This window comes from Motacilla alba, chromosome Z (genome assembly GCF_015832195.1).
Source record: "Motacilla alba alba isolate MOTALB_02 chromosome Z, Motacilla_alba_V1.0_pri, whole genome shotgun sequence".
Taxonomy (NCBI): Eukaryota; Metazoa; Chordata; class Aves; order Passeriformes; family Motacillidae; genus Motacilla; species Motacilla alba.
The window spans coordinates 34,697,268-34,826,919 of record NC_052046.1 but is presented as its reverse complement, the minus strand read 5'-3'; the positions used below and the strand labels follow the sequence as shown (position 1 = coordinate 34,826,919).

Sequence of the window (129,652 nt, the reverse complement as noted above, 5' to 3'; positions counted from 1 at the left end):
ACGTGCATGCCTAAGAACTCAGTGTTTTGCTACACATAACACATGCATATTCAGGCCATGAACTATACACAAACACATTGACACAACGCAGGCATGCTTGCTGGGCCTTGCCTGGCTAACAAGGATGGAATGTCTGACCCTCTTTCACACTGTTGCTCATCACACAGGTGCTCAATCTCAGGTGCTAAGTCTGGGAATTTCAAGACACCTTTCAACAGTGTGCGTGGTTCAAGTACTCTGCAGAAACAGAGACTAAAAACTGTGGGGAATTGCTTGATTTGTAAGTCTTTCTGATACCCTTGATTAAAAATCCCACTTCTGTATGAAAGCAAATGATTTCACTGATTTGAATAAAAGTAAGTTTTTCTTGGAAAAAGCATCATCAGCCATCTCATAGAGAACATATAATAATAAGATCTATACATTACTTAATCTTTTTCTTTTAGAGGTCTTTATCCAACTTTTACAGATAAAAAAAGGTTATTTTAGCTGTGAATAGACAGAATTCCTAGATTCAAGGAAAAATTTTTATATTTCTACTCACCTTGTGAAATTTTTCTTTTGAAGAAGAACTTATTTAGGACTGAAGGATTAAGGTTTTGAATGCTTTTACACAATGCTTAGAACATTTATGTCTCTGTGTCTCAAAGAGTATTTCCATCTCTAAAAAGTGTGTTTTCAGCTGAGCAGATTGTTGAACAGTTGACTATGTAGACAACTTTGCCTAGAAGGTAAAGTGCTCATTGCTGAGAAATCCTTTACAGAAGACACTGCAGTCACTTTGCATCAATCACAGTGGAAACTTAAGGAATTTTTAGCATCATGTCAGAGAATGGTTCTATGACTATACACAAAATCTGAACTGCTTAGAAAAGACATAAAGCTACATTTCTACTTATGCTTCTTTTTCTGGGATCAAACCTTACTAAAATTACTGAACTGATATTTCAGATTTCAAGACTGACAGTTCACAACATGTGAGCACAGACCCTGTTCTCTCTGTATTGCTCTATGCCTACTGCCTTGCACTATCAGTACAGTAGCAATACTTCATTTTCTCACTGAGTGTTCCCGCACCTTCTCACCCCACAAATAAAATTTACTATTGCCTGCTAAATCACACTGGCTTTGCAGTAGCTGCACATCCCTCTTTCACCTTTCTTCTTGGCTGTTCTCTGCTGGTATCAGATCAATGTCACACAGACAAAGACTGAAGCAGGGTAAGAGGATTTATTAGGAAAGAGTGGTACTGCCTCAGCTTTTCTTTATACTGCTTTTACAGCAGTATGTTCAGATACCTTGACTGGCAATGTTATCCAGCTCCAGATCACAGAACAATTCAAAGAAGAGGGCTGCCTGGATCAACTCCCTCCCTTCTCCCTGTTCTGGAGAACAGAGGGACAGCTGCTGTGTTCAGTGAACTTGTCAGTGAAAGGGACTTCTAGCAGCAGCCATTGCTATCCCTGTGGCACCACTGCTGGCTGCCAGAGAAGGATGTGCATTCTTCAGCCTCATCCCTCACATCTGCTGCAACAGGAACAAGCTCAGACCTTTGACCATCATGCAAGATGGAGAGCAAAGACTGCTATGAGGAGCTAGTAAATGCAGGGGTTGACAGACATCCCTCTGCAGTACCATTAAGTTACATATAGCCTGGTGAAGTGCAACTGGCCACTACATCTATCTCCTTCTGTAAGACCATTCCTGGCCTTTATTCCTCTTCTGCTGCAAGACACAATCCCCTATCAGTGCAAGATTACATTTTCTTTTGCCTACTTTGCCAAGAAGCCATCAACCAGGTCTGTGCATTTAACATTATTTCCTCTAAGTCCAGGAAGGTCTCATTATCTAAGTTATCCTTATATCCTTGCAAACAGTTACAAACAGGGCCAGAAGTGAATTTGCTTGCTTCTCCAGTTCCACTTTGGTTTTTCATTACTAGAAGTATGTCCAGCTTGCTTTTATGTTCTCCTTTTTGGATTTAAGAAAACAGTTCTATATTCAATTCAAAAACATGAAAAAACATGTTAAAACTGTTTCTACAGTAGGGATTTACAAATTTTCATTATCACCAATTTAATTTTTTTTTAGTCTACTAGAACTTATCCTCTGAGGTAAATGACACTTGCTTTGTTAATGGTAAGACAGAACCAGACGGAACACCCTGTAAGAGGCAATTTTAATGCACTTTCCCCTTTTGCAGAGTCAATAAGCACCTTCAGAGGAAACACATGCAATGTCACATTCCTAATACTACCACATATTTCTATGGCAGAGAAGGGCAAAAGAGTCGTAACACAGGAACCCGGTGGACAAAATAGTGAGATCTGGAAAGACACTGAGAGAATAACACTTTTTAAAGGCAGATTTTCAAGAGCAAAAAATCAGCAATTTAGGAAACAGAACAGGGGTTTAAACAGGTGCAAAGCTTTTCAAGTACCTTCTGCATGTGAAGAAATCCAGCTGATTCCTGGATGAGATCTGCTTATGGAATCTTCAACAGTTTACACCAGCAATACCAGCAGAGTATATCTGTAACACCACATGAAACAAAACCCACTGTGCAGTGTGATTAATAGAGCCCACAGTTCACATTAATGAGGAGGTGTGCTGGTTTCAGTTGGGGTACAGTTTTCTTCAGTGGCTAGTACGGATCTGTGTTGTGCTGAACACAAGGTTGATAAAATACAGAGTTGTGCTTGTTATTGCTGAGCAGGGCTTACACAGACCCAAGGCCTTTTCTCCTTTTTGTACTGCCACTCTGGTGAGGGAGTTGGTGGTACATGAGAGATTAGGAAGTGACACATCTGCAACAGGTGACCTGAACTCACCAAAGTCATATTCCAAATGACTAGTACATAAAGCTGGGTGGAAGGATGAAGAGGATGGACATTAGGTGTAATGGTGTTTGTCAAGTCACCATAGCATGTGATGGGGCCCTGCTCTCCTGGGATGGCTAAACACCTGCCTGCCCATAGGAAACAGTGAATTAATTCCCCGTTTTGTTTTGCTTGCAGTGTGGCTTTTGCTTTCCCTATTAACCTGTCTTTATCTCAACCCATGAGTTTTCTGGCTTTCACCCTTCAATTCTCTCCCTGATCTCGCTGGTGGGGGAGTGAGTGAGCAGCTGCCTGCTGGCTGGGGTAAAACCGTGACAGGAGGCTAAGCACCCTGACCAGACATACGAAGTAAGGACAAGCAAGCTGAATCCTGCATTTCTTCCGCCTTTCCTCTTCCCAACTGACACAGCTCAGAAACAGCACAAGCTGCCTAAGGCACAGCAGCACCAAAACCTCCCCAAGCATTTCCCATTTCAATGCAGGCTTGACTCAGCCACAATGGCAGCCAGGGAACAATGGAAGCTAAGAAGCTCAACGGAGCAACTGGGAACAACATGTTGACAATGATGGTAAGAACTACTGGGCACATTTAGAAAGGGTCAGAAAGGATGGAGGGAAATCTAAGCATTTAGTTTAACTTTTTATTTTTAAATAGCTGCCACTGCATATCACCTGTGCTGGACTTTCCCAGACATCACTGTCAGAGAAGGGCTGATTAGTTCAACAGCTGGGTCTCAGTGGCAGCCCCATGCACTGCAGCTTTCAGAGGGGCAGGAGGGCAAGGCATCACAGCTGGAGAAACACTGCTGCACAAAGAATTCATGAGAGCCAAAAAATTAAGACAAGGCATGGACAGAAGCAGGGATCTCAGGAAAATGAGTAGACGTCATTGGACAAAAGTACCAGATCTGTTTTTCCACAGGACAGTTCTTCATCAGATACACGTTTCCTCTTACATATTTCATGTCACTTTGGGCTTTGTAATACAACAGTTCCAGACTCGAGAACTAAAATGAAGGATATTGAAAAAGGGAGATTACAGTCTGGTTTTACTCATTACTTGTACTAAGGTGAATAAAAATAATGCTGCTAACAAGGTCAGAACTCTTACAGATGAACTGGGAGTCATGGTTTCCCCCAACCTGCTTAGAAGGCAATAATTACTACTCAACAGAATTAACTTCAAACCATTTTGGCGTGTATAGCAATATAGTCAGTATACAGCCATAGAAAGTCCTAGAGTTTCTCATTTTTGAGCAGCTTGGCCAATTTTCATTTACATTCTGTGCCATCACAGCAATCTCAGGACACTGAGTGCCAAATGAGGGAGATTTCACTATACAAACCAGGATAATCTGATGCTCAAATGCTACCACCTTGATGAACAGGTGCACTGACTGCATATGATGTAATGCAAGTATGGGACATTCTGAACAGTGACCAGATCTGCTGCTCTCTAGTAAAGCCTGCGCTGTGATCAAAGACTTTTTTATGGTCCTAAGTATTTTAATTCCTGCCTGGATTCTCTCATGCCTAATAAGAGTCAAGCTCCTGCCAAATCCTCTCCTTCAGTGGAAACTGTTAGTATGGACTCTGCCATCTGCTCACTCTGGTGTTCTCAAGGAAGTTAGAGACACACATAGGCTGCTCTGTTTCTGCTGAGTTTATTAAATTGGCCTAGTATGTTGAAAAATTATGGAGAGGAAGGATAGACACATACATTAAAACTGTGCAACAACATTAGCCTGATTTCCCTAAGAAATTCTTGGTGGTTTTGTTTTGTTTTTTATATAGAGTCTTCATTTATGAAATTACTGATGTCAAACCTACCTGGAGCAAAGAATCTCAAAATTAAAGTCCCTGGAGCCAGATGATCTGAACTCTGTTTCCTGCTAGAGCCCATACTTCCTGTGATCATTTCAAGAGGTCACTGAGTCTGTGCCTTAGTTTCTGCCTTTGTATAATGGAGCAAGTATTTCTTTACAACACATCAACAGCACTTTGCACTAAGGTCAGTCATGCTGTCAGGAAGAAGTATCAGCATTGCATGTGGCACAGCTGACTCATATTCCAAAAGTTAATAATGTGGTGGATCCACCTTTAGCAATCAACTACATTACCTGCTTTTCATGACCCAGCTCAAAGCAGAACATGGCTTATATGATGCTACACATGATAGGCAGTAACCACCTACAAGCAAGAGGAAAAACAAGCCAGTGTACGTGTCAACTTATGTTTAACATCAGAAGAGAAACTGAAAACTACAGTTACATTTGTATTAGAAAGGAGATCTGTAGAATGGAGGAGTTGATGCCAAGGGTCAAAAGTCTGTGACACTCTATGGGAGTAGATGTGGTCTTTGCAGGGCAGTCAGGACAAGGGAAGAGATGAGAATCTTGACTCCATTTTTCAGAAGGTTGATTTATTATATTATCATATATTATATTAAAAATGCTAAACTAAAACTATACTAAAAGAATAGAGAGAAAGGAATCATCAGAAGGCTGTACAAGAATAGAATGGAATCAATAACAAAATCTTGTGACTCCCAGAGAGTCCAAGACCAGCTGCATCTTTGATTGGTTATTAAGTAGAAACACCTAACATAGACCAATCAAAGAAGCACCTGTTGCATTCCATAGCAGCAAACAGTCACTATTTACATTTTATTCTTGCAGCCTCTCAGCTTCTCAGGAGAAAAAATCCTGGCAAAAGGATTTTTCATATAATATGTCGGTGACAAGTAGAGGAGGAATGGAAGAAGATGGACAGCCATTAGTGGTCAAAGTCTGCTAGGTGAGCTTTTGGAACACATCTTTAAGCTGAAGTGCATTCAAAATTAAGACACCTTGTGCATTCAGACAATTCAGTGACACTAACCCAAACAAGCAAAGGATGGTCAATGGGGAGACTCACTTGAAAAGCACAACCCTGATCTGCGCAGCAGTACTGCAGTGGGTGCAACCTGCACGGACCAGCCTTCTCACAGAACTATATACCGTCTGGCCCCAAGGTTACTGCCAGGTGGGACTGGAAGTAAGCTGCCCACACTCCTCATAGCAGTCCATGGGGCATCTGCCTCACACTACATATTTTGTTAATTTACAGCAGGTCCTGTTTTCTAGTTTGGTTTTGAGGGTTTTGTTGGCAATTTTTTGGTTGTTTGGGCTTTTGGTTTTGTTGGGTTTTCTTTTAGGGTTTCTTTGCTTGTTTCTTTCAGTTTTTAATTCCCTGGGGTTTCCATTTCATACCTTATGGTTAAATAAAGCATGATAAAGCAAGAGATGATGTACTTCCCTTAGCCAGCAAACCAGAAATAGCACAGTCATCCCAGGAGGACCCCCATCTTACAGATTAGCCAACAAAAAGTACAGGCTGGCCAATAAAATGCCTGGTAGCCACACATGCAAAAGGAAAGGAGAAAAAGGCAAGTTCACTAATTTGAAACTATGGGATGGAAACAAAAACTAATCCAAGTCTAGCTTGTTCACTGAACATTTTGCCTCACATTCCAGTCAGGATAATGCTGTGTGTGAATGGAACAAAGTGACATCCAGGCACCTAAAATATTAGAAGAGGATAATACAAGCTACAGAATCTGAAGCGAAAGCAATCAGCTGTTTACTGTAAAAAAAAAAAATCCCTCCCATTGTAAAAAGGAAAGAATTCACAATTGAAATTGCAGGTTCAGCAGCAAAAAGTGTTTAGTGAACCAGTGGATTCTGGGGTTTTTTTGGTAGCATACAATCAAGAGAGGGGAAAAGGGAAAACCAAACCATTCTGTCAGCTTACTCAACTCTAGATTATTCTGGTTGTTGCTCATTCTTACAGCTTGTGTGTTCTTTTGGTTGGTTGATTTAGCCTAACCACATAAAGGCTGAGAGAGGACAACTGTCTCTGAAGGACCAACAAGTACTGAAACTATGAGAAGATCACACATACAAAGCTAGGAAAACATGTATCTCAGATGGGAATTAGGTTTCTAATTATTGATAGATGGGAATTCCAAATAACCTTCTAAGGAGAATTTTGGTAGGGAACTTATGACTTGATAAATCTTCAGGAGATATGATAGAAGCAACCCTTTGAACTTCAGAGAGGAACCCAGATCATGTGTCATGATCATGTTTTATGATCCGATGGGAGATGTGGTTGCCATTTCCATAATTTACATTGCTTCACACTCACTGGCTTCTGACAGTCACTCATATGAATCAGAAAGCAATTCTTTTTTTTCCCCTGTGTGCATAGCTCAAAACTGTTGACCATAACGTTTTAATTTAACCTCTTCTCAATTTTTCTGAATGCTGCAGATCAACTGTAAGGTAAGACTTTGGAGAGGGGGAGAAGGGCCTTCTGCTGTTCACTGTGGATGGCATTTGGCCCTCTGGATATTATGTGCAAAACAAACAAGAGTACTGTCTTTACCAGAGCAACACACCTCAAACTTGGTCTCTTTTGCCCTAATCCTGCACTATTTTGTATGATGAGTTTTGGTCTTCAAGCACTGGCCAGCACTTGCTACTGCCAAGAAGCTGTTTTTGGATGGTTACACAGCTTAGGCAACAGCAGACATCTTTCATCATCTGCAACTGCAGAAGGATGAATAATGATGTAAATGATCCTTTCCAGTTTTTCCCTTTCTTAATTAAGAGAATCTACATTCGATTCACTAAAGCCATCCATATGACAATTATCCTACGGGAAAGTTCTGGAGCAGATTTCCTAATCCAGAGCCTCATCTTTTTTGATCTGATTGTTACTGATCAGCCCTAATCTAAAGTTCCAGCTCTCTGATACCTATACTTCCTTATAGGACAGGATTGTGACTCCTGTGCCTAACTATAAAGGCATTTTGAAATTACAATGGCAATGTTCTTCAAAGTCTTCAATTCTCCAGCTGCCTCTAATAAAGATCTTCTGCTTCTCTCACCTTTAAAATGTTCTATTCCTCTACTTTCCAAATTGTTAATGCAATATGGAAGATCCTTCAAAAGCCTGAAGAAGAAAATTAATTTGTCCAGCTTTCTTGAAAACTGTCAGCTGCTTACTTCTTACAAGGCATTGCTATCTACTTTTAGGTTACAAACTGGAAGTACTGTTTCCCCTGGTTAACAGTATGACTGCTTTTTCTAGAAAGTGGGAAAATAATTTCTCCTGTATTGTTCAGTTTAAGCCTTTTCTTTACTACTACTCACCACTGAAATTTAAAGGCTTTGCCAGACCATAACTTCACAGAAAGAAAGAGTATGAAATATGACTTTTTGCTTAAGGCACAATTCTTAATGACAGGAAGGTTGAAGCTGCAGCATTCACATTTAGCTACTCAACAGGAAAAGTAGTTTACCAACCAGTACTGCAACACCCTACAGAAAACACATATATACAACTCAGACAGGTGTTCTCCAAAACATATTTTTAATGTAATCTGCATTTGGAGCCTAAAGAGAGTAGGAACAGAGAAATATGCATGTTATTCCTTTTTTACATTACAGTTAAAGCTAAATTACTTCACGTAAAAAAGAAACTGCAATATTTCCATACATGGAGCTAGCCCTGCATAGGAAGTCTTCGCAATAGAATGGAACACAAATACAACATTATTTAAAACCAAACCAACAACAGCTTTTCACTCTGCCCTCACTGAGGGCTCAACATTTACTTTTACACTCAAAAGCAAGAAATATGAGCAGTCTAGTATGTCTCTCATCAAAATTACCAAAATTACTTTCAAACGTTAAATACCAGTTGGCGTCATTTTAGTCACAGAAGGTAAAATTAGTGTTTAGTCTACTTTTTCATGCTTCTCAACATTTTAGAGTATAACAGTCATTCCACTCTATATTTCAAAGCACTTCAAAGCTATTTCGAGAGCAGCCATATCCCACCACTGTCACCTTGCAGCTGATACAAAACTGAGGCAAGGCACACTTTTCCTCAAAAGGTTTTCATCTAATTACAAATCCTCCTTTAAGGATTTTGCTATAGCACTGCATTACTTTATTTAAAGTAGTGTTTGCAAAAATAGAAAGGTTAATTTTAACCAGTTGCAAAACAGTTGTTAAAAGACAGCTCTTTGTGGACTTAGGAACGACACAAGACTACTTCCTATCCAGGGAGCTTTGTGAAGTATATATGGAAAAATAACCAGAATGTTGCCTTGCATTTCAGAAAATGTCTTTACACTGCACCTAACAAATAGAACAGACACACTGCAGACAGCTGGAATCTTGTTACCAGCCTAAGTGATACAAAAATAGGAACATAATTTTAGATTTTTTTAAATGGGAATATTTTTCATCTTCTTTGTTTATGTACTTCAGTTGAAACCCACAATTATCAGAAGAAAAGCTGCTCTATGCATTTATCCCTTTCCGTAAAAAAAGCAACTTAGAGGTCTCAACAAGCAAGGAAGTATCAGTTCCTTTGTCTCTAGGGGAGCAATACCTGTAAGCTGTTTAATCAATTTAAAACTTTTTTCATCCCTGCAGGGCATATAATTATTTCTGCAGTGTTCTCAGCATTTTTCTGTGTCGGTAGCTCAGAAGCAGTGTGTTTCATCAGAAAAAAAAAGGGCAAATTAGGAGAAAAAATTGCAAAAGAATGAGTTAAAAATATTACAAAATTAAAATTAAGATAAATAAAACAGAGTAGTGTAAACACATAGGTCTAAATGAAAAGTGGCCAAAAATGCATGAACTCATCTGCCAGGAAACATAAGTTTAAGTAATCTGGCAAGATAAGCTCTCTTCAGCAGAGAGCTTCATCACCATGAAAAACTGAATTCAGCATGGAGGTGATAAATCCTTCAGACTGATACACATCAGTAGATATTTACACAGAAATTCGTGCAATAAATCAGCATGTACTAATAGCCTGGTTTGTTTCTGAAGAGAAGCTAACACAGTAAGCCTTTCTTGTAGCAATATTCACTAGATTTACATAGAACTAATAGTGATATGCTTTCACTTTTGGGAATGCTTTCCATTTAAAAAATTTCTAACAATTAAAAAATTTACATTATATTTCTGGACTAATAATCATAAATCATAGAATGATTTGGGTTGGAAGGGACCTTAAAGACCACCTAGTTCCAACCTCTCTGCCATATGCAGAGACACCTTCCACTGGACCAGAGCCCCATCCAGTGGGGGATGAACATCTTGAACACTTCCAGTTAAGGGGCATCCACAACTCCTCTGGACCTTTGCCAGTGCCTCACCATGTTCATAGTAAACAGTTTCTTCCTTATACCTAAGCTAAATCTCACCTTTTTCAGTTTAAAACCATCCCTCCTTGTCCTTTCACCCCAAGACTTTGTAAAAAGTCTATCTCCAGCTCTTTTGTAGCCTCCTTTAGGTACTGGAAGGTCCCATAAAAGGTCTCCCTGTAGCCTTCTCTTCCTCAGGCTGAACAACCAACCAACTAATTTTAAACAGGGTAATTGTCAGTTATAAAGACAGAAATTTAAACAAAAACCACCAAAGAGCAGGACAGATTCCAAAGTAAAAAACTCTAAAAATCCTTTTCTCTGAGACCTATATAAAAATAATTATTTTTATGACTTGATGTATAATTCTAGCATGGTATCATTTTCTGATTATCCCCACATACAGAGCAGCAGAAAAGCATTAAAATGTGTAAATTCAAAAACCAAACTACACGTCCTCACAAATGAGAAGCTGAGTGGCACATGTCCTAAAAATCACAGCAATTCAGTCAACTGACTAGAGTTTAGTTTTGTGTGATGCTAGAAAAACATGCATCCTGGCCTGTATCAGCAATAGTGTGGCCAGTAGGATCAGGGCAGTGATTGTCCCCTGTACTGGGCACCAGTGAGGCCATGCCTCAAGTGCTGTGCTCAGTTTTGGGTCCCTCATTACATAAAAGATATTGAGGTGCCAGAGCATGACCAGGAAGGACAGGGGAGCTGGAGAAGGGTTTGGATCACAAGTCTGATGAGGAGCAGCTGAGGGAGCTGGGGTTGTTCAGCCTGGAGAGAAGGAGGTTCAGTGGAGAACTTACAACTCTCTACAATTACTTCACAAGGCAGGGGTTGGCCTCTTCTCCCAGGTAACAAGCGATACAAGGAGAAATGGCCTCAAGATGAATTAGGGGAAATACAGATTGGATACTAGGAAAAACTCCTTAATGGAAAGAGTGGTTAACCAATGTAACAGGCTGCCCAAAGGAAGCAGTTGAGTCACCACGGCTGGAGGTATTTGAAACACATGTCGATGTGGCACTTAAGGACATGGTTTAGTGCTGGATTTGGCAGTGCTGGGTTAAGGGTTGGACTCAATGATCTTAAGGATCTTTTCCAACCTAAATAATTCTATGATTCTTGTAACAGTATACAACATAGACACAGCAAGGGACAAACCAGAGAAAATTGCTTCAAAACAGCAAGTCTGGTAGTGACAACACACAAACAGCACTGCTTTCAACACATCTTTGCTTAAAAACATCCCCATAATTTTTGCAAAAATGGCTAAGCTAGTAGGCACCTGCACACTGCCATACACTGGCAGGAATGCCAAAACAGAACAAAAAAAAGGAAGGGCTATTCTTATGTGCTCCCAAGACATGTTCTGCCTCAAGTTTAACCACAAATAATAAAAGTGTTCTAACATCAACTTAAAAATTAAAGTATTACAAAGACCCTCCTAACCTAACCAATTTGGATTCTAAATATCTCTTATCTCTGACAAAGGCATAAAATCAGTTGTTGGATTTCTGGAGCAAGAACCCCATAGGTACACTTACTGCCCACAACTGAGATGAACCATTAAGCCAAAAATACCCAAAATGCTAGACAACTAAATTTGCAAGTAAACTGTATCCTATCCAACAGAAATTAGTTTCACTTTTAAGACATCTTTAGGGCTAATGTGCCATAATAAATCCTACTATTAATCAACAGTAAAGTGCTGAATTATATTAATTACCTGAATCGCACTCACACTTATGATCTTCATTTATAGACTTCTTATCAAGTCAAAAGAGCCCTTTCTGTTGCAAAAGCTAAGCTGTTGTGCAAATATTATAAAAAATAGGTACTTTAATAGGAGCTATATACACAACAGAACTCCTGCTTTTTTTAAGTACAACTGACGTAGTAGAGATGAAAAACCCATGCAAGTATTAATAAAGATACTTAAAATGAAGAAAAAAAAGGACACTGCTATAGAACTTTCAATACCCCGGCAGGCAGCCACTTACTATACTATATGATGTCTAGATCTGGACTGATAAACATCATGCCATCAACATGCTTTAGTTTTCTTTTGTAAGCTAAAGCTGATTTGCAGACTTTAAAGCAGAGCATATATATGATCTATTTCTCATAGAAGTGTATCATTAAGGTTTGAGGTTAAACTTTGAGCAAACTTCACATCTAGTCACATAACCGGCACAAGCAAGACAATGCAGAGGGGAAGGTGTCAGTTGCACATCATGAGGACTCTTCCCCCAGCTGCACGATGCAACAAAACAGTTTTCAGATTTAAAGTTCAAGTGGACTACAATCAGAAAAAGCAAGATTTTCTTCTCCCCAGTTTAGGAAAAAATTCCAGAGGATCAAAATGAAAGCAACCTCAGTTACAGCAGTCAAAAAAGTCAAACCCAAGTTTGGAGAGCTGATAAATAACTCCAAAATTCATCATGCTATGAAGACAGCATTCTCAAGAGAACTCTAAACAAACTGCAAAACAAGATTGGCATTTAAGTTGAAATTGGCCAAGTGCTGCATAGAAATATGCTCACACACAACAGTCATGTTTAAGCCAGTGCATAGAGAAGATAAAAGCACTTATGGTAGTTGCAAATGTTAACAAGTCCATACAACTTGCACAGTTTAGCAATGAGTCCATAGAAAAAGAAGAGAGTAGGAGTAGAAACGCTCAAGCAAAACCAAAAAAAGATGACCTTCCAACAGTATAAAATCCACATAACAGGTATAGTAAAAAGACATCAGTGGAAAATATTCAACTCAGTCCCGAACACCCAACAGGCAAATAAGACCAGAAAAGACAAGCCTTTGGCAGACAATTTAAAGTCTAAATATGGCATTACATTTCTAAATAATCCACAAAATATATTATATGGCGTATTCATATTAAATACTGGGTAACCAACTCTGCAGATCTGATGCTAACAACACTAGGCAATGAGAGCAAAATGGAGCAAGCTAAGGGAACGCTGGTGTATCACAACAGTGCTCAAGGAAAATATCACCATGTCGTGCTTCAAAAACAGTACTCTGGAACACCACACTATCATCTATGGAGCAAAACGAAGTTCTCTAGTTTTTCAGGGATATGCCCTGCATAGGATATGTTATGATTCACTATTACACGAGCAGCAAGACACTGCAAAGTAGTATGATTTATGGGCTGGATTAAATTCTTTGCTATTTCCTTCTCGTCCAGCAAATCACTAGCTGTTTGTTTACATGAGTTTGTGGCATCGAAATGTGAACCTGACTTGATAAGGAGATTCATGATATCTGGATGGTTGTTCAGTGCAGCAATGTGCAATGGACTATTGTTATCAGAGTCTCTGACATTTACATCAGCACCACATTCCACCAGGATAGCAGTAACTTGTAGAGAGGGGAATTTACAAACTGGGTAGCGACCAACACACGTAGTATTATTGTCAACAGCAAGGTGAAGTGGACTGAAGTTATTCTTTCCCCTAGGCTGAAGCTTAAGAAACTTGTAAATAGTTTGTTTCTTAAAATGCTCCTGTTCTGAGCTGCAAGGTACTTTCTCCAACAAGCAAATTAAATGCAAAATGATGGAAAGAGCTTTGTTCAGCTGTACTGGATCAGGAAGACACTGGGTTTGTTTCATGGCCCGTTCTATTTCAAGAACGCTTTTGCACAGTATACCCATCAGATCATCAAAAGTGACAGTAGTGCCTAGCAGGCCTTTTGCCCTATCCTGAAGCATGAAGGAGAAAAGTTCAGCAAATGATAGCAAACTGCTGGCTGTCATAGGGCTTAGAGGATCAAGATTGCTCTGCTGCATGTCCAAAGCATACTTCCATAAATTGATGCAACGCTTGAAGTTTCCAGAGTCTGCATACACAGCACCTCTGTATCTAATATAGTAGGATGTGTCTGGGTGCGAAGGGCCAAGAATACGTTCTCTAATTAATAATGCTTGCATTCTCATTTCATCTGGGTCTGCAATAAGATTTTCTAACTCTTCTGAACTGTTTACCTCTTTAGCATAATCATAAGCCATAATTAGTGTTTGTGGCACAGGTTTGCTGAGGATATTAGTCCTATCACTGTATCTCATCTCCATAGCTCTTTTCCAGTATTTCAAAGCACCAAGCAGATCTCTCTTTTTGTCCACAAATGTTGCTCCTAGAAGTTCCAGGGCATTTATGCGCTCAGCCTTACTGGTCTGTACATGCTGGGTCAGAAAGTCCACTATATTTGTGTGGCCTGTCACACTGGCTGACAGAAGGGGAGTCATTCCATAACCATCCTTTTCCATCTTAGCACAATACTTGAGAAGCATCTTCATGATCTCCAAACTTCCAGATTCTGCACAGTCATGTAGTGCTGTATTTCCTGCAAGAGAACAAACACAGTTACACAAATCATATCCAATTACAGTCCAAATCTCACCATGCTAATAAAAAAAATAAAAAGTTAAAAACCCCCAAATATTAATGGTTTTAAAATAGCTTTTTTTCCCCATTTATGTACTATGAAAGCAAGGCTACCAGGCAGTTACAAAAATCAAAATGTTTGATATTTTTATTTGAAAAAATTAAACACGTTTAAGAAAAAAACCCAAACCAGAATTAAAATTCTTGGAATTGGAATTCTTCACTACATAAAAGCAAAGGAGTCAGCAATTTCATTGTATCAAAAGTCAAGCAAACAGGACAGGAGATAAGTTTGATTGGACAGAGAGCTCCTCTTGGAGCTCAGGAGGAAAAATAAATTGTATGCTGTTTGGAAACAAGGTTAGACTTTGCTGGAATTTGACAGAGCTGTGGTTCATATACGCAGGGGAAAAGATGCAAAAGGTCAAAGCTCAATTAGAGATGAAACTGACCAGTATTGTGTCAGACAACAAGAAGGGTTTTTAAAGTACACTAGTAGCAAGAGGAGGTCTAAAGAAATTACAAGAGTGACACTTGTTGAAGATGGTCATCTGACTATTGAGGGTGACGAAATGTGGACAGACTCAATGCTTTCCTTTGCCTCAGTCTTTAATAATACAGATAAACTGCCATCTGCCCTGGATTTAGAGGATGACTTCAGGAATAGTGACTTTCCATTTGTTTAGACATTTCTCAGGGACTAGCTGTAGCAGTTCACAGTGCACAAGTCAATGGGATCTGATGGGATTTACTTGAGTACTGAATAAGTTGATGTTTGTTACGGCACTACTACTGTCCACCAGCTACCAAATGTCTTGGGAGTCTGGGGAGGTCCCTACTGAATAGAAGCTAGCCAATGTTATTCCATTTTATAAGAAGGGAAAGAGGAATTACCCAGACCTGTTACCTACAGACCTGTTAGTCTCACCTCAACACTCAGAAAAATTATGGAGATTATACTGTATGCTACTGTAAGGCATTTAAATAACAATGCAATCATTAGGTACTATCAACTTGGGTTGACAAGGAAAAAGTCCTGTATGAACTAATTTGATACGCTTCTAGAATAAGGTCACCCATCCATCAGATGAAGGAAAGATAGTGGATGTGCGATTTTTGCCTTTTAGTGAGTTTTGCCTTTTTTGGCTTTTATATTGTCCCCACAACATCCTTCTGGACAAGGTATCCAAGTGTGGGATGAGCAGGGTCATGGTGCACTGGGTATAGAACTGTCTGAAGGACACAGCTCAAAGGATTGCAGTGAATGGGGCTATCAACTATAGCTGACACGCTAATCAAATTCATATAAAACATGAGTAAAAAGTTATTTTCTAAAGCTAATGACTCAGGTTTTTGCCATTATACCAGAGGTACGAACATACTTTGTACCCAAATCACATTTTAAGAGCAAAATTCAAACATTTTAAGGAAAAAACCCATAAAAATACTAGATTGCTTCATTTATTGACAGTTAACTTAACTTTAGAAATTGTCTTTTCCTGAAACATTTCTGAATAGTGGCCAGTGATTTTACAATCATTTACTAACAAGTAAAATGAGGAAGACATCCCAACAAAAAGTGGCACATGAAACTACAAGTTAGATCAAGATTCATAAAGTTAAATCCAGTTCATAAAAAGGGAAGTGATTTTCCACCTTTCTGATACCTCAGGCAATTTTTAACATTAATAGCACTAAGTAAGTTTTAGGTCTGGCCACACAACAATCTCTGACTAGACTAACAAAATTTTCAATTGCAGGAGCAGAGATTTAAGCAAATTTAGGTGGATTGAAACTGGCAAATTTGGCATACATAGCTTATCAACTATAATTCTGTCTGTCTTCAAAAAATGTCAATATGCCATCTGAGAAAGGACAAGACCTTGACATTGCTAAGAGAGGAAGATGTCAAATGCAGACCTATATACAAACTTACCAATACATACACATTTATTCTTGCTATGCTGCTGAAAGTCTAGTTAAAATGAAACTACAGCAATTAATTCAGAACTAAAGAATGGCTGGTCCCTCAGACCATCCTCACTTCTGTATTTACTGATAAAGGCAAAACCAGATAGATGCACATGGGTGTTGGCTGAGCCAGCAGTTAACACAGCTGCTTCAGGTTGTACTCAACTCCATACATTATCCTTCACGGCAGAGCTCTGCAACTGGCAGCTGTTTCTACCTTCAAATAAATATTTTTAATATATTTTAAAATACAGTAACATAAAAGCATATTAAAGACAAATAAGCCAAAAGATATCAGTAACATCTAAGTTCGTACTATTGTTTCACAACCATCAATACGTATTTTGGTACTTTTGACAACCCCAGCAGTGCCAGTACCTACAGATGCAGATCCATAACCACGTAATGCTGCTTCTGACACTATTTTATCAACTGACAGGCATACACACTGTGACTGAAAAAATCCACACAAAATAAGCTTGGCCATTATCCATGTAAACTAAATGCAGCAGTCTGTATGCCATTAATTTACAATGCATCAGCGCAGAACATATGGAAATGTGCTTAAGACTCCAAGGAATTTCACAGCTCTTTCCAACTGGATGCTCTAAATTTAAAACAATTTAGGTTTTTTTTATTGGTATTACAATTACTGATTTCAGTTTAACAGTTTATCAGAAGTAGTGTAATTTTGCAGTTGTTTATACTGCAATAGCCCTTAGAATGAAAATAACCACAGCTTAAATTATGCCATGTATAAACTAATAATGAGAGGCCATCACCACTAATTTTTATGCAGTGGCTGCACCTCACTGAAGTTTGATTTGATGGTACAGATATAGCAGTGGGAAGAATACTTTGTTAGAAACACAAGTTTCCATAGAAAAGTGCCTGGAAGTAAAAATATAGTTGAGAGTCGCCAACTTAAAAAAATCCCCAAACATAAACCCCAGCCTTAAGAAATAACACTGCCAGCCACCTAGCAAGTATATAAGAGGAAGAATTTGAAAGAAATCATGAGAGTGGCCTTAATGTGTAAATCAAAGGCTATACATTGGCCACAAATTGACCACAAATTGAACCGCTCAAATAACCACAGCAAATCAAGCACAATTCTGTGAATTAACTCATCCATTTCAAAACATTACACTGTCTATAGTGTCACTGTAACAACCATATCATCTATAATGATAAATAGTGGCTGAACACAATGCAGAAGTTAATTCCATTTTTGTAACATTATCTATTCAGTAACAAACTAAAAAACAATGTCATATCTATTGCTGTATTAAGAAGGAAAAAGGTCAAAAAAAAGCAAAAGTAATTTGAAAGTCATTCTCTTTGACAAGTAATTTTCAAAGAGACACATATGATGGGTTTGGTCAAATTAAAGTAATTTTTTAAAGACGGGAATGATTATTGTAAAGTAGATTTCATCTAACTTTTTAAATAAATTTTAAATTGACCAGCAGGAATTTAATTACATATCAAAGACAGCTATTGTTACCACAACATAAAAGGCTCCTCTTTGCACAGACAAAAAAACTGGACTGCAGATGATTCCAGTAGTCCTGATACTTCTCTGCTAAATATTGTGTCACTATATTGTGTTGCTATTACTGCTTACGAACTGCTTCTATTTGTATAAAACTTTACTATTCATATTACCTAGTAACTTCCCAATTAAAAATAGCAAAAAGAAACAGAATAACCCCAACTCCAGTCCTTATAAATCTTGCAGATACAAGGTACAGGACAAGGTAAGGTTAGTTGGCATTGCATCTTCACACTTCACTCTTTTGTTCACAGGACTCCTTTCAAAGGAGTTATGAACATTTCAGAAACACTTCATGTACCACAAAACTAACGACCCAGTGTTTCCAAAAGCTTACTGGAGCAAGTGTGGGTATTCAAATTCATAAGGAGGACAGGGCTTTTTATGTCAGAAGCAAGTAATTCCCAAAATAGACTGATAGCTTGTGACAAGGGAATGGAAGAAAATGAAGCTATGACACAGAAAGTGATTTGACTTGATTTGCAACCAATTAAGTGCATCCACTTCCTAATACTTCCAAAATGCTTTATCAAATTTCCATGTTGTAAAACTTACATTATAACTTAACACCAATCTGAATTTCTATCCCAGATCATTAAAAGCAAAAGAAATAAAAGTAATTAATTTAAATGACTGACCAGTGTGTACATTAACCACCTGTATATATTTTTGCAGCCTTACAAATGACTTGATCACTTGTATGAAGTGAAATTTTTCATGTAACAATAATTTCTTTTTCTACCACAGCACCTGAAGTAATTCAGTCTTCCAAGAGTCTTTACTGATTTAAAAGAGAAGTATTGCCAGATAGATATAAACATGGACAGTCCATAAGAAAACTGTTATACATCCTAAAGATCCGTGTGCATAGTGAATAAAAACTAAACGTCTTTCCTTCAAGAAACTAACTAAAAAATGCAAAGAACTGCTAATCTCAACAATTTATTTTAATCTAACTTCCATATGACGTAATGGAATAATTACTGTCTTGCTCACTGAAATACTTCAAGAGAACTTGTATTATGAAGATTATCAATTATTACATGAATAACAGCACGCTGTGAATGTTTTAATTCAAACAAAAACTTTTTCATTAGAATTAAACTTAAATTGTATTTTTATCTTCCTTATTTAACTTCGACATTCCTCCTGAAGTTCAGTTTCCACACACAGTCACAAACAAAACAGCTACAAGTTTCAGAGCCCTGTACCATGTAACACCTACCAAAAAAGGGGAAAAAGCAACCCCCGCCTGCCCGCAAAAAAAAAAAAAAAAAAAAAAAAAAAAAAAAAAAAAAAAAAAAAAAAAAGACACAGCACACTTTCACAGTAAGTATTTATTCAGGGAGAATTTTAAAAAATAACAAAAAAGCAACAACAACAAGAAGCAGAAATAAAACCTAAGGACCTTTGTTTTGGGATTTTTTTATCCCCTCCCTGCTCCCTCAGTGATTCTATGAACCTTGACAAGCAGATAAGACAAACACCCACAGAAGAAAATAAACCTGTCAAGATTCCTTAAAGTTTACAGCACAAGAAAATTAATCATTTTTAACACATACTAGACCACACTTGTCTAAAAGGAAATAGCATGACTCTCCATAATTCCCCTACTTCTGGGTCTGCTATGTCTGTAAAAGATTTTTTTCCCTTACCAGCAGGTTTGAGTGTCACACCTTCCAGTATTTCTTACTAACAACAACACTGAAATAGCATCAGCCCTTGATACAATACCCATAGAGACAGGAATTTGTATGCTTCTGTATTTTCCAAAACGAGGAAACAAAGTCCAAAGTCAACAGACCTTGTTTGCCACATTATTTTACAAAAATATTAAATACTGTGCCAATGGATTGAAGAATCACAGGTTTGGTTTTTTTTTTTAATGCAATCAAACACTCCTGTGCATATCTCAAGAGACAACTAAGACGATGCCTAGGCCTGCATTTCTTAGAAACAAAATTCTGATTTTCTGATACTCTGGAGGAGAAAAACCAGTCTTTAGGTCAGCTGATGAGTCTGTTAACTACAGAAGGCCGGCAGAGTTGGTGAAAACCACTAACAAAGAAACCACAGAAAGCACTTTGAAGAGAGAGACCACATCCTAGGCCACTGAACAATGGAAAGACTTACCAGCTATGCTCAGGTAAAACAACTGCCTCTCAAGCATGTATTTTGAAAAAAGGTCACAATTCCCTTGCATTTGGCCCATCCTGGCTACCAGCACATGCATATTTATCTATAATCTAACTCACTAATTGCTGCAATAATGGATTTTTTTTCCCTTCCTTTCTGCAAATCTGGTAGAGGAGAATAAAGTATAACACAAACTATTAAAATGTGCACTGCAAATTTTCAAAATGAAAGATCTTAATTGTCCTGTCTGGAATTGAAACAGAAGTATAAGATTTTTTTACAGTCTGAATGAAAGATATTTCTATTGGGGAACTTACATGAAATACTGTACCTTAAATAAAAAAATCAAACAAAGCCCCAAAGAGCCCAAATGTGTAATCTGGAATCCTTAAAATGACTGACACTTGTATTAAGAGAGTAAACATTTCCCTGCCTACACATCATGAATGAACACTGCACACACCAGTGAAACACTGTCTTTGAGAATGCAGAGGTCTGTTCTGAAGGTAATAGTAAGGTAGCACCACTCTTAACAACAAATCACTGGCAGGCTTCATAATGCAGCAGAACAGAAAATGACATGCAGCTGACACAGAGCATACTCCTCATCTGCCACTGAGACAAAACTGTGCTTCATTTCAGGTTTTAGTTCTAGGATTCCACCTTCTGAAAAAAATTGTGTTTCTGCTACTCTAACATTATCCACACTCTTCCTACTTATAAGAACAACATAAAGACTTGCCATCTGAGAGATCATTAACTACAAGCAAAACTCATTAAACTTTATTTTTCATTTGCAGCTTTGTAAACGAGGAGTTGTTCTGCTAGTTTCAGCTGGGATAGAGTTCATTTTCTTCACAGTGGCCTGTATAGGCTGTATTTTGGATTTGTGCTAAACACAGGGTTGATAATACAGAGATGTTTTTGTTATTGCTCAGCAGGGCTTACACAGATCCAAGGCCTTTTCTGCTGTTTGCGCTTCTACGCTGGTGAGGAAGTTGGGGGTGCATGAGAGGCTGGGAGGAGACACAGCTGGGACAGGTGACCCCAACTGACCAAAGGGATTTCCAGACCATGTGACATCATGCTCAGCACATAAAACTGAGGGAAAGAAAGAGAAAAGGTGGACCATTTGGAGTGACAGTGTTTGTCTCCTGAGGTAAGTGCTACACATGATGGGGCCCTGCTCTTGTGGAGATGGCAGAACACCTGCCTACCCTGGGAAGCGGTGAATTAATTCCTCGTTTTGCTTCGCTTGTGTGCACTGCTTTGTTTTCCCTGTATCTCAAGCCATGAGTATTCTGTTCCTGGTCTCACTGGTGGGGAAGTGAGCAAGTGGCTGCCTGGGGCTTGGCTGCTGGCTGGCGTTAAACCATGACAGCAGAACACTGGTGAAAACTATGAATCAGAGACAGTGGTAAATTTATTCACTTTGTGAAGTATTGCTTAGGCTGCTTCCTGTCTACAGACATCTTTGCTGTTTTCCACAATTACAAAATAATAAAACTAATCTACCCTTCTTACCCCGTCTATCAGTTTGTCCCCATCACTTACACTGTTCATGTAAACTAAAATACTTTTTTTAATCTCCTTTGTTTACAGTTCTGCTGCCTAAATCCTACATAGAAGTTCAGGGAAACTGTGAGAAAGTTCAGATCTGCAAAACAGTAGAGACAAATACCATCAAAGGCTCATACTTTAAATTCAGAACCACTGGTCATCTTTCACAGTTGAGGGCTCATCTATCCAAACATCCTTCTTCAGCACCATCCACCCTGCAACACTGCCAGACCTACACCTCATCTCATTCACCTCAGTGTAGCATCTTGCCTGACACACTCTGAAATCTTTATCAACATCTTAATTTTCTGGCTGTACTTCCATACTTTCGTAACTTTTTCAAGAACCTCTGAACCCTGAATTTCCATAATCCAAAACACATCTGTGGGATTCTGCATTTTGGAAGCAACATTTTACCACATGTTTTCACCTACTCTTTCATACATTTAGATGCATGTGAATGTACCTATTTTTTCCTATCAAAGTATTCAGATTTTTCCCTGGAAATGTCAACACTTTGAAACATTTTCATATCTACACATTCAGGAAGTTTGATATGTGTATTAAGTTATATTTTGCAATATGAAAATCCACTGGATAACCACAAGACATAGTTCAAGTAATTCCACCCCCACTCTCACACATGCTCTAAGAGTAATTTCTGAAAAAGGATCTACAGAAATCTCCCACAACAGCAACTCTCCTGAAGTTACATAGTTCTGCTCTTATAAGGAGCATTGCAATTTTAAATGCAAAAAAAAAATTTTTTTACATCTTTCAGGGAAGAATAGGCTTCTCTATACGTGGCCCAGGAAGGGGCCTGTCTAAATACAACTCGCTACAAGCGCAGCAACTCCTACTGCTCAGGAGCAGAACACTCAGATGCTCTGTTATCTTCCTGCTAGAAGCACAGGACACACTGTCAGCTATTTAGTACATAGAAGAGAGGAGTAGAAACTGAAAGTAATACACAAGATTCCTTGATGGAGAGGGTGACAATGTAGAATTAATACTGTTTGACTAATTTTAAAATCAATAAGCATTTTTGCAAAACAAAACGGAGGAGGTTACCTGCTGAATCTCAGCCACTGTCACAATACTTACAGCTACCAATTTTCCCCAGTTCTTCTGCCTTTCCACAGATGACTTTCAGGGTTTATAGTACTTTTCTTCTTGCTTGCTTACCTCACCACTGTTTATTCAGTAACTTCAGAGATAAGACTTCTTAAAGATACCAAAAAGTATGCTCCTGTCCTACCAGAGGGGATTTCCACACTTTACCAACAGATAGCTATTATATACACAGATCCAGTTATCCAGTTGTACACATGACAGTTTGAAGTATAAAATGAGTTTTAACGAGCTGAACCATATCCAATCCAACTTTTTAAATTAAGGCTCATTTATCTACTTTAAGAACATTTGCTTGTGTGCCTAGATGCAAGAACACAGAAACTAAAGGAAGTAGAAAGGAATTAAGATAACTGACAGCACTGAGAAAATTCTCAGTCATTTAAACCAAGACAAATAATGCTAATTCACTAATAAAGTGAATAAAAAGGATGAGTAAGGTAAAGCCTACTCCACCAACACAAAATGAGGGAGAAAATGAGCTGCGGAATTCCATCTTTTTGCCTATTAAATCAAATATTTAAGAGCATTGCCTGGTTTACACCTATCATATAAAGGGATAGGTTTAAAACTAAATCCCAAGTTTTTAGTTGCTTACACACTTTATATTTAGCTTGCTATTCCCAGAATGTTATTTAGAAAAATGACATTTTTATCCTACCACAAGTCCATGATGATTCATGAGCAACCTCAAACCCTTGCAAAGGAAGATTTATTTTGCTCTGCCCACCTCCATGACAAATCTGTAGTTTAGCTTTCTTTACGCTAAACCCACACATTTGCATGATTTGCTGAGAAAAGGCATATTTAACCAGCTTTTCTAAAGATTACTCTCACATTTGGTATTTACCAGCATCATACAACAACTGAGACACAAAGGATATTTTAACACCAATAACTGAAAGGTACAGTATACAGTTACAAATGTAACTAGCCTAAAAAAAGGCACTAGAAGTATTATGCTACAAAAAAGAATTGCTAGCAGATTAGTTTTTATATATATTGATATATATTAAAAAACCCAAAACCCATTGAAACATAATCCTGACTCAGTGAGATAAAAAATTAGCTGTAAATTGAAGTAACTGTTGTACTTTTCAGGGTAATATCACAACTAAATACAAGTCTAATATGTAATAGAAAATGTATATGTTCAACTAATTATGATCCCAGGAAAAAAAAGCCAGAAATCTTTACTTTGCGTGGTAACACCAGAGCAACTGTAAACAGGGGCAAAAGGGTTTGAGATCTGTGAGGCACTGGAGGTCCTTCTGCTGACATCACAGTCGCCCGCATCTTCATTTCTTCAATCCTAATATGTATTTTTGTTTACTAACACCGAAAAAGGTGTTACAAAATTACTCGGTAATGTGGAAAGAGTGGATGAAGAGCAAAGCGGTTATTAATTTTCCAATGCAGAAAATAATTTTTCTCCTTTATGTGTATTTCCTTAGACCAGCCTTACTGGTACAGATCAGTTTTATGCAGAGCATACTTGATTTGTTAAGAATCACTACGAAAACCAAGAACACATGCTCATGTTTTTGAGTATGTTGCTACATCAACCTACTACAAAGAGTGGCTCTCAGCAAGTTTATTACCTTTTAACACATGCATAAATGTGACACTTCATAGGACTAAGGCTTTTAAGAATTAGGGATTTAAGATTAAAATGTATCAATTTAAACAAAAATTTTGTAATCCACATTAAAAACCAGTAAATTAAAAAGTAAAAACATAGCTATAAATGCTTTATATATTATGCTTCATGAGAACAGAAGAATTTTTTTTTGATGGCAGGCTCTTTAAGAAATAAATTAGTAACTGTACCTCTATTTAGCACAATGAAAGTGAAAAAGCTAACTTACCTTTAACACTTTTTCTGTTCACATCAGCTCCTTTTTCAAGTAAATACTGAGCTATTTCTTTGTGGCCTTTGTAACATGAGATCATCAAGCACGTATGCCCGTGACGGTTTGATACTTCCAGGTCTGCTTTGTGCTCCACAAGGTATTTGACTATTTCCAGGTGACCATCAAAACAGGCAGCTCTAAGAGGCGTTGAATTTGTCAGCGTCGTGTTGTTGACAGACGCACCATGATCCAACAAGCACTGAACAACCTTCAAGTGCCCGGCGGCTGATGCTGCCCACAACGGCGGAGCTCCCTCGATGGTCTCACCATCAAAATTCACCGAGCCACCAACTTCTATCGAGGCAGAGCAATGGTCCAACAAGTATTCCACCATGTCGAGGTGACCATAGCGGGCCGCCATCAGAAGTGGTGTGGCACCATTGGTTTTTTCTGACATCAGCTGGGCCACCTCTTCCCTTGTTTTACTTGCCAGTAGCTTGGAAAGGAGCCGCAGCTTGCCATCACGAGCTGCGTTGAAGACTGCTGTCTTTAGATCCATTTAGCCTGCACCTCTCTGTTTCCTGATGGATACACCTGAATTTTTCAGCCAAGAGTTTATTGGAAGTGCTTAGCCCAAACAGAATGTCCCCAGCTTCTTCTCAGATCAGTTTCATCCAGATAGGACAACATGAAGACTCCTAACAGGGTCCTGACGAAGTGCAGGCTGTGCTTATCACAAATCTGCAAAAGGAGAATTCTCGATGTTTTCACCTCCTACTTCGCAAACAAGCAACCGCATTGTATTTTCCCACAGCTACACCCAAACAAGTCGCTGTTGTGGCGCGCCGGTGTCCAGCTGCATTCCTCGGGACACTCCCGGGCCGCGCGGTGGCCCCTGAGGAAAGCTACGGGGAGGAGGGGGCTGATCCTACCAGCGCGTTATCCATACCAGACACAGAACGATCCTCTTCTCCCTCATTCCTCCGTCAGCTGCACCCCCGACTCGTTTCGGGGCGTATCCCAAGCGCAGAGCCCCCGGCTCCCGCCAGAAGACCCGCAGACAAGCACCTCCAAGGCAACCGGGCGGGGAAGGCGACGGCCGCATTCCGGCCAAACCCCGGACGGCGGGGAGAGTCCGAGCCCTCCGCTCGCCTCACGACCGGACCCGCTGCGCCCAGAGTCCGGCGGCCCCATCCCCCTCCCTCCTCTCCCGCATGGCACCCAACCCCCGCGGCCGCCGTGCTCGGAGCCGGTCGGAAAGGCCCGCCAGACCGCGTGGTACCTTCCCGGGCGGTCCGGGCCGTCTCCCGCCGCCGCCGCCCTCAGAGGGACGCGCCCGCCGCCGCTGCCCGCGCTCCGTCCGGCGCCTCCATGACAGCCCGGCCCCGCCGCCAGGGCCGGCCCTGCGCAGGGGGCGGGGCGGCCCCGCCGCGGCCAATCAGAGACACGCTCCGCGCGCCCGGGGGCGGGACTACGCCGCCGCTCGAGGGCGCCGTGCGGGCACAGCCGACCGCTAGGGGGCGCCGGGAGGAGCAGCGCGGGGCCCGGGCGTGCGGGGCGCGCGAGGGTCCCACAGAATCCCTCAGGATGGCACAGGATCCCACAGAGGTACTTTGGGAATGCACTTCAGAGACACAGTGTGGGCTTTGTACGGACACATCTGTGCTGTATACCGGCACTGCTGGGTAACGTCCTGTGCTCCGCAGCGCAAGGGAGACAAGGAGCTGCGGGAGCGGGTCTGCAGAGAGCACACCGATGATTTGGGATCAGGAGCATCTCTCGTACGAGGAGAGACTGCGGGAGCTGGGCTTGTGTAGTTCGGAGAAGACTGAGAGGGGATCTCGTTAATGCATACAAATATCTCAAAGTCGGGTGCCAAGAGAATGGTGCCAGATTATTTTCAGTAGGTAGTACGAGGGGTAATAGCCATAAACTACAACACAAGAAATTCCACCTCAACCTGAGGAAGAACTTTACACTGAGAGTAACAGAGCACTGGAACAGGCTGCCCAGAAAGGTTGTGCAGTCTCCTGCTCAGGAGACATTCCAAACCCACCTGGATGCGTTCCTGTGTAACATACTGGAGATGACCCTGCTTTGATAGGGGGATTGGAGTGACTGGTCTCCAGAGATCACTTCTATCCCTAACTATTTTATGATTCTGTGATTCTGTACATATATGCTTCACAAATTAAAAAAAAAATTGGATTCAAAGTCCAATTTTTGCAGCACAGAGGAGGATCTGGTTCTGGACAATGTTGGTGTCTGGTGCAAAATTTGCTTTTCTCAACTGAGATTGCACATGGCTTGCTACAGGCTTAGGATGTGGCATTTATTGTGTTTCTGTGATAATAGAGAGAAAACCTCTAAAAAGAACGTAAATTCTGTCACAACCGAGTCTGTTACCTGGAAGCCTCATGCAGAAAAAAAATTCACAGAAGGCTTGTAAGCACTTTAAAAAAAAAAGGAAAAAAAAAGAGGGGGAGAGAGAGAGAGAGGAGAGAGAGGAAAGGTGATAGAAAAAACAGTTCAATTTGTAATTTTATGTACAAAAACAATGTATCAGAGTCTGGGTGGCCCTTTGTCCCTTTGTACACAGCGCTGGCAATATGATGCACAGGCTGCTAGTTGTTTTGTCTGCAAGACTCAGAAGAAGAAAGACCATAAGAAACTGATGGGAAATTAGATTAAAGCCATTAAATTTTTTTAAGGAAGTGGTGGTATTGATTTGTGGAGGTGCATTAAAAGACCTAACTGTGTGAAAATGCTAAATTAAAAGGAAGTGGGGGAAAGAAGAAAAGAGAACATTTTCAAGAAATGTCAGTGGAATGGAGGATTTATTTGAAGAGAGTGGCATACTTAGAATCAAAAATAATATACTTGTAGGATGGCTCTGCCAAGCCAGAAAAATATAATTTGAAACTTGTGGGAGCTAATTGATAGTCATGGTGGGCTGTGTAAATCATAGCACGTGTAAATAAGGTATAATTGGGAACAGTTCTGTGCTGGAGGAAGCACAGAGATGATAACCAGACTGACCTTCCCCCTTCAATCACTGGCGTTTTCAGGGCAGGCAGGAAGCAGTGCAGTCAGCACTGATGGGCTTGCAAACCACAGGGCAGTGGGTGCAGTAATGCATCTGTGTGTGTCAAGCACAGCCTGTTCTCACCCCCCTCCCAGCTCTGAATTAGGCCAAGGTCCTGGGACAGGGTCCAAGAGAGGAGTATTGGTCAAGCAGGCCAGAAGGGAACAGAAATTACTTTTGCAGATGGACCATGGCAGAAGATGAATCCTTGCGTGGAACCGAAAGGCACACTGATGGGGATTTTAGACACTGCCTGTCAGACCACCAGGCATCTTCTTTATATAAAAATATCCTACTCCTATGGCAAATGATATTTCCGAAATCTACCTTAGAGTAACCAGGTGAAGTCATCTATGAATTAAGCAGAGAAATTAATTGTTAAAGAAAATTTTACAGGAGTTATACTTCTCTAAGTGTCCTGATGCCAGTTTTCTCTTCCATATCTCATTATACATACATCTTCAAGAGTATTTATATTTTAAGAAGGCCATTCTCATGATATAAGTGGTCTTAAGGACATCTGACTATGTGACTGCCTCCTGACTGCTGTTCTGTGAATTTCACACTTTCATACTGCCTTGTGGAGGAAGCACTTGCTTGGCAGTAGCTGGCTCTGGGGGCACTGAGAGCCAGCGTGGCATGGCCCCAGCCTGCACTTCCCTACTGCAGTTATTGTCTGGCTCCCAGAATGATCCTAAGCCCTGCTTTCCAGAAGTAAAAAGCAAATATTTTGACCCAGTGTACCAGAAGCACCATGAAAAATAAGAGATACCAATCCATGCTTTAAGGTTTCAACTTCAATCATTCATAGCTAGTCCATCTGTCATGGGCACATTGCCAGCAACCATTTAATTTGTCTTATTTCCCCCTCTCTTTGGCCCCATGCCCATGAGGAAGAAGGGTTTTGATGTCAGGCTGGGATCTTTGGGGTGTCACAAACACAATGCATTCCAGTGAAAAGAGCAAGTCAGTCTTCATGCTTGTTCAGTTTTGCAGTTTCCCTCCTCAAAACACTCTGGTTTTGAAAGCTGTGAATGGAGAATGGCATTAAGTGAAATAATAGTGTTGCGATTACTTAGTTCTCACCTCAGGGTATTCTTGTCCTCACAGCTGTTCACAGTAGACAGCAGCAGGGGTTTGTCACATACACAAGGGACTAACTTGCTACCCACCTTGCAGATGCCTTTGGTTTTGTGTGGAGCAGTTGTCCCTTCAGTGTCTGGGTCACAGCTCTGTAGCACTGTGTCTCATACACCAGTGCTTTACTGTTGCATTCACATCACTCATTCTAGATTGAAGAATTTATATTAATTTTGTGTACAAATGGTAATACCATAAGGAAAAAGTCACAGGTCACTAGATGGTTCTTGACAGTGGTTGGTATGAACCAGCTGAAGGGTTTTCAAGATTGTGATTGATAATATTTTGGAAGTCAGATTCTGACTTCAGCAAAAGATGTGGTTGTAAAGTGCTGTATTCAGTTTCAGCCCTTCACTTCCTTATCCCTATGGCACAAAGTGCAGAGGTTTCTTCATCTTCAAGGCAGACTATGCTCAGCAATACAGCAAAGTGAAAACTAATCTAATCCACATCTCAGTTGCTAGCTTTGGCACTAGAAGACATATATATGCATTAATACAGTGATTTCTTCAAATTCTTTATCCCACTTTTGTTCATGCAACGTTTGGCATCCCCAGCATAATGATACTTCTGTCAGGCCCCAAGCTAACTCAGAAAAATCTGTGTTATGTTTTGCAAGGTGGACAAGCACTCCAGCTGCTCTGTGTTATGTCTGCAATCTGTGTCTTCCCTAAACTGGCACCCAGTTGCCTACACCGACCTGGTTGAGAGTCAGGTCAGGAAGGCAATATAGGATATTATATCAAGCTGCTTTCCAAAAAGGGCAGCTAGAGCAAATGGCAAGCGGAGCAGACAGATGCGTAACGCATTTGTGCAGCTGCCTGCCTGTGAGGTAGCTAAGGCTAAATTATGCAATAAATTGAAACACCTGTTCAAGCATTGCCTGAATCCTAGGTCTTCCCTGAGGTACCTTAATTACTGGGCAACAAGGGAGGGATGGCAAACTGCTGTTAACTGCTGCCAAACTTGCCTTAGTAAAGCTCCTTCCTGGTTGCCAGTACTTGCCCACACCTCTGGCAACCCCAGTGGTATCACAGATACCACCACTGATGCTACATGCAATCACTGAAACTTGCTCTTAACCATGAATATTTATGTATTTTCATATAAATCAGAAGAGCTTTTTGAGGGCAGAGATACCTGTGCTGGAAATGTCTGTTGTCAGGGACTCAGACACTGGGAAGAGACCCCTGAATTGGCTGGCTGTCCAGGGATGCAAACCTGTACCCCTGGGCCAGGGCCAGGATGAGGGCTCAAGGAACCTTCTCACCTTGACTAAGCCTGAGCAGTGTCTGTGTGTGCTGCATCACAAAATACCCCTCTCTCCCTGAAGAGAGCAAGCACCATGTGCCTTAGACACACCCTCAGGTTGGGGAGATCGTAAGCATGAGGTAGTTGCATATATACACTTAGTCTTCTAAACTGTGTTTGCTCACATTAGGTGACATCAATGATCTAGATGTTCAACTTCTGGTCTAAAACCTCAGCCCTTCATAGGGAAGGGCACTCTGGACAAGCCAGATGGCAAAGTTTCTTCCTTTAACTGGAAACTCTTCTTTCTGTCATCCTCACAATAAAATTCTGGGAGCTGAATCATTAGTTGTTATATAAGCAAACAGACTTGTGCAGATTGGTGTTAAAATTGAGAGAAATTATGAGATGGCTGGAGATATGAGTCGGCAGGATCTGAAAAGTTTTGGCATGTTTGCTGACCCCCTGCAAGCTGTGAGCTTTCCTTGTCCCTTGGCACTTAACTCACAGCTGACAGCAGAAACTGTCTGCAGTCTGCCTGTGGACACAGGCTGAGACAGAGGTCTCAGGAGGGGTCTCTTTTCTTATGAGGAAAGAAGCATTTCTGCCTATTCACCCTGGGGTGTAAGGATGACATTTTGTTTCCAGGGGAGTCAGGGTTTTGTACCAAGTATCCATAATAGTATTTGGCTCTCTAATTTTTTCTGTATTATGAAAACAGGGAAATAAGAAGATAATGATCTAAGTTTGTTTACAATATGTAAAAAGTTTTACAGATAATATTAATTTTATAGCTATTAAATTATACATTTGTACAGCTGTATGCCTGTATGTATAGTTTTTCATATAATAGAAATAATCTATAGATTAACTTCCCTAAAATATACGCAGTAGTTTAGTAATGGAAATATGCTACAGGACACAGATGCTATTCCACATGACACAAGGATTCTAACAGGCATAAATAATTCAATTTTAAAGGAATTCAGAGGTTTTATACATTCTAATTAACCTACAGCTTTCCACATTATTTTGGCATTTAATGTGCAAGCTGCAAATTTCCTTTCCTCTCTCCATTGCCCTGGTGTTATTTCAAGACGTTGAAAGTACATTGACAGAGATTGCAATTTTCAGAGGTTCAACATTTATATTTTCAAAATCAGTGGCAGTAGTGCACCTAGCTTTTAAGGCAGTATTTGCCAAACTTGTGAAAGTTGAATTTCTCTTCCAGAAAACAAAATTTTCTCTCTCTGCTGGCAATCCCTGGCATGCATCCCCTGCGTGTTTAAATTCATATACCCTAAGACATTCCTGTTAGCCAGTGCATTGCCTCTTTAGTATGGTGTTCTGGTAGAAACTGTCCTAGGCTCCATAGCAGATCTTGGGCGGTAAGAATTGTACATTTTCAAGGTAAGATTTAAACATAGCAAAATCATCTACCAGAGTAAATTTCACTACCAAAGCAACATTTGCAAAATTCGAGATAGTTTCAGATTCACGAGAACAGTGGTTTAAAGCTGACAATTGTCTAAGATGGAGATTTTAAAAAAAGGCACAAAACAATAGCTTAGCTTTACAAATTAGTTGGCTTAGCTCATGGGACTTTAACTGTGCCATTATTTGGTAAAGCCAGGTGTGTTCATTTTGCTAGTCATGCTGGGATTGAACAGTGCTCTGCTATAGTGTGATCTATCAGAGACATGTTTGGAATGTACTGTGATTTTGTTTACAGTTGATTGGTTTGCCTAATACTTATGCTCTGTTAAACTTCAGGTTATGCCCTTCTGACACCAGAAGCCTCCAGCGTCCCTCAGTCTGTACTCATTCTGGTGTATTATAGATGTGAAACAGACTGCTCACAGTCTCCCTTGCTGCCCTTTTTTGAAACTACACAAATTATTCTGCTGTTATTTTCCTTTCTTAGCTCCTAGGCCAAGGAAAAGATGGGCCCAACAGTGTTGATAAACAGAATTTTAGCTATTGATTTCATAAGATTTCCACAGTGGGTGGAATAAAAAATACATTACATCCTCTGCTTTCCAAGTATAAAACAGATATTTCACCTACAATGAAACCTACTAGGCTAATCCTGATACTTGGAAGTATGCATATTCAACTCCCAGGCATTTGCACAGACCACTCTACTAATTATAATTGCAGAGAAAAACAACAGAGCTGATCAGCTAGAGAGCACTCTGGGTGAACAGAATGTTCTAAAGGCTCCAGGGAGTTCAAAAAAGTTGGAAGTAAACATCCATGTGGTAAAGCTACTTTTCCTCAAATAGATGGCAGTAGAAAGGGGTGCCCAGGGGTAATTGGATGAATACTCCATTTATCTTAAGCCCCAGCCAGCACAATCAGAGAGAGCAAACAAAACAGAGTATGAGTGCTAGGCAACCGTCTGGATTGCAGCACGCCACATGCTGCAGCTCTCACAGAAGCTGCCGAGTGGCTGGTAGCAGGTGGGTAGTATTTCAGTCCTTGGCTTCAGATGCAAGTGCTGTAAGCATCCCTACATTCCAGTCAGCTGCAGCTGTAACTGTCACTGGAAGTCTGCAGAGGCATTGAGCTGTTCAGACTAGCCATGACCTTTTACATTGCCATATATATCCTGAAACCATTCTGTCTGTCAGAAAGAATCCCATCCCCTATGGTCTCTGGCCACGTGGGTGTGTGTGTGAGTATGCATGCACGCTGTCACATGCTTACATGCTTTGGAAAGTTCTGCTCTCATTTTCTGCCTTCTAACCATTTCCATGAGCAGCTGGTCAGAGTCAAGCACATGGCCTTTTAGTAGAAGAGTTCTCTGGAGGTAGCTTCCTACTAAATCATGACTAGGGACTCTTTTGTTTGTCTATCTCTGATTGCTGGCTCTAGCTTGACCCTGAAGAAAGACAGGACATGGACTAACAGAAAAAGTATTTCCAAATCTGGCTTAAGTCTACATTAGGAGACAGAGGGTTGCTGGTTTTTTTTTTTAATTACATAGGGTTCAGCTACTGAGTTTCTCAGTTCTTTCCTCAGAGGTGTCTCTGCCTGTCTGGTGATTTTCTGATAAGACCAGTCTCATTTCAGCAGTAGTTCTTCTCTTTGTGGAGCTGCTGTTGATCCTGGCCATTCTCTTGGCATTGTCCCACATCCTCCTATCCAGACAACCAGCCTGCTTGAGGAAAGTCCACAAGCTCTTATCACTTGCCTTTGGCAATAGGTTTCACATTTCTGCGTTAGTCTACAAGAGACATTCATGTAACCAATTCCTTCCTTATCTAGGCTGCCAGTTCCACTGCTGGAGGATATAAGCATCTGTTCCATCTTCTTCTGCAAGCTGGATGCATTTTACTGGAGCTTCTTGCAAGCATGCCTCAGAAGATTCAGTCAGAGCAGAGTGGAGAAGTGCTTAGCTTTTAATGCTAACTGTGCTGACCTCATTAAAGTTGTTCTTCACAGATTTCCTTATCTTATTTAAGAATAATAAATCTCTGGAATATATGCCACTAGTACTTTGGGTACCCCTGAACTCTGGCTATCAGCCAGGGAGTGCAGGCAGACCATCCCCAGCACTGAAATCTGAGGAGAAGCTGCCTTATCTCTGCTTTGGGTTTTGCTTCTTTTCCTCCCATTTAGTGGTTACACCAAATGAGATTGATGGTTTTCTGAGACGGAAGAGTGGCTGTTTTTACTTTTCCCTTTCTCTAAGGGATAAATACAACATGGGGCAAGGTGGCAGCTGCAAGACTTCACATTTTCCAGACGTCAATTTGATAGAGGAACATGTAAAATGAAAGCCAGAAGTTTTGCGATAGGATTGTACTTTTAAGAGAAAAAAAAAATTTAAAAATGGCTTATTCTAGTTGATATGTCTCAGCACTTTTGCAGAAATCCTTATAGGCCTTCAGGCAGAACAAAGAAAAATTTAAAATCACAAATATTCATCTGCAAAGAAAGCCAAATAAACCTGTATGCATATGGAGTGTGTTAGCTCTGCTTTCCATTGTACAATGCCTACTGCCTACAAGACTTTTAAATAAAATACGAGTAGCCTTCTATGACACAAAGATCATTGTCTTAATTTAAAAGCTGAGCATAGCAAAGCATGGAGACATCTCTGAACACCTAAGCTTCTTTGGGGAGAGGGGGCTGAGGCTAATGCCAGAAAGCATTTTTCCAGTGTGGTACGTTGCTTGCCCAGCCCTTTTGGCCTCACCACTACCTTTTCTCATCTGTCTGAGCACTTTGGATTTGCAGCCATTAATAAAATGCTTATTTTAGCCATTAATAAAAATATTTAGCCATTATAAAATTATAAAATATTTAGACATTAATAAAATACTAATAAAAGCCATTAATAAGCTGCTTCAAACACTGCTGTTAAACCAGGTGACCACCATGCCTTGCCTCTGCCACGCAGGCCAGTGTCCTTTCACTCAAGTCCACATGATGCTCAGCATCCCCGAGGTCTCTCCCCATCTCTGACCCTTTGTTCACTCCCACCAAGATACAAAGGGGACAGGTGTTATCAAGGTAGAATTTGGAACCTCTAGAGAGAGGAGACAATGCAGGGGCTGCTGGTTGCAGAGTACTCTGAGATGCAGGAAAGGGTCTCCTTTGCAAATGCAATAGTCATGGCAACAGTTCTCTTCAGCTTTTCCAGCAGAGCAGTAATTCAGCTTTAGACATAATTCCAGATATTTGATTTGTAGTCAAAACTCTGGAACTCTTTTTCTTTTACCATTCCAAATGCAAGGGGCGTTGCTCAGCTTACTTTTCCAGCACTAGCATCAATGACTGCAAGAGCAGGATCAGGTCACAGCTGGATGAAATGCTCATTTCTTAGACTTCTCGCATAGAAGGATACAATTTTCCACCCTTTGCCAGAGTATCCCTGCATACCCTTTTGAGTGCTGCATTCTGCTGCAGTGCTCAGGAAACTCTGCACGTAGCATGACGGCAGCTGCCTGGGAGAGGTACAGCAGAGCTGCAGTCTGCAGTGACTACAGCCTCAGACAAGTAACAGGAGCTTCATTTGGCTGGAGTTGCAGCAGTCAGCAGGTCAGCACACCGAGCGTCCTGGTAAGTGTGGCAGGTAGATGAGCAGTGGTAAGCTGTGACAAGGAACACACCTCAGCATTTAAATGAGATGGTAATTTTCATTTGCAGGCTCTTAGTGTTCAAGATAGCTGTCTGTGTGGTTCTTGAAGGCACTATGCAGCGATATGAGCGTACAGTAACACTTGTGGGAACACTTTTTTCTGAACTAGCTATTGAAAGAGAATAACATTGAAGTGTAAATGACCTGAGGACTTTAACTGTAAAAGATTGGCTAAGAGCTACACAGTAGGATACTACCTGCAAGTATGGACCTCTCACCAGAAAAGCAACTGGTACCTTCTGGGATCATACAGAAGGAATGATTTTATAGAGGTGGAAGAAATATCTAGCAACAGCAATGCAACAGGTCAGGAGCCCAAGAACAGGAGTCTCTGGGTTGCTGAGGTTTGGTCCAAGCCTGTTTTTTCCTTTTGTAAACATTTGTCTGCATAAGATTTCAGGACAGGCTGCATCTACTTCTATTTCTCTTAGACATTTTCCATTTCCTTTTCCTTGTTTTCTTCACATAATCCCCCTATTAGTGTAATTTATAGACTGTATGCCATAGGCATTTTTTCTTTTGTCCACCATTTTAAATATCACAGGAAAAAAAGTATGTTTACACTGTGGGGAAAAAAATAAAAAATATTATAAATACTGTAGACAGCACTTCAATGAATCAGCCCTGGCAGAGGAATGCCAGAAGCCTCCCACAGCTGAAACTCTTCACCCTTGCTCACAGTGCTTGTGGCTCTCCTCAAGGAGCTTAGGTGGCTCTGGCACCCCACTGTGGCAAAGGGAGCAGAGGAGAGCAGAGACAAGCAGAGGCCCAGCCCCATCCTGCTTACAGTGACCCTGCACTGCTGCAGGCAGCTTGCCTGTTGTTGATAGATACCACTAACAGCCCTGGGGACACTGGGAGTGATTAACTGAGAAACTCTCTCACTCTGCTCTGGTCTTTCTGCCATCCCAGGCACCAAGACTGGCTGCACTGAGGGTGCTTTGCAAGGGCTGTGGACACGCAGCAGCCCCTTGACTCTGCAAGCTTACTTTCCTGCAGCACAAGGGCACAGCCTGCATGTAGCTGAAGCATATGATATGTCCATAAATGATCATTGGCCTAAATTCTTGAGACAGAGATACACAGCTGTTACTCTCCTCATTTGCAGAAAAAGGAACAGTCAGAGCACAAAGCATTGTATGGGAAATCACACCACATGAAAGAACTGTCGCAGCTAGCACACCAGCTACCTCCTACAAGCATGGTGCTGAACAACATAAGCAACATTACAGATGCTGATTCAGACACTAAGGCCCCTCTTACTGCCTTCTCAGCAAGGAACTACTTGTAGCTCAGAGCTAATTGTCCTTAAATTTGGAACAGCCAGTTTTCAGTATTCAGAAAATAATAAATAATCATGTTTATTTTAATTGCTACCAGAAAAAGCAAAGATTTCCGGTGCTGTTTTACATTTACATTTCATATAACCAATACAAAACTATGGTGATACCTAATGCAAGCTGGCTTACTGACTCTGCTCACAGTCCTATCAAGTACACAAGGAGAAAAAACACTGAAGAACTGTCTAAAATCTGTTCAGATATGCTTGAGAACTAGCATACATGAAATGCAAAAAAATATAAGTGTTTCAAATGGATGTTGTTTCTGTTGTTTTCCTTTTCCAGCCTCAGATCAAAACACTTGCATGGCAGATGAATACAGTCTCTCTCACTATTTTCTGCAACATAATTGTTGTCTAATATTTTCCTGTAAAGAATGTGCCAAAGAAGGTTTAGTCAGAATGATTCCAGAAAAATGTTTCTTGATAAAAGAAAACACAGCAGCAAATGCTTTTTATAGAAAAACCCTTCAAATGTAACAAAACAAAAATATCCTTGAAAGGCCTGTTTCTCAAAGCAAAAGATATTTCATAGAATGCCTTTTATAATGCATTGATTTCATTTTGATGACAAGAATTCCTCTTCTATTAATGTTTTTCAGTATCAGCTACAAGATGAAAAGCTGTACATTGTTAATGGAAAACAATACATGTCTGCCGGAGCTCAGAAGATAAAGCCAAACATAGCTAAGGTTTCTGTTTGGCAGCAAGTTGTGCCTCTTAGCAGACACAGTGACAGGCATGCCTACGTAAATGGCAAGCATTCAGCAGAACTTAATTAACAAGCCTTAACAGAGAACTTTACCATTAGTTTTTTCAAGTGAAGGGTTTACCTTCCTTCATAAATGAATAGCAACGAGTATCACTTCTGCTTTATTCTAAACATGGTCTGCTTTAATAGTTGTCCACCATGACAAATGCTATAGTTTCTGTTTCATTCTTTCCTCCCTCTGTATCTCTCACTGTTGCCTGTATGTAAAGTCATGGAAAATTTTCTCCCCTCATTTAGCAAGGTCAGGGCTATCCTCTTACAGTACACTAACAGCCTGCAAAACAAAAATGTTTCTAGGTAAGCAGGCTGCTTAATGGCCTCAGAAGAGCTCTAATTTATATGGTTAAAAGCATTGACAAGGGAGGTGAAGGACTTAAAAACGTAACAGGATTAATTCAGAAAATTTTGTTGATAGCATAATAGTCCGTGCTGAGCCATTCACAATATTACCTAAGTTTTCCAAGACAGGTTCATTACAAGGGGGGACTGCAAAGATTATTCCAGATTTAGCACAAAATTTACTCTGCAGCAGTTTCTGAATGCTGATTGCCCCATCTGCATCATTGTCAGCATGTAGAATCCCAAATAGTCTTATTACTGCTGCAAACTTCTGAAATGCTGCTTTGAGGCTCTGTAATTTCAGCAGAGAAGCCTCATAGTTCATTAATTGGCTAGGAGTCTCCCAGACCTGTACTGAAGTCAATAGCCTTCTGCTGTTCTCTGCTGAGACTGGTATATCTGGAGTTACTACTGCCCATTACAGAAAGGACACACACATAATCCCACTCTGCTCTTCACTGGGGTATAGTGTGTGTGGTTTTGGTCACTGCAATAAAAGTCATTGAACTGTTAGAGAGTGTGCAAAGGATTGTCATGAGGATGGTGAAGGGCCTTGGGGTGAAGCCCTGTGAGGAGTGGCTATGTTCACTTGGTCTGCTCAGCCTGGAGGAGACTTGAGGGGAGACCTCACTGCAGGTACAAATTCCTGGTGAGGGGAAGAGAAGGGGCAGGCACTGATCTCTTCTCTGTGGTGACAGTGACAGGAGCTGGGGGAATGGCCTGAAATTGCATCAGTGGAAGTTTAGGTTGGATGTCAGAAAAAGTTCTTCACCCAGAGGGTGGCTGGGCACTGGAACAGGCTCCCCAGGGAAGCTGTCACAGCACCAGCCTGACAGAGCTCAAGTGGTGCTGGACAACACTCTCAGGCACATGGTGTAATTCTTGGGGATGGTGCTATGCAGGGCCAGGAGTTGGATTTGATGATCCTTGTGGGTCCCTTCCAAATCAGCTTATTCTGTGATTCTGTAATTCTGTGATAAAAATGTTTTTGTGAAAACAGGAATTCTTTGCTTTTCTTTAAACAACCAGCTTGTTTGACTGGATGAAAGACTGGATGCAGAAATGAAAGAAAGCAGAAATGCTAGTGAAAGAAAGCAGAAATGCTGAAAGAAAAACTGATATTTATATTTCCCAGACTGTTTCACTGATTAACTCAATGCTAAGCTCTCTGGCTTGCAAGAGTTTTGCAAATGCAAGGCTTTGCACTTACCACAAAGACCCATCAGCTACCACCAGTAGGAAAGTCCAGGGGAGCAGAGCTGTTCTTGTAGCTTGTGTGATGTAAAGAGAGGTATTGTGTTGAAGATGTTGGCAGAGAGGTGGAAGGATGTAAGCTTATCCATCCCCAATATGATCTGTGCTCTCACTCAAATGAAATCAGAATGATACCCAACAGAGGGTCAGTTCAACTGCTGACAACACTATGAAGCCAATGCTCAGCTCAGAGGGTGTTGATACAAGGTGCACCACCTGCAGAAACCAAATTGTCAGCCTTTCTATCACTATCTCATTCCTGTTTATTTCTCTAATCATTGTTTGCACAGTTCAAGCTGAACTTACAGGAGTCTTCTCCTGTAAGTTCAAAGATGTTGGAGGAATGGCGGTTTTTAATTCTGCTAAGGCTGCTCGCAGACCTGAGCAAACCCCACAGGGGAGAGTGGAGCAGAAGGGGTTCTGCCACTTTCAGCAGCTGCCAAACCAATTTAGCTGTAGCATGAAAGTGCAGTCAAGGCTCACACCCTCCAGGGAATTCGTACAACTGAATTGGCCTTTAAAATTAATCTGCACTCCAGTGCTCTTGTACAGGTTACAGAGGACAAGTGAGGCAGAATCAGGTCATATACATATGAGTGGTGGTACCTACAAAGGGAAGAGTGTTTGCCTGCCAAAACACCACCACTCCCATTCCCTGTCCTTCCCCTCCTCTCTTTCAATTTCTTTCCCCTTAAAATGCAGGTTCATGCACAATATCCTAACTGAGGATAAATCAGCAGGGTCACTGGTGGGATCATTGTTTTTCCACTTCACCAGCCAGAGAAGTTTCTGACAGGAGGCCTTCTGTGTATGGAATTGTCTGGAAACCTTCCTGTGGGGTTGATGCTCTCTCAGCACCTCCTGCTCTAAGAAACCTGCCAAGGTCTTCCACAACTAGGTCTTGGTCTGACCCAAGGCTTTTCTTTTTTTGTACACAAGGTTAAGCTGGCATTAGTGTGTTCAAATCTAAGTATAGAACATGTGGCAGGATTCATCCCCTGCTTTGTGTTTTCCCACAACTCTAGCTTTGTGCTAGAACAGTGTGCTCCAGTCCTTAAAGGTTAGTTTCATTTTATCAGTAGAGCTTCAGTTGTTTTCCAATTAATGGTAAAGAGCCAGCAATGATGTTTGACCTTAGAAGAGCAGAACCTCAGAAAGCAACAGCAGCTTGTCCTGCAGTAACACAAAGCCCACAAAGACCTCCCATTTCTACCTCAATTTTACTTGTCAGCCCATTACATTCTCATTAAGTGAAAATCTGCTGTGAATGTTACATTTTAATGTAATCTCAAAAATATGGGCAGTAGAACTAACTGCCTCCAGAGACAGGGGTCAAAACACTGCAGGCCCTTTTGGGGTAAAAATAATTACCTGTATTGAAACCAATCAGATTACTTTGTTTTTTAATAAAGCAGGTTCAGCCCAGATCAGTTCAATAAATAGCATAATAAGCATGTCCTTAAGGCTAGGTGGTGATCCGTTTGTGTAGCAGTACACATGAAGGGGTTCGCTCTGGATATTAGAAGAATTATGTACTTGAAAGAAAGTGCTGCCCGTTGGAGATCAGAGCCTGTGTCATGTGTAATGAGGCCTGCAGTAGGGAGCTGACAGCATGAACAATGATATGTATTACACAAGGAAACAACGATATAGTGTAGCTGTACACTTTGTTGCACACATTTAGTCCTCTGCAAAACCATGAAAAGGCAGGTGTGGGATTCATGCCTTCTACACAGCACCCCCAGAGCAGTGTGTGCCATGCTCTCCATGGCACAGGATTTACTTTCAAATGTTTCACAGAAGTTTGGGCTTATTTATTATATTTGAAAGAAAACAGAAAGAAGTGCAATTCAGAGATTTGCTTTTGCAGTAAGAACAAACTTAACAGCAGGTTAACTGCAGCGGGCAGTAATTATAGTAAGGCACAGATCTCCTGTCCTAATGATTCCTTATATTCCCATGTGACCTAATATAGCGCCAGGCATGCAGTTTCTGTGCTTGTTTGCTGCCCTCTCTTGGCAACATAATTAGCCTCCGGGAGAGAAAACTGAACCTTCTGTCAAGGAGAGCAAAGTATAAAAGCAAATTCATTCAGAGAGATGAAATAGTCTTGTGCCAAAGAAAAAGAAAACATTTGCATCTTTTTACACATTAGAGAAAAAATTAATTGCATCTAAGAAATCAGATTTCCTCTCTTTTCTATGGTTCATTGACTCAATGTGGGGGAGAAGGAGAACTGATTGGGGTGATGTGCCTGTCACCGAGAAACATCGTCCTTTCCTATACATTATTGTGAGCATCTACCAGCTACCTGTCCCTTCTCCCTCCACAAAAGCAAGTTTCTATAGAAGAATGATTTTTCCTTTTCAGTCCCTAGCACAATATTTGAGCAGACTTCAAAGACCTCAATTGCTTCTCTATATATTTCCATCTGCAGTACACATATATGTATCTTTTGTTATCAGCGTCAGAAAGGCTAAAAGAAACTAGAACCTGTGAATAGCAGTAATCCTTTATAGCAAATATGAAATCTGCTTTTTCATGACAAGTCTTCTTCCAGGAATTCATGTCATTCAGGATCCTCTTTGCAGATAAAGAAATGCAAGGTACATAACAGTTGATTATCGAATCTCTGTATGCTCATGTGTCTTGCTTTGAGCCTATGTATTCACAGACCATGCACGCAGGTCATTCATACTCTAGAAGGCAGCAAACAAGCAGCTTTCTGACTACCCAGTGAGGAACACTTTTCTACATGCAAATCTTCTGTGTCTGGCATGTTCAATAGCTCACTTATGCATAAGAAAACACATATTACCTTTTCAGATAATGAAGGTTCTCCCATGGAGGAAACATTCCTCATAATCTTTCCTGGATAGTAGCGGTTTCAATCTTAAGAACATTCTTCTGCCAACAAGATCATGTTGACACAAATCCTTGACCAAGGAGCACAAACAGTATCCTCCAGTCAGCTGCCTTCCTCCAGGTCATCCTACCTCGAGCATCCAGAGAGACCACCATTTGAAGTAACACTGCCAAGAGGCTTGCCAACAGATCCTGTTGGTTTGATTCCCCAGGAAAATAATATGTATCATATTTTACACTGAATGTTTTTGAAAAATTAAGAAGATGGAGAAAAGTACATAACTTTTAAGACTTCTCAGAAGGATGTTTTTAAATTCTTATTATGAAAGCCATCCAGTAGTCTCAGAGTATGAGAAATATGTCCATAAAATATTACAAAGCTGTGTTTAACATAAAAACAAGAATAAAAACCCAAGGAAAATTATAATTTTCTGTATTTGAAGGATGTATTCCTTCTATTTTCAGCTTGTAGTTGGGATAACATTGCTTGGGAAGCCAATACTGACTCTTCCCCCAAGACAGAATCAAGAGCCTTCTGGACTTAATCTTTTACAGCGCTTGATGTCGACCCTGCTTGAGCAGGGAGGCTGGAGCTACTAACCCACCATGGCCTCTTCCAATCTAACCCATGCTGTGACTCTTGTGAGATACATAGGAGGATGTAGCCCTGCCCCTCCTTGCACTTGCTTTCAGCTGCACATGTGTGGTCCCTGGCCTCAGTTACCTCTGGTTTGCTTAGGGACATGTTTTCATGTTAATTTGCTGCTGGTTTTCACTCACTAGAGCTTTTATGATTTGGGTCTCACACCCCATGTCCATGTTCTTGTGGTTCAGGTTGAGGCACTGACACTCGAGCATGAGCCAGGAGGAAGCTCATGTACAACCAGTGCCTCCAGAAGAGGGAAGAGCAAACTGTCCATTTCTTCATGAGGACTCCATGGTCTAGACCTCCATGGTCTAGAATCCTAGAATCCTTGGCTGTGTTGCACAGGGGGGACCACTGTGCAAAAAGCTCTTTACCTCCAGTCACTCATTGGTGTATGTGCTCTCACAAGTAGGCATCAGTGCTGAAAGAAAATCTTTGGTTTATTGCAGATATTTACTAAGCACACAAGTGGGCCTGGAGGTGGGAGCCAGGCAAAGGATCAACAAAAGGAAGCCTGGGATTTTCAAATGCTCCTGGCACTACAGACTTGGATCTGTGATATCATCCTGCTGATACCACTTGAGAGGTATTCCATACAAATCAACTGAATCTGTGCTAGAGCTGGCAAGTGTATGCTCACCAATGCTCATCACAAGTGACCTGGGCCAGCAAAAGCAGGCTACAAAGCTCCTACATATGATGATTTTCACTTCTGAGTTGAAAAGAAGCAAGTCTGGAAGCTAGAGATCTTTCTGGAATTTGTTTCTCCACAGAGCTGGGAAAGGAAGAAGCCCTAGGACTCCTCTCCCACAGTCCACACAGACCAGTCCCACTTCATCCCACCCAAAAAATTCCTTGAGCTGGGGAAGAGCCTTCCCCTTTGGAAGCAGGTATCTGCTTCCCCTGAGCCATCATGTCATTTGGAATTCCTCACTACAAAGGGTTTTTTTGAGCTTTCTGTGGGGAGGGCACAGAGGATCTTTGCTCCTATACCCTTCTGAGCAGCAACCACAGCACTGGCAGTGCCCGAGATATTGGCACTGACACGTGCACTTCTTAGGGGGAAACCATCCCAACCCTCTCCCCGGCTCGCTCTGGCACCAGACGTGACATCACTCCTCCCTGCTGCTCCACGACATAAACATGTATTACACAGCAGGAGGACACCAGGACCTTTGCCAGTGAGACATTGTACCTGATGTCCGTTCTCTGAGAGAGACATCCCACCACAGCAAATCTCAGATCCCTGTGAAGATGTGAGTGCTGAATCTAACCCCATCCCTCCCCATGACAAGGCCAGCAGCAGCACCATGGAGTGCCTTACAGAGGGGAACCTGGGCACATGCTGGGAGCAGGAGGCCATGGATTGGGGAGGAGGCCCTCTCACACATGGAAGTGACAGCACCTCTGAGGAAGGAAGGCAGCAGAAGAGTCAAGCCTTTAAGTTCCGGGTTTGGGGATGGGGGTCTTCTTTTTCTTTTCCTTTTCCTTTTCCTTTTCCTTTTCCTTTTCCTTTTCACTTCCCCTCTCTGCTCCTTCCTTCTTCTTTAATTTTTTTCACATATCTCACAGTAGCTACAGCATTCTAGAAATACATCTGGTGAGCTTCTCTGTTTTCATTTCAGGTGCCACCACAAGCATGCAAAAAACATGCAAGAGATGCAGGTGGGCAGATAATGGTCTCTCCAGGGGTTGGGTGGTTCTGTGCTGCCATGAATCTTCAGAAAACCATTTTGCAGTTGCTACAAGCACACTCTGGTTATGTTCCTCCAGGACAGCAAGACAGAGATCTTCCCCTTTGCCACCAGATGGCAAAATATCCATCAGCTGCGCTCGCAAGCCTGCTCACCAGCACCACAGGCTGGAGTGGAGGCTGCAGGAGAGTGATGCCTGAAAGATAGGCTGGAAGTAAAACCCCACAGACCTGTGTCTGTAGAGTAGATATTCATTTATTGCAGTGCTAGTGGTGAGGAGATACCTCTACCCAACTCCCCCATCTTTGACAAGTGCTGTGGTATATTTATAGAGTAAGTATTTCTTCGTGCCACTATGTCACTACAACATCATCACACACGTGCCAGAACTAATTTACATGGTATGATCTCATGGTTATAAAAAGCTCTTCTGCACTGCGCTTGTGCCTCCCCAGTTTAGGGGTCGTCAAGGGTCTTTGATGAAGGCTTCCAAAGTCATCTTCACATCTGAACTTTTCAGCTTTGTGATTGGAGCATGTGCAATTACAGTGCTCCTTGGTCTGTCTGGTCCTAACCTGCCTACATTTTTTTGTTTTGTGGCTAATTGGCTTTAGATTTGCCAAATTCTCATTAGTACTATACTTATATGTCTCTAAAGCTATTCACCTCTGTGGGGGGATAGACTAGAGATGGTATAGAAAATAATCCTACCCCTAAAGAGCTGCAGCTGGGCCAGTTATCAAAAATGAGAAGGCCTAACTTCAACAGGCCACAGCTGTAACTAATAAGAATAACAGGAGCTATCGGTTACCTGGTGAGAGAGGAAGAGTGTGCTCAGAGGAGCTGCTCACCAGAAAACACTGAAAAGGTATGAAACTTTTGTAATAAAGACATGATAGTATAAAATTCCTGTTACATACATGCATATATGACAACACAACTGGAGTGTTTTTCTTCTTTTTTGTCTATTCAGCATTAAGCAGCTAGTTAACCATATACTAGCCACTACATTGTATAGAAAGTTATTTTTTACCACATTATATAGGTATAAAAAGTTAGGATTCAGGTTATATAGGTATAAAAGGCTGTGATTCAGGTTACTTACATATAGAAAGTTATGATTCAGGTTGTACTGATATCAGGTTATATAGATATATCAGGTTATATTGATATCTTATAACTCAAGCAATATAAGTACCTTGTAACTTGACCTAAGTTATATAGGCATAAGGAGGAGAAAGTGGCAGTCCAAGACAGAGCATGCAACTGCTCCCATAAGGTATGAAACACTCCAAAATGTCTCTGCTGGTCACTGGGCCTCGCCTTCAAGCCGGACTTCTCACAGATCTGATTGATTTTGGCAGTCTGCTTCACAGGTCTCCCTAGGAAGTTCAGGTTTCTCAACTCTCATATAATTTAAGCACTGATCCATTAAGACTGACTGACTTTGTTAGACTTCCTCCTGACTTCATTAGAATTCCAAATGGGAGGTGTGTTACAGCCGCAGTAGTTGGAATTGAACAAACTGACTCTGTGTATAAAACTGAGTTGCAGACAGTTCCTACTAAGTTGACTTCATTATACAGTAGCCAATAGTGTGGAATACATTGATCAAGGTAATGTTATATTTACAGTGTGTTTGAGTGGTTCCTGGATGTTTTTAGTTCTATGCTGGCAGCAGTTTTAAGGTATTTCAGAGTTGCCATGAAATGTTAGCTAGTTCTGGATGTCCTGCTGAGCATCAGAATGAAAAATGACTTTGAGTGGTATAACTGTACAGAAGTGGATATTTTCTTTTTGAGGGTGTGTATATTAGAAGAAGAAGGTATTGCACAACTAAACAGCTTCAAAAATTAGGGTTAAATAATTTTCCTCCATTTTGGAAAAGGAGTCCTGGCAATACTTTTCTCAGCCTAGAAAGATCAGGAACCACTGTACTTATACATGGGACTAGGCTTTCCAGGTCCATTTGGTCTAAGGATGCTGACTGGATCAAATACAGCTCCTCACCTCTCTAACAAGACAGGAAGGGCTTTTTCTAGATTGGAATTAAGAATTAACACTGAACTACTCCATGCCAATAAGCCTCTAGCCCTTCCAGACATGGCCTATTCTGCCCCAAATCTGTAATATTCATGGGAATGTTATCCAGAAGGAGGGATGCTGCATCCCATGTTTCCTGGGAAGGTGATCTTTGCTCTTCAAAACCTGTGGAGCTTCACATGGAATTTGAGCTCTTGAATTCCTTTCTCTTTTGATCTTGTGCCAAGTCTCCAGAGGTTGTAGGCTTTGACTGAACTGGATATTGAAGCATAAATAAATGGGGTTGTTTTTAGTTTTTTTTGTTTTTTCTTTTTTTTCCTATCTGTTCATATTCCTGGGTATAAACTTAAATATGTATCTCAAAGATATGAAAAGATATGATGCCTCTATAACAGACAGGTAATGTCAAATATATGCTAATTTTATTCTTGTAAATTCTCTTCCCTAACTCTCTCACCCCTGTTATTCTAATATGGAAGTTGTCATAATGAAATCCAGATTCATATTAGCTAACATTTGGATGATTCTTTTTTTTTGGTTTTGCGTTTCTTAAAGTCCTTGTAGCCATTTTCTACATGTATCACAGAGAACTCTGCCTAATGCTTGTATCAGCTGCACAGCCAACTTTCTCATCAAGCAATGCTACTGAAAGACCAAGAAATGCAAATCTGCAAAGCACAGAATAATTACATTCCCAGAGGGGGCTTGCTATTTTCACAGCAACTTTACCACCCATATAGGCATTGAGCTGCCAAGTTACACTTGACAGAAATCTTTGCAAAAATTCATACGATGGCTTCACAAACACCCATTTCTTTAACTTCCTTCACAGTCAGGGTTCTATCATAAACACTACAGGAGAAGAGACACAAGTTATCAGCATGGGAAAAATGTTGAATGTGATTGGCCTGTTGTTTCCTATCCTCAAGTGCTAATCAACAGGTAGATGTATAGCTCATGGCCCCAACACTATTAACAGCACAGAACCTCTCGCTGGCTGTTTGAACTTCCAGGTAAGCCCTTTTAAATATACAGGGTTTTTTTTCTGTTGTTTTTTAAGCCCACCTTTCCAAGTAATTTATAATCTGGTGTTCCGGGATTTTTGGGGTTATTTTTTGTTTTTTTTTTTTTGTTTGTTTGTTTGTTTTCTTTGGTTGGTTGGTTTTGGTTTTGTGGTTTTGTTTTTGGGTTTTTTTGTTTGTTTGGTTTGGGTTTTTGGCATTTTTATTTGTTTGTTGCTTTTTTGTTGTTGTTGTTTGTTTGGGGTTTTTTTATTTCTTGGCTTTGAGGGGGGGGTTTCAGGGACTTTTTTGGGCTTTTGTGAGTTTTTTTTTGTTTTTTTTGGTTTTTTTGTTTATTTTGGTTTGGTTTTTTCATGTGGTAACATGAAAATTGGCAATTAAACTCTTTCTAGGATGCCTACTTTATATGGAGAATTTTGCCCTGTGCTGATAACAAAGTTGTTCAAAGATCCACATTTATATATTAAACACTGCCCTTTTTTACCACTCATGTGGTCTAGTTCTCAGCTTCACTCAAAATGTACATCAAATCCATCAGAATTTTTCAAGTATGTTCTAAATTCTTTTGCACCTCTCCTTGGCCTGCTCTCCATTGCTCATATATTGGACTCTAAAACAACACATCCCAAATATGCCAGAGAATCATGGAAGTGACCTTGGAAAATCATTAAGTCCTTTTGTGGGAAAGGGAACCTACAAGAGATTACTTAGCACCTCATCTGATTGCACCTTGAAAGCCACCAGCAATGGCAACTCTACCAAGTCCCTAGGGAGGTTGTTCCAGTGATTGTTCTTGTTGTAAGAAATGTCTTACCTCCAGATGAAACCTCACCCAGTGCAACTCGTATCACTGCCCTTCTGTCTTCTACATGTAGCACTTTGTGAAGAGAGCCTTCATCATCTTGGTAGATGCCCCAGAAGTACTCAAATAATATCATTAGGTCCCCTCTGGGCCTTCTCCTTGGAGAAGAGACCTAACTCCTTCAGTCTTTCCTCATGGGGCAGGTTCTCTGGCCTTTTGCCACTGCCGCTGCTGCAATGCACTGCTGAACCATGTCTGGCTTCCTGTCCATCAGGACCCTCTGATCCCTTTCAGCAAGGCTTTTCCCCCACCACATAGATCCTAGCCTGTCCTGGGTTCTTTGATTATCTCTTCAATGCAGGACTTTACACTTGTGTTCACTCTGTTCTTTCCTGCCCACTCCTTCAGCCTGTCAAGGCTTCTCTCTAAGATGACTCTCCCTTCTGATGGATTCACTAATTTGGCATCAGCAGTGAAGTTAGAGAAGGTTCTTTCAATCCCATCATCAGACAGTTTATGAAGATATTGAGCAGTGCGGAGCCCAGTATCGATCTCTGGCAGAGCCTAGCTGGGGACAGACTTCCAGCCTGACTAAAATACATAACTGATCACCATTTATTCCACCCATCAGTGTAAAGATATACACAACTCCCATGAGAAGCCAAGTGTGTTCAAGGTGGGTTTGCTAGTCATTTTTACATTACTAAGAACCTGTTATTTGCAAAGAAGAAAGTGCTTTTAGTACAGTTGCAGTCTGTATGAGAACTCTAGAGCTGTAACACAATGGGACCCTGATAATGATACAGTAGCAAGGCCTGAGGGCTAAATAGCAGATTGAAATTTAAGTCCAAAGGGATTTCCCTCATTAGTATGTGAAGCAACTTATCTGGATTTCCATTTCCTTAGAGATGAAATGGTTCTAATGATGGTCACTTACTTTCTAAACTGCTTTCTGCAGGTGGAAAAGGCTATATAAAAGGTAGAAGAACTTCTTTTGGTATAGGTCATCAAGCTACACCCAAGGATGCTTTCATTTTAAATGGAATAACTGCAACTCCCTGGTTACCAATGCATGGACAACATGGAAACAGGACAAGCCAGAGTGCAGAGGGTGCAGAGGTTGTTTCTGAACCAACTTCCTTTTCAACCTCAGATCCCAATGAAGTGATCTTCTGATCACTTCTTGTATTGAGTCATAGTTGATTGTTGCCACATACTGTAATGTTGCCCATTGCACTGTAACTTGGAGCTAAATATGCAAAACCTGGTTTTGAGCATGCTAAATTCCTTGTTGCATTGTGCACGTGAAAAGATACCTTTTTGGGTTTGGTGTTGTTGTTTCCTAAAACCTCAAAACATTTTGTCTTTATGGGATACACAACATATATGCCTATTTCTTAGGATTGATGTGATTTCTGCAGTTATCACTTTCAGTGCAGCGTAAATAGGAAACTTCAAAATATGTTAACTGACAAACTACAAAAGTGAAAAGCACTGATTTGAAATATCTCAGGTTAAGAGAGACATTTTGTTGTTTGTTTTCCCCCTGTAGATTTGGCTATTTTGAGCGCATGAATCACTAGTTCTTTGAATTCCTTATGTACTACCACAGAGAAAAATACACAGTTCCATCTGAAAATTAACTGAAATCACAGTCATGTGAACAGGACATAGGAGCCGGCTGCTCTGAGGCAAGGCTCTGTCATGCTGTAAAAATATGTGAAAGGAAGTAAAATTTTAAGCATGTTTTTGGGAGCTTTCCTCCTTTTCCTCCCCACTCCTCTTGTTTGAATTGCTTGTACTGTGTTGAAGCTGTTCTATATTCACAAAAGTATAAAGGCTCTGGGACCTCCTGAACATGGACATTTGGCCTCCACCGTCATTGTGTCCAGGTACTGCTCCTTGGATATTGCTTTAAAGATGCAAGGAACTTGTACCTTTTCCTACAGATGAGAAAATAAGCAGACGAAAGAAGAATTACATCTGAAGAGCCCTGTAGTGAATCCAGAACCCAAGAGCACAGTTTCATAGGATTCAAAGTCTGTCTCATGACTGGGATATTGTTGAACTGACTCCCTTTCCAAGCCCCTTTGACTACAATGTTTCTTACCCTAAGCTGGAGCTAAGAACTCCTGTGACAGAACATGAATGTTCACAGATCAGATCTGGAAAGAAGGAAATTTTGATGGACAAGATGAAGACAACTTTCACAAGCATCACTGAAATTATTCTTTTCATATCTGTTTGGATGCTTTGTTTGAAGTGAACATTTCAGCAACCCTAATTATAACCTTATGGCAGAATAATGTTTCATGACCAGTTTTAAACATTACAAATTTCAAGATGTGCTCTCAGTGGTGGATACAACACATCTAAGTCAAGGAGAATGCAAATTGTCATGTTAGCATGATCACAAAGCAAAGTAAATTTACCACAGACACATAATTTCTCTCTAAAACTCTGACTTATAAAGATTTAAAATATCAAGCTCAGGATACCCATGTAGAACAAATAGAAAAAATCTATATACAGTAGTGTGATGCAGGGCTTCTCTTCCCACTCCCACCTCCATGTACTGGCTGTTGCATAAGGTTTTTGTATCCTGCAAACTCCCCTGTGATTAGCCTTGCTCTGCAATTGTGGGACAGAGCACACATTGCGTCTGTTCTTTATTTCAGACACTGGCCTGAATTCACACCCCTGTTGGGCATGCAACTTCTGAAGACATACCTAGATTTAGATGTGGACCTGGACTGGACACAGCAGAAAGAAAAAAAGCTTGGGCCCCTCACTAAGGTTGAATGTAGATCTAAACACATTTTCGTGCAGTGGATGGTTAATTTCCATGTGACTCACTCAGTTAGCCCTGCATCATGATCACTGGCTGCTTGCAGACAAGCTGGCCCCAGGTCCCTTGAGAAAGGACTTTGGCACCACCTATGACAGTGATATTTCCATCTGCTTGGATACTCTAGAGAAAAAAATATGAACAGAGCCAAGTCAGGCACAGTGCCAGGGTTTCAGGTTTTCTCTGTGGCTCAACCAGTATCTACTGCACCAATAGCTGTGTGCAGCTGTTGCTAGAGAACTGCCTGCTTATGGTGATGAGAAGAAACTGTGGAACTGAAACTCAGTTCCCATGCCTCAGCTACTGCCCTGAGAGTCCCATTTTCTTGCTAGAACACAATGAATGGGTTGCAGCTATGTGGTTGTAAATCACCTGTTTGATCATAAGAAGGTATATAAGGCCAAAAAAGGGTGAAGATCTGCAGAAAGAAAGCATTGCTACATTTTTGATACAAGTTTTATAGTGTCCAAATACATTTTTCAAGTAAAAGAGACAATTTGATTTTGCATGCAGCAAAGCCAAAAGCAAAGTCGGCTCTTGAACCTTGCCAAGACTATTTTTTTACTCCTAATCTGTTTACATCATCCAAAAATATTTTTCATTTGAAAAAAATTACTTGAACAACCATTTCTTAAAGAGCAAATTATTATTTGTAGTTAATGCAATTCACATTAAGGAAAAGTGTTTAGCTGTGAAATACCAAAAAATAAACAATGGCATTCTTGAGAGTAGTGGCATTTCTTTTCTATCCTATAAGTGTGTGCTGAGACATTTAGATCTTAGTATCAAGCTTTATTCCTCATTGGTTTCATCATTCAGAAAATATTGGATTCCTGAAAACAATCAATATTACTCACGGTGAGTAATCTAAATTTTCAGAGACACTGAAGTGTAATTACAGTAAAAATATGGGATAGAAATCACTTCCAATGTTGCAAGGTGAGTGCATATCAAGTAAGAGTGTTAGTCTTGCATATGGGAAAGAAAAATGTTGTAATTTCACAAACTGGCATGTAGATAAAGGGACTGGCTCAGAAGCCAAAGACACTGAGATTTTTAACTGATATTCAAGCATGGTATTGGAGAACGGAAAGAGTTATGCATACTCCCACATATTACTATTTTCTGCATAAGGACAGCTACATGTTTTTTTCCCTTGTTTTTATGCCCCCTGTTCTTATTTTCTACAGCAAGTAGAAACACCTGACTTGGGGATGCCTCTGCCCCTGCAGCTCTGGAAGGGCATATGGAATTACACAGAATCACAGAATGGATCATATTGGAAGGGAGCACGGTGGGTCATCTCGTCCAACCTGACTGTTTAAGTGGGGTCATCACAGGGCACGTGGCACACAGATTTGCATCCAGATGGTTATTGAGTATCTCTAGTGAGAGAGACTCCAACTCTCTCCAGGCAATCTGTTCTAGGATTCAGTCACCCGCACAGAAGATTCTTCCTCATGTTCAAGCGGAACTTCTCGTTCACCAGTTTCTGCCTGTTACCTCTCATCCTGTTGCTTCGCACCACTGACCACAGCCTGGCTCTATCCTCTTGCCACCCTCCATTCAGATACTCATAGACATTGACGAGGTCCCAACTCAGCCGTCCCTCCTTGAAAAGAAGCAGAGCGTGGGTGGATTTCGGACAGCACATGGGCTGAGCTGCGCTGCCAGTGCGAGGCGCGGGAGGCCCGGACAGGGGCGCTCGGCCAGGCAGGGTCAGCGGGGCCCGCTGAAGGGGGCCCGGCCCGGCCAGCGGGGCCGGGGCCAGGCGGGGCGGGGCGGGGGGCGCGGCCGGCGCCGCCAATGGCCGCGGGCGGGCGGGGCGCGGCCGCCATTGCCCCGTCCCCCCTCGCTGGCGGCCGCCGGCCATGCTGGGGCTCCGCCGCGCCTTCGCTGCGCTGCTGCCGCTGCCGAGGGCAGGGTCGCCGCCGGCCGCCGCCATGTCTACGCTGCTGATCAGCCAGGAGCGCTACGCGTGGCTGCGGGAGCTGGGGCTGCAGGAGGAGAACCCGGGCGTGTACAACGGGCGCTGGGGCGGCCGCGGGCAGGTGCGGGGGGCGCGGGGGTGGGGGGCGGCTGGGCCTCGGGGGTCGCGCCCCGCCCGCCCGGTGAAGGGGCCCTGCCGCTCACCGCTCCCGTCCTGCTCTAGGTGGTGACCACGTACTGCCCCGCCAACAACGAGCCCATCGCCAGCGTCCGGCAGGTGAGCGCGGCCGGGGGCAGCCCCGGTGCGGTGGGGACGGGGCGGGAGCAGCTCCGCGTGCCCTGCCACCGGAGCGAGGCGCCCTGGGGCCTTGGTTTGGGCGCTGCCCCTGCCCGCCACCCGAATGGCAAAGGGCACGAAACTCCCGATACCACATCAGGGTCCAGGGGATGTTGAGTCCAGGGCGGCCGCTGGAGCTCAGGGCCTACTGCTGGCAATATGCCTGCGGCTATCCTGGGAAGAAAAACAGTCTGTTTGCTTTTTTTTGCTTTTTTTTTTTTTTTTTCCTTCTTGTCTCTCCAGCCCTGCGCCTCGCATTCTTGCAAGCATTGTTAGGAAGAGCAAGGACTCCTCCCTTCCCTTTTCGATTGTTCTTAGGGAAGTTGCAGATTAGGGACAGATTGGGCCTATTTAGTATGGATGAGTGGCCTGGGAGGAAGTAGGAAGGAGAGCAACGTGACATTCAAGTAGTAAATTTGTGAATGTTTTTACTGTAAGGATAGCGCCATTGTATTAACATACTCCTTTTGTGCATTAGGACTCAATTAGCCCTTGATGCCCAGTGATACTGATGAAGTAGGACATATTTATATTTGTGTGTATGTGTGTATATATAAAACATATAAAAAACCTTTATGGAGCTTCCTCTAACACCCTCATGACAATTTCTGCTCATTTTCTTTCTTTCTTTCTTTCTTTCTTTCTTTCTTTCTTTCTTTCTTTCTTTCTTTCTTTCTTTCTTTCTTTCTTTCTTTCTATTTTGTTTCTTTTGGTGTTGGGGTGTGGTTTTTTTGGGTTTTTGGAGGTGTTGTTTTTGTTTTTGTTTTTTTTTTTTTTTTTAAATTTAGGCAGCACGTGTGCTTTTCATTGACAGTGGCTTCAGACAACTTGTAATATTGGATCCAAATTGTGTCAAGTTACAAGCATCCTATAAAAGTGGAATCATGTAGTGCAAGTACTCTCTATAAAAATATCTTGAGCTGGATGCAGAAGCTTTTTTGTGGCATTTCTTTTGGGCGTTTGATTTTCCTAACTTTGATGTGCTTCTTCATGTAGGGTAATTTGGAGGATTACGAAGAAACAGTAAAGAAGGCTAAAGAGGCATGGAAGATCTGGGCTGATGTAAGTTAATGGAGACTTCTCTTTTATTACAGATCTCTGTCACAGACAGGCTATTAAATTGCCGCATAAGGTGAAAGTGTAAAAATGTGTTCATGCTGTGTATGGTGCATTAGAGCAAAAATCTGCAACGCAGACCTCAAGAAACAAACCCAGATAGTTTGTGTGTGATACCATTGGGGTACAAAGATGAGGACATTGACTTGTGGGATATGTTTGTTTTGAAAACTCTGGCAGATTTACCAAGGCTTGTGCCTGTGAGCTGTTGCCAACAGATCTGGTGAAGTTCAGAAACCTTGTAGCAAGTAAACTATCCCTGTGCATGTTTCGCTTCCTGTCGCCGCCTCTTCTGGGAGAGCTCTGTGGAGTGTTTGGAGGTGTAACTTGTGTTGATCTTCTTATTCTCCTGGTGTGAGGAAGACTGCTGGTTATAAACATGGGAGTTTTTGGTTCACCTGCTCTCTTGGTGAACAGAACAACTTTGTGGTTCAAAAGCATTGGTGTTAGGTTGTATATAATAGCTAAGATATTTTTCCTTAGCGAGCTATAGTTCCCCATGCAGCTCTACCAGCTGCGTCCAGCCAGCACCCATTCTCTTGATGGCTGGGCCAGGCTTGGTTCTTACAGCTGTCTGTTGGCAGAAGCTGAAACCTGGGTTTCAAAAGGTGTTGTGCACTCTGTGTTTTAGCCAGCAAAGTAGTTTGCCTTGTCTGAAGACAACAAAGTTTAGGATGAATAAAACAGCTTCCTCAGGATATGTTAGTATGTGTTCTTTTGTTACAATTTGTGAGTATAATGTTGGTAACTCATAACGTGTTTGGAAATTATCTGAAAGCAATGCAACAGGTAAAGAATCAACACATCAAATGTTTCTTGAAGGCTTTTCCTAGAAGCTATTTGTTATTAGTTTGTGAATTTTGTTGTTTGTAATGAGATTTTTTGAAAGATATTGCCTGTAAAGAGATATGCTTGCATGGTTTATGCATTTCTCCTCAGTCTTGTTTTTTACAGAGAGCTGCTGTTTTAAACCTGTAAATCCTTTTGCAGATGGTTTGCAAATTGATCTTGGCTATTGATTATTATTTACCATACTGGTACCACATTAAAAAATACATTAAGAGTTGATGTATGAACTTAATATTTTCATGATTGAGGTTTCTATGGTCTTAATTTCTGCTAACCAAGTAAATGTCATACTGAAAGAAAGTTTGAAAATGTGGTATTAAGTACACTTCAAGGCTCAGAAACCAGTAAATGCACTTTTATGAAAAATGCTTGTTTCTTGAGGTGCAGGTGATTGGTTGCATTGGGGGTGATGTAGGTGATGTAAGAAAATTAACAATCTGAATGCTTTTGGAAATATTTAGTGAAACTGAAGTTTTAAACAAAATGTTTTAGACAAAGTGTTTGTACTATTATCAGTCTCTGAGGCAGAAAACAGTTTCTTGTAAAGCAGTGCATGTTATCAAAAGGAGCAAGTAGTGGTGTCTTGGGAAGATAAACAAAAGAGCACAGTAATCAGTGATTGCTTACTACAAGGACAGAAAACTGGCAGTATATATACAGCAGGAGTTACAGATTTTCAATCTGACATAGATTCTTCTGTTTTGTTTCGACTAGATCCCTGCACCTAAACGTGGAGAAATAGTGCGACAGATTGGTGATGCCCTGAGACAAAAAATCAAAGTTCTAGGAAGTTTGGTAAGATATTTTCAGAAGTGGCCTTCATTTTTTGGGGGTGAGAGTGGGGAATGAGGGTGAGGGGTGTGTCAAAACTAGGTTTTTTTCATTAATACTAAGTTCTCCCTTAGCAATATTAACCTTAGTAACTGTTAGGTAATTGCTGTTAGTTCCATTAGCTTACCTAATTAAGTTTTAATTTTAAAAAGAAAAAAAAAATTATTATGACACAGAAATGGCATGAAGCTGTGTCAGCTGAGAGTTTGATTGTTTGTTAAGAAAAGGTTCTTCACCCAGAGGGTGGTTGGGCACGGAACAGGCTCCCCAGGGAAGTGGTCACAGCACCAGCCTGACAGAGTTCAAGAGGCATTTGGGTAATGCTCTCAGGTACATGTTGTGATTCCTGGAGAGAGTGCTGGGCCAAGAGCTGGATTTGATCCTTGTGGATCCCTTTGAGCTCAGGATATTCTATGATTCTGTGAATTGACAATTTATAATAGGAAAAGAAAATTTATTATAGGCCTCTCTGAGATGAGTGGTACAACTGTTGCCCTGCTATTTTCCCTCCTGCCTGTCTGATAGGGCACTTCCTAATACTAAAAGTATCTTGAAAAAAACCTTCCTCTAATACAGAGCTTTTAACTTTGAGCTCTTTCTGGTGATCTGCAGGATTTTGGCAAGTGACATGTGGAAATATCATGCTTTAGAAGTTGAGATGGTCTTAATGAGATGATCTTGCAGTGCCATGCAGGACATAAAGGCTGAAGGACCACTCCTTTAAAACTCTTGCTTTACTTCTTTTCTTGCTAGGGAAGAAAAGGAGTCAAGTGGGGAACTTCCACTTTCTTTTTGTGGGCTTGCCTGTCTGTGCTGCTGTTCAGAAACAGTTGTCAGTGAATAACTCCATGTGTAGTCAAGCCCATATTGTTAACCTTCGAAACTTTGTTCTGCTGTTTCCCTTGATGTTGTCTCCTCAGCACAGTTTCTGTTGTGGAATAGAGTGCTAATGTACTCCTGTATTCAAAACCAGTAGAGCTTCGCTGATGAGTGTGGACCGACAGAAGTTTGTTCTCTATTCCTTCACCAAAACTTATGGCTTCTTGCCACATTTTTTTAGTTTTCCCAAACAGATAACATGTGTGTTCAGCTCTGCTAGGACTGGGGATGAAAGAAAGTGAAAGGGTGATCAGGGTGAAAGAAGTGTAGTAGGTATTCAGGTTTTAGGACTTTTCCTGGCTTTAGGATATGTAAAAAGGAACTGTATAGAAACTCATCTTTCTCATATGATGTAGGAAATTTCCAGCCTCACCTTGCTGTGACCTGGTGAAGTATCCAGCTGTTTCTGCTGCACTTACAGACCCCCTGCTGTGTTTCTTAGTAAATATGCCTGATGCTGCTCTGTTTTTGGCCACAGAGAGGGACTGTTCCTTCTGTCTTGAGATGACAGCAGGCATCATAGAAATACAGTTAGTCCTCTTTATGTTAACTTTCACGTAGAGAGAAAAATCCTGTGAAAATCCTTTGAACCTGATTACTCATTTAACAGCCTTTTTAAAGTACAGTCATCAGTGTAAAGTGGTAGGTGATATCTGCATGAAGTCCACACCTAGCTGTCAGAACATGACCACAAAACTGAGTGGAGATAAGTAGGTGATTTCTCAGTTCCCAAATTTTCAAATTTTCTCATTTTTGCATGATAAGACCTTCAAATACCAGCTTGTTCTCCTGATGTATTTCAGCTGGGTAAATCTAACATAATTTTAAGAGAATGATGTAGTTTAAGATCAACTTCAGAAAAAAAAAATCAATGAATTGATCCTAAACATCCCAGGTTTCTAAAATACTAAACATGTATAAGCATTTTCAGCAGTGTCTGCAAATGAAATCTCTCAAATTTGCTTTGAGATGTTGTAAAATGAGCAGGTTGCTTATGAAAAATATAAGTGGCTGTTTTGCTGGAGCAGAGTCATCCCTCTTTTCCAACTTGTTCCTTACCTGGCCCACAATGTAGGCAAGCCTGCTGATGTAAATCCAAGATGTTGTTGATCTAAACATATGAACCTCATTAGTGTTGGACCCGCCTTTCAGTAGATTTTTAAAAATTTTTCTCCATTAATTTCCTTTTCTAAGTCCTTCCTGTTGTACTGGGATATGACCCTTGTCCAGTCTAGTGTATTGTTTCTTTAAGTTCTGAATAACTGGGGAAGAGATTAATTTCTTCTAATGAAAAAGTGTGTTTTAAAATCTTACTTGGTGAGTAGATACACCTGTTATTAAGAGGAGACAAAATATATTAGGGATCCAAGGGAATTTTGTAAAAAGGTTTGTCTTACTCTGAATTTTTTCAGGTCTCTTTAGAAATGGGAAAGATTTTTGTCGAGGGTGTTGGGGAAGTGCAGGAGTATGTTGATGTCTGTGACTATGCTGTGGGTTTGTCCCGAATGATTGGTGGACCTATTTTGCCTTCAGAAAGTAAGTATTTGGGGTTTTTTTGTTTTGTTAGTGGAGTTTTTGTTTATTGTTTGTTTTTTCTTTATTTTTTTCCTTTGAAGAAATGAAGATATGGAGGTGTAACTTAAATATACGGTCTTGTAGTGCATCAAGGTCTCTGTTCTGTGTGTTATTTAGGGAGCTTTAGGAATAGATGTGGTGGGCAGTAATGCCAGCTACTGAAGTACCTAATGAAGTGACAGATAAGCAGGTCAGTCCATTCATTTTCTCTGTTCTTTGAAGCCTTAGATTCTCTTTGATTTTTTTATTGATGAAAGGTGCTAGAGAAAAGTACGTAAAAAGTTTTGAAGAGACCTCCTTGTCAGTTATTGATTACCACAAGTCATCATTATGTTAACTGAATAGCTAAAATAATAAAACTTTATGTTGTCAGATAATTAGCTTTCTGCACAATCTAGCTAACCTTGGTCCAGGTAAGCTGCAGAACATGAATAACACAGCTCTTCGCAAGCTAAGGCTGTGGTGGACTGAAGAGTGATGCTAGGTTTCTTGCTTATATATTCTTTTTAAAAGAACCCCAAACATTAAGTGGATGAGAACTGCATTATGTTGTGGCTTTGCTTTCAGGACCTGGCCATGCCCTTATAGAGCAGTGGAATCCCGTTGGGCTGGTGGGAATCATCACAGCCTTCAACTTCCCTGTGGCAGTTTATGGGTGGAACAGTGCGATTGCAATGATCTGTGGAAACGCTTGCCTCTGGTAAGATCTAGCTGTCCACTTTGCTAACAGTATTTTTAAATTGGAAAGCTATTAACTCAGGCATGAAATTGCTATTGAGTGTCAGATGTTTCTGGATATTTGATTCTATCTAATGTAGGCTTAAATTCTTTTTATTTTTAGTCAGAGCTTTTTTTTTAATTTTGTGGTAACCTCTTTTTTGAGGTATTACGGTGCAGATCCATCATCCAGGACTTAGCCAAATGGCCTGTGAATAAAGAACCCAGGGTGAGGGCTTGCAGCAGTGGTAGTTAATATAGTCCAAGTTGGTACAGCTAAGATTAAAAATCTAAATAAGTAGCTTTCCTTTCTCTCCTATCTCCTACTTTGCTTTCATCTACCTCTTTCATGTTTAAGTCTGGCCTAGCCATTGTCCACATGGATTTCAGTAGAAGTTCTGAATGCTCAGCTGCAGAAGGAAATGCTTGAATTCCTGTCTTAATTTGTACCTGAAAATCATACTAACCAAAGTGTGCTGTAGATCAGAGACCCTAAAAATTGCTTATTTGAATTATTTATTTTTCTTTTAGAATTGAAAAGATAGGAATATAATGTAATTTTTTTTTCCCTTTCTAGGAAGGGTGCTCCTACAACATCCCTTGTTAGTGTTGCTGTTACAAAGTGAGTTCTGGTTTATTTGCTCTTCATATCAATAAAAAGGAGAACTTCTCCAAAGAATAAATTTCATAGTGATACTTCCTTTATGTTTCTTGTTACTTTATATTAACATTTTAAATACTTACTGTGCATCACCCATAACACTTATTTTAAAATGCTGAATAAAAATAGCCCCTTAAAATAGATTATTACTAAGTCTTGTAGATCTAATATTAACTCCTGAGAACAATTGCCCCAAACCATTATTACCCCAAAACCTCCAGTTCTGATGGTTCATTCCCTATTTGCACTTGTCAGAAATTTCTAATGTTTTTACATCTTTGATTCCAGGATAATTGCAAAAGTCTTGGAGGATAACAAGTTGCCTGGAGCAATCTGCTCTCTGGTTTGTGGTGGAGCAGACATTGGGTAGGTAATATTTCTTGTGTTTTGCGAACCTTTATAAAAGGTAAAAAAATATTCTTTGAGGTACTTCTTGTGAAGTTATTCTAGTTTCTAGGAATGCACATTTTTTTTAAAAAACATGATTTTTATCAGCTGGTTTGAAACTCTGGCCCTGCATTAAATATAATATGTATGTCTACTTGCTGTTGTGAGATCAGCTGTAAACAAAGAACTTGTTGGATATTTAATGAAGAGACATGACAGAGTTTGTATTCCACTTCTGCTTATGCTTACACCCAAAGAGTACAGCTAATATTAGGTTCCCCTTACCATGTTCTTGAGTGTTTTCAATGTATAGTGCATTTGCGTTTTCGATTAGTTGTGGAGGAGAATAATTCCCCTTTTCCATGCTCATGCAGGACTCTGCACTTGCTCATATGTATACCTATGCTTGGAAGCTGTAGAATCCAAATAACTTTTTTTGATTTTTACAATGAGTACAAATGTACATTCAGATATACAGATATACAAATGCACATTCGGTACAAACATACATTCAGTACAAATGTTTATTCAAATATATCTTTTGAGTATTTTAAGAGAAGGCAAAACATATGGCAAGCATTAAAAAAAGTCATAGATTTGTATCTTTTCTTATGGATCATAACAATTGGAACTAATCTCAAAATATACTTTAGACTGAATGTCAGTGTTACTACAGGTGATGCTTTTTTGGCCTGAAAAGGTGGATGAAAACAGCCTTGTTCCTTTTTTTTCCTGGCTAAGGAGAAGCTTTCCTGCCATTAGCTCAGTTGCCTGATGTTTCAAAGAAATGGCTCTGGCTTTAAAGCTCTCCCTAGTTGAAGCTGATGTATGTGGAAGGTGCAAACTGCTCTTCTGTGTGCATGCCTTTTGTTGAGCACAGTGCTTTGTGTCCCATTGTGCAGGACAGCAATGGCGAGAGATGAGAGAATGGACCTCTTGTCCTTCACTGGCAGCACGAAAGTGGGCAAACAAGTAGCACTTATGGTTCAGGAGAGATTTGGTGAGTGTGTGGGTTCTTCTCTATTTCTTTCCATGTTTGGTGAAGGCAGCAGTGCCCCATAAGATTTTAAAATAACAGTAACACAGTTTTCAGCTGTGCTACCTTTTTTTATTTTTTTTTTGTCTTGAATAAATGGGGGTTTGAAACTGCTCATAGATACATATGGCATTTTGCAGTTAGTTCTGTTACAATTCAGATTTCTTTTCCAGTTTATCCACAAATCCATAGTCCTGCAATTAATTTGGGGAGAGGTATGGCAGTGTTCATAAGTGTTTAATTGTATGGAGATTGTTAGGGTGAACAGCCAGGGCTTATGGTCTTTTGGCAATGTGAATAGAATACATGATTACATTCCCCCTCACCTTTTACTCCTGGTAAATATTGTGATGATTTTCGAGGTGCTGTTTTTGTTACAAATATTTAAAAGTGTACAGGCAAGAATTTTAGCTGCTGGATTCTTACTTCTTAGTTTATGAACAGCACCTTGCAAACTTTTTTTTGGTTTTATACATTTGAGGTTCATGCAATTGTAAAAAAGCCTCCCAGAAACCAGAACAGATAGCAAATATTCACCCAGATGGAGGTTGTGATTTTTTGTCTCAGATTGCAGATTAACAGTTGCCAGAGAAATGAATGAACTTAGTTAAATTTTATGTGCATGTTGATCTTTGTAGGACCTTATTCTTTATCTATGTCATACTATTTATGCTGAAACTTTTTCCTGTTTTAATTTTTTCTTTCCAGTGCTATTTTTTTGCCTAACTTTTTAAACTTCTTTGTGCCATAACTGCTGTGCAGGTATCTTCACGACATGTGATTGATGTAGTATTTGGTGTGATTTTCTCTTTGGCTAGACTGTGATCTCTAAAACGTTTTGTTTATCCTTAAAAATATGTTTCATGAAACTTAGCTCTAGTTAGAGGTAGCCTCATTGACTGAGGTGCAGTGAATACATGTGCCCGTGGCATAACTTATTTTGTGTTTTTCATTAGGTCGAAGCCTGCTGGAATTGGGAGGAAACAATGCCATTATTGGTAATATGCACTGTAAAAATTTAGTCCCATAGATGACATTTGGAAGCTAGTATGCAAATATTCATAGCTAATTGTCACTTTTTCTTTATTTGTTTCCCCCTCCCCCCACTCCCCCCCAACTGGGCTTTTAAAAGTTTTCATAGTTCATGTAGAATAATAGAATGTTGTGGGGTTTTTCTGTCTTTGGTATTGTGGAGGGAGCAGTGTCTCACAAAAAGTGAGATTCCATGGTCTTTTAAGTAATCAGTGTTGAAGAGGAGAATGGAATGAGAGAAGCAGTAAGCTTCAATAATGATTTGTGGACAATGCTATACTAGGCTTGATTTTAGGATAGTTTTAGTTGTAGAATCATTAAGGTTGGGAAAGACTTTTAAGATTGACTTTAGCTCTTATCCCAGTGCCGTCATATTCATCACTAAACCATGTCCCCAAATGTCATGTCCTCATACCTTCTGGATGCTTCCATCCCTAATGACTCCACCCTGGGAAGCCTATTTGAATGCCTGACTGCACTTTTATATGTAATCTTGTGAACACTACACTTTTAGCATTTTAGAGTATAAGTACATATATATGAAGTCTAAGATACTTATGATACTTGAAAGAAAAGCATACAGGTATTTATTTCAGTAGCACATTTTTCAGGTTTAAGTACCTTAGGGTATGATCCAGTTCCTAGAAAAACAACATAAATACTATAAAGCTGAGCAACATGGTGGAAAGAATATATAATATCAATAAATACCTAAATTGCTGTCCTGTTGTGCTGTTGCCTTTTGTTTCACCTTTTTCGTATTCTGGACAAATGTGATTATTTACATATATATATTCTTTTGAAGTACAAACACAATGGTACATCATTTACTCTTTTGAAAGTCACATTTGAGCAGGTACTTCTTTTTTTCCTATACTGCTTTGTAGTCAGCAATATGAACTTGTTTTATGCTTTGAAAATTGTTTATTTTTTAGTGTTAAAGTCCTGCTTTTTCTGGAATTGACTTTAAATGATCATATGATCGTTGTTTGGCTGGACTTCGTCCCAGACTTCATAATGGTTTTGGATGCTTAAGAGACTTTTTTTGGGACTGGTTAAACTGAGTGATATTTTGGGGATCCTTTGAGCTTTATTCATTCTAGCCAGATGAAATTGTTCAGCTCATTGTACATTTTATATTACTGTACACCTGTGTGTTTTAGCTATGCTTTTTGCAAGGCTACATGGATACACTTCACGATTGCTACTTTATGCTGATAAACTGTTCAGTGAGAGACAGACAAGGTAGAGAAATGGCAAGAAATTGCTTGTAGTTTCCTGAATTAAAAGGAAGCTGGAATTATTTGCAAACTTTATTGCAAAAGGCTTTCTTCAGTAGTTCAAACCTATAGTCATGCCCAATTGCATGTTTCTAATTCCAGCTGCGGAGAAATAGTAAGAGTTTCAAGGTGTTTCTTTGTATCTTACCATGCTGTGCTAGTGCAACTATTCCTAAAGATTCATCCTAAAGTGTCTCATATTGCTTAGCATCTTAAGTCTTGTGAACTGCCTGTTTACTCCAGTAACATGCTCATATTTTAATATTTTTTTAAGTGTTTGAAGATGCGGATCTGAACCTAGTCATTCCATCTGCTCTGTTTGCTGCTGTGGGAACAGCAGGTCAGAGGTGCACAACTGCTAGAAGGCTGGTGAGTAAATGTGTATTGTCTAGTTTGGATAGCTTTGAATTTTAACTGAAATCCAGATTGGCTCAGAAAATGCCTAGCAATTCCTAATATTGTGAAGAGCAACAAATAATATTTGAAACATGTTTTTATTTTGTCAAAAAAGTGTGGTGGGAAAATAAGAACATAGTTTCATTCCAGTGTAATTCTAGCTCTAAACAGTTTCTTTGTATGTATTTTTTAATGTGCTTTAAGTCAGGAAAATAGTACTTGGCAAAGTTCTGTATTTCTGTTTTCCTTGCCTCAGCTTTGCTTGTGACTACTACAAATTTTGGTTCAGTGTTTATATTGAGCAAAGCAAGGGGGTGTGTGTTACCTATTTTGTTATTAATTCTTAACCAATCATTTTCAACAAGTTCAACAGTGTTATAGTGTCGGTGTCTGTCTTGTCACAGTTGGGTTGATTCAGTAAATATTAGGCAATTTGGATGTGGGTTAATTGATTCAGGTGTATTGGATGTGGGTAGTGATTCTTCAAACTGGAGCAATAAAATCTCTGGAGTATTTGTTCTAGGACGCTAAACTGAAATGTTTACAGAGCACATAGCACTGATCTGAGATGGGGTACAATTAAAACAGGTTTTTGTTTCTTGGCATGTTTTAAATCTTTATGATGAAGGTTTTACATCTTCATTATCTGGTGCTAGTGCTGTTTCAGAGGCCTTGGCCTCTGTCGCTTTTTAATTTTGGGATTTGCTGAATATGAACAACACTATTTCCATTCTTCATTCAGCTGCCTTCAAAGTGCAGTAGTACTTCAGGAGTAGTTACATAGGCTGCGCTATCTTACAACTTTCTTACCATGTTTTAGTTTCTCCATGAAAGCATCCATGATGAGGTGGTGGCAAAGCTTGCCAAGGCCTATGCCCAGGTCCGCATCGGTGATCCGTGGGATTGTAAGTAGCTGTTTCCATCTTATGGGTTTAGGAAACAAGTTGCTGTCAGTTTTTTTCTGTTTAAATTTTGAAGTGATTATAGATCCAAATTATCTATGTTTAGCAATTTACCAGGGGTTAGATCAGAATACAGACTCTGAAAGGAAGATGAAGAATCGGGCTAATACTGCTCATCGTGGACAGATAAAACAGTTAATTCTAAGATGTGATAAGAATATTTGCAAACATACGCAGTTTTGATGAAAGTATGCTTCTGAATCTTTTTTTAGCTGACACTCTGTATGGGCCTCTTCATACCAAAGAAGCAGTGAATATGTTCCTTGATGCAGTAGAACAAGCGAAACAACAAGGTGGCTCTGTGGTCTGTGGCGGAAAGGTGACTTAACTTTTATTTTCCTTGCTACAGTTTGTGCTCTAGGAAAAGATACAGCAAGATAATGGCTTAGTCCAGAATTGTACCTCAGCTTGTCCTGTCAGCCACTACCGGGTGTTAGGTTAGACAGATTGAGAATTGTTTGAATTGGAATCCTGTCTTCAGGGTAAAGGCAATTCTACTTGGAAGCTACTCTTACACCACTCCTCAGTTGCAAGTGATAGTGAAAATAAATAAAGCAATGTAAATGGTGAATGTCCAACACGTAACAAAGAAAAATTGCAGTTCTGTCCCTCACAATATCTAACTTGAGGAAATACAGAGATACAAGACAACCACTTGTACATCTTCATCATACAGGATGTTTAATTCTCATTGACTTATCATTTTCAGGCTTTTTGTCTTTCATTGGCAACTTCTATATACTTTAAAATTCTAAGTAGCTTGCAAGTAGGAGAAATAAGTTTCAGCTGCTAGACTTTATAATTTGATTATATCCTTTGTGGACATAAGTTGTGCTTCTTTATTTTAAATCGTAATAAGTAAAATTTAAATTACTCATCCTACCTGGCTTTCTGTTTCTGGTTTCTCAACTGTAGTGGTCAGACCATGAAAGGTTCCTTTCCTACACTAATACTAAGCAGAATGCTGATTGGAACTTACTTGGTTATTTTTTTATTTATTTTGAAGGTTATAAATCGCCCTGGGAACTACGTTGAACCAACCATTGTGACTGGCCTTCCTCATAATGCACCCATTGTCCACACTGAGACATTTGCCCCTATATTGTATGTGCTGAAATTTAAGGTAAAATAACAGTGGTGAAACAAGTGTCAAGGATGGTTACAGTAGAGTCACGAGAGAGCTCTCAGACGCGTGTCACATCTATGCAATTGTCCCAGCACTTCAAGAAGTGGTAGCTCTTGTTCTGCCCTGTGACATAGCCACTGTTCAACTCACTGTGTAGCTGAATTTATGTGAAGAGCACTGGAGTTACGATGAGAATCTACAGGAACAGATTCCTGTTGTTAGTGTTCATGGTTGATACTGTTCACATCTGTTCAAAAGCAGACTGTGTTTCATGCAGCAGTGGGGGTATTGCTAGCATGGTACAGTGCTGTTCTGTGCATTTGCATTATGGCTGTGGTATGTTGAGTTATTTCTCACAGAGCTTCTTTGTAACTGCTTTGCTTTGGATAGTCACAGCTTAAGCATTGATACATGCTTCTTCTAGGAGGAAGAGGAGGTTTTTGCCTGGAATAATGAAGTAAAACAAGGTCTTTCCAGCAGTATCTTTACCAAGGATTTGGGAAGGATTTTCCGCTGGCTAGGGTATAATTTAAATTATACTTTTAATTTATACTTTAAATTTATACTTTCCTGCTGTACATGATCAGTCTTTCATGTCTTTTGTAAACCTCTGTGTAATGCTAGTTGAGCATTTTACAGCCCTCATTTTAGGGAGGGAACCTTTCCTGATCCTGAGGAGGAATTGTGCCTTATCTTTGTAGGCCAAAGGGATCTGACTGTGGCATTGTGAATGTTAACATCCCAACCAGTGGAGCTGAGATTGGAGGTGCTTTTGGTATGTTACTTATACTTCATCAAGGTTTTAACCAGTCCGTTTAAATGATTAAATATGATGAAATCAAAGTTAATTTTGAATCATACTGCTTTAGCAGAAAAGAGATACTGAATAGCAGTAGTTAGATTTAAACTTCTAAAAATAGCTGTATTATTTTTTTAAAAATTCCATGTGTTATTTCCTTCTCCCCTTCATCAAAAGAATGTTACTCAGAGATATATTCTGGAGGTATTTAAAGATATGGCCAGGTAGAAAACTGTGTAAAAGTTTTAATTAAAACAGTCTTGAGCAATTCTGTGTATATTGGCAAGTTTATATAAGATCTACAGCACATAGCATTTTTGTGAGAAAATCTTTAAATAAAAATTTTTGCCTTTATTTCTCTTTTTTTTAATATACTTAAGGAACTGAGGATGTGGAAGAAGTATTAACCTTACCATTTAAACTGTACAAGAACCCACACATTCTGGTACTCTTGTCTTGTGTTAAGACAAATGTTTCTAGTGCCACCATGATGAGACTTCGAACTCTAGGGAGATGTTTTTTTGCATCAAGCATGAGGAGAAAGCTAGCTGTGTGTGTTGTGTGGGATGGCAATTTAGTTCAGATATAGGACAAGGGAAAGGAATAGTTTTTCCCATGTATTCTAATAAAAATGTCTTATGTCCTGGAATTAGTCCAGATTCCCATGTCCAAAAATAGGTTTTAATTTATAATGTTTTTGCTACAGGTGGTGAAAAGCACACTGGTGGGGGAAGAGAATCTGGAAGTGATTCATGGAAACTTTATATGAGACGGTCTACTTGGTAAGACAGAGCAAATAAATTTAAATTACAGATGAACTTCCAAAAGTTCAATACTACAAGGCTACTATCTTTACTGAATGTGAGGTAACCATCTATAAGTGTAATTGCCTTTTCTTCACATTCATAGCAGAAGAAGATTTGAAGGGTTTTTATAAAGATATCTTTTTAACTTTCCAAAGAAAAAAAATAAGGTGGTTTTGGGGTTCCCCCCCATCCTTGACTGATTTTAAACTCATCTGAAAAATTACTGAAACTTGTCAGGAAATACACTGAGTTGCAGCCATAGTGAGAGGACGATGAGAGCACTGCTATTGCCTCTGGTAGGTGATTCAGTTATATGTTGGTTATCTATCCACAAATCTCCTGACAGCCAGTAGTGGATGAGCATCAGTATTCTTGGCTGACTTCCATAGCCTTTACTTGTGCTATCTTTTTTTTCTGTGCAAGGACTTATGAACGTGAGAAATCCCACCTTGATTTTTCTATCTGGATGTTCTCCTAGTAAGAGATTAAATAAATAAAGAGAAATAAGATTCTCCATAAAGGAAGAGATAATGGCAAATGTAGTCTTTTCCTGTACATGGTTACTATATTGAAATCTGGAGTAAAGTTAATTCATAATTTTAAGTAGACAAACTGCTTTAGAGAAGTCTTGTTTAGATGTGACAGGAATCAGCAGCTTGTACATAGGAAGCAGACTGCATTTAAAAAATTCTCAGTGATTAAGTCTGGTCTCTAAATTGTTGTTTCTCTTTCAGTACAATCAACTACAGCAAAGATTTGCCCTTGGCTCAAGGAATCAAGTTTCAGTAACAACCTTATGAATGGCTGTGCTATGAACCATCCTAGAATTTCTGAATCAAGCAGCTCCTAAGCATCATGGGGATAAAAATTAATTACATGAAACCAATTCTGTCAGAAAATCAGCTACTACTAAATTGCTTCACTTTCTATGTATGTACTTACTAATTTAGTCTTCAAATGAGAAGCCTGTGGTCTTTGGGAAGAAGGAAGGGTGACTAAAACTAACCACCTTGGGTTCAGGTGGCCTGTTGCCTTAACACTGTATTTCAGTACCAGGACTGCCTCTATCCTCTCCCTACCTTTTGCTGATATTTCCAGCTATGATGTCTGTGTTTCAAACTGTGTGCCAAGTTTCCTGCAGGTAACTGGTGCTGTGGGGGATATTTGGGCTGCAGTACAGGGCTATTTTACAATGAATAAATAAAGGTACATTTTGTGAAATATCTTGGGCTTCTCATTTGTTTTATTCACTGGTTCTGAGCAGGAATATTCAGAGGACTATCCATTTTCACACACTGAGTTACTAGCTGGGAAAAGAATCATTGGTAAAAGCTCTGCTTTAGTTTTCCTGCCTCTCCTTCAGAAAAGAGACTTTCAGCATATGCTGGGAGATAGAGCTCTACTGTAGTGTCTTTGAATCTCATTTAGCACTTGAAGGGGTTACAGCCAATTCAGGTTGTCATAGCTTTTGTGATACCCTACAACCAGACTGGCTGGAGATGAGAAATGGAGATGCAGTCAGAGGAAATACTTTTCTAGGGAAAGACATATTGTTTACTTGTGTTTCACCTCAAATGAGAGTTTCTTTTGGCCACTGGAGACTACAGGCAACAACAGCTCGTTTAGGAGCCTTGCTCAGGACTCAGGATCAGAAAAGACACAGTGCTACTAGACTGATTTTAGCTTTCCTCAGAGGAATTTCTGAGGTTCTTAATGTATTGTCTCTGGATATTTCTTTTCTTCTCTATGTCATATACCAAATTTCCACTATCTCTGAACATGGCAGAACTGTTCATTATGGGCTCAGATTCTAGGAATCTGATTTGACTATTGATTTATTTTGATGTTGTTTTGATGGCAATGCCATTCAAACTAGGTTGAAAATCCACCATACCACAATGCTAGCTGGTCTCCTTTCAGCTTTGTTTTTAATTTTAAAATGCATAGTGTTTAGAATTTTACATCTATGTTATACAAGGTATTTTGGGTGTCACGTTCTGTAAATCAAACATTAGGCAGCCAAATATTTTTTTCTTACTGAATCTCTTACTACCAGGAGTATTCTTTCCTCTAATTCTTTGTGTCTCACCATTTCATTAAAGAGCGTTGTATGTTAACACACAGAATGAACTAGCATACCCTTAACATGCAGATAATCACTAGCAGATATGGCAGAGAAACAATTCAATTCCCAAATATAATTGCTCAGCAAATAGCACCAATTTATAGAAATGGTACTCTTTAGTGCTATTCTGTGGTACTGAATGTTACTATGAAACTCTTAACAATGAAAAAATAGTTCAAGAATTCTCATTTCTTGCTGCTTATCATAGTTTTTGGATAGTCTTGTGTCACATCTAATTTTTTCTTGAAAATAGAAGCTTTTTTTAGGGTAAAATAATCTCACAAGTCCAGTTGTTAAATTTATAGAAATAAGGTTGATTCTGCCATCTGGCTTTAGATATGGGAACTCAGCTCATAAACGGAACAAAACTGGTATGATGAGTCTGATGTTTGGTCCTCAAATCTTCATCTGAAAACTAATATGAATGGAATAAATGTACAAATGTGATCAAGAGGTGACTGCATAGCAAACATGCTAAACTTCTGAAGGTTAACTTGACATTTTGATACATAATTCCTTTTTCAATGCAAACTTTTGTAAGGGTAGCCTTACAGGGGACTCAGTGTGAAGTACTTAGGTACCTGCTTCTGTGTGTTAGGAATAAGTGGGTTAGATCCATGCTATATAGGCAGAGAATGGGCTGTCTGTAAGTACGTTACAAACTCAGCCCCACTTTTGCTAAGTATGGGAATTACTATTCCAAAGATCTGTTATCTGTGCTGTCACTGCACTGCTAGTGTGGCATCAGAACAGGTAATCATAGTGCTGCTTCTCTTTCCAGATGGCTTTGAATTCCATATATGTGGTGATGATGGTGATGAAGAATCCTACTAGAATTGGCTTGCTGAATGACTTCCTAGGAGGTGGCTCTGGGAAGAGCATCTTTTAAAGACTGCTGCAGACTGTAATATACTTTGGCAGGCATGCAGGTGCCTATAAGTAGTTATCGTTATATTGAAGTAATGAACTAAGGAGGTTTAAAGATACTATAAGCACACAGTTTCTCAATTTCTCCTTTAATTTGGAAAGTCCACTCAGGAGACTGTAAACCGCATTAGCTGTCAGTGGGTTATCTCACCCAAGGAAAGCAATTTTGAGAATTCATAAAATGTGTCTTGGAGCTACTGGTATGTTCAACATAATGAACTTGCAGTTTTAATACAAATTCTATCAGCGTCTTCCACTGTTGCATAAACTTAATTACCACTGAGTGTGTAACACCAGTGAATAACAAGTGTTAAATGACACGTGATCAATAATTCATTTGTTAGCACAGTATTGCTTACTGTGAAATGACCTTGATGGGAACAGTCTTACCAGTAACTTCCTTTCTTTTTGCCATATTATTACCTGAAGAAAGATGAAAATTCTATTAATATTTTTTGCTGATAAACAGAAAAATCAATTTTTAATGAAATGTGAGAATGGGAGCTATAGGCTGCTTTTCTTCTATCCTGTTGCATCCTATCACAGCTTCTTGCAGAGGTGACAATTTTCAGGAACCAAGAACACTACTTGTCAGTAATGGGTCAGCTTGGGATTTTGCAAAAAGTGGTCTTGCAGTGCTGAATTTAAAGCAACTGGGAAAGTGTTCACCATTTTCTCTCAGCAGTAATACACCAGCCCATTCACGTTATATCATGTTCTTTTCATCTGGTGTTTTCATCATTGTGTTTGTGTTGTTGCTGGATGAGTTCAAAACAATATGGCTACCAGAACTTTTGATCTGTGGCATCTATGTTTCTGTATGAGAAATTATGTGCTGCATTCATTAGGTGTACTAACCCGTTTGTGTCTCTGCATTAATTTCATCAGTAACTATGTGAAAAAGTGTAAATTACAGGAGACTTTGCCTGGATTTTCTTTTGAATCACTGTCTATTTTGGTTCTGCACTAATGTGTTGGCAATGTATTGCAAAAGTGTGTCCTCTTATTTTCCTAGATGGAAGCAGAAAAAAAATTAAGGCTTATAATATAGGGGTAAAATGACTTAATCACACACTTAATCACACAGAATCAAATTCTTGAGTAAAAAGCAGTGACTTAGTAAGGATTTTTTTTAGTATCTTCTCTTTGGTATTCCTCAATCAGCAGCCATGCTGCCATGTGGTACATGCTTGGTGTTTGAAAACGAATGGATTAATTGCATTCAGTGTGCAAACATCTGCTGCCACTGAAGCGTTGCTTGAAGTGAGAAGCATCTTGGCTCACATTTTGAGCATGGTTGCCCTATGGATAGCTAGTACAAAGGTAAATACTGGTTAGCAGTCTTCAATTTCTGCTAAATTATTAGCACTGATTTTCCATACAGCAGATCACTTTCCTCCAAGTAATAGGAAAATGCATATGCACTTTGGACAGGGACTTGCATAGCAGAGCCTTTTTAAAAACCTTTGTGTTCCTCCCGGTGTCGCTGTTGGCCAGGCTGAAGCCTGCTCAAGAGCAGTCTTTGCATTTGCTAGCCAGCTGTGTAGGACACAGACCTCTTTGTCTGAATGCTTTTTATGTTCCAGTACATCTGGGACTGCTTCCTCTGAGCTAGTAATTAAATACACTCTATTCTGCAAAAGCCTCAGTTGATTAGTGCAATTGTTATATAAAACATTAACTCCAAAAGCCAAAGGTTAAAAATAATAGTGTTTCAGCCAGGAAGAACACATGGTTTAATACTTACTTTACCCAGTATGCTGGTGGTCTCTGGCATTATAGCTCTTCTCCTGCAGCCTGATTTCAAGGTGGACTTACAAGGAGCAAACAGCTCAAATTAGGTCTCTGAATTTCAGAGGAAGGCACATCCTTTCATTACATTAAAAAGTAATGTAATGAGGTAATGTGAAGTCTGAAAAGCTCGCAGTGTGTGGCAATTGTGTTTAATGCTTCCCTGACACCCTCCTTACAGGTGTCCCAAACCTCCTTAGCTGTGATATCACCTGCTTGCTTACTGAGCAGTGTTAGAGAGGTAATGAAATGGCAGCATGAGTTTAAAAATGGGAGATGGAGGAGAAACAGGATAAATATAAGCTCTCTTGCTTCTAAGGATTTTTAGTTAATCCACAAACTGTTACTAGGTGATATTGCCTTCTGTGGATTTTTATAAGGCTACTCAGTCACTGGCCTGATTAAACTGATCTGTAATAAAAATGGCTCAGTCCAATGTGGCAGCTGTACTAGAAACATGTCTAAAAAGTGCAGCACATACCTCTCCTTGAGTTGTAGTTTGTCTAACTACATTTTCCACTACAACTGCTGATACTTTTTTTAACACATGTACCACAAGAAGTGTTCAGGATTCCTGTAGAATCTGAGAATATAAACCTCTTCCTGGCTCCTATTTGACTGTATTCACTTACAACTGTATGTGCTCATGATTATGTGTGGGAGAGATGGGGCCTATGTGTTTGCCACATTCCTCTTCTCAGTTTGACCTAGACAACAGTTGATTTATGGTGTTGGTTTAAAGCAGAACAAATAGCAGAATAAAGCTATGGTGATATTTCATGAAACAGTGTAAGTCAAACTATCCTCTGAAGATTTGCTGTTGTAGCGAGTCCTTGTAGGTTAATAGTCCCATATGAGGATTTTAGTTTGGCTTAACCAACACTGGCTTCTGTGACTCTGTTTTGCCTGCTTGTTTTCTTGACATATTTCTTAGTTAGCTGTGTTACTGATTTATATATTTTTTCCCCTGCCAATGAAATGCTGAAGTGACTCCCTGCAAAGTCTGAAAAGCACCTTAGTTTTGCTGGAGAATATGTTGGAAGACACCATCCCATTGTTGGCTGCAGAAAATGAAAGGGCCTTGAAAGTGCGGATGAGGAATTCAAAATCACCAGAAAAGATTATGAGATGCTGATGATGGGGAAGCCAATGTGAAAGGCATAAGTAGGATTGTAGGCACGTAAGATGCAGTACCAGGATTTTAACTGCTGGATAATACATTTGGAATGCTGGGAAAGATCAGACTATTTCAAGTGGGAGGTGGTGCAGAGTGCACAAAACAGAATAAATTGAAAGAGTGTGGTTTTGAATATATAAAAGGATAAGAGGATTACTGTGTAAGGAAAATTCAGGGAAAGGAGCCAGATGTAGTTTAAGCTAACACATATGGCAGATGAGACATAGATAGACATATTCACTAAGGTACAGTATTACTCCAAACCTCCAAATCTGTTCAGAATTCGTTGACTGAAGCATGAATCTAACAGGCTGTCAAAACTATCTATTGCAATTAAGGATAAAAAAAACACCAAGAAGACAAAGGAAGCCATCTCAGAAGAGAAGAAACATTATTTTGGTAGTTGTGTTCCTATTAATGTGTTCTTTGCTGTAAAAATTATCCCATTGTCATGAAACATGCTTTGTGAAAAAAAAACCCCTAGCCAAAACACCGCATCAGTCTCTTTGTTCCGTGTTTTCAAAAATCATCTCTGATGTTGCAAACCCTGCATTTCAAATCTCTGTGAGATTTATGTCAGCCATTGATTGTCTAAGTACTCTGGCTTGCGTGCTGATCATATAATTTTCTCTTCCGGCTGTTCACTGCCTTTTTTATGAACAAATACTGAAAGTTCACAGAAAGGGTAACTCTTCCTTGTGCTTAGCCTGTGTCATTCCATGCTGTGCTATTCCTACGGGAAACAGTAAATCTGAAGAATACTTTGCACAATTCTTTTTTGAGTTTTTCACACCACAAATTTCCTAATTAAGTGAGAAGGTTGTAACTCCTCAGAGTCTTAGCTTATTTCTTTGGGATTTTTTGAAAATGGGATAAGACATTGGTATTTTGGAGCCTGCTCCAAAGATGAATGATTTTCTTGCTTTTCAAGGACTTTCAGCTATTCAGAAAACATATTTTGAGTTCTGTATTTAAGCTGCTGAGAAAACTTCTTCTGCAATGTGGGTTAAAACATGGAAGCAATGGTCTTTCACCATTTGCCTGCTGTAAATGGGACCAAGTTTTGTTGTAGAAATTCAGCACATATTATCCAAGTCAACACAGTAGTTTTTCCCCTTAATACCTGTAGATTGACATAATAGTCTCTACAGCATCTCCATGAACTTGCTATTTAAAATTTTTTTAATCTGTTTTGTCATTCTGTAGCTTCTCATTCCTTGGTACTGAGGGATCTGTTAACTTTTGTTATGGTTCAGTAAATCATGAGAGCAGATCCAAAAATATTTGTGCTCTTTCTTCTGAATTTGTACTGTTTCTGTTTGCATAATTCTGTCTAATTACTCTAGATTTGTATTTGCTGGGGATAGAGAATCTGGATCTATCAGGCCACTTAAATAAAACTCAACATATTAATTTTTGCTCTCTTCCACCCAGGCAAAATGAGTGCAAGCCAACACACAAAAATCTGGTTCTTCCCAATCTGTTCTGAACATTTCCTTTGCAGCTTTTTCCCAGAGAGTGGCTGCAAAAAGCTGTATTTTTCTCCAATATGCCTTTCTGCTTTCTACTCATCCAAGAAAAAAGCTGTCTGTGCTTTCCTGCTGCCTTTCACTGTGGAAGCCTACATCCACCCAGCTGAGGTTCCCTCCCAATTTCTCATCTGCAGGGCTGACTGCCAGGGATCAGAGTTACCAAAAAAGGCCTCACACTGCATGAGCCACAAATGTGATGGTTTGACTGCAGCATATCCTGACTGCTGGGCGAGAGCAATCCAGCAACGTCGGGCTGAGCAGGGTCTGCTCCTGCCTGCAAGAATTCCAGAGGAATTATTATTGCTCCACAGCCACACAGTGTAGTGACAGATTTCAATATGATGAGTTCCTTTACACAGATGTTGGTCAGAGCATTGCAAAGTAAGATTTTGGCTTGCGCATTGAATCAGAGGCTGACCAGGATCTTGGTTACACTGTTGCCTCATTCTGCTCTTTCCTACACAGGGCATGTGCTCCTCTCTGAAACAATGCTGTTCTCTCTGGGGCCCACCAAAAAGTCTGCATCTGTTGCTGTCCTGAAGCATTTGTCAGCCTGATTTGGTAAGTTTTCTCTGAGCTAGGACAGGGAATCTAACAAAACTTAGTGTAACTGTTTCCTTTTTTGTCCAGGGATGTGTATGATGGTCCTACCCAACCTTGGCCTAAGCATAGGAAAGTGCTGCTAAAAAAGAAATAGACACCTAAAGCAGCATCTTCCACATCTACCCATAAGATATGAAAGTATTATTACCCTATATTCTCATAATTTCCAGTTCCACATTCCTCCACTAAACTGATTACTCAGATGTTCTAATTTGTTTAGCAAAGCTGATGCAACATACCTTTGCAATGTGGACTTTGCACAAAATAACTCCAGCTGATTTTCCTGGAAGAAAATAGGGATACTGCTCCACAGGTGTACTAGTAGGGATGGGAAGCAACAGCACATGACCAGGAAGGTAGTGATGGTAGGGTGACAGTAATACTGGTTTGTAAGGACAGCAGCTGCTGTTGGCAGGCTGGACAGCAGTCACAACTGGCTTCACTTAAGTGCTTAATGGCAGAGGGGATGGGCGTGTAAGAACCTGAAGTGACTCAGGCAGATGAATGACTAAAACCTTAAGGATCAGGCAGTGCTGATTTCTTTACATTAATTTTTAATCTCAGGAAAGACACCAGAGTTGTGTAGAAGCCTAACTTAATGGTGCTGACAGATCTGACCCATTGTCTGTGGCCGTGGCTCCCTGGGGAAGCACAGAGGTACAAGAAAGGTGTGCAGAGAACTTGCCTCAGAATATTCTTGCAGTTTCCCATGTTGTTTCACATTACATGGAATACAATTAGAGAAACAATTGAGGAAAAAAGTTGCAATGTCAGCAAAGCTCCTAAAGCATTATTTTAGGCCTTGCTCAACGTGCCTGCATTTGATACTGGGCTCTTTTACAGACTCTTATCCATATCTCTAGTGGAAAATTAACTGGTTTTGGATGGGTTACTATCAAAAAGATCAGCTTTTGGATCCAGGCTACATCTTGTAGAACACATGGGAAATGGAGGCAGAAGATGGTCTATAAACAGAAGAAGGGAGTAGCTAAATACTAGAGCTCTCAATATTCAGCTACAAGCAGTCTCGTATCCTTAGCCCTAAACCTAACACAAATCTTGTACTTAGTTCAATTAGGCCTCAACCCACAAACTTTTTTTGTGGTAGCATTTACTGTGATGGTCAAAGATTGATTGCAGAATAAGAAATCTATGAAGAGACTTGGAAGAGAAGTGTGGAAGATATGGTGATACAATCACAAACTTGGTCTTTCACACGGCATTCTTCCTTACAGCCATTACTATTGACCAGAGTCTTTAGAAGTGTGACCATTTTCATGTTAGCTAATGTAGATTATATTGTTTTCTTCCTGTGTGTTTTCAGTGGCATCGCTTAAACAGTTTTTGGGAAAAAACATAGAAGGACATCTCTTCATGCGAGTATCATAAGCCAGTGTTGAGGCATTTATGTTTCACAATCCATTTATGAGAGAAGGTCTGTTTTTCTTTATATATGTTGTAGAAACAGCTGTTAGTACAAGCTGACTTTCTTCCCACCTTGCCCTTGCCCTGGAATGAGCCGATGTGTGCACATTGCCACGATAGCAAGCTCTAAGTCCAGCAAGAATTCAGAGCTGGTTTTTGCCCTGCATGCCAGATCCAGCATGTAAAGTTATAAATAAGTTACTCATTACCTTTTCTTCTTGGAGGGAGCCTTTATCCATCTACCTGTAGATAGTGTGAAGAGCTGATTTTTAATGTAGTACTTGACAGCACATTGGAATGATTTTCCTTTAATCTCCTGCTAAGCACTGCTGAAATGCCTAGTCAGTGGAAAATTACCTTATCAATACCATTAAGTGAGAACAGGAGTTGAAGAAGCCTTTATTGTACAGTCCAAAGTATCTGCATTGCCAAAGACTATAAAATCCTTGTTATGAAGCTTAATGTAGAATGTCACACCTCCAGAACATGATGCAGCTACTACATCATCATGACATGAGCTTGCTGCTTATGTAAAGCCAAGGAAAGGTATTTGTCAAATTTAAGAACATAATGAACATTTAAGCAGTTTCCAAATGGAGTTAGTACAGAAACTGCAAAAATAAGAAAGTAACATAGACAGTAAAATACATCAGCAGAAGCTCTACCCACAGTAGACAAATATGAAAAAAAACATTCGGGGAAGAGCTATCCAGACTGAACTCAAGGAGGCTGGGAGGACTATCTTTTCTACAACAACTCTCTTCAAGAACTTGAACTAATTTCCAAGGTTTTTAGCACAGGTGTTTACTTAGTGAACAGACATCCAACTCAGGGTGGACTTTTTGGCACAAATACTGCCCATTGTGGGGAAAATAGATAAAGCGATTCAAGCAAAGCATTTGTCACTTCATTAGGGGATAACTTGAACCATTTTGTACATGAAACACAGTCTTGGGAAAGGCTTTACTTACATACCTTGGATTCCTGCTCAAAGTGTGCTTGCTATGGTGCTGCATCCTGACCCCTTGTTTGTAAATTACAACAGATAAGAAACTAGGTACAAGAGAAAAAAAACTGCTTCTGGTTATCATACTAACCCTGCTAGTATCCTCTCATAGAACACTTCTAATCAGTTCCTTTTTTGGGATCATCCGTTTGAGTGTACTACCAGTAGCAGGTGTAATCACGGTTTTCTAAAAACGAGATCTAGGCCTTGTCACCCAAATAATTTGAGATTTAATTCAAGATGAGTAGGCATTGTCTCACTGGCCAGTTTGACTAAATGGAAACTTGAGGGTCCACCAGGAAGAAGACCAGAAGGTCTGAAACAACAACAGTGTACGTGAAACGCCTATATTTTGGACAGGAATAGTGATAGGCATCACAACATTCCATGAAGCTATGGATTTACTGTAGACTGTACATTGTTTTATTGTTCGCATTTGACTAATTTTTTTGTTAAAATCCAGGCTGGCTTGTGATAAAGAGGGAGTAAGTTCAGACACATTTAAATGAAATTTACCAACATACATTTTTGCGGCTGTTCAGTGACCAACAAGGTATTATTAGGCTCTACATTCATAAAATGATACCATATCGATTTTAAAACCCAAGAAGGCAAAAAACCCATCCCTTTTGTAAAGTCTCATTACATGCAACCATGTTTAGCAGAACGGTCCACTGGGTTCAAACCATAAACCCAGAAGCATCAAATGAGATGAGTCAATTTTCCCTCTTGAGCAAATTTGTCTGTCAGACTCGTATAGTCTCACCAGGGAAACTGAAAAGCAGGTGTTGGTAAAATCCTTTCAAATTACATTTTTGCTCTGTTGTTTATAGAAGCATACACACAGGCACTGAATACAAAAAGAACTGTTTGCTTGTGTGTTTGCTCACTTTTCTGTCTAAATAGCCAGCTTTTTCTGATCATTACTGCATGTCACACCTGCTCTGTAAATGCAAAATCTCCTATGTATTTGGGAATAACACCTCACTAGCAGTTGCAGCTGAATCAGCTGAGCAATAGCCTGTAAAGGCGGTGATATTACCAACCTGGATATTTCTTTAGCATTTGTCAATTGACTATGAGGTGGAAACATGGAAATGAAAGTGCAGGTGTAGCAGGAAGCAGAAAACATTCTCATACACCTGTACAAAGGTTCAGTTAATAATATTAAATTCAGAAAGGATGAGTTAATAATATTAACTTCAGATATACTCAGACAAAAACACATACAAAACTGTTTGTCTTTCCTGCAAATGCTAATGGGACCTACAACCTTTGATGTTCTGTTGAGAGGGAGGCTTTCAGCTGATAATACTTCCTGCCTAGAATGCCAGCTGCATCCTTCACACCAACAGCACCATAAACGATACCTTGACAGAAAACTAATTCAACAACTCCTCAATCCAAACAGCCATTACAAATCCTCATTACTTTTTTCACTAACTACAACTACAGAAAACACAAGTGATGTGCCTTCTACCTGCAAACTCAACGCATCTTCCCAGAACCTGGCACTAGTAATCCTGCGTGGCTGGTAGAACTCAGCTGTTTTTCTAGCCTCTGTGCTATCAAGGACAACAGGTAGACAAAACTGGAAAAAAAAAACACACAAGAAATTTTAAACCTGTCCTTTTAAAGCAGATTTCTATGCACCCTATACAGCAAATTATGAACGATTGTTACTAAGAGTGCGTGCTAAGAATTTTCTGTGCATTTTTGACTTCCCTAAAGTCACATATCTTTCCCACCTACTTCTGCAAACTTGCGCTTTTGCCAAAAGGCAAAACCCCTCCTCATAGCCTTTGTATGCACTACCTGCCATGGATACTGGACAAAGTCTCCCTGCTCTCTAACAGACTCCTAGCCTTCAGGGAAGCAGCTTTTCTTGTTTATCCCTGCTGCTAGTACTTCCCTCCCAAACACTGGGGCAAACTCCCTCCACCCCGGTTGCAAGCCTGAATCACAGGATTTAAATCACTCCACTCCCTTCTAAGCTTTCTCCATATGGGGCCTCGCAGTGCTCCCTGGCGTACCTCAATACTGTGCGCTGCCCAACTGTGCCCTGATGCCTGAAGAGTGTGACATCCTGAGACATCCTCCTCCTCCCTCTAGCAAAAGGGGGAGTGAGGGTAGCACCTGAGGGGCAGGGCAGAGGTCACACTGAGCTGCGCCAGTGCACTCACGTGGCTGCTGTGTCACAAGCTAATCCTTTCTCTAGAGCGTAGTTCACTTTCCTGTTAGAAGAACACTGTTACACCTTTGTCCAGACTCGCCTCCCCTGGCATGCTGCTGCAGCAGGCTAAAGGGCACACATCCACTCTGACTGCTCATTCCATACAGCAACCATTTTGTTCCATATGGCTAATGATAAGGCCTTAGCCTGCCTGATTTACTTAAGGCACCTATCAAATATTATGTCTCTCCCTGTTCTCCTGGAGAAAAGCACAGACTTGACGATGTAAAGTAAGTAAAAGGCTAACTCAGCTCAGCTGCTTTTTATAACCAAGTCTTCTTGTAGTTCCTTTGATAAAAGTGACTCATGGCATCAATTTTTCAACCACAGAGCTAGAGACTTCTGATACAGAACTAAAGGGAGGGATGAAGAGAAGGTAGAGGATGAGGTGAGACTCCAAAACATTACATAAGCTGTGCAACTGTAGAGGAAAGTAGGGAAAAAAATGGAAAAAATTAAAAAATAACATATTTCAAGTTTTCTTGTGAAGGTGAGTTTTCCAATAAAGTCACAACGGCTGAGGAAGCAAAGGCAGATACTTCAATAGGGAGAACAGTCAAATCTCAAAAATTTCTTACATACTGTGCTCATGTGGAATCTTGAGCCAGGCATGCATGTCAGAGCTCTCGGAGCTCTCTAAGCTGCCTCAGCATTCCAATACCCATCCAATATTCTCCAAGAAGGAAATCTGAGAAACCTGGGGATCTTGAGAAAACTATTAACATGCCCCCAAAACTCTGGGGGCCAAATTTGCTGTTACAGTTGTCATTGAGATCCAGAAAGAAGTCACACACAACGGAATCAGAGGAAGGACTGCAGAAGGATGCAGCCCCTAACCCCTTGGGATGTGTGCTGGGTTTTGCACAAATTGTACTGTGAGGTATAAGCCTCATGAACATCACATTTGACTAAAACTGATGGATGGACTTGGGTTCATCCAAATTACAGTATTGAGTCACTGGTTTTAAAAAAGTTTATTTAAACAAAGTAGGTACATTTCACAGAAATGGTTATAAAATGCATAGCATATTATAAACAATACTGTTACTTCACAGATAGTAGTTATTTTCCTAAATATTGCTTTTTAATAACTAATGAGTCTGCTTGGTGAATCAGAAAGCTAAAAATCCCCATCTTAGGCACTCTGGGAAAAAAGCAGTATGAGATACAATGAAGCAGGTGTCCACTTTTTCATTCACTCTACTGATTGTTTGTATTACTGCACCATTAATTTGCCAGTTCTCATTATGTGGAAATATCCAGTCCCTGGAGTCACATACCAAGACTAGATTTCATTTACTGGAGTACAAATTGCACTTGCTCAGCCAACCAAAACCCCATGCAACTCCAAGGAAAGCTGACTGAGGATCTTCATGCCAATTAACTTAAAGGACAGAGACCGTATGAGTGGACAGAAAACAAGCAGTTGTTCTAAACTGCGCAGGTGTGTCACACCCATATTGCTATTCATAAGCAACTTGATTGCAAATTGGCAAGTCCAGACAGATTTCAGGCTTGACTTCAATGGAACCTCAATGCCCAGTAGAAACAGACCTTATCCTCAGTGGTGATACAGTGTCACAGAAAGTGGAATTGAGCCTTTTCACAGCACTGGAGAACTGAACAGACCTCAAACATTCATGACTTCACATACCAAACACAAGAGCCATCTGTTTTCTGATCTTTGGGATGACAGGGTGCAGAGAAGTAAGAAAAAATGAAGAGCACAGCACCAATCCAAAATCATAGCTAAAACAGATACCTGCTCATTCACACAACACTTCAGTACATGAATCATGACTGACATTCTTCATGAATATATTTGTATGACAACAGGCATAAAGTAAACATTGAGGTAAAAGGATATGCACCAATTTTGCACTGGTGAAAGCAACTCTAAAATCAAGCAAGCTATAAAGTCCATTAATTCACACACAACAGAGAAAGAAAAATCCCCACATTTTTAAAACATAGATACATGTAGACCAAACCATATATGTTTGCAAAATATATAGATACATGCTGAAGAATCAACTGACTTTTTTGCATGATAACATGAGCTTTATAGTAGTTTAAGCTTGGCTTGGACTGAAAATAAAGAAGCTTGAACTCTGGCCAGCAGAGCTCCTTTGGAACAGTTTGTCGAGGCAGAAGAATGAGGTCTGAAGCAGTCCAAGAACACTGATGTTTCATTCACCATCTTCAAGTAGTTTTTGTAAGTTGTTCTGTATCTTAGAAAAACAGAGGGTAAGAATTGTGAGGCAAGTGTTCCACTTCATTTTAAATAAAAAATAAAATAAAGACATATTCTTTCTGCATGTTAATTCTGTCACATTTTTTTATACCTATGGTATTCCTGTTAAATGCTTCCCTTTTTATAAGTGTAATATAAGTGCATCAAATGGAATACCTAGACAATCAACTAGCAAGTTTCAATGATGAATATACCCTGAAATTTTCTCCTATAGATTGTCTCCTCCATTAGTCAAAAGAAAATAAGACAGAAATAAAAATCAGAGCTAGAAGCAATGGGACAAGAAACTGAATTAATTTTCACCTTGATCAAAATCCATAAAAAGCCTCAAACTTCCAAATCATAGGTCTATGGCTAAATGGATAATTCAAATAGTTTTGTAACAGCTTCAGCCATGATATATGCACAGCAAAGTATAGTCTTGTACCCATTAGCAGACATGTCCCGTTTACCAGATTTAGTGAATTGATTGTGGGCTAATCTTCCTTTAGTTGCAATGGAAGTAATGTCAGCCAGTTGCATCCTTGAGAATAATTTGAACAGATCTATTTTTACACAGCCTATTTATCCACTTTTCATCATCTTGTCCTTAAAAGCAGAGAGGAGGGAATAGAGTGGGTCACATCCCCAGACACACATGTTCTCAATATCTCAATATCTTAGTAACCTGCCGGCACTGGTTACAGATTTAGTCACAGCTACTTTCAGGCTTTAATTCGAGGAGCCACTATGCTTCCTGTTCAACGATATCACTTTTCAATCCTACATCACAATTTCTATGCCAGATGCACACCTTTCTCAAGAAGGACATTTTGAGGAAAGGGAAACAGTAAGAAGCACCTAATTTTATGAGAGTTGCTTAACATGTAAACAGGAATTTCCTTTCAGCTTGGTAAGTTAGTATAAAGGAACGAGTAACATTAGGCCACGTTTTCCCTCTCACAATTTAATGCTTTATTTTTTGATAGACACAGTACATTTTAAAAAACTGCTAAGTGCAGAATTTTGCTAAACAATTATAGTTCCTCAGCTCCAAGTATGAAGGAGAACTTGTAAAAATCAGAAGGTTGCACTGAAAAAGTCATTGCAACGTATTTGTGCACTAACCAATTTTTAACTGCAGAGTAATTTTTAGTTTTTAATCTAGATAATCTCAGTGCTCCAGTTTACAGTGCTGTGGTCACAGGGAAAGTAAGGGGAGACTTGACAAGTTATACTAGAACATGTATGCTAGCTCTGCTGCTGCAGCCAGTTACCAGCACTTTTCACTAAGGCATATGAAACTGTTAAACAACTGCAGTAACTTTGCTCAGAGAACAAAAAGCTGTTAGGTTTCTAACCACTGCTCATCTAGATTAGAACAGGATGTGGCAATATGCAGCTACAGGCAATTCTGATTTAGCTTGTAGGCAGAGCACTTCATCGCCCTGAATATTTGGCAGATAAAGGTAAGTCTTTAAGGCTCCAATCCTGTAGACACTAAAAAAAGAAAGCAAGACACTAAACAAAAAATGCACAGCACTTAAGACTCTAATTCAGGACAGAAGGTCACTTCTCTGGTAACAGCTGAATGACCTAAGCATCCAGCTGTCCATTACTGTCTCCAATCGGAGACTATATAAGGGAGTGGGACCGTGCCTAGCCTTGCTGCAAAGGGCTGGCTGGCTTCCCACTGAAATAAGCCATCTTGCCAGCCTGTCCCAGAAAGCACTAACCTCTTAAATGACCTAATTTGGCTGACGACTGTATCTGGTAACCATCTGGTAAACATTTTCCCTTTGTATTTACACTGTTATTATCAATGAAATACAGAGAAGTTAAGCCAGCATTACTCGGGATTTCCATAGCCAAGAGGGTGAAGATGTGGGGGAAGAAACCCCTTCTTGGCAGTATTTCTAAAACCTATGCCACACATGTAAACAGTGATATTATATATTCTTAGCTTTATGCTATTTGAGAAATTTGGTTTGGGGGGAAAAAAGGTGTTGAAAGACCTTGGCACAGACTCAGTTTTAGAAACAGAGGCAAAAATATCCCATGTGATTTAAGTACAAAGGAATTCAAGTAACTTTTGGTTTTGTTCCACAAGTGCTTTTGTCATGCTCAGCCTGTGTATGTATACCCAACACGCAGCATTTCACCCACCTGTACTGGGTGCATTTGTCAAGGTTTGGGGGCAGGTGGGTCAAGGTCTGCAGGGCAGCAGCAGTGTGCCAGGGCCAGAGGCTGCCCTGTGCTGGACACAGCCATTCCAGCCACATCCAGCAGACCCACCACAGGGCAGAGCTGTGAGAGTAGTGGAGTCTCTGGTAATGTGTTTTAGAAAGGGGAAAAACACCAAATAAGGAAATAAGATCTGCACACCCACTTGTTTCACACAGGCTTCCAATTTAAGTCACCAAATATGTTTAGCTTTCCAATTAGAGAATGATAAAAAGCAAGGGTCAGGTATAGGGAATTGCACAACATGTGCCAGCAGCATTTGTGTTACTGAAGTAAAACAAGCAGATCTCAGCCACTCTGTGTGAAGAAGCTGAATACATATGTAAGCAAGCACCATTTTTCTTAATCAAAACCCCAAAACTCTAGCAGACACTCCAAGCAGAAAAATTAATTAAATACCAATAAAGGTTGGGTTTAAAATCCTTAGCCCTGATGGACTAAAAAAATAGAAAAAACAAAGTTGAGTTCACTACATAATGCAATAATCGCCCCTGAAGTGTCTGCCTCATACTTGGCCTGGTTATAAGCTTCAGCTCAAGGCAAAGCTTTTACACATACCAACGTTCATACAGGGTTAATTTATAGTCTGAAAACTAGTCCTTTGTCTAGGAAAACATGCCACCTTTTGGTATCGAATCTGGGGGTAACTCAACACTTTTCAAGACATAGGATCATAGAAACACAGCAAGAACCTGATTGGTCTATCAGCATTTGCATTATATCATACGATGTTACCTTCTCCAATTTTCTAAGATTAGCAGTTAACTCATCACAAAGGGCATCAGCATTAATTTGCAGGTGAGATCCCAAATCTTGGTGCACTTGATGTCTGTCAAATAGAATGAAAAAGTTAAGTGTGACAGACTCAAAAATTGAGGAAAACAGAACTGGACACATATGTAGATGGCAACAGTGGCAAAATTGTAAACTGTACTAGTTTACAGAAATCTCATTCTCCAGAAGTTAGGATAGAATACTTTCGAGCTATTTCCCTTGAAAAGTTCTGTAAGTTCCACATCCTGCGACTTGGAGGAAATCAGAAAGCCCAAGCCCTTGACACTGCAGAAGTGTACATTAGATCTTCCTTCCTGTATCTTGTACTGTTTGGGATCAGACCAACAGAATCAGGACTTTCTTGTGTTAGTGTTTCTGAAGAGAGACACAGTATCCTGCTAAGAAAAATGTGCCAGAAGTGATAAAAAAGGCTTTTGACATTGCTTACTATGTGCGACAGGTTTACCCCACTTCTTGCATTATAAAATGGTAAAATATAAATGCAAGGCTGCATAGATAGAGCACCATTTCCCTCCTATCCCTTTTTTATGAAAAAACTGGCTCTGTCTTCTCACACATGCAAAACAAGTCCTACTGCTTTCCACAGATGACAGCTGAGACCAGTTCGATCATAAACAGCACAGTCATTGTTTGATATGACCACAAGTGCAATGTCAGAGTGACCTGTTTTGTCATGGATGGGTAACCAAAGAAAGCTGAATTTAAAAGCACACTTATGTAAGAGCTTGCTAAATTTGAACCACTTTGCAAACAGTTCCACCATGCCTGAGTCAGGTCTGTCTTGAATTTTATTTTTCCCTTCTCTTTTTCACATGGTGGTTCTCCAGCTGTCATCATTTCCACTAATGTTGCACGTGGCTGTAGGTTTTGCACTGAGTTTATAAATGACTTTCAAAGCCATATTTTTCAAAACAACTCAGGGAAAAAATCTGTTATAAGAAGGGGAGAAGAGTTAATGCAAAATCTAATGCTCAGTAAACTGATTAGTATTCTCAGCAGTATCCAGTTTAACTTCCTAAGACAAGAGCAGGGAGCCAATACAACTTATAGAGGCAAACTACTGTGGAAAAAAACCACATACATCTGCACTGCCTCTCCATTTAAGGTTTGCATATTTTCTATATTTGCAACATGGAGACAAAAAAAAATCCAAAAAACCCAACTGTAGGGCCAGATGACAGCCATGACTCCAGCTTCAGAAAGGAATTATTTATGTAGCTATGGTACCCTTCCTATTTCCCCTTCAAATACACAGACACGTGTCCCTTGGTGTGTTTGTATTTTGCTTTGGTTTGGTTTTGTGGTGTGGGGTTTTTTATTTCAGAAAGACAGGATATCAGTTTCTAAATGGTATATAGACAACACAAAGCTTCATACAAGTGAGACAGATGTACTGGCTCAAAGAGCATGAAGTATGTTTCTAACATACTCATCAAATTACACTAAGACTGAAGACAGAAGTTACACCTTTTTCATGGAATCATTGCTCTGGAAAAAGAGTTTAAATCCCCAGTAGTTTTCCAGAGTTTATCTTACTCCTTAATATGTGAATCAAAGGCTGTCATGGACATAAGGCGCTCCTCCAGGACACTGATTTTATATCTCATGTAGAAGGTAGAAAGTATTAAAACACAAACACTGTAAGAGAGAAAAATAAAGTATATCAGTTAAGGAAACTTTAACAGTACCTGACAAATTCGTTGTTAAAAGCCATTTAAATTGTTACTTGTATGTGTTCAATAATAAAGGCATTGTTCTTAGAAACATTTCAGGATAGCATCAATGGCATTCAGACAGTTATGACAGTCTTAAACCTGAGTATGTGTTTGCTAAGTGACATGCAAAAGGAACGTCTGCAAGTACTTAAACACTTTTAACATTTTCTGAATCAAAAGACCCTTAGCTTTTAAAAGTAAGTGGCCAAATAAGTATAAGCCTGTCACAGCAGGCTTATACAGATATATGTACATACATACATACATATGTATGTATGTATATACACATTTCTGGGAAGTGTAAAGGCCACAATTCCCAATAATTTCTTTTTCTCAAGTAAAGCTTAGATTATATCAATCATGCTTACATAGTATCAATCATGTAAACATAAGAAAATCCTAGTTTTTGACAATCTTGTTATTGCTAACTTACAGAATTGCATAAAATACAAGTACATGGTTTAGAGATAAAAGCTTCTGGGACTTCACTTTGTGGAGGAACCTGAAGGCTTCAAAATGGCCTGTAAGGGAAAGAATCAAGTCTTACTTTGAGCAGAGCAGACCACAGAATATAAACAGTGTTTTGAAGAATGCAACAGGTAATGCAGAGTGAGAAACAAGAAAGAGATCTCCCATGTTATGTGATCTGATGTACTTATGAAAACTTATCTCAAGTTATTCCAGCTACAGATCTGTCCTTGATTTCTTACCATTTCGAGGACTGTTTCGGGCTTTTCCATCAGGCCCACGTTTACTATGTGCATCTGAACGAACAGACTTGGCCTCAGGCTTGGAAACTTTCAAATGAGTCTCTGTTTCAACAACGTGATAATCTGTCAAAAGAAAGAATTTTAATAGAGGTGATATTGAAGATAGTTTATTTTGGTCAAGAAATAGAGAAAGAGGAGAATTTTAAAAGGTGCATTTCTGTACTTTTGGGTAAAAAGCAGAAGGTGATTTAGTATCTTTGAAATAGTTAATGTACTAATTCCACATCAATACAAAATAAAAAGAAGCACTTGGATTGAAAAAAGATTATATACATTGCATTTATATTCCAGATATTTTAAAAGATAGCAACCCATGAAAATCTTGAAAGCTGCTACTGAATTTCCAGGCAGAAGATTATAGTCACAAAAGTAATCTCTCAAAAGGCCTGAATTTGCTAGAGTAATGATTCCAAATTACTTTAATAGCAACACCAAATGGGGATACTGCATTGTTACTTTAAAAAGTACATTAAAATTCCCTTTCCTGACTGTCTTTAAAAATGCCAGTGGTATCTTGAAAGAAATGGAACAGAAAAATCTAATCACAGTCAGTTTTATGCTCTACCTGTTTACTCTGGACTTGCTCTAATGATGCACAAAAACCAGCCATGAGTGACAGACGTGCTACCTTTCATCCCCACTTTCCATTCCTTTTCCTAGGATGGTTCTTTGCCTGGATATTGGTTTTCATTTGTGGAAAAAGAAATGGTTTGAAGTAGTTACTAGCCATCAGGAAGTAAGACAGCAAGTTAAAACATTATTTAGAAGCACTTCTGCAGCATGTGATGATGCCACAATCTAATGAACAGCACCACACAGTTAAAGAGATGCACAGTAAATGTAAAACACCAATGAAAGCAAGTAACTCCAAATAATTCGTCTGAACAAAAGACACAGAGCAAAAAGGAGAGGTCATAAAAAATAACATGACAGAGAACTGCTATAAAAAATGACAATATCTTTCAGCAGTTTCTTATACAAGTTACAATCAAGATGGAACCCAGACTACTAACAGCATTACATTAATATCTTAATATACATTAATTGTACAAGAGAATACTCTAGGTTTTCATAAAAACATTCAGCATGAGCTACACAAAACAAGTATTGCTGTACTCATGAAGTTATGAAGTATAAGTTATGACGTGAGTTGCAATCAGAACAGCTGCTAGTTAGGTGAAGAACTTTAGACAAGAGATTACAAAGAGTGTGGTAAAGAAAAAACAGCTTTGGGTGGTATCTTCAAATATCTTAATAGCTGCAAAGAATAAAATGAATGTTTAAAAAAATCCCACAAAAAACATGTCAAAAATAATGCTGATGACCAAAAGCCACCATGGTACAAAGTGTTATTTGTATAGATCAGAAGTTGCACTGTGACTTGAACTACTTTAGAATGGGTTTTGATTGTTCGTTTTTCCTTCGTGTATTAAAATATGAACAGCTCCTACATTCTATCTCTGTTCACATGGTTAAGCCACCGGAACCAGCAGTGACAATTTAGATCTGCTGATGACAAAGTCATTGCCTGAGTCTGGATTGCAGAGGGCCATAGTAACAGAAATGTAGATACTGGGGCCTTGAGGAAGATCTCAAAATCCACATAATTCTCCAGAACTGTGGAGAAAGATTCCACATCAGAAGGGGATACAGAAATTGAGAGCTAGTCCATTCTATTCCTCTTGGGGCTCCATGATCCCACTCACCTTGGAAGCACTCCAGCTCTGGTGTCTGTGAGCCTGTACTGCTGGACTCTTCCATCTCTTGTCTTCGCTGCTGCACTATTCCATCCAGATCAGAATAATCTTCATTGAAATCCTGATGGGGAGAACGAATCACAAAAAGGCTCAGCCCTGTTCTAAATTGAAAAAGTCTAATTTCCTCTAGAATCTGAACCAAAGATAAAAGCTTTAGAACTGTTTAACCAGGAACAATCTCTGATATCAACATGTGGAGATCAAACTAAAAAAAAAGCTCCATAAGATCATCAGAATTCAAGCTTCATCTCCTGCCTTAACACTCTATAGGAAAGACTGTTAAGTTAGACAAGTTGTGAAGTCCAGGACAAGTCCATAGACTTAGACTCTGGTCATCACATGCGGCTTCACTGCTCTTTCAGATGAGTGAACTGTTTTACAGAGGAAGGTTTGCTACTAGAAACACTGCAAAAGCTGTCCATGGCAGACTTTACATCAGTACAGCGAAATCTGACTGCTAGACAGATATGAAGTACATACAGACCTTGAATACATCCAAAGTGTACGCATGTATATAAACTGCACATCACAGGTAATTATGCTAATTATTCCAGCTGTTTTCCAGCGTTAAAGACTCATGGAAATTTTAGAAACAGATGTAATGATTTTCTCCAGTTTCCTTTCTTCAGGCATTATAAATAGTACTTGCAATGAAAGATACCATGCAACAAAAGAGCAAACTTCTAAGCCATTTACCAGGGGCAGAGTTCTAGGGCGATCAGCCCTGAAGCTGTTTTCTGCAGAAGAGGGATTTGGACTGTTGCCCATGCTTGTATCCTGAAAAAAAGCAGAACTGTCAACAAGGAAAACAAGCAGAAAGTACCATTTCACAGCGAGATAGTAGTAATAATGAACACAAAGCTACATACCATCTTCACTGCCACTAGTACTTACATCAAGATGTGTACAGATAGATTTTAATAGCTTGTAGGTGGTATCTCTGGAGAGTAGCGAGACAAACATGTACTGCAAAATAAAAGCTCAGTGACTGTTTGCAAAAGACATACAGTCTTCCCTTTATCTAAATAAAACTTGACAGTTACTTGATTTTGCTAAACAAGTAACAATTTTCAAGAACCTTAGTATGGCAGCAAAAACCTGAGGCCATTCTAAGATTACGACCTGATGTTTATCACATTAACACAGAACAGGCACATAAAAGTTACCATGTTCTGCTGCAGGAACAAGAGCATAACCCAGATCCGTTCTTTCTTTTAGAAACAGTTTTCATGCTATGTTTTACCTACCCCTTAAAAAAACTCCAAACAAACAAAACCCCAAACTTGCTTTTATGTACTGTCTCCTGCACCCACAAAATATTTGTGCAACGAAAATGCATTGTTTCTGAACCCGCTCATAGGATAATCACAGTTTCTACTGATTGATGCAATTACAATTCCTGAATATCACTGTGAGCAAAGTTTTTTGCGTGTCTAAGGTATGACTGGTTAGGTAAAAGATACAAGTAAATGGAAGAACACTGACAAAGCTGCAACAAAGAAGGTAACCTTCTGTGCAGGCACCTCCTGACTCAGCTTTTTCAGTTTCTCTGGTGCTATAAATTCTTGGAAAACAGGGAATGAATAATTACAGAGAGAATGTGGCAAACAGAGATTCTATTCTTTATTTTCTCACTGAAATACCTTGTCCTTTACCAGTACTTACCCTATCTGTCACTGTTGCTATGATCAGAGCATTTGGCACAAGAAGGGCAGTTTTGGTTTTCTTCAGAAGTGTCACTGACAGCACAGGTATACTGATCTGAAACAAGATAAACATAGTGTTGGAATCCCAATACTCGCATACAAATCTGCATCATGCTCTCTCCCAAGGGGCCAGCCCAGTTACTGGGATAAGCCAGGCCTTCAACACTCAGCACTTAAAGATGTCTCCACTGCCCTTCTGATTACTATTATTTCATGTAAAAGAAGAAACAGTAATAATCTCAAGCCATACCTAACTACTTTTACTTCTGCTTTTATAAAATGCTAATCCAGGCATTTATTTGTGTCATCCTTTCCTGATCCCTTCTGGCTCTCACAAGACTACGGGCTTAGTGCACTGCAGATCAGCAAAATGAACCAATCTTAAAGCTACACTTCTTTGAAACCAAATATTTCAGAACATATCAGACAAGAAAAGCTTGTTGATTAATGAGCATAAAAGTCTTCTCACCACTTACAGATCTGCAACTAGCAGGTGAGTAAACAGCTCGTCCTTCAGCAAGGTTGAAAGACCCATTACTGACACACCTGCTGACTTCAACTGGTTCCTGTGTATGCCAAGGAGGCAGTCTACGTTTACTTTGAAAAGCGCTCAATTTTCCTTCCTCCTTTATGTTTACACCCAACACCATTAGCGTAACATCTGCTAAGTTTCACAGTATTTCGCTTCAGATATTATGCGTGGGCTCTTCCTGTAAATCCCAATTTACAAAGGTAAAAAACCTGGTTGGAGATGGTGAGTCGAAAAGCCTAGAGATTTAACGAGTTAGGCAAATATAATAATCCTGGATATGTATCTAATATAATAATAATGTATAATAACATCCACAATTAAAAACAGATCCTGTTAAAAATATCTTTGGCACAGGCTCTCAGAGCTACCTAAGAAATTTGGAAGCAAGGTTAAAAGTGTCCTTAATTTGTTCAGTTAGCAATCACAGCACTGAATTAAAATATGCCATTTGAGGAGAATTAAGTTACTCTCTGCAGTTTCTTGTTAACTTTTGTTCAGAACAGTAACACAAAATTGTGAAATGAAAAATTGTACCAGGTAAAAAAAAAAATCTTTGTGGATAAGTTTGGTTGCAAGACTGCCAAATACTGCTTGAACAGAAGTCCGCTACAAGCTACAAGAAAGCAGTTTACAATTTTTCTAGTTGGTTCAGTTCACAATTCACCTAGAAGAACTTTAAATCAGAGATGTAAATGGCATTCTACTGTGTGTAGTTTAGATGGATGACATTACTGTAACCAAAATAATGTGTCCATTCAGTACTTGCTTACTGCATTGTTTCCACAGCATTAGATTGGAAGGGTGGAATCTCTGTTTGATTGCAAATACTTTTATCTGGAACAACAGTTATTTCAGAATAAAAGGTTTACCTGCAGGCAACATAGGAAGTAATTTAAAAGGGTAAAACAATGTCTAAATCCAAGACTCAAGGCCAACAAATATAGCCAAATGAGTGCTACCTGGAAAAAAAGCTTTTCAATGCCTATTCAATCCTGCAGAAGCAATCTTTTACCTTTGAATATGCACAGTGTCTTTACTGCATACTTGAAACTCCTGAATTTGATAGGTGTTCCCTGCATGAAAGCTTTCAGTAAAAGAACCCAAACCTGCAGGTAGAACTCCTATCAAAAATTAACTGGAATGTGTTGATCTGCTGTTTCTCACAATAAAACACTTTATCCCCAAGCTTACATGGTTTCACAAGTTATAAGCAACAGAAGCTTTGCGTCCTGAAAACTTTGTCAGCATATCTGACTGCTAAGAATGTTCCCCTTCCTGTCCAGGTTGATTTCCTCCTTCCTTTCCCACAAATTCATTTTTCACTGTATCCCTGATTTTCAAGCTTTTTTCTTGATGGTATTCATAAAAGCAGAATGAAGCTGTAAATAAATGATAAATACTATCTCCTTCACTCTTAATTTCCCCCACAATGTTTTCTGAAAATAAGTCCCAGAATTGAGTAATTTGCAATATTGCTATAATTACATTTCCAGTGTTTATTCTACCCTATCATGTAAAATGTTTTCACTTTTCAGTATATATGCAAGTATGTATATATTCCTGAATTTAAAACCTTGTTGACAAATAATTTCCTAGTACTACATCATCATCATCATTCTGCATATTTTTATCAGTTTTTCTATTCAGTAAAGTTCTACCACATTCTTGTATATATTTAGCTTAGTTGGCACTAGAAAGCTGTTCCACAGTTTGAGGTAGTGGCAATTGTTCACGGTGAACCAAAGATTGCTAGTACAGCAGCCTAAATTTTAATAAATTGCAAAGATAGTTGTTACTAATATTGAATGACAGTAGTCAACCAGTTACTTTTTATTTTGTCATACAGCTTTCACCAACACACACACCATCCACATTAACGTACTGTCTATGACTAGTAGAATCCATTAATAGAAATCGACAATAGTCCTGGGCAAAGTGGTGGAACATAATAACCCATAAGGTTGCTGTGGACAATGTGCACTCAATAATATTAAACAATCTTTAAACCTATTACACTTTATAAAAAGCCCTTTAACAACAGATAGTGCACCATCAAAATGGTTGACCCCAGAGAAATGAGATAACTTCAACCCCTAATCAACCCCTTGATCACTGGATCTAACCAGGAGTTTTGTTCAAGGATGCACCTGAAAGGAAGAAGCCAAAGAAATCCTTGAAGCATTTTGATCTGTTCCTCCAGAAGCAGTCAAAACCAAAGCAGTTTATGTAAACAAAGCGCACTCCAAAAGCTCCAAATCAACAGATCCAAGTCTTTGTTTTTTCTGTATGCATATCATTCACCTCAGGGATACTAAGCTTCAGGTGGATCACCAAGAAAGACTAATTTATGATCTTTCCAACAGTTCACATCTCACTTCTGATCTGCACACTGGGCTCACAAGTAAAAATCTTGCCAACTTGTTTTTCTTTTATCCTTTCTTTGTTTATGCAAAACGGGACTGCTAGAAGAATCCTTCAGAGAGCTTTGCTACTCAAGTCAGAAGCCCGTTTTAGTTCTTCTTTTCTAAATGCCTTAATATACTTGATCCTTCTTTCCAGTGCCCCAACTATAGGCTTGAAGCCCTTAATATTTTTCAGCCTTCCTTCCTCCAGCCCCTCCTCCTCTTTTTACGTACTTACCCCAAGAGAAACATTTTTGCAATTTGTATTACATGGGTTTGACAATGTCCTCACTGCTGCTTGTCATATCCTTTCCTCTCCTCAGTTTCTTTCAGACATGAAGTCCTTAAACAAAAGATTCAATCTCTAATAATAACAGTGTTCAGTTCTAGACTGTATTTCAAACATCAGTTATAAACAGTAATTGTATTCAATAAAACTTGGAAGTATTACTATTCTAGCCTTGCACAATAATTTAAACTTCTGGTGATGTACAAATTGTTAAGAATAGCATTACCATTCTATAGATAAACATTTTACTAACCTTAGTGTCTTTACCAAAAACCTTGGAATGGAAGCATATCCAGTTTTCAGAAAGGAATAACTTTCCTTGGTACAGAATTTCTTTCTGCAGAGCACAGGTAAAACCTGAAACAAATAGAAATTCTATAATCTTGAATGTAATCACAACCCAAGCCAAGCCCATTTGGCTTCTTTTTTGTTCTTTTTACAAAGCTATGATATGTTTAGGTTTATATCTTTCAATTAACATTGTCAAACCTCAAAATTTTCAGTAACTAATACTGACAAGCTCAGAACATGTCACAGGCCTAAGTTTAGACACTCAAAGTATTTGAAGGACAACAACTGAAATGAATAAAATGAATAGCAACATGCAACAGCCTCCAAACGTCAAAAATATTTTCTGAGAGAATGTGACCCAGCTTCCTGTAAACTTTTTACTAACTTCCAGACAACTGTATTAAATGTGAAGAATTTAATGAAAGGTTTTTTCTTTAAACTTCCAGCTCTACAGCCGTTGTCTAAAATAGATGTCCAATAGAGATACTATGACTGTAAAGTAATACTGCTTTTACTTCACAGACATTGAGCAAATCATTTCTCACTCATGATCCACCTTCCCTGCATTTCTTTCAAGAAACATTTGCTGTACACGTCTGTATACAATTCCCTTCTTATAAGTATTACATAATTAAAACATCATCAACAGCAAAAATTCAAGCTAATCACTTGATCAATGCTGTCTCAAGTAATGTCTTTCTTAATAAAGATTGGGTACCGAAAAATACTGCATTAGATTAGGCTACTGTTCAGGAATGGCAAAGTCGGCTACAATTTCCAAATACAGCAAACATGTAGAGATTTAAGTTTTCCAATATTACAAAAAAATGCACATTGCACATGAATCAAAGCCCTGCAGCTCTAAGTAACTGGAGTTTAAAGTTTTTAAAATTTAGGTAGCTCCTCTTGTACATCACCACATTTGTTGGGTAACAATATTATCTAGGATCCACAGCCAACAACAACATGGGGATTAATACTTACTTTGTTTCAGTGGCTCATCAACGGGAACATCTAGAAACAGCTTATGAAAATGTGCGTTTGCCTTCAGCTAAAAAACAAAAAGCCCAACAACAAAACCACACACACTTTATTAGACAGTCTGACAACCAAGTGACCTGCTTCACTTCCTGTCCTTCACACACCTTCCCATTCTGCCCACTTGTTTTACAAGAAAGCCTCATTTTTTCTATGTGGCTATTAATGCTAAGTTGTGCTTTACCCAAACTCTAATACACGGCTGACAAAGGAACCTGTGTTCTTATACAACCATGAACTGGTTTAGTGCTGCTAAACAAAAGCTCTGTCATGGTAGTTGTGTTTACTTTTACTTCATGTAAGCGAACAAGTAGAGCCTCTGCCTTACCTGATTTGAGGCACGTTTTTTCCTTTCAATCTTGGAGTCACTCTTGATCGTCAGGACTGGACTATCTGTGCTGCTCTTGGTCCTGAAGATTTAAAGTATTTGATGTAAGCCTGGCCCCAATTGATTGGTCTTGGTAAGTTACCAACAGGATGTGCTTTTCCATGGAACATAATAATCCTTTAGATAACTTATCTAAATCATCAAGGATTATGCAGAGATAAGGAGGAGTGTATCTTCTCTTAAACTGCATCATTCTGCTGACAATCACAGTATGATGAAGGTCTCCTTTTAATTTAGAAGGTGTATTCTAAATAACCGACTAGTTGGTAAGGAAATACAAACAGTTCAAAACATTTTTTCAGCTTAATGAATTATCACATTGCTTGGCTTCACTTTTGTTTCTGGGCAATACATGAAATACTAATACTAAGCAAAAACATTCCTTACTAATTCAAGATAAAATTACATAAAGCTTAGTGGTTGAGGTGGAAGGCAGTGTACAGAAAGCTATGAACTTGTAACACAAGCTGCGAGCTCATTTGAAAAGTACAACAAAGAAGAATAGGTGCAAAAGTCATAGGATGGCTATGAACTGTGTAGTGTAGTGTAATGAAATCATTAAGACAACTAGCAACCCTACAGGAAATGAAATGGAATTCTGAGTTCCAGTTGTATAGGTAGCTGTACTTGTACAGCTCCAGCCATTTATACTGGGAATTCAGACAAAACCTCAAACAATTTAAAAAAAACAAGTACAGATGAAATTTTCTGTGGATGGCTGGGAAAATCAGTTTTGCTGTTTTATACAGGAGGAATTAACAGCATGGATTCTTCAGAAAAACAAACAGACAAGTGGGACAACTGTTTCATAAATCTGAAAGAGGAGCGCACTCTCTCTGAGATCTATGTAGCACAGAATAAATGCATATTAACATACTATAAAAATCAGGTAGTTCTTTTTCAGAGGCCCTCAGATGCAAATAGCAGAAGAAAAAAATACATCACATGACTCATACTGAATGACCTGAAAAATATTTTATGCAGAAGATAAAGTAGGGAAATAAAGGTGCTACAAAAGTTTCCATTACTGCACCATATGAGTGAGAGGAAGAAAAACCCTGAATATTATGGAGACACAGCAGGAAAGAGATTTTATAGCAATCCGACTTAGACACTGACTTAGACAGCAGAGAAACCAGCTGCATATCTCAGACAGTCCCTCACAGAAGAAAACTCTAAAATATGTGAGTACATGTATTGGTGTGCTTATGTAAAGTACAGGTCAAACTGAAACAAATTTTGAGCCTGACAAAAATCTTATATTTAGCCTTCACCACCAGTAGTCAATTAGAGCATATGAGAGGTAAGACTGCAATGTTTTGGGGAAAAAAATTTATAACATATGCCTTCAAATACCTTTTCCTCAAAGATGCTTAATGAAATTAAATTATGTTTTTTTAAACAGTTGCCTTGTGACTAAAGCAACAGTGTCAGGCTGACCACTGACTTTTGCACTGACTGTTGAGTTGACAAAGTGAAAGGGATGCAAAGGTTCAAGCCATCCACGTGGGATATTAGCTTTTAGAAGCACTTAAAATGCACTTCAGTTCTCCAACAAAAGAAGAATGAGTATCATTGTGGGGACATTAGAAAAATCTGATGCAATATATGGCACAGAGTCCAAAATTAAAACTTATGTCATAGTTTTACCATGGACAATCAATATTCCAGCAGGAAAGTGTTCTGGAAACAAGCCAGGATTAAAACTGCAGCTCTGTTTGACTGCCTGTTAAATTGATTATGGAAGCAATGTAACTAGCAGTGGCATCAAACAGTGTAATATGTAATATGTAACAGGGGAACTAAGCCAGCTCAGAGTCTAAATTCTATTGTGACTGCTTGCAATGGGTAACACAGAGACTAAGGAAGATGCCTGGATTCCAACTCACTTGCACAGTGTGCAAGCTAACCCTAGGATATCTGATAAATATTGCTACTTAGTCTAGCTTTTGAAGTGGGTTGCAGCCACTCTAATTATCTTACTAGAAGAAATCTGACAGTATTTCTGACATTACCTATCAAGATCAACTTTTTTCCGGTCATCAAAATACTCCATTTCACTGGTAGGGGTCTGAAGCGACACAGTGGGTGATTTTCCAGCCTTTCTTTTTTCATCAGTTCCATTTTCTCCATCTGAACTGCAGGGGTAAAAATAAATAAAAAAAATAAACAAATAAAGAACCAAAGAAATAAAAGGGTTCACAGCAATGTCGAATGCCAATGCAACATGCTGACAATACAGCATATATTAAAGAACAAAATTGTAACTTATATTTCTCCTAAGATCCTGAAAGAATCTTTATCTACTGACTCAACAGTACTATACATCTGAACTCCAGTACTGGAATTTCAGCAATGAAAAGCGGAAAATTGAAAGACTGCCATGGATATTTCAGCACTCATAAAATTCGTAGCTCTAGCTTCCGTTCTGAAGAGAATGTCTCGTTTGGAAAAAATGCATTCCATGTTCAGTACTCAGACTCAGATGACTAATGGAAATGAATTTGATTGGCAAGCCATGAGAAAAACATCTTGCATGACAGCACTTGGTGCTTAGCAGATTATTTGTGGCTCAATATTGCAAGAGGAAGATGGGTCCTATTTTGCCTCTCACTTCACATCTTCTGTGTGAGTCCACATGCAGTATCTTCACAATAAAGGTTTCTCTCAAAGTACAAAAAGCATTGGTTTTATTTTAAAAAGCAGCACTGCCACCACAGTGCATTGTCTTTTCACAGCACACGCCACTGCTTCAGAAATGTATGTTGTGGACCCAGAGTCTGAAGGCTAAGCAATGTACCATTAGAGCCTCCCCTGGCTTCCCTTTCCATAACTTTCCAACAAAATGACAACCCAAAATGACAACAATAACAACTCCTTTTTTGGAGAAAAAGAGCTGTTATTAATAACAGGGTGTGAAGAATGATGGTACTTTAAAATGACATGACAAATACATATACACACTTGCCTGCAGAAACCTAAAGCTTCACAAAAACTATAGGATGCTCTTAGGATTAAAGAGGAAAGCCAAACCATGTCGCCCACTAATTTAATGCCTGGCATGAATGACTCCATTCACAGAAGCTTTCCATTATAATATTTAATTTCTGCTATTTTACAGCAAGACTGCAGTCATCATGTGACACTGTCTTTATATGAAGAGTTTTTTTCTTACTAAGGCAGAAGTTTTGTTAACAGAGGTTCTCCATCTAATTTAATCTTCTTTTAGGAAGGGCACAAAAAGATCTTTTGCTTTATTACACTCTGATGAGTAAGATCAGAAGATATGCCTCACCTAATGAGGTGCTATCCTACCTCACATCTAAACAAGAACTCATGTCACAGGACAAATGCCAGGATTCTCAAGGCATTTTATATTCACACAGAGCAGTTATTTCCATATCAAAGCCTTCCTCAGCACCCTTGGCACTCCCCACCACAGGGGCACTGAATTCCTACTCCCTAAGTCACACATTATTACTGTGACTTTCAATCCTTTCAATTATACACAAAGCCAATAAGGAAAAAACCCTAATATCCCCCCATAACTTCACTCTTGGATCAGCTCTGCCTTGACCACACATCATCAGCTTTTATTTCAGTTGACATAAATGACAATGAAATAGGCAGTTCATGAGATGCAAGTGGAACCCAATCTGCCTGAAAAAGCCAAATAAGCAGCTTTATGCTGTTTGAGATTTTAAACAGACAGACAGACAGACTACCTACTCAAAGTGCTCCTGCAATCACAGAGGAGCTTGTATTCCAAAAGTCTGTAAATCCTGAAGATGTCTTATTCACAGTGTTGCTATATTTCTATTACCCAAATCCTCGGGCTCCAAGAGTGGCCAGAGAATACCAGCAATGAGTGGGATAAAGAACAAGGTGAGGCAAAATTGCCAGGCTCAAGAAAAGCAGTTTAGCATGGAAACTCCCAAGTGAACAGAACTACGTAACACAGCATTGTTTTTAAGATTAGTTGCTTGAGCCTGAAGCCTGACTGGTGTCCATCACTGCCTTGGTCAGCCTGCTGTTCTCACACGGCAATGCTACCAACTGATCAAGGAGGCCAGTCTCATGTCTCTATAGTACAAATATTTTTTAAAAAAACCTATAACACAGGTTCTGCCACTCACATTTGTCAGCATGGTTAGATGCTTTGCTGCTGCTTTTTTTACTTACAGTTCCTACTCCCTTTCCCTCATCCATTCTTTCTGTCTTCCCTACTACCTTCCACTATTCCTGAATCTCTAGCATCTGAACCCATTCCATCCAGCTGCTTTCAGGTGGCAGAGAGCTCAGGCATCCCAATATGCTAATCCTGCTGACAGCTGTGTGTGGGAATGCTGAGCTAACTTGTGCCAGCCTGCTCACCTCTCCAGGATGCCTCCTGAGAACAGCAGCACAGCTGTGAGGAGACTCACCCATGTAACACATGACACTGACAATAGGGTGTATTCCTACTAGCTGATACAGTTTCACCATGTCTGTCCTTCACCCTATGTCCTTATGCCTCCTTCACATAATGAAAAACTACAGACGGATTTGTCCCTATATTTCTGGTAAATACAACTCCGCATAGCAGGTGTTTTCTAAGTATCAGAAGAACCTTCCCTTCATCACAAGTAAATTAAAGCACTGCTCACATTCTCATGAGTGAGTCATAACTCATAAATGCTTTGTAAAAAGAGCACAAAGGTCAGGAACAACAACAACTACAAATTAAATTAAGAGCACTTAAAATCACTGTAGTGATTCTCACGACAACTGTTGGGAGTAGATGCACATAAAAAAAAAGCCTGGATTTGCAAATGTCAGGGCAAAGCAAAAGAACTTTGTGACATTGCGACCACTGAAATGAAAAAAAACCAAACAAACCCAAACCTCATATATTTGGTACTACCATCAAGCCTATTAAAATAATAGCTAAAAGAAAAGAAATTGTCTCTAGTTTCCAAATAAAGAACAGTTGTCATAGGGAGTATTTTCAAACCCAAGTCCTGCACTTAGAGTGGAATCATACATTGCATCCAAGCTAGTTAACATAAATGTCAGTTGCATTTAAGGGAAAGTGCTATGAAATACATAAACCAGGGCAGTGGGCTAATGTGGTCTTTGTAAGGGTCCCCAGGATGAGGGAAGAGATGAGAATTTGATTCCATGTTCTCAGAAAGCTCATTAATTATTTTATGATATAATATTATATTAAAGAATGCTATACTAAAATTATACAAAAGAAAAATAGAAGGGATACATCAGAAGGCTTAACAAGAATGAATAATAAAAACCCGTGACTCCTCAGAGCCTCGACACAGCTGGATGGTGATTGGTTATTAAGTCAACACAACTCACAAGGAACCAATCAAAGATGCACCTGTCGGTAAACAACCTCCAAACCACATTCCCAGCAGCAAACACAGGAGAAGAGAATCAGATAATTACTATTCACATTTTTATCTGAGGCTTCTCAACTTCCCAGGAGAAGGCATCCTGGTGAAGGAATTTTTCAGAAAATATCACAGTGACAGGCTAAATCCCATTCTAATGTAGTTCAGAAACACATTATTCATCAACAATTTTTAAAAGGAACTTCACCTCTTCTGATCTGAATGGTTTCTGGGAAAAAAAAAAAAAACACCAAAACTTTGTGGCAGACATATGTCAAGTTCCTTGTATTGCACAAAATTCTCTGAACTTCAAACTTTCTTGTCTGGCATTAACCTTCACCAGGACCTGAAAAATTCAGACTCCTTATGTAGGTTGCCACATTACTGTACCACATTAATGGGAATTTTTCAAGAGAAAAAAGATTAAATACATTAATCTAAAATACCAACTCTTTTTCTGTTCGCTTCAAATATAGTTTGAGTAAGAAGCATTGAACAAAAACAATGAGAGAGAGAAGTGGTAATAGGCCAGAGTTTGGAAAGTGGACCTCAAGGAACAACTGCTGTCTTTGACAACCCCAGTACTGTACCAGACACAAACAGTTCTCAGGCATACACAAGAGAGACCAAAATTCCAGAACTATTTGGTGATTACTGTCTTCAATTCCCTGCAACCACACAAATCCTTCTACAAAGCTTCTTCAGAACACCCACGCTACTTGGTCTGCCTGATAACTGCTCTAGAAGTTCAGAAACCACAATAAAGTGTGACAAACCAGTCTACCAGTCCACAAATTGCAGATCAGTTATGCAGGAAGTAAAAAGACCTGTTGAATAATCAAAGGTTAGGTGTTAGGTGCAAAGGATGTTAGGTACATCTTCATTTGTTTGCAAAACTGGAGTCAAAAAGTATTTCTCAAGTGTTTAATGTAACTCAGCATTGGTGCAATGTTCCTTCTGGGGATGGAGCACACATATTAGATCACCATGTTACCCTAGAAGCCCTGTTGGTCCCGTTTCACTTGTGTTATACAAAAAGGATTAATTTTGCAACAGCAGTTAGATTGCTGTATTACTGCAAATGATCAACCCAAGAAGCTGGGGAATAATTTCACCCTAAATGTTCACAACTATGCTTGGTACAACCCATGAGAAAATATCCATCATAAATACAATGACATTTAAATCTTTTGGTAGCTGTTTGATTAATTGGGTAGCAGACTGACAGGATTTGACAAAGGAATCAAAGTCGTGTGAACAGTCCTAATGCTAAGATATAGTGTTACTTAAGTTATTCTTACTCTTTTACATGAGTCTATGCAGGTAAAAGACTGTGCCACTTTTACAGAAACTTAAAGTCAAAGGGAGAGACTCCAAACGTTTAAGGATCCCAAATAAAGATGACAGACTTTGGCAAGTTTTTAAAAGCAGAGAATATGGAGCAGGATGAAGAGATTTACCTAGGCATTATCCAAAAGACATACTAGCAACATGCTTCAAGCAGAGATGACTACAAGAGTGTAAGATGGAATGTACCAATGCTTGGAAGGACATTGTTCAGCATGCTGCAGGTCACAGGTCTCCTCCTAAGCACTTAGTTTCCTTGACTATCATGTGCTAGCAAAGCAATCATCTCCAACTACCTTTTACTAGGACTAAAGTCTTGAAGTTTTCTTTCAGAGGAGAGGTCCCATCATTCTACTAGATATTTTTTCTATGCCACACCAATCTGAACAAACCTTTTTTGCATGTGTATTCAGATTCTGGAGTGCTTTATCTGATGAGCTTGCATTCCTACTGTACACAGTTTAATTACTTCACACCTGGAATGAATAAATACCTTTCTGCTGTAAACTCTCCTGCTGTCCTCTCCATCATGGAAAAACTAGCATTAGTGCTCAAATTGAGGATTTAGGTGTTGTCAGTACAGTCTGGTCACTCAGAAACAAAATGCCTCTTGTAGCTCTACAGCTGTGCTCTTGTTATGTGGCACACAGCACTGTTTAAGTGGGATAACACGTCTTCCTGAAACAATTTCCCAAAATATTGTGATTTAATCCATTCAAAGACCACATACCATTCTTACCATGCAAATGGACAACCAAACATTAACTATCACTAAGACGTCCAACCTATCACAAAACAGGCTGAAAATGAGCTACAGCTACTCTAATCACAAAGGGGCAGAAAGCTGCTTAACAACTGCTATAATAGATGTTAGATTGACATAATGTATCCATTTGGCATTTGTATAATTCCATATACTCAGTACACAGCTTGTACTTAAGGCTGAAATCTGAAGGTAAAAAAGCAGCTGATTGTGAAGTGCAAGATTTTGTACGTCTTTTGTATAGTCAACCTACAGTCAGCAGACATATTTACACCAAATACAGAGAGCAGCAAGGCAGTAATGATGGTGCAGAGATGTGAAACCCTGCATGACAGAGAAGGTCAGTTTGCCAATATGAATAGGTATGAACCAGACTGAGATTTAACTTCCTCTGGTTGTTCAGGGAGCAAGCAGGCTAATTCTCTTCTCATGAGATCAGAGTCAAACACAGCATAATGGAGGCAGAGTTACACAGCTGCACATCATCTGTGTAAAACATGCACATAGATGGGTAGACTTACACACACACCAAGTGGTTCTCTAGGCATTTCTACGATGAAACACACCTGTAGGCACAGTTGGAACCTTGATGTCAGATAGCACCAAAAGAGAAATGAAACCAATTGTTTAGAACTCCCTCAAAATATGAAACTAACTTTATATTTCCAGCTAATTAATAGCAGAAATGCTTACTGTGTTCTATACCACATCTATCTCTTAGAAAACAATTACTCACCTGTGAATAGTGTTGCAATATGTTTGTGTTGCAATGTCTTTATTAAAAACACAAATGAATTTTTGGAGGTAGTACTGAACTGAAAACCCTCCAACACTGTTAAGGACAGAGAAAGACAGGTTTTTCTGCTCAACTGAATAGACATTTCACATAATAACTAGATCAAGTTTCACACTGCCTTACCACTTGGACATCAGCAAGATCACTGTGACACCGCAGACGTCATTAGCAAGTATGTAAATTCTCTGCTCTAAATACCATCTATTATTAACTGTCTGTATTCCCTGTCTAATCAAAACCAGACTGCTATCAAGTTCCATACAAAAAAAAAAAAAAACACAGAAGAATTCCCTGTGCTCTGAAACTAGATACACTATAACAAGATATTTTACTAAGTTAACACTAGAACAGATGCACAAGCCATTTAGCTCTCTTGTCTTCTCAAGAGTTTCCGTTTCATATATCTACTTCAAAAAGCAAAAGCCCTTTCATATGTATCTTCACTCAACTCCACAAGATTCCCATCATGCAGCTTCCATGGGAGTTTCAGTAGGATGACCAACTATTTATCTGAACATAGGCATAATCAAATCTAGCACACAACAGAAATCTTTGACAGACACATTTCCGGGGGAGAAAAAAAAAGAAAATTAAGCAAAATACACTCATTTACCTCCACTTTGGACAGGAGCATGTGTTCTTCTCATTCTTCAATCCGCTTGCATCCTTTAGGACAAAATGTTCTCATATCTCCTTAGTTCTAGCCTACTTAATCTTCTAACCCAAAGCAAGACTAAAACAGAATCACAATTCATACTGAAAAGGCAGTGTACAGTCTTAACTCACATTTTTATCTTTAGCTTTCAGAGGTGGCAGGAGAAAGGGAAAAGAAAAAATTCCTGATTTATGACTTGTTCAGGGTGCAAAAAAGAGAAAAAAGGCACTTGAGCGCCAGGTCTACCAATTGTTCAATACCAAATTCAATTAGAAAGATAAATACTGTATCTATATACAATTTCTATGCTCAATACCACCATATAAACATCTATCAATCAGAGCTTTTCCTTAACTCAGGCAGAAACAATATGTACCTCTGAAAAAATAAAAGCATCTTCACAAATAAGGCCCAATCACCACAGAATAATCTAAAGGTTTGGCCTCATTGCCTGAAGCTGCACCTCTGGTTTATGGAAGAACAACTCCAGAGAAACATACCTCAGCACACTGCAAGACTTGGATGCCAGTTTTCCAGCATGAATTGTGCTTTTGACAAAAACCAAGTAGTTACATCAGACTAAAATCCTTAAAAAACAGAACGAAACAAAAACCCAAACACTGCTAAAAAAACCCAAAAACCAAAATAAAATAAAAAAAAAATCAGACACCCGCAATTATATTAACAACCATTATTAAGAATGCAGCTGGAAAGCAGAAGTCTGGGAACAATCTTATTCCATTACACCTTTACTCCATTCTCTGCTGTTAAAAAGTGAAGCTGCCATGAAACCCTTGACCAGCAGCTTCTGTTCTGTGGTGGGGTTAGAAATAATGACTCACTGTGCTGTACAAAAAGGGTTTTAATCAATGTACATGAGAAAAAAAATAATTCTTCTGACAGGTTTTATACAAAGAGAGGGAGGGTTGGATTTTCTCATAAAGCAGTGTCTTTGAAAAATGGCATTGATAAAAGATAATCCAAAATCATTGATAAGATTTCCCTGTTTAAAGTGTGTTAGATTCTGCTCCTAAATATCTTCTTTACATTTTCTGTGAGGTTCCCCAGTAAGAACAGTGCACAACAAAGCCAAATGAAAAACAATGACCATGAATGAGATTAAAATGAACTTCTCATTGCTTCTATCTACTATGCTTTATCACACTTACCTAGTTTAAAGCACAACTAATCAATGAGACAAAATTAGAAGTTTCAAGGAATACCTGAGTACATTTTTGATGTTTCATCACGCATTTCACCAAGGACAGAAATGAACCATTCACCAAGGATCTGACAATGCTGAAATTTCCATTATTATCTTTTCAACCTATGACTACTCTTACAGACCTGCTCATGTGTTCATGGAAAAGACCAGAACAGAACAATGTGGATAATTCAATACAAAAGCTACTATTTCACACTAGGAAATACTAGCTCCCAACAATAGGTCTAACCAACACCAGTCACAACAGTGCTTTTGACTGTGACACTGAATATAAGGAACCATTTTTCTCCCAGAGTCTTGGAAAAAGGTAGTCTTATTAGGATCAGATATGACACATGGTAGCCAAACACCTGCTAAGGACAACTGGATTTTCTATTTTCACCATTTTTTTCTATTTTTCTATGTCACCACGACACCAAGTCTGAATCCTCTCAAAAAGCCTATTCCTGCAGTCTGAGCCTTTCCACTGGCCACAAGCTGTTCTCCATGGCAAAACACACTCACTCTTATGCTGGCCATAGCAGTTTATATGTATTTAAAAGTTTCTCAAAACCAAATAGGAATATATATAATCATGTTATTTACTGGACTTTTGTAAGATAAACATCCTGTTGAGAAAAAGGCTGAACAAATCTAAACAGCTCTTCTTGAACTAGTATAGCATAGATGGCAGCTACAAAAGTACATCAACAGTCTTCTGCCTAGGTGGTCTGTCTTTCACAAACAGACAGAAACTACAGCCAGCGGGCTAAACTGAGGCATGTGCAGGACATGCTAGGGTGTGGCTGGTTTTATGGCGGGTGTACAGAACTGGTGCTTCACAGTCAGGTAACTAATCCTTCTCCTATTCCACAGAGGGTGAAGGCTTCAGTCTGCCTCTATGTTCTGTGTTCCGCTGAAATTGTCTGCTGCCTATCTGCAGCCTACATATTATTTCCTGTCACTCTTTCTGGAGCTTATTAACCTCACTAACTGCAGTGTGCTATTTTTTCAAGGACAGAGGCAAAGACAGTCAGTGCCAAGTAGAAGTTTAGTTAAAGTAACACAGGTCTGAAAAGATTCATTGGAAAGGATATATGTGGACTTGGCAACAGCTATGTACAGAGCACATAGATCATTAGTCTCAGCAGTGGTCTCATTAGATAAGCACATAATTTCTAACCACATGACTGCAACAGCTATGGAGATGGAAGTAAGAAGACAATGAGATATTTATGCATCACCTGTCAAATACCAACAACAAATCCTGCTGCCCAAAGCTGTAGTTATTATGTTGCCTGACAAGCATTTCTCATTAGCCACATGAGGCACCTGGGTGGAAAAAAAAACTCTTCAGATCCATACTATGCATTTATTCATGGAAAAAATATTTTTAAAAGCTGCTTTTATAACTTAAGCATGCACATAAAGTGAACACCACAGGAATGGCAGGGAGAAAAAAAAGGAAAAACCAGAAGTGATCAAAAAACATCATAATGAATAAATGAAGGTTCAAACCTAGACTGGGAAACTTGTCACACACATAAATTTAGATGTTTCATTTACAAGCCTCTCCTTCTTTGGAGATCATGTGTTACGACTTTTGCTATAAAAGTAAGGAAGAACTACTAGGGAAGAATTAAAATGCATTAGTATTTTTATCCCCTGAAAGTACATACTAACACTTTTCCTCTTTGTGAAAAAAAACAAAAACAACAAACCCACAGTAGAAGTTTGGCTGCTGGAAAGGAGTTAACCTAGATCAAAGTTGAAATAAAATTTTAAGTCAGTAATAAATTACTTCCCCTTTTTTCTCTGCACTTAGTGTTTTTCTCAAGTAAGAGACTTCAAAAAAATTAATTGTGATTAAGCACAAGTTACTCAATTAATTCTGTTTTAATTTATCAAATGATAAACAGTTATTAAGAAACACCTGTTATGGCAGAATAATATGCCAGACAAACAAACCATAAAAACCACATTCTCCGTGCCCAGAAGTACCCAATTTGCTTGCAAGCATTTTCCACTGCTTACAGCGGCATATTTTCCCCACTACCTGCAATGCATTTTTGCTAAAAAAAAAAAAAAAAAAAATAATTAAAACCTTCCACATATTTCAGTTTCTTAAGTCCCAGTCCCTTCATTTCTTTAAGTTACACTCAGTAATTGGACATTACCTAATTCTGTAAACCATAAGGGGACAGAATGTGCCACTTAATGTTAGCAGAATCTTGCTATACTGTAACCCATCACATTACACTCATACAGACAGATTGAATCATATGAGAGCAAATATTACGAGTGGCACCAGAAAGTGCTACATGGACTTCATCAGAAGCAAGCATGGGTAAAAGCAAAGAGATGCTGACAAAGCATGTGAACTACTTGCTATTACTCCTCTGCCATTTCTCCTTAATGCACCACACTCTTATCTTCAATGCTCAATTTTTAAACATCTGTTCCACATGCTGACCTGCTGACCCTGAAGTAAGGCTGACAGCTTCTATGGGAGGTCCAGTGACACCACAAATAAAACACACTCCACTTCTCAGTCAAAAAAATAAATATTCTCTAAATACAGTGCAAGGGTTAACTCCTTTTTGGTCCAAGGCCACATCAGGAGGCGATGGTTAGGGAGCTCCACTTGGAAGGTTTTTTCCATCCACAAATTTTTTATTTGCATGGAAGAAGGTCTACATAACAACAAACTTTTGGCACATCACTATTTTGGGTCTGCACAATAACAGTGCCCATCTTCCAGATAGTGTTATCTCTGGGGTTACAACTCACAGAGCTCTTCTGGAAACTTTGCAAAGTAAGTATCACTAAATATGCCAGAGTAGCCCATTTTCTGAATCAGTATGAAAGTACTTAACACTTCTGAATCACTGTTGGATAGTGAAACTTCACTGTTTTGAAGTTTCTAATCTTGAAACGCTTAAGAAAAACTAATCCAAGAAAACCCTGAAAAAAAACCAAAAAGCCAAAACAACACAAAATACTTTTACAGCTTCAGTCCTTCAGATGCACTTATCCTCCAGGGAGCCTTTATGGCACCAGCAGCATATTAAGCTATGAAATTCATCTCTAAAGTGAACAACATTGTAAGCATACCTCCAGGAAGTACAGGTTAATGTATATACAAAAATCTCTTTACACACATGAATCTCCCTCTCCGCTGAGCTTTGGAAAACACTAAAGACTCTATACCCCTGCTAATATTTTTTTTCCAAATAGAGGTCATCATGAGCTCTGTTAGTTGCATATTGTTCCCTGGAAGTACATGAGGCAAATGAAACTCCACCAAATCCACATACACTTATGTACAACATCTATTACCAAATCTTCAACAATTCAACTTCTAGCAATCTCATTTCTAGCTGAATTAAAGCCATGCTTCTGTTCTTGAGCTGAACAATCTCCCCTGTAACTTCACATTAATCAAACCAAAGATACATGGCTTGTGAGGTTAGCTCCCAATCAAAAGAATCCAAGAGTTTCTCAGACAAGTTTCTCAGTAAAATGGGGCTGGAAAAGAAATTCTAACTTTGTTTCCAAAGAGCAAATGCTTCAACAATTTTCTAGTTTAAGACAAACCTTTTCAAGTTTTTGGTTTTTTTTCTCTCCCAGTCTTTTCACCCTTGTGCTGTCTGTCAGGCTACTATTGCTGAACACTGTCTCTTAAAGTGTAACAGACCACGTAGATCTTCTCTGCATGACACCTACTGAACAGCAAAAATTGATAGCTAAAAAAAGCTAGAGAGTCATAGTGAGTAAGACTTCTCTGTTTATCACAGTGGCTAAGACTGACCTTGCTTCTCAAACTGTTAACTAATGAAGGACTGAAAGACTAAACACCTGGGGGCAAAACAGATGGCCAGTTACCTGTGCACATTCAATGCCTCTGAGATCAAGCTCTCAATATACTATCTTGGACTCCTAGTTCTGTTTTCAAGAGAAAAATCAGACACACATCTTGCATACCTGAAGAATTTCATTAGGTTCACTGGCATAATTCTGCACAGGGATCAGGATCCAAGGCTTGAAGTCAGAAGACTCTAGAGAAGGTCTGAGAATTTGTAGTGTGAAGTCACTGATGTGATTACACCACACAGGATAAAGGACACTTAGAAGACACTTTGATTCCCAGTGCTCTCTAACAAGCAAGTTATTTCTGGCAACATATTTCACTGCAATACATACTTTAGGAATACACTTGCTTAGACATCATGCATACAACAGCTGGGGGAAAAAACTCAAAAATCAACACAGACTTTCTCAGAATTTGTTTCAAGAGAAAGAGCTACCTGTTGGTAACTTATTTGCCTTTCCCCTTGAAGCTGTTTAAGATTAAATATTTGTGAAGAAAAGTTCTTTGGGAAGAGGAATCATCCCAGTTTAGGAAAAAGTTAACTCTTATTAATTTCTTTTGAGGAGAAAGCTCCACATATTTTAGTTTCTTGTTTCACAGATGTTTAACTTCCCAAAAAATGTCCTTGGGACTGCCAAGACCCATGTGAACTGGGAGCCTGGTATGGAAAAAGACAGCTGCTTGATTTCAGCAACATTTTCATGTGACGGTCATTGCCATGGCTCACAAGCACCTAAACAACTTGAGATCTCTGCAGGAAGCAAGAGACCAATGCAGGAGTGAACCTTTAACTCTGGACGTTCCCAGTCATCATCAGAGGCTGCCTCTGGTCAGCAGCCTCAAGGGAGTTCTCCCACCCTTCTGAGCACTCTGAATTCCCTACTTTCCATCAGTTAGTCTAAGCAGACTGCCTTTACCAGCCAGCAGGGCCTCTTCTTCCTGATGAAGAATATTTCCGACCTCTTCACCTGCTCAATTTTTACAGTACTTCTCAGGTTAAAAAGCAGAAGTGTGAGTGTGGGTATGGCCCCGCAGGGAACCATGCCAGGACTGGCAAGTGACCACCATCCTTCTCCTGAGAAGGGACATCCCCCGCGTTCTGTGACATCAGAATGAACTCCAGTTTTAATGTCTCTTGCTTGTACAGACTTTCTACACTTTCGACAAAGTTCTGGGTTTTCCTGGCACCCAGAGGAAAGGATCACAGCTTCCCACAGGAGCCCGTGCACTTCAATATAAGCGATAAAGCACAATTACTGTATTTAAGTGCCACGGCTCAGAACGATTTTCAGGCTGTTGGGTGAAACCACTAGAAGTAGTATTTATACGCTTTGTGCCGAAAACCGTAGTTCAACGCTGAACTCGAGCGCGGCTCGTGCCTGAGCGGGGGTGTTTGCGCTCAATTTAAGCCTGAAGGCGGAGCCCCCTTGGTGACTCTTCCCTGGGAACTTCCAGGCCGACGCCCCCAACAGCAAGGCCCCAGCGCTCGGGGGCTCCCCCGTCGCTCCCGCCCGCAGCTCCCCGCGGCCCCGGCGCTGCCCCGCGGGCGGCCCGGGCACAGCCCCGCGCGGAGCCCCTCTCCCGCCGCGGGCACTACTCACAGCCGCGGAGCGCCCCTGTTCTCCCGCCGGCCGGCGGCCCGCGCTGCCCTCGGCTCCTCCGCATCGCACCGCGGCTCGGTCATGAGCACCATCGGCACGGGCAGCACGACTCAGCCCGCCGCCACAAGGCACTCCGCCGCCGGCGGGCCGGGCCGGGCCGGGCCGCCCGCTCCGCCCTCGCCGCCCCGCCCCGGGGCGGACCCGCCGCCGTTCGGGCCAGCAGGAGCCGGAGGCGCCACAAACCGGTTGAGCCCGCCTGGCCGGGCCCGGCGCCGCCCGCGCCGCGGAGCCTGTGAGGGATGCGGAGACTCGCTCCCCGTGAGGCCGATCCCTTCCGAGCTTTAAATTATTCAGTCGGGACGCTGTCGCGTGAGACACCGGCTCCCGCCGGCTCCAACAAAAGCCGTCCTTAATGTTTTATTCGGGGGTACAGGATATACGCGGTTTGACACAGACGCATTCCCGGGGGGAAGGTGGCGGTGGCCGGGGCCCTGTTTTCTGTCCGTGCGCTTCCCCGGTGAGTCGTGGAAGCAGGCAGTAGTCCAAATACTGATACTGGCCGCAGGATTGCTCTACTAAGGTGAACTTCTGAAATGATTAGCTGGTATTTCCATCTGCGGTTTTACATCTTGAGCAGACAAGTAGGCGGTTATGCTTCCTTTCTCAACAGCAGCACCCCATGCTGCTTTGCACAGAAAAATCACAAAACCACAGAATAGGTAATGTTGGAAGGGCCCAGTGCGTCCAGCATTCTGACTCAGGCAGGACTATCCGAGAGAGTATGGCACAGGATTGTGTCCATGCAGTTCTTGAATATCTCTAGCAAGGGAGACTCCACAACCTCTTTGGGCATCCTGTTCCAGTGTGTGGTCACCTGCAGAGTAAACAAATTCTTCCTTGTGTTCAGGTTGAACCTCCTTAGCATCAGTTTCTGCCCACTGCCTTTCCTATTGCTGGGTATCGCTGAAAAGAGATCCCCTTGGCATTGATGAGGTCCTCACTCAGTTGTACCTTCTTGAGGCTGAAGGTGCCTAGCTCCCTCAACCTTATCTCAGATGAGAGATGCTCCAATTTAGTCCTTCCTGCTGGACATCTTCAGGAGTTCCTAGTTTTGTATTGAGGAGCCCTGTACTCCCAGAGCACTCCAGGTAACGCCTCACCAGGGCCAAATAAAGGAGGAGGAGGAGGAGGATCATCACATCCTCCAACCTGCTGGCACTGCTCCTCTTAATGCAGGCCAGGATACCATCTGCCTGCTTGGCTGCAGGGACTCACTGCTGGCTCTGAAGAGCTTGTTGTCCACAAGGACTACCACGTCCTTCTCAGAGCTGCTTTCCAGCAAGTCTGCCTCCAACCTGTGCTACTGCGCTGAATTATTTTTTCCCAGCTGCAGGACCCTGCACTTGCCTTTGCTGAATTTCAGAAAGTTCCTCTGTGCCCATCTCTCCAGGCTGTTGAGGTCCTCCTGAAGGGCTGCACAGCCCTCTGGGCTATCGGCCACTCCTCCCAGCTTTGTGTTGCCAGTGAAATCGCTGAGGAGGCCTCTGCCCCTTCATCCAAGTCATTGATGGATAAATTAAACAAGATTTGGCCCAGTATTGAACCTTGGGAGACACCACCAGAGACAGGCCTCCAACTAGAGCCTGTGTCACTGATTGTAACTCTGGGATCTGCTGTTCAGCCAGCTCTCAATCCACCTCTCTGTCCTCCTATTCAGTCCACTCTTCCTGAGTTTGCCTGTTAGAGACAGTGTCAAAAGCCTTGAAGTTGCTGCTGTCCCATCATTCATCCACGTAGTTGTTTCATTGTGGAAGGCAATCAGGTTGGTCAAGCATGATTTGCCTTTAATGAATCTGTGCTGACTACTCCTGATCACCTTGCCCTCCCTGTGGATAAAGGTGGCCTCCAGAATGAGGTGCTCCATCACCTTTCCAGGGACTGAGGTGAAGCTGACTGGCTGATAGTTCCCTGCATCCTCCTTCTTGCCCGGTTTGAAAACTGGAGTGCCATTTGCTTCCTTCAGTCCTCAGGCACTAGTCCTGATCTCCATGACCTTTCAAATATGAACATAAGTAGCATAGCTATGATGTCCACCAGCTCTCTCAGCACTTTTGGGTACATCAAGCCCATGGACTTGTGTGTGTTGAATTTGCCTAGGTATTCCCTAACTCAATTCTTCTTGACCAAGGAAAAGTCTTGGTTCCAGCATTCCTTTACCCTGGTCTCCTGGTCAGAGATTCCTGAGGGCTGGTCTTGCCAGTAAAGACCAACAGAAAGGTGGGGTTCAGTAGCTTTGCCTTCTCTGCATCTTCTTACTTTTCCTTTTGTTATTGATGTATTTAAAGACATTCTTCTTCTTGTTTTTGACATCTTTGTCCAAATTTAATTCCAGATGGGCCTTGCCCTTGTCTCATTTCTACTAACTCTGACAAAATGATCTAATACAGTGTAAAAAAACAGCAAGCTGGCTTACCCCTTGGGCCTGTGCTGGCAGAGCTGTGGGGCAAGTTGAGTGCCCTCAGGAAGATTAGATTTAAGGCAGCACTTGGCACAAGTCATCTTGCATGGCAGGCACTATGAAAAATGTTTTTACTACTTGGTTAAGTAAGTTAGGTTTCAGTTTGGTGAAATTATGTTTTAATAAAGCTTAAATGAACTCTGTGGTTGTAAGCACACAATCAAAGGAGAGAAAATCCTGGGATGAGAGTTCAAAGTACCATGCCTAGGCAAAGGTCTGTTTTCATGTTTTAATAAAATTATTAATAGAATAACTTCCTAACAGCTGACTATTCAATTGAGCTAAAGAGACAAAATGTCATGTAGAGAGGTTTCTTTTAGTGAATATCTGTGTAGGACATAGATACTAATGTACATTTCAGTTTGAAAAGCATATGAAGCAAATTAATCACTTTTTAAATATCTAGTCTTTAGGAGATGCAAGAAAAAAGTTTAAGGTATTGTTGCAATACTTTCAGGAAATCAGTGATAAAAAAGAGGTGTTCATGGTGAAATGCCTCAAGACTGCCATAGCTACTTGGGCACACAGATCCTGCAAAAATGCAAGATTGCTGTATGATTTTTGCCAGACTGTGTGGGTTTAATTGGCTCCAGTACAGGAAAATTTAAAGACTATGTGCTAAGATGTATAGAATGGAAGACATTTACGATGGCTGCATTTCTGGGAGACACCATTAACTGATGTCCATGTGGTATTTAACATGAATGTCAAGGCACATGTGGAAAAGAAATGAGATTTAATTTACAGGAGAGATTATTAGGCCCTGTACATGTGAAACACTGATTGCTGTTATTCTTCCTTGTGCTACCCCTGAGTGCACTTGGCACTGCTTCGCAGAGCCTCTCCCACCTGCTAACACCAGACACAATCTGTGGCAATATAGCAGCATTTTGTTTATCCAACCATAACAGAATAGGAGCCGTTTCAGCTGCCTGGACTATGAGTAGAGCTGGAACTGAAAGGGCTGGAGAAGGCATCATGTGTCTGTTCAGGCCCTTTTCTTGGGTGCAGAAACCTGTGAGAGTTTTCGGTACCCTGGGGATTGTTCTTGTATAGGTGTGCACTAACAAGGCATGTGCAGGAGGATTGGAATCAGTAGGAAAAGTGACTGCCTACCTCTCATCTTGTTTTTGGAGGCTTTTCATTGCACTAAAAATTTGCTAATGTAGTCCTAATTTTGAGGCAGACTTGTGGTTGAATAATTCCTGTGTAACTATGTGCAGTTCAGCAGAAGTGCTGGTTTAGTAGGTGAGAATGTGACTTCTAGATATTTGAATAAATAAAATTTGCTTTATTTTGAGGGCTTAGATTTTCAGTCTGCCAGGTGTAACCACCTCTGTAGGAGATAAACACTACCACTGACTGCTCTGTTCATTCATTGCCAGAGGTTACTGTCTTCACCTCAGTGGTGCAAGAATAGAAAGGAGTTGCTCAGTTCTGGAGCTCAGTCTCTCTTGTAGTTTCACCTGTCTCCATTCTCGAGGTGTGCACATCTCTCTGATTTAAATAAATCTGTCTAGTCATTTAGTGCAGAAAAAACGTTCAAAGAAATTGATGCCTAAAGCCTCAACACTAAAAAAGGAATCCTTGCTTAGTCATTGCTTCCATATCATGGTGTCTTAGCTCTTATCAGAGACTTGGTTCTGGCATCTGCGATACATGTGTCCCTAGCCCAGTCTGCTCTTATCTGATAATGACAGTGGAAGTTATAAGCAATGAACCAGGACTATAGCTTGTGGGATTTTTTTTTAGGATTTGAAAAAGAAACTTGTGGCCAAGATCTGTCAAACTGTACATGATGCAGCAACTCCTGAGTAAGAGGGGACGCTCCTGAGTGATAAAAGTTCTGAATACCAGGATTCTCAGGAATATTCGGGGAGGAGTACCTTACATTAAACAAGAAAATGTGCTACTGCTCATGGGAGTGGAATATACTTGAAAACCATATGGTTTTATTATGATCAAGTCTTACATAAAAAGAAAAACCACAAAGGACCTTTTACTGTAATGTGATAATGTCTCATATATACATATACAGTAAAGCAAGTATTTGAAGATCAAGATGACACCAACAGACTCCTTGTGAGAAAATCTGGGCTGTGTTTTTCTCTTGCTGCTGAAGGGCAGATTGAGAAGAGAAAGAGAAAGTAGTGTACTATAAAGTTACTGATTACTTTTTAATGCCTGCAGTACTGGTGGTGCTGTATATACTAAAATTCACACGTTCCTGCTCTGAGGAGTATATTAAACCTTAGAGGGGATTCAGGGTTTTCAGTGAATTAGTACCCTCAACATTATGTGTAACACAGCAAAGGATAAAAAATTAGGGATGGAGCAGTAGGAAAAACTTTCATTGCTAAATAAAATGATTTAAGATACATGTGAAATCACAGAAAAGCAGAATGGGGAGAGACTCGCTGAGTCACTGAGTTAGTTTCCTGTCCTGAGTTAAGGCCTGCTATTCCTGTGTCACTCCTGGAAAGACTCCCGTCTAAATTCTAAGACTCCCGTCTTGTTCTTAAAAGTCATAAGTGTGGCCAGGCCACCAGTTCCAGCGTTTGCTATCATTCAGGGGATATCCTCAATCCACAATATGGTTTTGAATCCTTGTTGCTGAAATCTAAAGCCATTACTTTTTAATTTATTAAATATGTAGAACAGTGAAAACCTGTCTCTTGTTTCTCCTCATTTTCATTTTATCTTTAGTCTCAGATAAAACATATAAATTGTGGGTTTGTACTTCTTTTTCTTCTTTTTTTTCTGTGAACTGCCTCTTGTAGGTTCAAATATTTTCTGAAGCTTGATTCCCCCAGATTCAACACCAGTAGTTTTATGAAAGTTGTATAAAGAGGAGTTTAAAAGATTACTTCATCTTTCCTATACACAGTACCACTGGTCATATTGTGTGGTAAAGTGTTTGTGTTTCACAACAAGTGAGGCTGGCTCAGGTTTAGTATTCAAGCACTATGCCCTAATGAAGCTTTTAAAAACGTCAGCTGAGATGCTGTCCTCTAGTACATCGGCAGCAAATTGTAAGACTTGATTAAATATGACCATCTACATATACTTTGTGCATTTTGCTTTTTTTTTTTTTTTTTTTTCTTTCCAGTCAGTTTCCTCAATTTATTAGAATACTTATGAATCATATCTGGAAGGACATGAAGCAAGAAAAAGAGACTAATGAGACACACCGGAGAGGTCAGTATAAAAAGCAATGGAACTGCTACCCATGCCTAGAGATTGCTGTTGAATGATAAAAAAATACAATCTAGCTGGAAATAGAGTTAGAGGTTGTCTTAATCAACAAGGCTTATTTCAGTGCAGTCATTGTGGCTGTTTATAAAGTATTTTTCAGTTTATCTGGCAAGTATAAGCATGCCTGAATATGAGGACACTTCCTTGGAGGGAAACAAAGCAGAAAATGAGTAAAGTGGTTACAAGCATTCTTTGTGCTCTGAGCACACTTCTCTTCAGTAGAAAGTTCTTCTGTATGTCTTTGCAGGTGTGAAACTGTATTAAGAGCTACAGCCTCAATAGTGCCTGAATAGAAGTACTTTTGCCTAATAGATCATTGTATATGTTTTGTCTTCAGTTTGCTTTATGATATTCTGTATTGGGACGATTCTGTGAAACCTATGCAAATGTCTTGGAAGCCATTAAGTCTTGAAAGACCTGCTAAGTCCTTATAGTTGAAGTGTGATAGTACAGCAGTCTTATGTTAGATACTATAGAAATAGGAGCTCTGATAGTATGAGACATGAACTAATAGACATTTGGAAAGATGTTGAAAAAGAGAAAAAAAAATAATTTCTAGAATACACACAAGTCATCCACAAATCAGAGTGAAGCCAGCTTGTGAGATGCACACTACAAAAAAAACCACAAAACAACTGGACTAAAAAGGTGGTGCAGCATTGGAAGAAGTTGCCCAGAGAGGCTATAGACTGTCTTTGGAGGGTACAAGATGCAGCTAGACAAAGCCATACCTAATCTGAGCTGGTGTTGATGATACTCCTGACTCAAGCAGGAATGTTCAAAAACAGTGTTCAAATTACTCAGCATACCCGAAGTTATGCTCAAAATAGGTGGAGCCAAGGTCCAGAATAGTCTGTGGAAGATAACTAGGACCAGAACACAGTGAATGGTGTGATTTTGTAATGAGTGAAAAGCAGTTTTGGCCAACTGAGTCTTGTTTCTTGCCTGGATTAAGAATTTAATAATGTATTTGCTTATAGAGTTTGAGATTACTTTCCAGATACTCATATCAGGTATTATTTTTCTTCTGAGCTGTTTACTGCAAGTCTTATCTGACTATCTCTTTCTGTTTTTTGTTTAAGGTAGCCTGGATTACTGTATTGGTTGAACACCCCTTTGGACAGGGCAGCGCATGGGGCAAATGAAGTAGGATGGGCTGAAAGCTAGTTGGAGAGCTTATCACAAGTGGTGGAGCATGCAGGGGCTGTTTCTTGTGGCTCCATGCTGAAACATTTCGGTAAATGAGACCATGCTACACTCATGCTGCAACACCCAGCAGGACAAAGGGGAGAGACTGCCACCCAAAACTTCTGGGCTATTAGTGCTGTGGTGTCAGCCCACCTCTCAGAGAGCATGTAACATATTGCACAGGTACGCATCAGCACATTTGCTGCCATTTTGGGACTAATGGCCTTTAAAATGACCCATGTGAATCACAGAAGACACATTACATGCTGTGAGCCTCCCCCCTCTGTCTTACTGTGTCATGGTGAGCAAAAGAGCATTATGGGATGGAGGCTTAATGGAAAAACACAGTACAACTGTTGAATTAAAGGAATGTTCGTCTCACTCCAAATTGTTCATAGCAACTTTCTTACACACTGGAAAAAGCAACCTTGTGACGTGTTAACAGTTTGGTTTTGCCAGCTGTGAGAAGGCACTCAGCCAGTTGGCATTTTGCTGAAAAACAGACACTCTCTCCTCTTAGCTCAAGATTAAAAAGATTAAAAAAAAAAAAAAAAAAAGAAGAGCAATTATGGCATATTTTCATGCAGTATATTAGTATATTGCCCTGGATGCCTCATGAATGTCAATGCTAATGTATTAGAATACTGTGATGCCTAGATCTTGTAATATAAAATCATTGTATGAAATCTCATGGCTGTAAAATCCACTTTCTCCATTTATAATTTTAAAAATATATTTCTATTTTTAATAAAAGAGATGTATTTTCTCATTTAATATATTGTCCAGCTGTGCTAAAAAAATGAAATGTAAGTATTACTTGTTCTACTCTGGTAGATCACATTAGCTTGGTTTGTCATGATCTGATTATAAATGTCCGAGGAAATCCTGGACAATATCCAAGTTTGACATCTCTGTATACAGATGACTTGGACAAAAAATTTCAATCCAGCTACAGCTGTATATATGTTATTATTCATTAGATGCACACACATGATGATTATCTAATGAATAAGATGCATGCATGTGTATAATTACTCAATCTGTGTATCATAAATGAATACATGTGGGCCCTTTTTGGAACCCCATGTGCCTGAGTGCATGCAAACATTCATGATATGTGTAAATATGGTGATCATTTTGTTGAAAAAACCTTTAGTCATCTGGCAGTCTCTGAAGTGCAGCAGTATGGTATATTAAGTATGTAAAAAAATGAAAACCATCTTGTTTGAGGACAAATTGAATCTTCCACAAGAAAGTAGAGTGCCCAGACTTTCCAGAAGCTTAGGAAAGGTTTGCTCTTACGCTTAGAAGAGGAAGGTTAAAGTGAGGAACACAAGATAATGTGAAAGAATTAATCATACTACCAGTTTTCTCACAGTCTTTACATCAGATGGGGTTGTGAATAATAAGCTAGTTGACTGTGCTTATACAGTTACTGTTCTGTCTCATTTAGAAATAGGAGTTATATTACTCTGGGGGAAAAATAAACAAAAACAAGTATAAATATATCTTCATATTCAGGCAAGTAAGGGTGAATGCCAAAGCCCAGATGCAAGCCATTGAGCAGTAAGGTAGTTACCAATGTTTCAGGTGCTCATAACTGAACTATAAAAAAACCACACCTTTTAGAAAGTAGTGTGTGCCTATCTTTTTAACATGACTCCTTAAATTAGTCTGAGCTAAGCCTCAGTCTTACAGCGGTACACTGGAAGATTCTGAGTGATATAATTTCAATGCAGAATTTCCTTTGAAAAAGCTTTCTGTCAAAAATTCTTCATAGAGAAAATCTGGATGTAGGGCTCCTTTTTTGTGTCCAAACAAAAACTTGTCTGTAACAAAACCATCTTTAAACTTTATGTTACTGGTTGTTACAGAGTTTTTCTGTTATTTTGTTGTAAGCAAAAGATAGGTAAATATTAATGCCAGATCACAGATGCAAAGTGTGAGTGCTGTATTTACTGTATTTGTGTATTGTAGTGCACCAAATGAACTGCCAGGTCTGGACTGGAGTCGAGAACCCTTTTGATTTCCATTTTGAGATAGTTAGAAAACAAACCTCTCCGTGCTCTGTAATTTTAAAAACATTGTTCTGTAATTTGAAAAAAAAATTGTTTATAGCTCTCACCTAATATCAATGTTACTGAAAAATGCTGAATTTTTTAAAGCATTTATTATATAACCTGCAATGTGATTACTGCTAAGATTGGCGTAATCATACACAGCATTATGACATTCACAGAACTGGTGGTCTAAATTGCTGAAAAAACTAATTTTCTTATGTTCAGTATGTTTGGGGTTTTTTTCTAGAGTCACTCAGGGGATTATTCAAAACCAAAAGCCTTAAGATTGTCTTAAATTTTAGGAGAACTGGATATAGGGTATTGACTCATATTATAGGGATGGACTCCAAATAGGAGCTTGACATCCCTGTTTTTTTAGGCCATATTTTGTTCTGATGTCAGAACAACTCTGTACATTCATACTGATAAAATGCTGCAAAGATACATGGCCAGTACTTTTAGCAATACAAATTTCTGATCGATAATGTGTGGCTGACACCTCAGCTTTAGCTCCAGAGTCATAGTTCCCTTCTGAAATCAATTTTGCTCTATGTCAGGAACAACCTGCTGCCATGGCGATAAACTGTGAGCTCCCCTTTATGAAATGTTAATAACTCCCTGGTTTCTGCCAAATTCATGCTCATCCACGTGCCAATTAAAGTGAGGTGAAAACAGATGTATATAGAAACTTAGGCATATAGTCAGTTTTTCTCCTCAGGCGTGAATAATTAGAATGAACAAGAAGAATCATTAATATAGTAAATTTTCTCTGTGGGTGAATCTTCATATAGAGAAAATATGCTCCAAATAAATAAGACTGTATGAAAAGAGTACCTAAAAAAGCAGAACCTGCATTTACTTTTTCCAAAAGCATTTTCCCTGATTTTTCACGTGACTCATTTTCAATAAATGTATCATGACTGTGACAAACACATGAAAAACAAGTTTGGTGAGAGCTTAATCCATCTAGCTTTTGTGTGCTATTGTGCATCCTCCTTATAATATTGTCTAGTATTTGCAGCCTGCTACTCCATCTTTGCTATTGATAGAGGTATGGTTTCACAGCAGGGTTTTATAATCATATTATCCTTACTGAACCAGCAACTGAGTACACTGGTTTTCTAGAAGACCTGCTCCTACCGCTCAATACTTGGCAGGCAGGTTGATTATTGAGAAATCTGGGGTAAAGGACCTGTTCTTTATAAGGCCTGGTCACATTGCCCCCAGAGAATATCTGGCAGCTTTTTGTGTACTGGTTATTTAATGGTAAATAAAAAAGTAGGTAGATCTGTCTGCCCAGTGTTCTGGACAGGACACAGAAAGGAGGACAAAATTTATATTGTCCAAATTAGGAAGTGGGTAAAAATCACTAACTTGTGTTGTCACCTTCTGAATACCTCTGTATGTTACTTATGTCCCATGCCTAATTGCAAAATGAGATCAAGAGGCATATGAAAAGTCATGTGATTTTTTTTAAACAAGCTCAAAGTGATTAGCTCTAGATAAAAGTCTTTGAAATCTCTAATTAAAACTTAAAATTTCTGATTCTCTATTATCTGTTCAAACTGTTGGACATTATCTCTCTGACATTTGAGTTGGAAGAAAGGATGATATGTAGATATAATATTAAAAAGCCCTAATAATATTTCAAAAGAGAAAAATTAGGCCAACAGACTCTTTTATAGTAGGCACCCAATTAGTGATAAGATCTGTCACCCCATATAGAGAATTTGTGTACAGCCACAAAGAAATGTAATTCAGCCACACCAAGACTATGTAGAGGTTCCAAATCGCTCTTCAGGGTTGTTTTGGCAACCATGCACAATTAAGGACCAGCCCTTGGCAAAGAATTTTCAAGCAGATTAAGAACCAATAAATGTCTAATGATATTTTGAATAGCTTTTTAAGCAATTTTATTCAAGATGGGTTCACATAAGTACTGTGGGTGTTTACTTGCATGTGCAGTAGATGAGGAAGGATAAGCACTAAGTGCCAGTAGCCCTCTGACATTGCCTTCCCTCATTTTTTTGTGCTGTCTAAAATGTTCATGATTTATCTTGAACTCTGCATTGCAGTGAATTCCACCATGGACGGAATTTGCAATTCAGCAAGTCCACCCTTCCAAAGTAAGAAAACAGATTTCCCCCTATTTTTTTTTAAATGTTCTATCAGGAAACCCTTTAGCAGAATTCATTTAGCAAGTTTTATACTTCCTTGAATATTTCTTATGAATAAGGTGGCACTCATATTGAAAATTAGTTTAATAAACATTATGAAGTTCCTTTAGGCCAAAACACACATGAAAATATTTTGTTAAACTCCCTGATCTAACAGAGTTTACATTTGTTTTGTACAGAGATCAAATATTATAGATATTTGCGTGACCCCATAGAGGTCACTTGAGTTTTATTAATATTATACACATTCAAAGCCCTATATCAGTGTCAGTAGGTAAGGAAGGAGAAAAAAATACCCTTCTGTCCTCCATCACGAGTTTCTCCTTTACAATAGTGCACCCCTTCCCAGTGCAATCAGTAGCATACATGAAAAGACCATCTCTATGTGCATTTCATTTTCATATTAGGCTTCCTTATCTAGGTATTTTCATTAGTGCACTTGTCTCAGTGCCCTCCTGTGTTGCTGCCCTGTTCCCTTGTCATTGAGCACATGAAAAACACTCAAATATATTTGGATTTACCTTATAAAGACTGATCCAACACTCTCCGTAGGACTGGCTGGGGTGTCGTAACTTGATTTTCGGAAGCTGTTCTGACTTTCAGAAAGAAAAACGGAGTCATCCAAGGAGCTTCCTTTTTTCATCATTTTAATGGTGCCAACTGCAGACTTAGGTAAGTTCAATTCTAGAGTGATCCGTGAAACACACAGCCTTTTCCTGCTGTAGGAAGTGCTGTCTTGGTCTGACTCCAGCTCAAACTAGGTTTAAAAATCAGTTAATGAGTAACATGGTGTTGTGACATCATAAGGGAGTTTTCTTTTTTATCTGCAGCACTTCAGAAGTTTACTTGAGAACAAAAATTATCAAATCTAGGTGAACTGTGTCCTTGAAATTTCATTGTAAATAACAATAACTTGTTTGGATGAATTGAGGAGTGTAAAACATGAACTCTATTTCAAATTATGTTTTGTTTTCAGGTTTGTACCTAAAACGGAAACATGTTCTGTCATAAATTCTACATTGTGATCTATCTACCTATCTCTAAGTGTCCAGGTTTGAATAACAAATTTGTATATGTTTAAGAAGTGACTACATCCACCTGTTGTGAATGTGCCAAAATTATTATATTGCACTTCTCCAGTGACAAGTTGGTCCACATGTGTGCATGTAGCTGCTATAAAAGTCAAATATTTGCAGTTCAATTTAAATACAGGTAGTCGTTTAATTCTTAATGCCCAGGAACCCAACTGGACAAAATCAGTTTGTCTAACCAGTTTTTCCATATATTGGCAAATATTAACTACAAACTTGTATGGTTTTCTGTTTGTCGAAGATTACTATAATGATGAGGTTAGGGAGTGAAATAATCAGAAATCTTTATATAGCAAATCCTCTTATAGTACTGATTTAACATCCAAAGCATTTCGAAATTCTGTTAAACTTCATCTTGGATCTGCATGGTAACAAAGATTTGTCTATGAGACTGACCAAAGATGTTTAATGTAAAACACTCTTTCTGTTCTCAGCATCTATAAACAACTTGTGAAACAGTACAAATCCATTTGGACTATTTACAGGTTTTATTTGTAAATGCAAAGACATCTAAGCAAACTGATGTCTTTTTGTCTTTTTAAATTTCTTTTGTTTCTGGTTTCTTTGCATAACTAAATACCAAGATTTTTTTAATATAAAATTTGCTTGTGATCAGTAGTAAGCAGATTGTAACAAAATCTATAAATATGTGAAACAGTAACTATTGAAAATGCAGGATTAGCGTAATAGCTAAGAAAGGTAAAGATGAAACAGCTGCTTCCTTGGAAGCAAAACTTCCAAATAAATGTGAGAAGACTTTTAATAAAATTAAAAGGCAGAAAATAAATAAAATATATGTTTTTCATCATCTTTAAGTATTCCCCATGAAATGTACTTAAGGAGCTGTATTTAAGCTACTTGGATTCTGAATTAATGCCTCCTTGAGTCACTCTGCTGTACTTGTTTGGTTTCCTGCTATCTAGGCCTTTTTGTTACTCTGCACTTGATCCTGTGTGATCATAGGCTACAAACACGGGGCTGCCCTTACTAGGCAAAGTCACTGTACTTTATAACTCTTCCATAAAACAAGTGATATAACCTTCAACAAATACAAAAGCTTTTTCCTTCTCTAATCACAAGAAGAATTTGCTTTGGCTCTGTTGTGTTGTTCATATCTTTTCACTTAGGGTAGGAAGTCCTTATTTTTATCAAAGAAAGAAACATTCTTAAAACTGTTTAGAAAACTTAAGTGACATAGTGAGCTTGTAAATCATTAATATGATGTATTTATCTTTGAAAGCAATCTATTTGTACAGTAAAATGTAATGGAACTCCTACATTAAGAGTCAGAATGGCAACTGTGTTCTTTCTCTATGTTAATAAGTAAGTACAGTGAGAGGGCAGTTGAATTTTTCCCTAAATGAGTAATTGCAGGAACATTTTTAGCAAGGAAAAACTATGACACAATTCCTTTCTCCAATTTTATGCATCTTTGCTGTTCTACAAAACAGTCAAGTTTTTCAGTTTCTTACACGGTGCTGTGCCTACTTCTAAACGACTGTTTTCCGTCCTATACCACAATAGTAAGTGGTAAGTGTGTGTTTTCTAGTGTGCAATTATTTGGCTTCTTTCATATGCCTGTGCTGAAGGGCTTCTAGTTTTGCCATGCTAGTGCAATGCTAACCAGGTCAAGGACTAGGCTGGGGAGTTAAATGCTCCTGCCTACACAGCTGGTGTTACCGAGCTTAGGCCTGACTACATAGAATCATAGAATCATATAAATCAATTCCATCCATAAACCTAACACTGCCAATCCCACCTCAGGAGCTTTGTTGCAGTGACAATCAGTGTTACATATGGCCATGTGAAGAAAAACATGTTTGTGTGACAGTGCCCTGAGACTCTCAAGGCTCTTGCTTATTAAGAGGTCTTACCTGCCTTGAATGTTGCAATGGTAACTCCCTGGATTAATGAAAAGGAGCAGGCCTATGAGATGCATTTCTAGTGGGAGCAGAAGGGTACAGTGGCGGTACTGCTGTCACCATATGCTCAAGAAATTATTTTCTCTCTTTATTATCAGGCCAACACAAACTGAGTTTACTATTGATTTCTAGTGCATTGCATGACTGTCATCTTCAGCTGTTTTGGAGATAGTTTTAGGGCTGAAAAATAGTAGATGGTTGGTTGTAGTTAGGAGGCCAGAAGGGCTGACAGGATGGTGCCTATATAAATGATAAGACTTGGATTCATGCAACTCTTATTCTGTGTGGATCTATGCTGTATTATAATCTTTGAGACTGCCCTATTTTGATGCAAGAATATAAAAAGAGTGTAGCTTATAACCACTAGGCAAATTTAAAAGCAGTTGATCACTCCATGTCTTTCTGATATTCATAAATATTTTCTGGGGAGGTTTAGATACCCATAAAACTGTCACCGATACAGATGTGGGGCAGATACAGAACTTACTGTTTGTAGCTGCTCACTTCAGATATCTTAGCAGTAGTTAACAGACACCAGTATCTTTTCTCTTTCTGATGCGATGGATCAGGTGTGGGAAGAAGTTGATACTCCTGATGGTGTGGCTATCTGCTGTACGTGGACTTCTCCCCAGAGAATTGTTCTTCATGTTCTGAAGAAACTGGTAGCTCAGTAGCTTGTAAGCTTGAGTAATTTTTTTTTGCTCTATCTCTTGCTGTCTCCTACAATGAAAACAACTTTTCCCCTTTATTTCTTGAGTTCCTCTTACTTTAATCTACTTTTCTTGAGCTCCATATTAATATTTGGCCAAGTGTATCCTTATTTTTCTCAATTATCAAACTATGCCCTTTAATTCTGACCTTTGTCACTGACACTCTCTTATCGCTTATCTGCTAGACTATATCTTGTGGAGTCTAGGACTGTTGCAATTATTTCTGATAGGCAGGCAGGGAGGAAAAAAATGTGGCTGGTGTCCTTGAACCTCATACAATTTTATTGTCAGTCTGCAGCAGTTGTCACTATAAAGTTAGAAATTGTCTGGGAAATGTACACTTTTTTTTGGTTTTGGTATTTTGGTTTTATTTATTTATTTATTTATTTAGATCTCATGACTACTGTGTTTTTTGTTTTTTTTTTTTTTGTTGTTGGTTTTTTTTTTTGTTGTTTTTTTTTTTTTTTTTTTTTTTTTTTTTTTCCCCCGTCAAAATAAAGTGAATTACTTCTGGAAAAGAAATGGTAGCTTATTTATACTTTCTCAGTCCCTGGAGTATTTCTTCTGAAGATAGAGATATTCAGAAATATATTAACAATGCCAATTGTGTTACACATATTTTAAGTCCTTTTGTCTGTGCTAAATGGTCTCCTGTTATGGGATAGGAAGAAAAAGTGATGAAATCTGGGCATTCAGAGAGAGATTTCATTTATGCTGGAAGGACTTTGTGCCTTGTGATAGGTGACTGCTAAGAAACTGACTAAGTATTGCAAGTTGAAGTGATCATACAGGGAGATGCTGTTAGACAGAGTTTCTAAAGAGATGCCACATTTTGAGCAAAACATTCCGTTTTATTACCATCCAGGAATGAACCAAATGAGCAATAAACCAGCTGCTGAATTTATGGCTGAAGGTCATACTAGTGACTTGAGATGGTAATGAGTGTTGTGATGTACAATCTTATAAGAGCTTACGTCTTGGCTGGAATGTGGCCACAAAAGCTTATAGATTTTTTAGTAAGGAGTAGGGGAATCAATGAGTGGTCATTTTATCAGTTTCTTCTGAGTTTCAGAGTTTACTGGCCTATAAATTGGACTGCATAATTAGTCTGTTATGATCCATAGAATAATGGGGAGGTGAGTTCTTGCTTTATGGGTTTAGCTTTCGTAATTTTTGTTTTCTGGGATATATACAGAAACAACTTCTCTGGTTGGGAGCGAACATTGTCTTTTGTGGTTAGGATTGTCTCACTTTTTTCCCCTGCTTGGACCAAGTCTATTCAAAAATTAATATTTTTTTTCCTCTTAACTGGACATGTGAAAAGTGCACCTTTCCACAAATAATTCCAGAAAGAAATATGGGTCACATGTTGGTCACTCTAAAATCAGTTTGGACATTTTTAGTTAAGTTTTATATCTAGTTTCCAATATTCAGTTCGTTTTTCTGATCTTAGATTTCTTGGTTTCCCTCTTGAACTGGGGTTTAATCTGTTCTAATCTGTGCTTTATTTGCAATAGTGAGATGTACTCAGTTTGTATGTAGGGAGTTTTCAGTTGTGCCTGTTCCTGCTTGAACTTACACAAATGCTGTGTTGAGTATGTGGGATGCTACAGGCAGATATGTAGAATTGCTGTGCCTCCTCCTGTGCTACTCTGAGTGCTGCATGGGACCAGGACTCATGTAGAATCACAGACAAGTTTGTGGAGCAAGGGGACAGAAAACTGGTCAGGTGGAGTTAGAGTGATACATGAACATGTATCATAGAAGAATTATGCTTAGAGGTACACAGGAATTAAATCAGTAGTGTGGTGTCCATATTTGTGGAAGCTAGTGACTGTTTTACTCTTCAATAATGTTGTTGTTAGAACATACTCTTTAAACTATGTCTTTCCTGCTCCTTCTCTTGGTGGTCACCTTAGTAGATGCTGTTTCAGTTACTCCACTGCATGAACATGTAGTTCCCTTCCTCATCCTGGAACTCCCATATGCTCAACTTTTGGAGGTCCGCATTTGTGTTTGGAAGCTTCTACTTCCACGCAGCAAAAGCTTTTTAAAGAAACAAACTCTCACCCAATGAATCTGGGAGAAAACCAATGGGGTAGAGAAGACAGTCTGATGTGGTAGGGTTATGATAGGCAACTTTACATTAGAAGATGAGACTTTGCAAAATTTTCTTTTAACAGAAGGAAACACTGAAATCTAAAAATTCAAGCCTTAATTCTTGAGCACCTGAGGCTGATAAGGAAAAGTAAGACAAAAAGTGTCTGAGACAAAAAACCCGAGTTTGTTGCCCTATGTGAGAGACTTGGATTTGTTATTAAGAAAAAAAAAACAAAAACACTTCATCTGATTGACTGAAATACCATTACTATTAATAAAGACTGTCTCTTTGTAGGATATGTTTAAAAAAGTTAAATAAATTCAGCTTTGTGAATGGTTGTGTTCTCTATTCTCTAAATGATATCTAGACTCTTGCTGTATTATCAG

At 39.6% G+C, this 129,652-nt stretch overlaps 3 protein-coding genes across 8 annotated transcripts; 1 reads left to right on the top strand and 2 right to left on the bottom strand.

The window, feature by feature from the left end:
* Nucleotides 1-8,236: 8,236 nt before the first annotated feature.
* On the bottom strand, nt 8,237-26,092 carry FEM1C (fem-1 homolog C). 2 transcript variants are annotated; one of them, XM_038124619.1, is made up of 3 exons: nt 25,957-26,092; nt 24,690-25,415; nt 8,237-14,427 (listed from the first exon to the last, which is right to left on the bottom strand). In XM_038124619.1, the coding sequence occupies exons 2-3, from the start codon at nt 25,231-25,233 to the stop codon at nt 13,118-13,120; spliced, it is 1,854 nt and encodes a 617-aa protein (XP_037980547.1). In that variant the 5' UTR covers nt 25,234-25,415; nt 25,957-26,092; the 3' UTR covers nt 8,237-13,117. The 2 variants fall into 2 exon arrangements, with proteins under 2 accessions (XP_037980547.1, XP_037980549.1); XM_038124621.1 differs by lacking the exon at nt 25,957-26,092 and adding an exon at nt 25,624-25,887.
* A 26,659-nt stretch (nt 26,093-52,751) lies between these two features.
* Nucleotides 52,752-68,864, top strand: ALDH7A1 (aldehyde dehydrogenase 7 family member A1). Its single transcript, XM_038123597.1, has 18 exons — nt 52,752-52,974; nt 53,076-53,129; nt 54,186-54,251; nt 55,869-55,949; nt 58,277-58,400; nt 59,007-59,139; nt 59,734-59,778; nt 60,106-60,183; nt 61,107-61,204; nt 62,197-62,238; nt 63,827-63,921; nt 64,769-64,853; nt 65,123-65,229; nt 65,917-66,033; nt 66,461-66,558; nt 66,738-66,811; nt 67,542-67,617; nt 68,376-68,864. The coding sequence occupies exons 1-18, from the start codon at nt 52,795-52,797 to the stop codon at nt 68,428-68,430; spliced, it is 1,608 nt and encodes a 535-aa protein (XP_037979525.1). The 5' UTR covers nt 52,752-52,794; the 3' UTR covers nt 68,431-68,864.
* Nucleotides 68,865-81,419: 12,555 nt separating this feature from the next.
* On the bottom strand, nt 81,420-124,186 carry GRAMD2B (GRAM domain containing 2B). 5 transcript variants are annotated; one of them, XM_038123600.1, is made up of 14 exons: nt 123,964-124,186; nt 98,636-98,758; nt 96,561-96,642; nt 96,179-96,245; nt 95,157-95,260; nt 91,640-91,735; nt 90,869-90,940; nt 90,671-90,751; nt 89,924-90,035; nt 88,158-88,280; nt 87,881-87,968; nt 87,269-87,370; nt 85,673-85,766; nt 81,420-82,691 (listed from the first exon to the last, which is right to left on the bottom strand). In XM_038123600.1, the coding sequence occupies exons 1-14, from the start codon at nt 124,086-124,088 to the stop codon at nt 82,650-82,652; spliced, it is 1,311 nt and encodes a 436-aa protein (XP_037979528.1). In that variant the 5' UTR covers nt 124,089-124,186; the 3' UTR covers nt 81,420-82,649. The 5 variants fall into 5 exon arrangements, with proteins under 5 accessions (XP_037979528.1, XP_037979529.1, XP_037979526.1 ...); XM_038123601.1 differs by having other exon boundaries at nt 81,420-82,685; XM_038123598.1 differs by lacking the exon at nt 81,420-82,691 and having other exon boundaries at nt 84,421-85,766.
* Between the last annotated feature and the right edge of the window lie 5,466 nt (nt 124,187-129,652).

Bases quoted from the DNA above. Each gene is read 5' to 3' on its own strand.
- FEM1C (XM_038124619.1), bottom strand. From the start codon at position 25,233: ATGGATCTAAAGACAGCAGTCTTCAACGCAGCTCGTGATGGCAAGCTG. The intron at 14,428-24,689 runs GTAAGTTAGCTT...GTTCTCTTGCAG, and splicing joins GAACAGAAAAAGTGTTAAAG to GAAATACAGCACTACATGAC.
- GRAMD2B (XM_038123598.1), bottom strand. From the start codon at position 124,088: ATGATGAAAAAAGGAAGCTCCTTGGATGACTCCGTTTTTCTTTCTGAA. The intron at 90,752-90,868 runs GTAAGTACTAGT...GCTTTTTTTCAG, and splicing joins CTATCTGTACACATCTTGAT to GATACAAGCATGGGCAACAG. The intron at 87,969-88,157 runs GTAAGAAATCAA...TTTCCCTTACAG, and splicing joins CCGAAACAGTCCTCGAAATG to GCCATTTTGAAGCCTTCAGG.
- ALDH7A1 (XM_038123597.1), top strand. From the start codon at position 52,795: ATGCTGGGGCTCCGCCGCGCCTTCGCTGCGCTGCTGCCGCTGCCGAGG. The intron at 59,140-59,733 runs GTAAGATCTAGC...TTCCCTTTCTAG, and splicing joins TGTGGAAACGCTTGCCTCTG to GAAGGGTGCTCCTACAACAT. The intron at 60,184-61,106 runs GTAGGTAATATT...CCCATTGTGCAG, and splicing joins TGTGGTGGAGCAGACATTGG to GACAGCAATGGCGAGAGATG.